The following is a 122,492-nucleotide window of genomic DNA, read 5'->3' as shown; positions in this document are numbered from 1 at the left end:
GTAGAGATGGGGTTTCACCATGTCGGCCAAGATGGTCTCAATTGGTTGACCTCGTGATCCGCCTGCCTCAGCCTCCCAAAGTGGTGGGATTACAGGCATAAGCCACTGCACCTGGCCTTGTCTTTCTTCTTATAAAAACAAACTCGTTAAATTAATTTGGTATGTTAAATTACATGGGAAGCATTATTAAAAAAGAAGTGATGCTAAACCTTCTTTATGTTATATTTGTATGTATTTATGTGTTCCAGAAATTGCGTGAAGTTCCTAGAGATCTGATGGGTCCTGATATAATGTTGTTAGTTATAATTCTAGTTATTATCTTAAAATGTATGTGACAGAAGTAACTGAATTTTTTTCTCAATTATATTACAATGAATTCTCATCCTTTAACCATGGCCATTTAAAGTCTTTTGTCATCCATAGACAGTTAATTGTTTTATTTTGATGCATTCCTAAAAGCTTTTGCAAACAACTATAATATGAACCACCATGCTTATGTGGTTTCTTTGCATGGCTGCTGTGCTGATGAGTAAGAAAAGTCATTTCCTGGTAGGCCCAGGAACCTCAAGAAATTGCATTTGTATTTAAGGAGATTCATAGAGAAAACGGAAAAGTACACATTCCTGATGACTTTAAGATCATACCTTTGAACTTCCAGAGCGCTAATGGAAAAACTGACTCATTTGTGAAATTGCTAACCAAAGATCAAGCAGAACAAGAATTAATTACATCGGACTAGATGACCCAATGAAGATGATTTAAATTATTTTTATTTTATTTATTTATTTATTTATTTATTTATTTTTGAGATGGAGTTTTGCTCTCATTGCCCAGGCTAGAGTGCAATGGCGCAATCTTGGCTCACTGCCACCTCTGCCTCTCGGGTTCAAGTGATTCTCCTGCCTCAGCCTCCCAAGTAGCTGGGATTACAGGCGCCTGCCACCACCCACAGCTATTTTTTTTGTATTTTTGGTAGAGACGGGGTTTCACTATGTTGGCCAGGCTGGTCTCAAACTCCTCATCAGGCTATCCACCTGCCTCAGCCTCCCAAAGTGCTGGGATTACAGGTGTGAGCCACCGTGCCCGACTGATGATTATAATTCTTATGACTTCTTGTTTTAGGACATTTCTGGGTCTTTAATGGTTTTTCTCTTTTTTTCTTAAGCTGACTAAAATTTACAGCAATCAGGTAAATTATACCTTCATAAACAGAATTGAAACATTTATCCCTTTTTCTCTACCTGATCCCTGTAGAATTCAGAAACTCTTACTGGCTATTCTTATTTTCATGACTATATAGTTATTTTCTTTTTCTTTTTTTTTTTTTTCTTTGAGATGGAGTTTCACTCTTGTCACCCAGGCTGGAGAGCAATGGTGCAATCTCGGCTCACTGCAACCTCCACCTCCCGGGTTCAAGTGATTCTCCTGCCTTAGCCTCCCAAGTACCTGGGATTACAGGTGCTCGCCACCACGCCTGGCTAATTTTTTTGTATTTTTAGTAGAGACGGAGTTTCACTCTGTTGGCCAGGCTGGTCTTGAACTCCTGACCTCGTGATCCACCCGCCTCGGCCTCCCAAAGTGCTGGGATTACAGGTGTGAGCCACCATGCTTGGCACTATATAGTTATCTTCATAAATTCAGTAAGAATCTAGTCTCCTTATAACAGGGACTCAATTGAAAACCTTAATTATATTGCTAAGACGTTGACTGGAATATCAAATATGAAAATGAACATATAATCAGATATGATCAGACAGTTTTAAGGAACTAAAGTTGACTCTATGGAGCCAAAAAGCCAACCTCGTACTTTGCTTGTGTGGTTTCTTTATGTGGTTGCCTTACAGATGAGTAAGAAAGGTCACTTTCTGGCAGACCTCAGGTATATTGGGGACATCAAGAAAAGAATAATTCATCAAAGTCTATAGATATTGCAGGCAAAGTTGAAACAAGCCAGACAAGTTCTCTTTGTATTCTTGAGAGACTTGGAAAGTCTAACCTGAGATTCCTTATTAAAAGTTCCAGCAAAACAGACTTAAAAAGAGCCTATATGATTTTTTTTTAAATTAAAAAGTAAACTTTAATGTCGAAAATGCAAACTTGGGGAAGACAGAAAAGATCACAAACAAGGCTGTGACTTCACACTTGGAAGGTTGCACAGCGGCCAGGCAGAGGCACTCCTCACTTCCCAGACGGGGCAGCAGCTGGGCAGTGGTGCTCCTCACTTCCCAGATGGGGTGGTCGGGCAGAGGTGCTCCTCACTTCCCAGATGGTGGGGCTGCCGGGCAGTGGCGCTCTTCATTTGCCAGACAGGGCGGCAGCTGGGCAGATGCACTCCTCACATCCCAGACAGGGCGGCGGCCAGGCAGAGGCGCTCCTCACTTCCCAGACAGGGCGGAAGCCGGGCAGAGGCGCTCCACACTTCCCAGAGAGTGGGCAGCCAGGCAGAGGCACTCCACACTTCCCAGACGGTGGGGCGGCCGGACAGAGGCACTCCTCACATACCAGACGGGGCAGCAGCTGGACAGAGGTGCTCCTCACTTCCCAGACGGGGCAGCAGCTGGACAGAGGCGCTCCTCACTTCCCAGACGGGGCAGCAGCTGGGCAGAGGTGCTCCTCACTTCCCAGACAGTGAGCAGCCGGGCAGAGACGCTCCACACTTCCCAGACAGTGGGCAGCCGGGCAGAGGCGCTCCTCACTTCCCAGACAGTGGGCAGCCGGGCAGAGGCGCTCCACACTTCCCAGACAGCGGGCAGCCGGCAGAGGCGCTTCACACTTCCCAGACAGTGGGCAGCTGGGCAGAGGCGCTCCTCACTTCCCAGACAGTGAGCAGCCGGGCAGAGACGCTCCACACTTCCCAGACAGTGGGCAGCCAGGCAGAGGCGCTCCACACTTCCCAGACAGTGGGCAGCTGGGCAGAGGCGCTCCTCACTTCCCAGATCGGGCAGGAGCCGGGCAGAGGCGCTCCTCACTTGCCAGACGGTGGGACGCCAGGCAGAGGGGCACCTCACTTCCCAGACGGGGTGGCCAGGCAGAGGCACTCCTTACTTGCCAGACAGTTGGGTGGCTGGGCAGAGGCGGTCCTCACTTCCCAGGCGGTGAGAAGCCGGGCAGTGGCACTCCTGACATCCCAGATGGGGTGGCGGCCGGGCAGAGGTCCTCATCACTTCCCAGACGGGTTGGCCGGGCAGAGGCGCTCCTCACTTCCCAGATGGGGCGGTGGCCAAGAGCCTATATGATTAATCAGTACTCTTGTTGCACTTAATCAGGGCAAGTAAAATGAGACTAGATTTATTTTGCAAATTAGTCTTTACTGTGACTATCTTTGGTAGAAATGAAGGTGACAGAGAGAAATATTATGTTTTAGTAAAAAAACTATCATGCACCTGTAAAAAGTAAAGTAGAGGTTCCTCTTCAAAGACTTTCCTCCCTGTCTGATTAGGAATAAATAGTAACTTCTCTTAGAAGCAAAATTTATTCAAAGACCTGTGCTAACATTCTTAAATATCTGCTAGCTATAATAAATAAATCAATGTACTTTATGTTCTTAGCTCCCACAGTTTAGCCTAAATATTTGTCCTGGCATGCTTATACTGGTCCAACAAAGCATTAGGTCATAGCCTGTTCCTCTTCCTTATTTGAAGGTGTTTTTACCTTTCTCAGCATTCCACATGTTACTTCCTCCTTCCTTTGTTCTCCTCTGCCTTTGCCTCTTTTAAAAAGTTCTGAGTTGCTAGAATACAGAATGTGAGGTCCTGTTGCAGCCAATGGAAACCGGGCACAGCAGTAGGGTGGATGCATTAGGTTATAAATGACCCTGTCTCCTTTGTTCGGTGTACTCTCGTGGCAAAACTGCTGGTGAGTGTACCCTTTCTGCAGAAACTATACAAATGGCCTTGCTGAGTAAATTTGTGTTCAAGTGCTATTTCTTTACAGCACCAGGGAACAAGCATTTCAAACACGCCTGTGATTAGATTCTAGTTCTGTTCATTGTCTTTGAAGTTTTGTTATTTACCTGCAAACTGGACTGGATCCCCAATTCTAGTTTCCTCCAGTATCTAGTTATGACTCTCCAAACTAACATTCCAATTTTTTTCCAACCCTTCTGACTTGGAATCACTAAGAACAAACTGCTCTTTTCATGAAGCTGCAAAAGCTGAAGCTGCTTGAGTTGATACTAACTTCAGAGTGTTGATGAAGAGTCAGACTCTTTGATTGATGATAAAATCAAACATTTGATTGATATCAAATGTATTCGTCATTAATCAAATACATTTAAGAAATACACTGGGGGGGTGGAGCCAAGATGGCCGAATAGGAACAGCTCCGGTCTCCAGCTCCCAGCCCCAGCGACACAGAAGACGGGTGATTTCTGCATTTCTGCTTGAGGTACCGGTTTCATCTCACTAGGGAGTGCCTAACAGTGGGTGCAGGACAGTCGGTGAAGCGCACTGTGCGCGAGCCGAAGCAGGGCGAGGCATTGCCTCACTCGGGAAGCGCAAGGGGTCAGGGAGTTCCCTTTCCTAGTCAAAGAAAGGGGAAACAGACGGCACCTGGAATATCGGGTCAGTCCCATCCTAACACTGCGCTTTTCCAACGGGCCTGGAAAACGGCACACTAGGAGATTGTGTCCCGCACCTGGCTCAGAGGGTCCTATGCCCACGGAGTCTCGCTGATTGCTAGCACAGCAGTCTGAGATCAAGCTGCAAGGCGGCAGTGAGGCTGGGGGAGGGGCGCCCGCCATTGCCCAGGCTTGCTTAGGTAAACAAAGCAGCCAGGAAGCTCGAACTGGGTGGAGCCCACCACAGCTCAAGGAGGCCTGCCTGCCTCTGTAGGCTCCACCTCTGGGGGCAGGGCACAGACAAACAAAAACTCAGCAAGAACCTCCACAGACTTAAATGTCCCTGTCTGACTGACAGCTTTGAAGAGAGTAGTGGTTCTCCCAGCACGCAGCTGGATATCTGAGAACGGACAGACTGCCTCCTAAAGTGGGTCCCTCACCCCTGAGCAGCCTAACTGGGAGGCACCCCCCCAGTAGGGACAGACTGACACCTCATTCAACTGGGTACTCCTCTGAGACAAAACTTTCAGAGGAACTATCAGACAGCTGAATTTGTGGTCTCACGAAAATCCGCTGTTCTGCAGCCACCGCTGCTGACACCCAGCCAAACAGGGTCTGGAGTGGACCTCTAGTAAACTCCAACAGACCTGCAGCTGAGGGTCCTGTCTGGTAGAAGGAAAACTAACAAACAGAAAGGACATCCACACCAAAAACCCATCTGTACATCACCATCATCAAAAACAAAAAGTAGATAAAACCACAAAGATGGGGAAAAAACAGAGCACAAAAACTGGAAACTCTAAAAAACAGAGCACCTCTCCTCCTCCAAAGGAACGCAGTTCCTCACCAGCAACGGAACAAAGCTGGATGGAGGATGACTTTGATGAGTTGAGAGAAGAAGGCTTCAGACGATCAAACTACTCTGAGCTATGAGAGGAAATTCAAAACAATAGCAAAGAAGTTAAAAACTTTGAAAAAAAATTAGAAGAATGGATAACTAGAATAACCAATGGAGAGAAGGGCTTAAAGGAGCTGATGGAGCTGAAAGCCAAGTTTCGAGAACTACGCGAAGATTGCAGAAGCCTCAGTAGCAGATGCGATCAACTGGAAGAAAGGGTATCGCTGATGGAAGATGAAATGAAGAGAGAAGGGAAGTTTAGAGAAAAAAGAATAAAAAGAAATGAACAAAGCCTCCAAGAAATCTGGGACTATGTGAAAAGACCAAACCTACGTCTGATTGGTGTACCTGAAAATGATGGGGAGAATGGAACCAAGTTGGAAAACACTCTGCAAGATATTATCCAGGAGAACTTCCCCAATCTAGCAAGGCAGGCCAGCATTCAGATTCAGGAAATACAGAGAATGCCACAAAGATACTCCTCGAGAAGGGCAACTCCAAGACACATAATTGTCAGATTCACCAAAGTTGAAATGAAGGAAAAAATGTTAAGGGCAGCCAGAGAGAAAGGTCGGGTTACCCACAAAGGGAAGCCCATCAGACTAACAGCTGATCTCTCAGCAGAAACTCTACAAGCCAGAAGAGAGTGGGGGCCGATATTCACATTCTTAAAGAAAAGAATTTTCAACCCAGAATTTCCTATCCCGCCAAACTAAGCTTCAAAAGTGAAGGAGAAATAAAATACTTTACAGATAAGCAAACGCTGAGTGATTTTGTCACCACCAGGCCTGCCCTAAAAGAGCTCCTGAAGGAAGCACTAAACATGGAAAGGAACGACCGGCACCAGCCACTGCAAAAACATACCAAACTGTAAAGACCATCGAGGCTAGGAAGAAACTATAGCAACTAACGAGCAAAATAACCAACTAACATCATAATGACAGGATCAGATTCACACATAACAATATTAACGTTAAATGTAAATGGGCTAAATGCTCCAACCAAAAGACACAGACTGGCAAACTGGATAAGGAGTCAGGACCCATCAGTGTGCTGTATTCAGGAAACCCATCTCACGTGCAGAGACACACATAGACTCAAAATAAAGGGATGGAGGAAGATCTATCAAGCAACTGGAAATCAAAAAAAGGCAGGGGTTGCAATCCTAGTCTCTGATAAAATAGACTTTAAACCACCAAAGATCAAAAGAGACAAAGAAGGCCATTACATAATGGTAAAGGGATCAATTCAACAAGAAGAGCTAACTATCCTAAATATATATGCACCCAACACAGGAGCACCCAGATTCATAAAGCAAGTCCTCAGTGACCTACAAAGGGACTTAAACTCCCACACAATAATAATGGGAGATTTTAACACCCCACTGTCAGCATTAGACAGATCAACGAGACAGAAAGTTAACAAGGATATTCAGGAATTGAACTCAGCTCTACATAAAGTGGACCTAATAGACATCTACAGAACTCTCCACCCCAAGTCAACAGAATATACATTTTTTTAGCACCACACCACACCTATTCCAAAATTGACCACATAGTTGGAAGTAAAGCTCTCCTCAGCAAATGTAAAAGGACAGAAATTATAACAAACTGTCTCTCAGACCACAGTGCAATCAAACTAGAACTCAGGATTAAGAAACTCACTCAAAACCGCTCAACTACATGGAAACTGAACAACCTGCTCCTGAATGACTATTGGGTACATAATGAAATGAAGGCAGAAATAAAGATGTTCTTTGAAACCAACGAGAACAAAGACACAACATACCAGAATCTCTGGGACACGTTCAAAGCAGTGTGTAGAGGGAAATTTATAGCACTAAATGCCCACAAGAGAAAGCAGGAAAGATCCAAAATTGACACCCTAACATCACAATTAAAAGAACTAGAAAAGCAAGAGCAAACACATTCAAAAGCTAGCAGAAGGCTAGAAATAACTAAAATCAGAGCAGAACTGAAGGAAATAGAGACACAAAAAACCCTTCAAAAAATTAATGAATCCAGGAGCTGGTTTTTTGAAAGGATCAACAAAATTGATGGACCGCTAGCCAGACTAATAAAGAAGAAAAGAGAGAAGAATCAAATAGATGCAATAAAAAACGAAAAAGGGGATATCACCACTGATCCCACAGAAATACAATCTACCGTCAGAGAATACTACAAACACCTCTATGCAAATAAACTAGAAAATCTAGAAGAAATGGATAAATTCCTCAACACATACACCCTCCCAAGACTAAACCAGGAAGAAGTTGAATCTCTGAATAGACCAATAACAGGTTCTGAAATTGTGGCAATAATCAATAGCTTACCAACCAAAAAGAGTCCAGGACCTGATGGATTCACAGCTGAATTCTACCAGAGGTACAAGGAGGAACTGGTACCATTCCTTCTGAAACTGTTCCAATGGATAGAAAAAGAGGGAATCCTCCCTAACACATTTTACGAAGCCAGCATCGTCCTGATACCAAAACCTGGCAGAGACTTAACCAAAAAAGAGAATTTCAGACCAATATCCTTGATGAACATTGATGCAAAAATCCTCAATAAAATACTGGCAAACCGAATCCAGCAGCACATCAAAAAGCTTATCCACCATGATCAAGTGGGCTTCATCCCTGGGATGCAAGGCTGGTTCAACATACGCAAATCAATAAATGTAATCCAGCATATAAACAGAACCAAAGACAAAAATCACATGATTATCTCAATAGATGCAGAAAAGGCCTTTGACAAAATTCAACAACCCTTCATGCTAAAAACTCTCAATAAATTAGGTATTGATGGGACGTATCTCAAAATAATAAGAGCTATCTATGACAAACCCACAGCCAATATCATACTGAATGGGCAAAAACTGGAAGCATTCCCTCTGAAAACTGGCACAAGACAGGGATGCCCTCTCTCACCGCTCCTATTCAACATAGTGCTGGAAGTTCTGGCCAGAGCAATCAGGCAGGAGAAGGAAATAAAGGGTATTCAATTAGGAAAAGAGGAAGTCAAATTGTCCCTGTTTGCAGATGACATGATTGTATATCTAGAAAACCCCATTGTCTCAGCCCAAAATCTCCTTAAGCTGATTAGCAACTTCAGCAAAGTCTCAGGATACAAAATTAATGTACAAAAATCACAAGCATTCTTGTACACCAATCACAGACAAACAGAGAGCCAAATCATGAGTGAACTCCCATTCACAATTGCTTCAAAGAGAATAAAATACCTAGGAATCCAACTTACAAGGGATGTGAAGGACCTCTTCAAGGAGAACTACAAACCACTGCTCAATGAAATAAAAGAGGATACAAACAAATGGAAGAACATTCCATGCTCATGGGTTGGAAGAATCAATATCGTGAAAATGGCCATACTGCCCAAGGTAACTTATAGATTCAACGCCATCCCCATCAAGCTACCAATGACTTTCTTCACAGAATTGGAAAAAACTACTTTAAAGTTCATATGGAACCAAAAAAGAGCCCGCATCGCCAAGTCAATCCTAAGCCAAAAGACCAAAGCTGGAGGCATCACGCTACCTAACTTTAAACTATACTACAAGGCTACAGTAACCAAAACAGCATGGTACTGGTACCACAACAGAGACATAGATCAATGGAACAGAACAGAGCCCTCAGAAATGATGCCACATAGCTACAACTATCTGATCTTTGACAAACCTGACAAAAACAAGAAATGGGGAAAGGATTCCCTATTTAATAAATGGTGCTGGGAAAACTGGCTAGCCATATGTAGAAAGCTGAAACTGGATCCCTTCCTTACACCTTATACAAAAATTAATTCAAGATGGATGAAAGACTTATATGTTAGACCTAAAACCATTAAAATCCTACAAGAAAACCTAGGCAATACCATTCAGGACATAGGCATGGGCAAGGACTTCATGTCTAAAACACCAAAAGCAATGGCAACAAAAGCCAAAATCGACAAATGGGATCTCATTAAACTAAAGAGTTTCTGCACAGCAAAAGAAACTATCATCAGAGTGAACAGGCAACCTACAGAATGGGAGAAAATTTTTGCAACCTACTCATCTGTCAAAGGGCTAATATCCAGAATCTACAATGAACTCAAACAAATTTACAAGAAAAAAACAAACAACCCCATCAAAATTGGGCAGAGGACATGAACAGACACTTCTCAAAAGAAGACATTTATGCAGCCAAAAAACACATGAAGAAATGCTCATCATCACTGGCCATCAGAGAAATGCAAATCAAAACCACAGTGAGATACCATCTCACCCCAGTTAGAATGGCCATCATTAAAAAATCAGGAAACAACAGGTGCTGGAGAGGATGTGGAGAAATAGGAACACTTTTACACTGTTGGTGGGACTGTAAACTAGTTCAACCATTGTGGAAGTCAGTGTGGCGATTCCTCAGGGATCTCGAACTAGAAATACCATTTGACCCAGCCATCCCATTACTGGGTATATACCCAAAGGACTATAAATCATGCTGCTATAAAGACACATGCACACGTATGTTTATTGCGGCACTATTCACAATAGCAAAGAGTTGGAACCAACCCAAATGTCCAACAACGATAGACTGGATTAAGAAAATGTGGCACATATACACCATGGAATACTATGCAGCCATAAAAAATGATGAGTTCGTGTCCTTTGTAGGGACATGGATGAAACTGGAAAACATCATTCTCAGTAAACTATCGCAAGGACAAAAAACCAAACACCGCATGTTCTCACTCATAGGTGGGAATTGAACAATGAGAACTCATGGACACAGGAAGGGGATCATCACACTCTGGGGACTGTTGTGGGGTGGGGGAAGGGGGGAGGGACAGCATTAGGAGATACACCTAATGCTAAATGACGAGTTAATGGGTGCAGGAAATCAACATGGCACATGGATACGTAGGTAACAAACCTGCACATTGTGCACATGTACCCTAAAACCCTAAAGTATAATAAAAATAAATAAATAAATAAATAAATAAATAAAAAAGAAATACATTGGTTTGGTCCAGAAAGACAAGACAACTCAAAGCAGGGGCTTTCAGGCTATAGGTAAATTGAAACATTTTCTGGTTGAAAATTGGTTGAGTTTGTCTAAAGACCTGCGATGATAGAAAGGAAATGTTCAGGTTAAGATAAAAGATTGTGAGCCGGGCGCGGTGGCTCACGCTTGTAATCCCAGCACTTTGGGAGGCCGAGGCGGGCGGATCACGAGGTCAGGAGATCGAGACCACGGTGAAACCCCGTCTCTACTAAAAATACAAAAAAATTAGCCGGGCGTGGTGGCGGGCGCCTGTAGTCCCAGCTACTCAGAGAGGCTGAGGCAGGAGAATGGCGTGAACCCGGGAGGCGGAGCTTGCAGTGAGCCGAGATTGCGCCACTGCACTCCAGCCTGGGCGACAGAGCGAGACTCCGTCTCAAAAAAAAAAAAAAAAAAAAAAAAAAAAAAGATAAAAGATTGTGGAGACCAAGGTTCTTTTGAAGTCTTATAGTGGCTGCCCTTAGAGACAATAGATGATAAATATTTCCTATTCAGATCTTTAAAAGGTGCTAGACTCTTAGTTAATCTCTTCAGGATTGGGAGAGCCTGGAAGAAAAAGATCTAGCTTTGTTAATAGAGATTCTTTACAGATACAAATTTTCCCCCACAAAGGACAGCTTTGCAGGGCCATTTCAAAATATGGCGAAGAAACATGTTTTGGGTTAAAATATTTTAACTTTCTTCTTTGTCACGTTATGCCAGAGTCAGATTGGAAAATAAGTCACAATATATAGGGTTAAATAAAAGCCATCTGATGAGGATTTATGGTTTGTAGAGGAATGACCCCTTTGTACTTTTTAAGGTATAATGATTCATTTGGAATTTCCTTTTGTATGAGGAATGAGGAAGGGATTCAGCACTATTTCTTTTCCCCAGTGGGCTAGCTTTGTTATTCCAGACATTTATTTAAAAATCTATCTTGGCTTGGTGCGGTGGCTCACGCCTATAATCCCAGCACATTGGGAGGCCAAGGCAGGAGGATTGCTTGAGCTCAGGAGTTCAAGACCAGCCTCATCAACCTAGTGAGACTTGGTCTTTACCAAAAACTTAAAAAATTACCTGGGTGTGGTTGCACGCACCTGTAGTCCCAGCTATTAGTGAGGTGGTGTTGCTCATCTAGGGTAATATCTGAGGTTCATTGCCTCACGCCAAGGAAATAGAGGTTGCAGACACATGCAGGAGTGAGTTTAAGAGCAGAGGTTTAATAGGCAAAAGAAAGAGAATAGCTGTCTCTCCTACAGAGAGAGGGGGACTCCTGAGTGGGTCATCAGGTTCTGTGGTGGAATGCATGGGTTTTATAGAGGAGCTTGAGGAGGCAGTGTCTGATTTACATAGGGCCCAAGAGATTGGTCGGACCAGATGTGCCGTTTGCATAGTGCAAAGAAGCTGACCATCCCACCCTAATCTTTTATTATGCAGGTGGGGTCTCTACCTGGCCAGTGCCTTGTTGCCTGCTTTTTTACTGCATATGTGGGGACAAAGAAAAGGGAAGATGGAGCCTCCATGTTGAACATGCCTGGCCTCCAGGCAGCCTTTTCCTATTGGCGCGGCAGCCAGCATTCACTCGTGCAAGCTTCTAGCTTGCTTATCGATGTCTGCAGCTTGATTTTACAGGCTGCTCTTTGTTAGAAAAGAAATGATTTGGGAACTGCTTTTTTTTTTTGGTAGAGACGGACTTTCACCATGTTATCAAGCTGGTCTCGAACTCCTAACCTCAGGTGATCCACACGCCTCAGCCTCCCGAAGTGCTTAGATTACAGGCGTGAGCCACCGTGCCTGGCAGGGACTGCTTTTTATTAAAACGGAAACCTTGCCAAGGACTCTCTTACCCTCACTAAATGCCTAAATAATTTATTTCTAGCTCCTGTATCATTAGGAGGCTGAGGTGAGAGGTTTGCTTGAGCCTGGGAGGTCGAGGCTGCAGTGAGCTTGACATGCAACTGCACTCCAGCCTGGGTGACAGAGCCAGATCCTGTCTCAAAAAAAAACAACAGAAGACAAAAAAAAAAAACCACCTAAAAATTCATCTTATTTCTCACGGCATTGAAATGCCACTTTTATCATAAACTTCATTCTCACTTGTTTTAATCTATTTTTGGACTCTATTTTGTTTAACTCATCTTGTTAGAGTAGGTAATTTGGCAGACATGAGCAGGGCAGGAGAGCACCTCCCCCAAACCACCTCCCGCCCCCACCGCAACCACCCCAGAAATATCAGGTGACCATCTTGCTGAAGTAGTAATTGGTTACAACTGGTGCCAGGAAAAGGCAGTCTCCCAATGGAAAGAAACACCTGGAGCTGGTGATCGGCAGCTTCCCATTAAGATCTCAGGAGTTGGGCCAGTGGGCTCAAGCATGCACACTAAGAGGCAAAATGGCGGAGTTTAACTGGTATATGACCTTCCTCTAGGAATGTGCGACTGGTAAGGGAAGAATGCCCCAGGGGACCATGCACACAACTGCAGTAAACACACTGCACATCTGGCCCCTCCCAAGTGCTGGCCACAGTGCCATGTACAAGACCCCAAATCAAAGCTCAGATGGTGCACTTGGATCTCTCAAGTCACCCACTTGGCCCTCTTCCGAGTGTACTTCCTTTCCTTTCTGCTCTCAGTCTCTCACTCTGCCTTATGCCCCTTGGATGAATTCTTTCCTCTGAAGAGGCAAGAAATGAGGTTGCTGCAGACCTGTATGGATTTGTCACTGCTAACAATCTCTCCATTTGTTACTTTTCTTTTCTTTTTTTGAGATGGAGTCTTGCTCTATCGCCTAGGCTAGAGTGCAGTGGCACAATCTCAGCTCACGGCAACCTCTGCCCCAGGTTCAAGCGATTCTCCTGTCTCACCCTCCCTAGTAGCTGGGATTACAGGCGTCTGCCACCATGTCCAGCTAATTTTTGTATTTTTAGTAGATGTAGAAAGTAAAAAGTTTCCTCTTCAAAGTTTTCCTTCTTGTTAAAGAATAAATCATAAGTGTTAGAAAAAATAGTTTCTTTTAAAGACTTTCTTCAAGCCTCCCTGCTTTGTGCTAATAACTCTTTGTTAAACCCTATCCTATGTAACTGTTGGACATGCTCACAGGCACGTTCCAGCTCACAGCCTATGCCCCTTCCTTATAGGGAAATGTTATTGCTTCCTTAAACCTTCCGTAAGCAACTTCTTTGTTATTCCCTGCACTTACCTATTTAGGAAAGTTTTAGGCTGTTAGCAAATCGGGTATCAGTTTAAGATTGTGAGGTCCTGCTCCAGCCAATGGATGCAGTTTACAGCAGTAAAGACAACCCAAATGCTTAAGGGATAACTATGTCTGCTTTTCCTTTGTTCAAGTGTGCTCTCGCTATTGTTCCATCCGTGATTGAGCACCCTTTCTGCAGGAAGTAAAGATGGCCTCGCTGAGAGATCTTTTGTCTCTGTGCTTTCTTTTCTTCGTGGCACCAATGATCTATTTCTAACAATTTTGGTATTTCTAGCAGTAGAGGTGGGGGTTCACCATGTTGGCCAGGCTGGTCTCGAGCTCCTGACCTCAAGTGATCCGCCTACCTTGGCCCCCCAAAGTGCTGGGCAAAGTGCTGGGATTACAGGTGTGAGCCACTGCACACAGCCCTCCATTTGTTTCTCTAAGAACTATTTTAATTACTATAACTTCATAATATGTTTTTCTGTTTGCGAGACAGGGTTTCACTCTGTTGCCCAGGCTGGAGTACAGTGGTGTGATCATAGCTCACTGCAGCCTTGATCCTCCAGGTTCTAGCAATCCTCCTGCCTCAGCCTCCTGAATAGCTGGAATTACAGACACACACCGCTGAAACCACCTTTACCAAAAGTATATCAGTGGGAAAATGATGGCAGTGGGAAAGATCTGATCTTGCCAAGCCCCATCACCACCGCTCCACGCCCCCACCCCCTCACCCCTCCCGGCCCTGTCTTTGGCCTTCTGGCTGCCCTTAATTATTCCTGGGCTTAGGCCAAGATAACTTTGGGAGACATTTAGTTTATAATTTAAACAATAGTAGCCTTTCCCCAAACTCAACTGCCTTTATAATACTAATGAGAGAGCACCAGGCTAGAAGGATAGAAGATCCTGAATTCTGCTAGGGTGTAGATGTAAATGATTGCCAGCCATTATTCTGAAGGTCACGAAATATGCAACTTCCCCCAATTACCCCTGCAGATAACATCACTAACATAGAACCAATGATTGGCCTTTTGAGATGTCTTTTCAGGTTTCTTTGCATGTCTGATACCGGTGGTTCCACCTGGATCCACCAACTACTCCCGTGGCCCTACCCAGAAGTGACTCAGTGCCCAGGAGGACTATTTCCCATACCCCTGTGATTGCATTACCAACCAACCAGCAGCAAGCACTCATTACCTAGTCACCCCAACCCCTTTCCCCAAACTACCTTTGAAAAACCCTAGCCCCCAAATGCCCTAGGAGACTGATTTGAGTAATAAGAAACAAACAAACAAACAAACAAAAAACTCCAGTTTTTTATTCAGCCACCTCTGTGTGAATTAAACTCTTTCTCCACTGCAATTCCCCTGCCTTGATAAATCGGCTGTATCTGGGCAGGGGGCAAGGAATTCACTGGGCAGTTACACCACCACACCCAGCTGATTTTTTTTTATTTTTTATTTTTAGTGAAGACGAGGTTTCACTGTGTTGCTCAAGCTGGTCTTGAACTCCTGAGCTCAAGTGATCCTCCTACCTCCACCTCCCAAAGTGCCAGGATGACAGGTGTGAGCCATCATGCCCATCCCATAATGTCTTAACATCTGGAGAATAATACATGTTTTCTTTAATCCTCAAAATAATTCAGTGAGTAAAATCCTTCTTCCATGATTGCAAATGAAGAAATGGAACAGCGGTGAAGCAACTTGTCCCTGGCCACAGGGATGTTAAGTGCAACCCTGAGATCTGCACCAGCCTCTGCATTTCTCTCCAGAGAATGCATGGCCTTCTAGTAGAGCTTTGTAGGTTCTCATGACATCCTAAGACTCAGAAAGGCCATCAAAAGTCTTGTAATTTATTGGTCTTGTTAGTCTTAGATAGTCCCAGTTAATAGAAAAATCATATATATATATATATATATATATATATATATATATATACACACACACACACAGACACACATATATATACATACATATATAAATTATAGGGATATTTTGTCTTCTTTTTTTTTTTTTTTTGAAACAGGGGCCTGCTCTGTCGCCCAGGCTGGAGTGCAGTGGCACATACACAGCTGACTGCAGCCTTGACCTCCCAGGCTCATGCAACCCTCCCATCTTAGCCTCCCAAGAAACTGGGACCACAGGCACGTGCCATCACACCTGGCCAATTTTTCAATTTTTTTGTAGAGATGGGATCCCCTGTGTTGCTCAGGCTGGTCTCAAACTCCTGGGCTCAAGTGATTCTCCTGTCTTGGTTTCCCACAGTGCTGGGATTACAGGTGTGAGCTACTGCACCTGGCCCAATAAAAAAATCTTGTTCTGTGAAAGAAATGTTTAATAAAAGTTGTATTGTCAAATTTTTATAAAGTGAATCCCTTTTCAAATGAACCAGTGTGAAAGAATGCTTGAAAGAACTTCCAGTAAAGCAGAGTCCTTTTGCAATTGTAAAATTTGCACCTTTGTTTATCTGTTTTGTGATGCAAATTTGGAGGGGATATTTGGTTTTTTTTGTTTTGTTTTGTTTTTGGCAGAGCCTCTGTTGCCAGGCTGGAGTAGAGTGGCACGATCTCAGTTCACTGTAACCTCTGCCTCCTGGGTTCAGTTGATTCCTGCTTCAGCCTCCCGAATGGCTGGGACTACAGATGCCTGTCACTACACCTGGCCACTTTTTGTATTTTCAGTACAGACAGGGTTTCACCATGTTGGCCAGGCTGGTCTCGAACTCCTGACCTCATGATCCACCTGCCTTGGCCTCCCAAAGTGCTGGGATTACAGGCATGAGCCGCTGCGGCCGGCTATTTGGGTCTCTTAAAAAGAGGCATACCCACCCAATTAAAGTCAAATTGCATTATGGAAAATATTCGTGAAAATCAAAGCTCTCTGTAAAAAGAGCAGTAACATTGGGCTCTAAGGTAAAGATCAATGCTTCCTGGAAAATGTCTATCTTTCTACATCACCAGCAATTGATATGCACTGAACAGCTGCTTGGCAAAAATGGCCAGAGCAACAAATGGTAGTATCAATACTTTAAGACAGGGGTCTCCAAACCACGAGCCGAAGACAGGTCCCGGTCTGTGGCCTGTTAGGAATCAGGCTGTACACCAGGAGGTGAGTGGTGGGCAAGCGAGCATTACCACCTATATTAGTCCATTTTCACACTTCTGTAAAGTGTGAGATATACCTGAGACAGTAATTTATAAATGAAGGAGGTTTAATTGATTCACAGTTCCACATAGCTTGGGAGGCCTCAGGAAACTTACTGGTGGAAGGAGAAGAAGGCACTTTCTTTTTTTTTTTTTTTTTTTTTCGGAGACGGAGTCTCGCTGTGTCGCCCAGGCTGGAGTGTAGTGGTGAGATCTCAGCTCACTACAACCTCCGCCTCCCAGGTTCAAGCAGTTCTTCTGCCTTGGCCTCCTGAGTAGCTGGGATTACAGGCGCCCACTACTGTGACCAGCTAATTTTTGTCTTTTTAGCGGAGACAGGGTTTCACCATGTTGGCCAGGCTGGTCCTGAGCTCCTGACCTCATGATCCACCCGCCTTAGCCTCCCAAAGTGCTGAGATTACAGGTGTGAGCCACTGCACCCGGTGCAGGCACTTTCTTCACACGGCAGCAAGAAAGATAGAGAAAAGCCCAGAGGAAATTGTCACTTATAAAACAATCAGATCTCATGAGAACTCCCTCACTATCATGGGAACAGCATGGGGAAACTGCCCCCATGATCCAATCACCTCCCACCACGTCTCTCCCTCAACACCTGAGGATTACAATTCAAGATGAGATTTGGGTGGGTACACAAAGCCTAACCATATCATTCTGCCTCTGGCCCCTCCCAAATCTCATGGCCCTTTCACATTTCAAAACCAATCATGTCTTCCCTCAGAGTCTTAATTCATTCCAGTATTAACCCAAAAGTTTCAGTCCAAAGTCTTATCTGAGATTAGGCAAATCCCTTCTGCCTATGAGCCAGTAAAGTCAAAAGCAAGTTAGTTACTTCCTAGATACAATGAGGTACAGGCATTGGGCAAATGTTCCCATTCCAAATGGGAGAAATTGGCCAAAACCAAGGGGCCACTGGTTCCATGCAAGTCCGAAATCCAGCAGGGCAGTCATTAAATCTTAAAGCTCCAAAATAATCTTCTTTGACTCCATGTCTCACATCCAAAACACACTGATGCATGGCCTTGGGCAGCTCCGCCCCTGTGGCTTTGCAGGGTACAGCTCACCCCCTCTGACTGCCAGCTGCATTCACAAGCAGGCATTGAGTGTTTGTGGCGTCGTCTGTGGCTTTTACAGGCACATGATGCAAGCTGTCAGTGGATCTACCATTTTGGGGTCTGAAGGATGGTGGCTGTCTTCTCATAGCTTCACTAGGCTGCCTGAGCTCTGCCTCCTGTCAGATCAGTGGCGGCCTCAGATTCACCTAGGAGCAGGAACCCTATTGTGAACTACGCATGTGAGGGATCTAGGTTGTGTGCTCCCTATGATAATCTAACTAATGCCTGATGATCTGAGGTGGAACAATTTCATCCCAAAACCATTCTCCCTCACTCCCACCCCAACTCCAGGTTCCTGGAAAAATTGTCTCCCATGAAACCGGTCCCTGGTGCCAAAAAGTTTAGGGACTGCTGCTGTAAGAAACCAGTCCCAACTTCCTTAGACAGAAAACTTGAAATTGCCTTGTAGGGATAGTCAAAGGGTGGAAAAGCTACTTAAGAAGCTGTTTTCTCCTGACCCTTCTCCCTGAGATTCTGCAGTTTTATGCAACAAGGTCAAGAAGGTATCTATTGCACATAGATGTTTACTGATATCATAGAGCTAAGATTTAGTGAGCATCACCTGATGCCTGACTGTGCTAGGGGCCTGATAAATCTCACTGGATCCTGACATATAAGTTTTATTATACATTTCTTTCCCATTTTGATATTTTTAAAGTGTAAAACAATGTATTTTGGGGAGAAGGGAACCAGAGCAATAGAGAAACATATTATAGAAAGTGAAACTTTGACAAAGCCACTCACAGAGATAAACTTTTCTGCAATTTTTTTTCACCTAGTACTATATCTTGAAACTATATCTGAGCTGGGCACTGTGGCTCACACCTGTAATTCCAACACTTTGGGAGGCCAAGGGGGGTGGATCGCTTGAGCTCAGGAGTTTGAGACCACCCTGGACAACATAGCGAGACCCTGTCTCTACAAAAATTAGCCCAGCATGGTGGCACGCCCCTGCAGTCCCAGCTGCTCAGGAGGTTGAGGCAGGAGGATTGCCTGAGCCTGGGAGGTTGACGCTGCAGTGAGCTGTGATTGTGCCGCTGCACTCTAGCCTGGGTGACAGAGCAAGATCCTGTCTCAAAACAAGAAACAAAACAAGCATAAAAGAAAATATCTCTGCATCAGATCTTATTCTTTTTAACAGCAGGATCATATTCCATTGGATTGATATATCACTTCTTAATTAACCATTTCCCTGTTTATGATTGTTTCCAATTTTGGCTGCCGCAAAAGTGCTGCAATAAACATCCTTTTACGTGTATCTGCAGTAAACATCCTTGTATATGTCAAGAGTTTCAGAGAAGTTCCTAGAGGTGAAATGGCTGCTTCAAAAAGTAAGCAGATATAAATATTGTAATAGTTCTTGCCCAACTGCTTTCAGTACATTTTCCAGATAAGGGCTCTTGGGTCTTGTAAACTAAGGGCTGTGTTTCCTTTCTGAGCTTTAGAGTACTTGATTCTATAATGATTACAGAACGATGGAACGATAAGCCCCTCGAGACAGGATTTCACTCTTTCTTTATCTTGCTGTCAAATAAATGCATGCCAAGTGTGTTCAGACAGAACCTGCGTTACTCTCTGCCTGGCTGTGTGATTCTCCACCGCTCAAAGGCTTCTCCAACACATTTCTGTGTGGCTCCCTGGGAGCTGCTTGCAGATGGCCTGGGGCCTGTCAATCAGCCTTTGTGAACACAATCAGTTTGCAGAACTTAGGGAGTAAGGTGTCCTGACCCATTTTCTGCTTCCATCACACCAGAAGTTGTAAACTCATGGTGTCATTGGAGACATGGGGGTGAGGTATTCTCAACACATAAAGAATCATCAAACTAGAATTTCTTTTATTATTATTTTTTTTTTAATTTTATTTTTGAGATGGAGTCTTGCTCTGTCACCAGGTTGGAGTGCAGTGGCGTGATCTCAGCTAACAGCAACCTCCACCTCCTGGGTTCAAGCAATTCCCCTGCCTCAGCCTCCTGAGTAGCTGGGACTACAGGCGCGTGCCACCACGCCTGGCTAATTTTTTTTTTTTTTTTTGTATTTTAGTAGAGACGGGGTTTCACCATGTTGACCAGGATGGTCTCGATCTCCTGACCTCGTGATCCTCCTGCCTCGGCCTCCCAAAGTGCTGGGATTACAGGCGTGAGCCACCACGCCCGGCCCAAACTAGAATTTCTAAAGAAAGGGCCCAAAAGCCCTTGGAAAGTAAATCATTTGGCAACAACATGCTCTCAGACCAGTCTCTCAAATGCCACAGAAGAGCTTTTTTCCATAGGTTATAAACTAGAGTACAGAGCTAGCACTGAAGTGCAGTTCAGCCTGGTAGGGCATAGGAAATAGCACTTTTGTGTGTGGTCTGTTTGGACATTGGGTCTTTCCAAACCCTGACCCAATTATAGGCGGTAGCCCAATTTAGCTAATCTATTTATAACTGACAATTTCACATATAAAATGAAACTCTAATTGGGAGGCTGAGTCAGAAGGATCACTTAGGCCCAGGAGGTCAAGCCTGCAGTGAGCACCACTGCACTCCAGCCTTGGTGATAGAGCAAGATCCTATCTCTAAAAATTAAAAAAAATTTCAATTGCTTTTTCAAATTATTATTAATCAGCACAGGAATACCTTAAGGAAGATTAAAAGAAGTAAAAGGAATGTGGCATACTTAAATCAGGTCTATTTACCCAAAACATAACCAATAGCTCCGTATGTGTCTGTCTGTTAACCGTCTCCACCAATGACACAGTGCTGGGACTGCCCGGGAAGCCCCCTCCCTTATTTTCTAAAGGGGAAATGGAATGGGCTCTGTTCCACGATCTTCTCCTCCAAAATAGGATAATTGACTACCCTGTGTCAAGTAAGACTGGAAGACTCTGAAGATTTAAAAATAATTAATCCATTCAAATAAAATTACCTGACCCATGTGACAAACACATGGGCCTGGATTTTCTCATTTTTGGTGGATGACCTCAAAGCATGGCAAAACTTCCAAATAAAATAAGGGATACATTTTGTGAAACATGTTCATAAATATAATTGAGGGAACCAAAGCTTAGTTTCCAGAAACAGTTACCCCATGGATAATAGGAACTTGTTTTGCAGTTTGTATAGACAATTGGGCATACAGGCTTGGAGTTAGATTAGAATTCCCTAATGGAGTAGCTGTAGATTAATCCATATCTGCTTAGATGATCCTACATCATCTGAGTTCAGCCAGTTTCTACCTATACTCTAATTTTTCCAGTATGAACAAAATTCTAGACCATGTGCAGTTGCAAACCTCAAATATTGTGTGACCCAATAAATGAGCTTATCAAATACATAGACTCTTAAAATGATTAACCCAGAATCCAGGACTGTTTATCCTTATTTTACTGTTCTGAACAACATGACCCTACTCACTACCAGTTACAAACTGGGTTCCTGTGAGTACTGTCTGTCTAAATTAAACTCAATTCTACCAACTGACCAAACTTCAAACCGAAGTGGCTTTATGGAGTACTATAAGCATTAGCACCAACAATTTCACGTGAAGTTACACTAGTTATTCTTCTACTGTCTATGATGTCAGTTAATAGTTGAGATTATGATTAATCCTAACCAAAACTCAGGGAAGTGGTAGGACATAAAACCTCCAGAGATGTTCTGGGGCTCTGAGAACACAGATCTGTAACCAAGTACCCCAATTTTTCTGAGAAATAGTTTATTTTTTTCTCTTTCTTCTTTTTCCTCCTTTTCCCCACTTCCTACTTTAGCTCTTTAGAAATGCAATAATAGGCTATTACCTCCTCTTCATCAGACACTTCTTACAAATTCATCTAACTCTGTGCTTAGACACTCCAGAGCAGAACGCTCACCCACCAGGAGGCTGCATCCAGAGATAACAGTTGATTTACAATCCAAAGTCCCACTACAAAACTCTCTCCCCCCTGGAGAGTTTTAGGCCACTTTTACAACCCATTTCTGCCATGAAAATGCCAGTCCAACCGCCCAGTAGGTAAGACACTAAGCTGGCACAAGGACCACCCCCCACCTGTTTACCTCCTCTCCTGCCTTTTAAAAGTGCCCACTTTCTGCTCCAAGAGCAAAGCAGTACCCTTAAGCCAGGAAGCCTATACTTCTTCCCCTAAGCTGGCTTTGGAATAAAAGCCACTTTATACCAGAACTCACTCTTGTGAATTGGATTCTGCAAGTAGCAACCGACAGACCCTGCATTTTGGTTACAATCTGGGCCTTCGTTGAGTGGCCTGCTCATTACTGCAAAGTCTGGTCCTGCAGCCATCATGTGGAAATCGCACTGGTGTGGCCAGAGCCAGTGTCCCTCAGCTCCCTGTAGAGAATCAGAAGGGACTGGGGGAGGCTCAGAGCACCAGCAGCAACTTCTCAGCATGGATGAGGGGACAGTTGGCAGAGGTGGCCCTGGCTATACAAGCCAGAGGCCAGGGAAGGACTGTAGGCATCAGCAGCAGATGCTGCAGCAAATGAGGTCAATGACTAGCGACCAGGCCAAATGGAGGACATTGCTGTACAGGGTGGCAGAAGATAGCATGGACCAGTACACTCCCCACTCTCTACAGAACTCAGCTACAATTAATGTACCAACCACATATATAGAATTGTCATTATACCTTAATTATGGGTTATAGAGACCCTACTTCCTTGATACATCCACTTGACAACATCCACCTTAATATCTCTAATTTCCTTATTATTTTTAGTGTAAAATACTGCTATAAGGTGAGCTCTGCTAATAACAGCATCTAAACTCCACAATATTAGTTCTATTCAAAATCCATTTTTCAATGCTAGGAATCTTTATCCCAACCACAGGGATGATGCCACAATCTGCATCCTTTATTTATTTATTTACTTATGTTTATTTTTAAATATTTATTTATTTATTTATTTATTTTTGAGACGGAGTCTTGCTTTGTCACCCAGGCTGGAGTGCAGTGGTGCGATCTCAGCTCACTGCAACCTCTGCCTTCTGGGTTCAAGCGATTCTCCTGCCTCAGCCTCCTGGGTAGCTGGGATTACAGGTGCGCACCAACATGCCCAGATAAATTTTGTATTTTTAGTAGAGATGGGGTTTCACCATGTTGGCCAGGCCAGCTTCAAACTCCTGACCTCAAGGTGATCTGCCCGCTTCGGCCTCCCAAAGTGTTGGAATTACAGGTGTGAGCCACCACACCAGGCCGTCTGCTTACTTTAAATGCGTACCCTTTATCATATTAACTGATCTCTCTCCTCTGATATTAGTTCAATCATCTAACTGAAGCTTGAGTTCCATACTAACCAGTTCTACCCATTCTCTTTGTGTTCTCCTGCCAGCATTAACATGACTTTTACCACTGCTACTTATAAGCAGGTGGGCTGATATGTCCCTATCATTCCACTCTATTCAACCACAAAGGGATGAAGCTTTCTATTTTTTCATTTGTTTCCAGTAGGTTTGTAGTTCCTCATTGAAGCATTTTTAGGATGACTGCTTTAAAATCTTTGTCAGATAGTTCTAACATCTCAGCGTTGACCTCTGTTGATTGTCTTTTTCATTCAGTGTGAGATCTTCCTGGTTCTTGCCGTGATTAGTATTTTTTTAGCAGAAAATTCCTTGTTTATTAAGAATGTCACATTTTGAAACTAGAAGCAGTAAAGTGTATGAAAAGTTTAAAATATAAATTTCAGAAAACTCTTATAGCAGCAAAAAAGCAGAATAAAGAAAAACTTAAAAACACAGACATAGCCTTTTCCTATTACTGTGCCATAATTAACATCAAGTAGCCAACCAGTTTTTCCCCAGAAAATGGTATTACATTCTCTGCCTCCTGGGCCACAGATTTTCAACTGGCCCTTCCTAGGCAAAAAAAAAAAAAAAAAAAAAGATTCCAACATATCTAAAGGCATTAACAGTCGGGAATAAACCAGTAGCTTCTTAATCAACCCTGACAAACAATGGAAACAAAGATTAAAAGCATCTAATTTTTTATTTTAACATTTGACTATAATGGCAAAAATGATATAGATCATGTAATATCTGTTTTCCTAGCACAGCCAGACAGAAAAGAAGGTTGAATTGGAACAAGAAAAAGTTCATTTTGTGGGTGCCCTAAATGTACCACATTTTTTTTTTTGAGACGGGGTCTTGCTATGTTGCCCAGGCTGGAGTGCAATGGCGCAATCTCAGCTCACTGCAACCTCTGCTTCCTGGGTTCAAGCAATTCTTCTGCCTCAGCCTCCCAGGTAGCTGGGACTAAAGGTGCGTGCCACCATGCCCGGCTAATGTTTGTATTTTTAGTAGAGATTGGGTTTCACCATATTGGCCAGGCTGGCCTCAAACTCCTGACCTTGAGATCCACCCACCTCAGCCTCTCAAAGTGCTGGGATTACAGGCATGAGCCACAGTGTCTGGCCCACATTCTGTTTTCAAGGTGTGTGGCAATACAGATTACTTGCTGTTTCTTTTTTTCTTTGAGATTGAGTCTCATCTGTCACTCAGGCTGGAGTGCAGTGGCACGATCTTGGCTCACTGCAAGCTCTGCCTCCTGGGTTCACACCATTCTCCTGCCTCAGCCTCCCGAATAGCTGGGACTACAGGCGTCCACCACCATGCCCGGCTAATTTTTTTGTATTTTTAGTAGAGACACGGTTTCACCGTGTTAGCCAGGATGGTCTCGATCTCCTGACCTCGTGATCCACCCGCCTCAGCCTCCCAAAGTGCTGGGATTACAGGTGTGAGCCACTGCTCCTGGCCCCAATTACTTGCTGTTTCTAAATAAACTTAAGAGACAGGCTTAGAATTAACACTTCTAATAAAGTTATAACTATCAAGTGAACAAAAAAACCAAAGTGATTCCTCAAAAAAAAACAAAAAAAAACCAGCATTTGGCTAACAAATTGTCATCTGGTGTCACATGCTTGATTATGAAAGCATCTTGTGCAACCATCTTTAATTTTTCAAGTTTTCTTATGTCTAGAGGCTGTATCATAGTTTATGTACAGAACAAGCAAATTTAAGTATTCTGTTAACATGCAAATGACTTGGGAATCGAAAAATCAGTTTGTTATAAAGGAAAACAGAAATTCAAAAAGGTTTTTCCTGGAAGGCATATCATCATTCAGTTTACAATCTTGTATTTATAGTTTTAAAAAATTGCCTTTTAGGGCCAGGCACGGTGGCTCATTCTTATAATCCCAACACACTGGGAGGCTGAGGCGGGTGGATCACCTAAGGTCAGGAGTTCGAGACCAGCCTGGCCAACATGGCAAAACCTCCTTTCTACTACAAATACAAAAATTAGCTGTGGGTGGTGGCTGGTGCCTGTAATCCCAGCTATTTGGGAGGCTGAGGCAGGAGAATCACTTGAACCTGTCAGGCAGAGGTTATAGTGAGCCGAGATTGTGCCATTGCACTCTAGCCTCGGCAAAAAGAGCAAAACTCCGTCTCAAAAAAAAAAAAAAATATATATATATAAAATCGCCTTTTACAAAAATTGGTTGGCTCATTTGAAACCATTCAAAAGAAAGTATTTGTTTTGGAAAAACAAATATACTGTTGTTGGGCCTCAAATTGGTAATTTGTCAATTTTGGATGCTGATTCTTAATACAATATAAAGGAGGTCCAATTTAAAACCATTTTAAATTAGGCTGGGCTGGTGGGGAGAGGCACCCGCTGGACGGGATGGGGGCCAAGCAGGTCGGGCCAGGCCACCTGAGGAATGGCAGACGCAGTGGCCCAGAGGGCAGCTAAAGGGAGTGAGAAGGAGATGGGAAGGGGGATGAGGGCCATGCTGTTGGGCTTCAAGGACGGTCATCCCAGGCTTACAGGAGAGGCCCCATGGCTGTGGCTGCTGACATGAAGCCTCCAGCCAAAGGAACTGTGATGAGTGTTTTTTGATTGATCCATGGACATTTGGGGCATTAGACTATGAGTCTCTGGATCTTACTTAAAGCATGTGTTTTAGCTTGCTTCCTTTGATACCACTCTGACAGGGGAGGAGGAGCTGCCTCATCACAGCCAGATAGGGGTACAGGTCCAGGTGTAATCACCAGATGGATTCTTCTTGCATGCTGCACAGACAAAACCAATTCACAGAGACAGCAGTGTTGCAGTAGAGAAAGAGTTTAATTAATTCAAATCTTGCCAAGCAAAAGGATGGGAGTTTATTACTCAAATAAGTCTCCTGAAGAATTCAGAGGCTAGGGATTTTATGGATAATTTAGCAAGCAGGGGCTAGGGAATGGGTGCTGCTGATTGGTAGAGGATGAAATCACAGGGGTGTGAAAAACAGTCCTCATGCAAAGTCAGCCTCTGGGTGGTGGCCACAGGACTGGGTGAGTCATGACCCTTGGGTCCAGGAGTCAGTTGGTCCCAGAATTAAAAAGCCTGAGAAACATCACAAAAGACCAATCTTAGGTTCTACAACAAGGATGTTATCTATAGAAGTGATTGGGGAAGTCACAAATCTTGTGACCTCTGGCACCATGACTCTTAACCAGTAAAGGATTGTAGGAAAGCCACCTAAGGAACCATGGCTGGTTATCATTTAACTACACCTGCATCTTAGCAAAATTCAGGCCCCTCCCATCATCCTCATCTTGTGGACTTTCATTAGTTTTACAAAGGCTGTTTCAGTCCCTGAACAAGGAGGAGGTCAGTTTTATGGGGCTATTATCATCCTTGCTTCAAAGTTAAACTGTAAACTAAATTCCTCCCATGGCGAGCTTGGCTTACACTCAGGAATGAGTGAGGACAGCCAGCCTGTAAGGCTAGAAGCAAGATGGACCCAGCCAGGCTAGACTTCTCTCACTCTCACAAATTTTGCAAAGATGATTTCACATGCTCCCCAGTCAGCCAATGTTGGTTCTCAAGGGTAGGGACTCATTACTGCTAGGCAGGGACAATGGTTTCCACTAACACTTCTCTGGCTGGCAGGGATCGGAATTCCTAGTTACTGCTCCCCATTTGGTCACTACTGATACTGAGTTGTGGGGTAGCCTTGTTACCCCTGGTCTTGGTGAAAGTCCTTATTCTTTTTTTTTTTTTTGAGACAAGGCCTTGCTCTGTTGCCCAGGCTGGAGTGCAGTGGTACCATCTCAGCTAACTGCAACCTTGACCTCCTGGGCTCAAGTGGTCCTCCCACCTCAGCCTCTGGAGTAGCTGGGACTATAGGCATGCACTACCACACCCAGCTAATTTTGTTGATTTTTTGCAGAGAGGGGGTCTTACTCTGTTGCCCAAGATGATGTTGAACTTCTGGATTCAAGCAATCCTCCTGCCTTGGCCTCCCAAAGTGCTGGGATTACAGGTATGAGCTACTGCACCTGGCCAGTCCTTATTCTTCACCAGGCTCTTCTGCAACCCCCAGAAGAGAGGAGTAGATCCCCCTCATCGTAGCCTGGGGAGGGAGAGAGTGCCCCACTTGGCCTTTACTGGTAGGGGTGGGTGTCAGTCCAGAATTTTTTCTTCGACATTTGGCAAGGTATAAACTAAAAATAAGATACTAAGGCCTACATCAACTGAATGGGCCTCCCTCTTGACCAAGGGAACCCTAGAAAAACCTTAAAAACTGAATTCCCAGGCACTACAGGAAGGGAGGGCACATATGCCCCATTATACCCCTCCCTTTCAGAGTTTAGGTGCAACAACTGATAAGTATTAATGTTAAAATAGAGATCATAAGACTAGGCTGGGCACGGTGGTCATGCCTGTAATCCCAGCACTTTGGGAGGCCAAGGCAGGAGGATCACCTGAGCTCAGGAGTTCAAGACCAGCCTGGCTAACATGATGAAACCCAGGCTCTACTAAAAATACAAAAATTAGCTGGGCATGGTGGTGGGCACCTGTAATCCCAGCTACTCGGGAAGCTAAGGCAGGAGGATCACTTGAACCCAGGAGGCAGAGGTTGCAGCAAGCCGAGATTGCACCACTCCACTCCAGCCTGGGCAACAGTGAGACTGCATCTCAAAACAAACAAACAAACAAAAAAACTGAGCCTTCTCTCGTAAAAGAGATAAGATTTGGGGTTTTTTTTTTTATTATTATTTTTGCACACAAAACAATAAACATTTTCTAACAGTACATACAAACAAAAAGATGCATATCAAACATATTAGGAAGGTTGCACATGGGAAGACGGGGAATAGAGATGGGGGGTGGGAATTAAAGAAAATAAATGAGAGAGGGACTTTGTATGGATCAATGATAATAACTCAATCCTTTATTTGACAAAGAAGAAGGAGAAGGAAGAGGAAGAAAAAGAAAGTGAGATAAAGGATCAGAAAGGGAGGAAAATAGAAAAAATTAGAGTACGACTCCAGGGTAGACCTGTTTTGTTGTCACTTGGTTGGTTGGTTGTTTTGTCAGTTGTATTTTTCATATGTTTCGCCATGTTGGCCAGGCTGGTCTCGAACTCCTAGCCTCAAGTGATCAACCCGCCTCGGCCTCCCAGAGTACTGGGACTACAGGCGTGAGCCACCACGTCCAGCCCCCACATTGCCTCTGGCCTCTGTGGTAGACCTCCCAGACGGGGCGGCCGGGCAGAGGCGCTCCCCACATCCCGGACAGGGTGGCCGGGCAGAGACGCTCCTCCTTCCTAGAGGGGTGGCGGCGGGAGGGGCTCCCCCAGACGGGGCGGGCAGAGGCGCTCCTCACATCCCAGACAAGGGTGGCCGGGCAGAGGCGCTCCTCACATCCCAGACAATGGGTGGCCGGGCAGAGGCGCTCCTCACTTCCCAGAGGGGCGGCCGGCAGAGGCGCTCCTCACTTCCCAGACGGGGCGGCCGGGCAGAGGCGCTCCTCACTTCCCAGACGGGGCGGCCGGGCAGAGGCGCTCCTCACTCCCAGAAGGGGCGGCCGGGCAGAGGCGCTCCTCACTTCTTCCCAGACGGGGCGGCCGGGCAGAGACACTCCTCACTTCCCCGATGGGGGGGCCGGGCAGAGGGCTCCTCACTTCCCAGACGGGCGGCCGGGCAGAGGCGCTCCTCACTTCCCAGACGGGGCGGCCGGGCAGAGACACCCCACCCCGAGGTGGCGCCGAGGGGCTCCTCACTTCCCAGACGGGGCCGGCAGAGGCGCTCCCCCCCAGCGATGGTGACCGGGCAGAGGCGCTCGTCCATCCGACTGGTGCCAGGCAGGCGCTCCTCACTTCCCAGAGGGCGGCCGGCAGAGGCGCTCCTCACTTCCCAGACGGGGCGGCCGGGCAGAGGCGCTCCTGCTCCAGCGGGTCGTCCTCCAGCAGACGATGGGGCCGGGAGAGGCGCTCCTCACTCCCAGACGATAGGCGGCGGGCAGAGGCTCCTCATCCCACGATGGGGCGGGCAGAGACTCCTCACTTCCTAGACGGGGTGGCGGCAGGCAGAGGGCTCCTCACCTCCCAGACGGGGCGGCCGGGCAGAGGAGCTCCTCATAACCCAGACGATGGGCGGCCAGGCAGAGACGCTCCCCACCTCCCAGACGGGGCGGCGGCCAGGCAGAGGCTGCAATCCCAGCACCCTGAGAGGCCAAGGCAGGCGGCTGTGAGGCGGAGGCTGCAGCGAGCCAAGACCACTCCACCGCACTGCAGCCGGGCAACACGGAGCACCGAGTGAGCAGCCTCCGTCTGCAGTCCCAGCACCTCTAGAGGCCGGGCGGGCCGACCACGGAGGTCAGGAGCTGGAGACCAGCCTGCCGACATGGCGAAACTGCGCCTCCAGCCAATGGAGAATAACCAGGGAGGGGTGGTGGCGCACACCGGCAATCGCAGGCAGCCCGCAGGCCAGGGCAGGAGAATCACGGGAGCCGGACGCAGGGAGTCTGCAGCGAGCCGAGTGTACTCCAGCCTGGGCCACAGAGGGAAGAAAAGAAAAAGAAAGAAGAAAGAAAAGAAAGAAAAGAAAAAAAAAAAAAAAAAAAAAAAGAAAAAGAAAGGAAGGAACGAAGGAAGGAAGGAAGGAAGCTGGGGTGTTTTTTAAAAAAACAACTACATTGGCCGGGTGTGGTGGTTCATGCCTGTAATCTCAGCACTTTGGGAGGCCAAGGTGGATGGATTGCTTGAGCTCAAGACCTCAAGACCATCCTGGGCAACATGGTGAGACCTTGTCTCTCATTTAAAAAATATTTTAAATTAAAATTTTGAAATATTTTTAAAAAGCTATGTTAGTTTTTGTATTTGCTCTTGAAATTTTTTTCACTTTGGTTATATGGATAACTAAGTATTGTTTCACAGTGACCTGTGATTTCTTTGTGTGTGTGACGGAGTTTCACTCTTTTTGCCCAGGCTGGAGTGCAATGGCGTAATCTCAGCTCACCGCAACCTCTGCCTCCTGGGTTCAAGCAATTCTCCTGTCTCAGCCTCCCAAGTAGCTGGGATTACAGGCATGCATCACCACGCCCGACTAATTTTTAGTAGAGACAAGGTTTCTCCATGTTGGTCAGACTGGTCTCGAACTCTGACCTCAGGTGATCCACCCACCTCGGCCTTCCAAAGTGCTAAGATTACAGGCATAAGCCACTGCGCCCAGCCCCTGTGATTTATTTTAATCAAGAGTTTTGAATGTTTTGGACAGTTTCGACAACTTTCCCAAATCAAAATCATTTATGAAGTCTTTTTGACCTACACCTCACTTTGAGATTTTTACAGAGAGATATTAAACTAATTAGACTTATTTGATATGTTAAATTACATAGGAAGCATGGCTGAAAAAGAAGTAGCCAGGCACAGTGGCTCACACCTGGAATCCCAGCATTTTGGGAGGTCAAGGTAGGTGGATTGCTTGAGGCCAGGAGTTCAAGACCAGCCTGTGCAACATGGCAAGACCCCATCTCTAAATATTAAAAAAAAAAAAAAAAGAAAGAAAGAGAAGTGATGCTTAATCTTTTAAAAGTTTCGTTTGTATGGATATATGTTATTAATATGAATGTTTCATGATATGTCCTTGTATAATGTTATCAGTCATAATTCTAGTTTTGTTGTTGTTGTTTTTTGAGATGGAGTCTCACTCTGTCACCAGGCTGGAGTGCAGTTGTGCGATCTCAGTTCACTGCAACCTCCGCCCCCCAACCCCGACCCGGTTCAAGCAATTCTCCTGCCTCAACAGGTACCCGCCACCATGCCTAGCTAATTTTCGTATTTTTAGTGGAGATGGGGTTTCACCATGTTGGCCAGGCTGAGCCAATTGGTTCTTACTGCCCACTGCACAAACAAAATCAACTCACTCAGACCATGGCATTGCAGTAAAGACAGTTTAATTAACATGAGGCTGGCCATGCCACTTGAAAGATGAAGTTATTACTCAAATCAATCTCCCCAGAGGCTTGGAGGTTAGGAGGTTTTCAAAGATAGCTTGGTGGGCAGGCCGGCAAAGTAGGGGGAATGCTGATTGATTGGGTTGGAGACGAAATCACAGGAAATCGAAGCTGTCCTCTTATGCTGAGTCAGTTCCTGGGTGGGGGCCACAGGACTGGTTGGTGGGTCCAGGTGGGGCCATCTGGTTGTCAGAAATGCAAAAACTTGAAAAGCCATCTCAAAAGGCCAATCAGGCCATGTGTGGTGGCTCATGCGTGTAATCTCAGCAATATGGGAGACCAAGGCGTGTGGATCACTTGAGGCCAGGAGTTTGAGACCACCTGGTCAACATAGAGAAACCCTGACTCTAGTAAAAATACAAAAAATTAGCTGGGCGTGGTGGTGTACACCTTTAAACCCAGCTACTTGGGAGGCTGAGGCATGAGAATCGCTTGAACCTGAAAAGCAGAGGTTGCCGTGAGCTGAGATTGTGCCACTGCACTCCAGCCTGGGTGACAGAGGGAGACTCTGTCTCAAAAAAAAAAAAAAAAGAAAAAGAAAAGAAAAAAGAAAAATCCACAGTAAAAAGAGTTTAAAAAAAAGAAAAAAAAAAGAAAAAAAATGATATCAAAAGGCCAATGTTAGGTTCTAGAGTAGTGATGTTATCTTCACGAGTAATTGGAGAAGTTGCAAATCTTATGATCTCTGGAATAATGGCAGGTAATTATTTAGAATTTGAGCCCTTTTCTTTCTCTTAACTTGGTGGCCTTTCATTAGTTTTATAACAGTTTAGTTTTGGGGAAGGACTATTATCATTTAAACTATAAAATAGGCCAGCACAGTTGCTCACGCCTGTAATCCCAGCACTTTGGGAGGCCAAGGTGGGCAGATCACCTGAGGTCAGGAGTTCGAGACCAGCCTCGCCAACATAGTGAAACGCCATCTCTATTGAAAGTACAAAAATTAGTTGGGCGTGGTGGTGGATGCCTGTAATCTCAGGTACTTGGGAGGGTGAAGCACGAAAATTGCTTGAACTTGGGAGGTGGAGGTTGCAGTGAGACAAGATTGCACCACTGCACTCCAGCCTGGGTGACAGAGTGAGACTCCCTCTCAAAATATAAAATAAAATAGAATAAAATAAAATAAAATAAATAAAGTATAAAATAAATTTCTCCCAAAGTTAGCTTGGCCCATGCGCAGGAATGCACAGACAGCCAACCCGTGAGGCTACAGACAAATGCAGTCAGATGCATCAGATTTATCTTCCTGTCTTAATTTTGCAAAAGTGATTTCATTATTGTCTTAAAATGTTGTGTATCACAGAAATAATCACATTTTCTTGTCAACTACATTATAATGAACTCTCATAAAATCTTTAATCATGACCATTTTAAGAATTTTGTCATCCACAGTTAATTGTTTTATTTTTGTTACAGTGGGAAGCTCGTCAGGCAGGAACAGGGCAGGAGAGGGCCTCATGCCTCACCAGGAAAGTCAGGCGACTATCAGGTGATGGTCATGAAACTGCCTTTGCAAAATGATGACTGAGACAGTGAAAGAGGGCTAACTTAACTGACTCCATCTTGCTGCTAACCTCCAAGCTGTCCTTGTTCATTCCTGGGCGTAGGTTGAACTAACTTTGGGAGAAACTCCAGTTTATAGTTTAAAACAAAGATGATAGCAGCCCTTTCCCAAAGCAGACCTCCTTCTTGCCTGGGAACTAGATTGCCTTTGTAGGACTGATATTAGCCACAAGATTAGAAATTATGGTTTAGGAGTCATGCAACTAGAGGCTACAAGATTCTGACCCTCCCTAAACTGCTCCTAAGATCAGTGCTTGAGACATTTTGCAGACCCTGTACTTGATGGATCAGCTGGCACCACCCAGATCAATAAACTGACTCATCTGGTCTTGCAGCCCCCACCTAGGAACTGACTCAGTGCAAGAAGACAGCTTCAACTCCCTGTGATTTCATCCCTGACCAATCAGCTCTCCTGGCTCACTGGCTTCCCCCCACCCACCAAGTTCTCCTTAAAAACTCTGCTCCCCAACTGTTGGGAGAGACTGATTTGAGTAATAATAAAACTCTGGTCTCCTGCACAGCCAGCCCTACGTGAATTAGTCTTTATTGCAATTCCCCTGTCTTGATGAATCGGCTCTCTCTAGGAGATGAGCAAGGTGAGCCCCTTGGGTAGTTACAGTCAGGCAGCTGTCACACTGCCTCTCTAAAATAACAATTGGTCGTAGCCACTGCCAGGGAAAGGCCATCTCCCTATAGAAAAAAAAAAAACCTGAAACTGGTGATCGACATCTTCCTGATAAGATCTCAGGAGTTGGGCAAGTGAGCTCAAGCATGCACATTAAGAGGCCAAATGGCGGAGTTTAACTGGCATATGACCTTCTTGGGGTTTTCCACCAGAAAAGGAATGCAAGATGCTGGAAGTATGCCAACATATAAAGCCCCAAGTCAAAAAGTCAAACCCAGCTGGGCACAGTGGCTCACAGCTGTAATCCTAGCACTTTGGGAGGCCGAGGCAGGCAGATCACTTGAGGTCAGAAGCTTGAGACCAGCCTGGCCAACTTGGTGAAACCTTGTCTCTACTAAAAATACAAAATTAGTTGTGCGTGGTGGTGTACACTTGTAATCCCTGCTACTCACTTGGGAGGCTTAGGCAGGAGAATCGCTTGAACCCAGAAGGCGGAGGCTGCAGTGAGCCCAGATCAAGCCATTGCACTCCAACCTGGTCAACAAGAGCGAAACTCCATCTTAAATAAAAAATAAAAAGATAAAAAAGTCAGGCCCCACGCTGGACCTCCAAGATGTCTACCTGGCTCTCTTCCAAGTGTACTTTCTTTTCATTACTGCTCTAAAGCTTTTTAACAAACGTTCACTCCTGCTCTGAAACTTGCCTTGGTCTCTTCTTCTGTCTTATGCCCCTCAGTCAGATTCTTTCTTCTGAGGAGGCAAGAACTGAGGTTGCTGCAGACGGGCATGGATTTGCTGCCACTAACACTCTGATCCTTTCCTGAAAGCTTTTGTAAGCAACTATAACCTGCAAGAGCTTTGTCTCCAAGGAAATGCATGATGACAACTCTGACAAGTATAAGTTTCTGATATAATAACTTTAAGATCATCTTAGTGGATTGGGGAGGAATTTCCAGAATTCTAATAATGAAACTGAACTAAGATCAAGCAGAACAGGAATTAATTACCTGGGACTAAATAAACTGAGGAGGCTGATTATAATTTTTATGACTCCTTGTTTGAACACTGCTTTTTAAAAATGTTTTGTTTTTCCTGATTTAAGGAAACGTTTTTTCTCTTTTTCTTAAGCTAACTATAATTTACAGCAATCTGTTAAATTATACGTTTGTAAACAGAATTGAAGCGTTTATTTTTTTCTCCCTACCTGTTCCATCTGGAATTCAGAACTCTTATGAAGCATTCTTATTTTCATGGCAATGTAGTTTTTTGCATAGGTTCAATGAGAATCTGTTCTCTGTATGACAGAACACAACTGGAAACATTGATGATATTACGAATTATTTCACTGAGCCATACATGAGAAGAACGTGCACAGAATCAGATACGGCCTGACTGTTTTTGGGAACTAAGGAGGACTTTAAGGAACCAATAAAGCCTTTTGGAAGAATTGACTTGGTACCTGGCTCAAAAGGGCACCTGGCCTCATGGTGTCAACCTAAAAGGAAGAAGCTGAGGCAAAATTAGTACAAGTAAAATGTTTCTTTGAGTCACGCTTGAGGATTGCAACCCAGGACCACAGATTCAAGTTGCCCTGAATATATACCCTGCTTAGCAGCAATTACAAGTGGATTTTTGTGGGAGACAAGAGGCAGTTTCTGAGTTGTTTACCAAGAATTTATATTAAAACAACATGAGTTATTGATTGGCTGTACATCGTTAAGCTGAGAGTGTGGGTTATAGTGTCTGTTATAGCATTGTTGTGTTAATTTATAGCTACAGGTGGTAATAGCAAACAGGTTCAAGCGATGAACACATAGCTCAACGGGGGGAGTAGAATGTGTAGAATGTGACTGCTGTCAGCACGCTGATCATAAGGGCCCCTCATTCTCCAAAAGCTAAAGGGCCTTAGCAGCAAGCACACCATAAGGCATACCACATCTTGTTTGACCATGTCACCCCGGAATCAGCAGTGATTTTTAAAAATCAAATGATACATGAGGGTTTGACTAAGCTATCCTCGGAATGGTTAATTTCATCCTAAGCTATCCTCAGAATGGTAAATTTCATCCTAGCAACTGAATTCATACCATTGACTTAAACCAGTAATCCCCAGTGTACAGTATGTTTACAATTTAAAAAGTGGCTGGACGCAGTGGCTCACACCTGAGATTTACTCATTTTTTAGGAATCTCCCATGTATACATGAGGCACACATGTAATTAAACATCTGCTTCTTTTTCTCTTGTTAATCTGTCTTTTGTTACATGGGTCTATCCTGTCCACCTAAAAGGAAGGGGTTGAGATACAAAATATAATTTAGAGTCCACTTGAGCCAACGTGAGGACAGCTGCCTAGAAGACTCAGACCCAAGCCACCTCGAATAGGAGCTCCATTTGGTCTTAGCTACAAGTGGGTTTTTAAAGGCAATAAAAGGGGAATACAAAGTTGCTTGTCCAGAATTCTCATTGTTTACAGAAATAGCACTGATTTGTGATAGGCTGTATATTGTTATAAGGTCTAGGGTATGTGTCATAGTGTGCAGTGCACCATTCTTAGGTTAATTCATAGCTACTTGTGGCACTAGCAAGCAGTTTCAATAGATGAACACATAGCTCAATGGGGAGCAGGACATGATTGCTGGCTCATTTTTATGCCTCTCTGGGGCTGAATAATTTCTTTCTTTTTTTTTTTTTCCTGAGACAAAGTCTCGCCCTGTTGCCCAGGCTGGAGTGCAGTAATGCAATCTGGGCTCCCTGCAACCTCTGCCTCCTGGGTTCAAGCAGTTCTCATGCCTCAGCCTCCAGAGTAGCTGGGATTACAGGCACCCGCCACCATGCTCAGGTAATTTTTGTTATTTTTAGTAGAGGTAGAGTTTTGCCATGTTGGCCACGCTGGTCTTGAACTCCTGGGCTCAAGTGATTCGCCCGCCTAGGCCTCCCAAAGTGCTGGGATTACAGGTGTGAGCCACCACACCCAGCCTGGGGATGCTAATTTAAAAGACTCACACACATCACATAAAAGTTCTTTTCTCAGTTCCAATTAAGAACTGTGAATAATAGAAAATGATCTTTCCTCCTCTACATAAACATTACTGTTTTACTGGTAGGTCTAAATTAAGTATTTACAGCTCTCTAATTGTATGGAATCATTATAACAGAATGTAGGAAATTTTATATCAATTAATTAATTAAGACACTGTCTTGCTCTGTCACCCAGGCTGGAGTGCAGTGGCACAATCATAGCTCACTGCAGCCTCGATTCACCCAGACTCAAGCGATCCTCCTGCCTCAGCCTTCTGAGTAGCTGGGACTACAGGTGTGTGTCACTAAACCCAGCTAATTTTTTTTTTTTTATTTGTAGTAGAGATGAAGTCTCACTATGTTGCCCAGACTGGGCTCCAACTCTTGAGCTCAAACAATCTTCCTGCCTCAGCCTCCCAAAGTACTGGGACCACAGGTGTGCCCCAACGTGCTTGGCCAAGGATCCTTCTTCTTGGTACTGGGCCACTGTTCAAAGCAATTTCTAGGCTGAAATATAGACAGCTAGTATCTGGGTCTTTCTTCAAGATCTTGCAACCCAAAATTGCTCTTCATTCTCTTAAATAAAACCTCATGACAATAAATTCATGACTAATAGGTCTATAGTCATGCATAACTGGTTTCATCTGTTGGATATCTTTTGTTTTGTTTTATTTTAATGTAACCTTAGCAGACAAACAGAAAAGTGCACAAATCATATGGATACAGCTTGCCATCACCCAGGTGGTATGGTATCTTATTAAATGTGAGGGATGCTGCAATCCTGATACGGCCATGGAAACCGAAAAATAGGCTCACAGCTTGCCATGTGCAATCTGTAAATGCTGTTTACTTAATGTTTGTGAGTGGTTGGGCGCGGTGGCTCACGCCTGAAATTCCAGCATTTGGGGAGGCCGAGGCCACTGTACTCCAGCCTGGGTGACAGAGTAAGAGTCCATCTCAAAAAAAAACCAAAAAAAGTATAAAGTAGAAATAAATATAAAATTAAATTAATCTAATTAATTTACCACAAATGCTCCCACCTCCCTGAATTACTAACCTTATTACTTTCATTATCTTAAGACTCTGAAGGAAGATTAGTATCTACAACAGCAATAACTATTATACTATATCAGAAGGCTAATTAAGTATAAACAATGTTTAAATTACTAATGTGTCTTATAATACTTGTAAATTGGATTTACATGTATGTAAATTACTTGATTTTATGCTTTAATAAGGACACAGGCTGGGCATGGAGGCTCACACCTGTAATCCCAGCACTTTGGGAGTCCGAGGTGGGCAGATCACTTGAAGTCAAGGGTTTGAGACCAGCCTGGCCAACATGATGAAACCCTGTCTCCACTAAAAGTACAAAAATTAGCCAGGCGTGGTGGCTTGTGCCTGTAGTCCCAGCTACTCGAGAGGCTGAGGGGGAGAATCACTTGAACCCCAGAGACGTAGGGTGCAGTGAGCCAAGATCACACCACTGCACTCCAGCTTGGGCAACAGAGTGAGACTCTGACTCAAAAAAATAATAATAATACAGACACAGGACACAAAAGCTTCCCGAATTAATTTAGCTTATATGAGAGCCGGGCAATGGAAACCCACAGACGGGCTTTTATAGGCCAAGAAGCATAGAGGTTGGGCCTGGCTTCACTGTTAGTTGTCAGCAGAACTATGCATGGGAGCATCAGCGTTACTGATCATAAAGGCCCCTCATTCACCAAAAGCTAAAGGGCCCTGGCAGCAAGCACACCATAAGGCAGCTTATCATATCTTGTTCAACTGTGTCACCCGGGAATCAGCAGTGATTTTTAAAACTCAAGTGATACATGAGGGTTTGACTAAGCTATCCTCAGAATGGTAAATTTCATCCTAGCATAGCAACTGAATTCATACCATTGACTTAAACCATACTCCCCAATGTACAGGATGTTTAAGATTTAAAAAGTGCAGTTAAGTTTCAACTAAATCATGGATAGCTCCAGCTGAAGCATAAATGAAGCTAAAATTATTTTTCCATTTTTGAAGGGGGAGGTTTCCAAAACATAAAAGTTGAAAGAATGGTACAATGAAAATCTACACACCTTCCACCCAGATTAAACGATTGCTGACATATTATCATATTTGTGCATTCTTTCTCTCTCAATCTGTCTGTTAGGTAGACAGATGAGAGATAGATAGATACATAGCTAGAAAATTTATGTTTAGATTTTGCTATGTCATTTGAAAATAAGCTGTAGACGTTATTATGAATGACAGGTCATCCCTAAATATTACAGTGTGATCTTCTTTTTTTTTTTTTTTTTTTTTCCGAGATGGAGCCTCACTCTGTGGCCCAGGCTGGAGTGCATTGGCATGATCTCAGCTCACTACAACCTACACCTCCTGGGTTCAAGCGATGCTCCTGCCTCAGCTTCCCAAAAAGCTGGAACCACAGGCACCACCACCTCGCCCAGCTTTTTTTTTTTTTTTTTTTTTGAGACAGAGTTTCATTCTCGTCACCCACGCTAGAGTGCAGTGGCACAATCTCGGCTCACTGCAACCTCCACCTCCCGAGTTCAAGCAATTCTTCTGTCTCAGCCTCCCAAGTAGCTGGGATTACAGGCACCAGCCACCACCCCCCCGCTAATTTTTGTATTTTTAGTAGAGACGAGGTTTCACCATGTTGGCCAGGCTGCTCTCAAACTCCTGACCTTAGGTGATCCACCCACCTTGGCCTCTCAAAGTGCTGGGATTACAGGTGTGAGCCACTGTGCCCAGCCTCCAGTGTTAATCTTCTAAGAATAATCTCCTATGTAAGTACAGTACTATTGTCAGACCTATAAGAACGAATCATAATTCCATAAGATCATCTGTATACAAACCGTATTGCAATTTCTGAAATGATTCCAGGAATGTCTTTCGTAGCTTTCATTGCTTGCAAGTGCTAGCTGTGTGTTCTTCCATCATCCCTTTCAGCCTAGCCCTGAAACACCTAGCCCCCTTTTTTTCCCCTCAATAACTTTAATTTTTTTTTCTTTTTTTTTTTAGAGACAGGATCTTGCTTTGCCATCATCGTACAGTGGTGCGATCACAGCTCACTGCACCTTGAATTCCCAGGCTCAAGCGATCCTCCCACTTCAGCCTCTTGAGTAGCTGGGACCACAGGCACATGCCACCGTGCCTTAGCCAGTTAGTTTTTAAACATTTTTTTGTAGAGACAGGGTCTCACTCTGTTGCCCAGGCTGTTTTTGAACTGCCGGCTTCAAGTGACCCTCCTGCTTTGGCCTCCCAAAGTGCTGGGGTTACAGGTGTGTGCCACTGCATCTGGCTGACCTTGAATTTGTGGTAAGTCTGGGACAGTCATCTTGTGGAATGTTACACAGGTTGAAGTTGCCTAGATTTGTGTAATTGATCTCTTGATGCCTTTTTAAACGTTTTCTCTATCCCCTCTACTTCCAGGGACCTGGAAGTTACATTTCCCACCTTGAATAGACTCAGATTAAACATTTTGGACACGAAAGAGTTCGTGGATGATAGGGTGTACTTTTTGCCTCACATTAGGAGGCACGTTGGGTAAGGCTGTTCCACTATCTGTGAGGCTAATTTTGATTGCCTTATTAAAGTGGTGACTGCCAGATCTCTCCATCATAAAGGTACATTTTCTCTTTGCAATTCACAATGAATCTGTGCATAATTCTTTAGTGCCATGAAAATATTCTGTTTACCATAACCTTTCACCTGATGGTTTTAGTATCTGTTGATAATTCTTGACTAAATAAATTATTACATTTAGGTTTGTAAATAGGTGATATTACAAAAATGACTTTAATATTAGAGAATACATAAGTCGAGACCCTGACAAGAACTATGTATCTCCCATGCTTTGTCCTAAATACAAAGAATTTTTTTACCAGAGAACTGCAAGTAATGGCTTAACATTAAATGTGTGATGCTTATATCTCTCTGAGAACCTCTTCTAGAAATGATATTCTCCTATAACCTCAGCTTATTTACCCACCATATCAGCAAAGCCTTGGTTGGATAGAAGAGTCAGTACAAGTGTAGTTATAAAACTGTTAGAAAGGCCAGGTGCAGTGGCTCACACCTGTAATCCCAGCACTTTGAGAGGCCAAGGTGGGCGGATCATGAGGTCAGGAGTTCGAGACCAGCCTGACCAACATGGTGAAACCCCCGTCTCTAGTAAAAATACAAAAATTACCCCGGCTTGGTGGCGTGCGCCTGTAATCCCAGCTACTTGGAAGGCTGAGGCAGGAAAATTGCTTGAACCCGGGAGGCAGAGGTTGCAGTGAGCAGAGATTGCACCACTGCACTCCAGCATAATTGACACAACGAGACTCCATCTCAAGAAAGAAAAAAAAACTGTTAGGAGAAGCGCAGACTTTGAATTTAAAATCAACGGGCTACATTCACTTGCTCAGCTACAATGTTTATGAAGGTCTCCGTCTCCATGGTTAAATAGTCCAAAGGAGAATTTGACAATTAATAAAACAGTCCATAAAGTGCTCATACACCACCCCTCTCTATCCTCAATGAAAAATCTGTAATTCATAATATGATGCATTTTATTGGAACTTCTAAAGGAGATGAGTCAGAATGTGGTAAGAATGCTAAAAGGTTTGGATGATCAAATTATAGCTCAGTCCAGGAAACTAACTTACTAGGGGTAGTTTTGGGGACATCTGATTACTCTGAATTCACCCTAGTCCTTTCCCAAGTCTAATTAAATTGTGTTTAACATTTCCCAAAATATTCATATTCAGTCATTGACGTGAAAAACACTGGGAATCTAGAAGAAGTGCTGTGTGATCCTTTCGTAGCTCATAAGCAGATGGTTGAGTTTTCACGCTCATGGATGGATGTGCCCCCCTCAAACCTTATCAAGATGTTGGCACACTATCTGTGTGATGTAAATTTTTAAAAAGAAAAAAAAGAAAAAGCACCGTATGAAAATAACAAAGTAGGCCAGGTGCGGCGACTCACACCTGTAATCTCAACACTTTAGGAGGCCGAGGTGGGTGGATCACCTGAGGTCAGGAGTTTGGGACCACCCTGACCAATATGGTGAAACCCCATCTGTACTAAAAATACAAAAATTAGCCGGGCATGGTGGCATGAGCCTGTAATACCAGCTACTCGGGAGGCTGAGGTAGGAGAATCGCTTGAACCCAAGAGGTGGAGGTTGCAGTGAGCCGAGATGGTGCCACTGTACTCTGGCCTGGGTGACAGAGCGAGACTCCATCTCAAAAAAAAAAAAAAGAAAAAAAAGAAAATAACAAAGTAATAATAAAAGTTAGCAAAGACAAAAAGTTACATCGTTAGCATAAAAAATTAACTGGAACTATACACCCAACTCTTATCGGTTTCAAATCCCATAACTAAATGAACAACTCATTAAAAGTTAACAGAATGAAGTCATCTATGTTGCAAAATAGTGAGAAGATTTATTAATAGTGGGAGAGGCCAACTTCACTTAGACATAGTTGTTTAAATGGAACTTGGGTTAAACTTTAAATACACTTTTACCAATAATAACCTTAGGATTATTTTAATAGAAAAAGGAGGTACAGCTATTTGGAAATAAGGAATATTATTTGTCGATGAAGAAAAACACCAAAATTCCCTAGCAGGCATAAGAGAAGTAATCAATTAAGTGGCTTAAGTCCTATAATCAACCAGCACTCTTTTTTTTTTTTGAGACAAAGTTTTGCTCTGTTGCCCAGGCTGAAGGGCAGTGACGCGATCTCCGCTCACTGTAACCTCCGCCTCCCAAGTTCAAGCAATTCTCCTGCCTCAGCCTCCCAAGTAGCTGGGACTACAGGCACCTGCCACCATGCCTGGCTAATTTTTGTATTTTTAGTAGAGATGGGGTTTCACTATCTTGACCAGGCTGGTCTTGAACTCCTGACTTCAAGTGATCGGCCCATCTCAGCCTCCCAAAGAATTACAGGCATGAGCTATTGCGCCCAGCCTCAACCAGCACTCTTAACAGCCCATTGAAGCATTCCCCAACCCTTCTGGCACCAGGGACTGGTTATGTAGAAGACAATTTTTCTATGGACCAGGGTTGTGGGGCATGGCTTCAGGAAGATATAAGAGGATTGCATTTATTGTGCACTTTATTTCTATTATTATTACATTGTAATATATGATGAAATAATGGTACAACTCAGCAGAATGCAGAATCAGTGGGGGCCCTGCGCTTGTTTTCCTGCAACTAGACAGTCCCATCCGGGGGTGAGGAGAGACAGTGACAGATCATCAGGCATTAGATTCTGATAAGGAGCGCACACACAACCTAGATCCCTCGCACGCACAGTTCACAATAGGGCTCACACTCCCGTGGGAATCTAATGCTGCTGCTGATCCGACAGGAGGCAGAGCTCAGGCGGTAATGCTAGCTGGCCTGCCACTCACCTCCTGCTGTGTGGCCCAGTTCCTAACAGGCCATGGACTGGTACCAGTCATGGCCCAGGGGCTGGGGATTCCTGTGCCATTGGACTTGTCTATAATTTCTAGAAGAAATAATATTATATCAGTTAGAAGTAAGAAAATCAGATTTGTTAGCACACCTTCATTTAAAGAAGTAGGATAGAAGTAGGCTGGAAGGGTGAGATGGGGACCAGATGGGGAAGGCCTTGAATTCTAGAGTCTGCACATTCTCCACAGGTAGCAGAGTGTCAGTGAAGGTTGTGGAACGAGGTGGCAATGTGTAGAACACGTGGTTGGGGGATGACTAGGGGCACCTCTCTGAGATATAACATCTAATATGAGCTGGACACTCCAGGCCCAGCCAACATGCTTTCTTCAGTCCTCAGAGCTAGTCTGCAAAGTGAATATTGTCCCTGTCTGAACAGGCTCAGAGAGCATGTGTCTCGCTGAAGGCCACGCTACTGGTAAATTGTGGGACTAAGATTCAAAACAGGTGTCTGACATGGGAGTTGACATTCTTCCTTCCACCCCAGGCAGTGGCCATGAAGAAGCAGTTGCCACAGCCAGAAAAGTAGAAACCCTGCCTTCCATGGCAAGGGAGGGCGCTGGCCTGGCACATGGGTTTCTCCTGTCTTTCTGGGGACACTGGCACAACCAGGGCATCCTCTGGGCTTCCACATCCCTCCCCTCTCCCCATCCCTGCTACTATGCGTGTGACCTTGGAAAAACCACCTTATCTTCTCTTTAAATGGCTAAAGACTTGGCAAAGGAATGAATTAACAGGGCACAGGATGTACACACCCTATGTAGAGTGGCAATTTCAGAGACGGGGTGTTCGGCTGTCACCCTCAAATGTGTCATTTCTACATTTTTCTACTCTCACTTCCTTCTTACCTACTTACCATCACTTCCTTCTTACCTACTTACCATCATTGTTGCCAAAAGCAGGGATGGGGCAGATACACTCAAGGGGAAGAATTTGGAAGAGGAAATTTGTAGGGGCTCATGATGTTTCCTGAACTCAGAATGTAACTTGATTCTGAATACATAAAGAATATCACTTTAGAAGTTATCAAAGGGATGGAATTGGGGTAATGATTGTTTCTGGGTACAAGCACAAAGTCAGTCCCCAGTGTTTCTCAGATATTAACGTGCATATGAATCACTGGAGGATCTTTTTGTAATAAAGCTTCTAGTTAAGCAGGTCTGGGGTGGAGCACGGGAGTCTGCATTTCTCACAAGCCCCTAGTTGCTGCTGGTCCCAAGTCCACACTTTGAGTTGCAAGGAACCAGATTTCTTTGCTTTTTTTTTTTTTTTTTTAATATATATAGAGAGTCTCAGTCTGTTGCCCAGGCTGGAATGCAGTGGTGCAATCTCAGCTTACTGCAACATCCACCTTCTGGGCTCAAGCGATTCTCCTGCCTCAGCCTCCCGAGTAGCTGGGATTACAGGCACCTGCCACTATGTCTGGCTAATTTTGTGTTTTTAGTAAAGACAGGGTTTTGCCATATTGGCCAGGCTGGTCTCACACTCCTGACCTCAGGTGATCCACCCACTTCGGCCTCCCAAAGTGCCTGGATTACAGGTGTGAGCCACCGCACTTGGCTGAGCCAGACTTCTTTAAGGACAAATCTCTGTAAAATGGTGGCAGGTCTTGCTTGGTGTGGAGTAAATGTGAAGGAGGAAATAAAAGGCATTTGTACAAATGATGCACTTCAGTATTAATTGTTTAACTCAACAGATATTTGGTGAGGATTCCCCAAACACCTGACACATATGACAGAGGAAAAGAGACCTATTCTTGCAAACTGCTTCAACTTTCAGAGGGTGGAATGAAAAGAACCAAAATGTTCTGCAACTAAGCAACCAAGTAAACTGGGTGCAGAGAGGAGATGAGCTGGGGCTGATGCCTCAGCAGGAATCTCTGGAATTCCTCTTGCCTGGTGACCTCAGTCACAGAGCAGCGGAGCCACGACCCCTTGGGTGGGCCCCAGGTGGGTCTCAGCCAGGATGAAGGGAGCGGAGCGGACAAACACTCCACTCCCTTCTCCCCAAGGGAGCCAGGCTTTTGCACCCCCAGGCAGCTTCCAGGGTGAGTGGCCAACGCCTTGAGGTCCCCACCCTGTACCACCCCAGGTTCCAGGGTCCAAATCTGGGAAATCGTGGCATTCTCTGAACCCTTCCTGCTGGTGGGGTGAGGAGGGGGGTGGTTCCTGGCAATAGGGCGAGGGAGGAAAAGCATCCTGGGTCTCAGGCTCCGTTAGAGGCTGCACTGTGGAGAGAGCAGGGGTCCAGCTCCTGGAGGATCTGGGTTGGATCGGACTCTGCCACTTAGGGGAAGCAGTGAACGTTGAGCTAGTGTTGCTGTCACAAAATGGGATGTGTAACACCCACCTCGTCGAATTTTATGAGAATGAATGAGATCATTAATCATTTATGTAAACTATCTGGAACAGCGATGAAACCCAGAGACTCCGTGAGTTCCTATTCTCCCTGCCCTGAGGATAAGGACCAAAGCCCTTAGCATGGCTCATAGTGCCTCTCGGAGCTGGCCCCGCCTGCCTGTCTAGCTTCATGTCTGGCTCTCACCTCCCCCGTCTCCAGCCACACTGATGGGCTGAAACTGCCATGGCCCCAATGATGCCATGCTTCAGCGCTTGGGCTCCCACCTATGCCTCTCTTTCCAGCAGTGCCCTTCACCCCAGCCCGCTTGGCAAATGCCTACTTCCCTTATTCAGCTCTGCACAGCAATGCCTGTCCCATGAAGCCTGTCTCATTCTAACCCCCTGCTCAGAAAAAGCGACCAGTCCCTCCTTTGAGCTGTCCCATACCAGGTGCTGCTTCTGTCTTGTGTGTCTCCTCTCTAGTGTAAGGTGGCAAACAACAGCCCACGGACCAAATCCAAATCACCATCCGATTTTGTAAATAACTTTTATTTATTTATTTATTTTTTTTGAGACAGAGTCTCACTCTGTCGCCCAGGCTGGAGTGCAGTGGCACGATCTCAGCTAACTGTAACCTCTGCCTCCTGGATTTAAGTGATTCTCCTGCTTCAGCCTCCTGGGTAGCTGGGATTACAGGCATGTGCCAGCACTCCTGGCCAATTTTTGCATTTTTAGTAGAGATGGGGTTTCACCACGTTGGCCAGGCTGGTCTCCAACTTCTGACTCCAAGTGATCCACCCACCTCAGCCTCCCAAAGTGCTGGGATTACAGGCGTGAGCCACTGCGTCTGGCCTAGAAATAACATTTTATTAGAACATAGCCACGCTCATTGCATAGGGTCCCTAGCTGTTTTCACGTTGCAAGGGCACAATTGTGTAGTTACAACAGAGACTATGCGGCCTGTAAAGGTTACACTATCACCACCCAGCCCTTCTCAGAAAAGTATTTCCAGCCGCCAGCTCTAGTACTTCCTCGTCTCCTCTCCCTAGACTTCTGAGACATTTGTTCTGAGGGCCAAGAACGAATGTCACTAGCTTCTGCAGCATGCTGCCTGGCCTAGCAGAACCCAGCACTGAGGAGGAGAAGGCTGAGCATGTAATCACATGAGTGTGTTTTCTTCTTTGTCTTTCTCATTCCTAGGGGGAGTGAGGACCCCTCCTGTGGCTTGAATTAGAGGTATAGGGTCTGTTTGATGGAGGCGAGGCTTCCTGGGTCCTAGTAAGTAGACCAGAGTGAAACTGTGATGTAAAGCAGCCTCTCTGGATCAGGAAAAGCTCCATCAGGAGAGGTTCCCTCCTGGCACAGTGCTCCTGAGGACGGCTCCCAGGACACCGCAGAACCAGAGAGAAGACTCTGGGGACAGGAGAACAGCAGGGAAACCTGGCAGAAGTTCTGTCCGAGGAAGTGTTATACAGTCAGATTTTGTAAATGTCAGATCTTGACAAATGATCAAATCGGTTTCTCAGGAAGTGATGATGACATTAAACTGGTTGGGACTTTTTTTTTTTTTTTTTTATAGAGACGGGATCTCCCTATGTTGCCCAGGCTGGCTTCGAACTCCTGAGCTCAAGCAATCCTCCTGCCTCACTCTCTCAAAGTGCTGGGATTACAGGGGTGAGCCACTGCGCCTCTCCCTACCCTTTTTCTTCAAGAGACATGGTCTTGCTCTGTCGCCCAGGATGGAGTGCAGTGGAGCAATCATAGCTCAATGCAGCCTCAATCTCCTGGGCTCAAACAATCCTCCTACCTCAGCCTCCCGAGTAGCTGAGACTACAGGTGTGTGCCACCATGCCTGGCTAATTTTTAAAATATTTTTTATAGAGATGGGGTCTTGCTATGTTGCTCAAGCTGGTCTCAATCTCCTGGCTTCAAGCAATCCTCCCACCTTGGCCTCCCAAAGCGCTGGGATTGTAGCCGGGAGTCACCACACCTGGCCTGTTTTTTAAAGTATAGTCAGCTCAAGGGAACCTGTGGTGATGAAATGTTTGAAACCTTGACAACAGGAGTGCCAGTGGTCACTGTTGGTTCCAGCAAGAGGCAAGACCCCAGAGGCCTCCCCTGCATGCTGGATCATCTTGTATGGGGCACAAGAGAGCCACACAGAATCACAGAGACATGCGTTTGCGAATGGCAGTCACTCTCGGGAACACAGCCTCTCCCAGGGACTTGAAACCACGAGGAAATAAGAATGCAGGTTCCTGGGTTCCCAAAATGTTCTCTGCAGTGGGCATGCCAACGCACACCAACAGGGGAGCTACGGTCCTTTGATGTCTTCTGTCACAATTGAGGAAGTTTGGACCATCCACTGAAACACGTTCTCCTTTCAGCTTGGGAGGGTAGGTGACTTAATACATTAATAAACACTTGAGTTTGACTTTTGTCCAACTCCTGGCCACTGGATAGGAGCACTTCAGATGCATTTTTGTTTATTGCTTTGCTTTGAATCATTTATAGGAATTCGGCAGTCAGGCACCACTTCCTGTTTAGGGGAGGCAGGAGTGCTTCAGGGAAATGGTGCCGTTCAGCCGTTGGGTACTTTGCTCCCTGCACTATTGAACCCCTATACCCCCAGTGCTTCCACTAGCACAGCTAGAGGACCCCAGGGCGGCCTGAACAACATCCCATGCAGTTGGGCTCCCAAGCGGAGCTGCAGACGTAGCTGCATTCCCTCCCACTTTCTCTGCTCCTGATCCTCCTTTCTGGTCTGTGCACTTTACAAAGTTACTTATTAGGGAATAAAAATTTAATGTATGCTTGATTATAGTAATGTTGCCCAAATTCTCCTTTGATCCTCTAAAACCCCTTTGGGGTAGGTAGTGTCGGGTGCATTCCCATTTTATTTAATTTTGTTTTATTTATTTATTTAAGAGATAGGGTCTTGCTCTGTCACCCAGGCTGGCGTCATATGAACATGGCTCACTGCAGCCTCAAGCAAACAATCCTCCCACCTCACCCTCAGCCTCTCAAGTCACTGTTAGCACAGGCACACACACCAACAAGCCAGGCTAATTTTTAAAAATGTTTTGTAGAGATGAGATCTCACTGTGTTGCTCAGGCTGGTCTCGAACTCCTGGGCTCAAGTGTTCCCTCTGCTTCAGCCTCTCAAAGTGCTGGGGTCGCAGGCAGGAGCCACTGTGCCTGGCTCACATTCCCATTTTACAGATGAGGAAACTCAGTCCAAGAAGCGAAGTGGCTTGCTCAGTGGCTCACGGCAGATGGTCTCCGGTGTGGTTTGACCTCTGGATCATGTTGATGCTAATGCGGGATGCCAGGGCCTTTGGGTACATGTGTTCCAGATGTGGGCTTGTTCCTCCACGGGCCTCCTCCGGCCTCGTTCAGCTGGAAAGCGGCTTCCCCTCCTGGCCCTGTGGCACAGCCAGGACAGCTCTGCCCTTCGGGCCCCAAGGAACACAACCTCCTGCTGCTCTGACATCCTAGTGGCTGAGTGCAGGCCAGGAGGCTGCCAACATCTGCAGGGACAACTTAAAGACTCTGGCCGGGGGATGTCTTTGGCATCTCTGGGGATGGAAAATGGGCCACCTGTCTCGGCCCTGCAGGGCGGAGGCTGCTGTGAGGGCAAAGTGCCACTGCAGCTGCAGCTTCCCGAATCGGCGCCTGCCCTCCGGCCAGGAGGCTGCGGCCACTGAGACCAATGGTTCCTGTGCTTGGCCGGGGGCTCCTGACTGGGACATGGGCACGGAAGGCCCCGGAGCAGATGTGGGGCAGTTGTGGGACTCAGGAAGGGGTCTCTGTTCCCGTCATGGGTGAGCAAGCAGGAGGAAACGCCATGCAAAGTCTCAGGAATGTTCTACGGAGACAGGAGCCCCACTTGCCCCCTCTGCCTTGGGGACCCAGCCGCAGCATCTGCAGGGGCGGCGTGAGCTCCAGGAAGCCACAGGACATGCAACTGCCACCGCAATCCCTCCTGGCCAGCACGCTGTTGTCGGTGTTTCTCCTCTGGTGTGGGCCCTGCGCATAGCACAGCAGACAAAACATCAACAAACTCCGTCCTCACTTGAGCTGCCTCCTAGGAGGCTGACAGGTGGCCCAAAGGCATGGAGTGTCTCTGTCCATGGTGCCCTGGCTGGAGCCCAGATTCCACTGTGGTTGGCCTTATTGGTTTCCCTTATGTAGTGATGAGCAAACCTGTGGCCACAGGTAAGTCACCTGACCTCTCTGGGCCTCGGTTTCTTGTTCTGTGCACTGGGTATGATACCGTCTCTGTCCGTTTCTCAGGATATGACATTTGTGAAGAGCAGATGTGGTGGTGTGCATGAAGGAGCTTTGTGAAAGGCGATGCACTAACAAAATTGGTCCTTAGGCCCACCTGCAAGGCAGGCTCGTGGAGAAGTCTCTTGCTTCTCCCTGTTCGATTCTCCTTCCTCTCTCCCTCTTCTCTTCAAATCCTTACCATCCTTGAGGTATTGTGGTGGTGGTATGATGACTTGGAGGGCCATGCCATGCAGAATCAGGAATCATTGTCACTTTCCTTGATGACTCAGAATAACTTTCATTTCCCCACTGCTGCTTCCTTCTCTGCTCCATGTTAGAGTGGCCCCCCTGGCTTATCTGTGGTTTCACTTTCCACAGGGTAACTACCTGTGGTATAGCACTCACTGCAGCCTTGACCTCCTGGGCTGCAGAGATCCTCTTACCTCAGCCTCCCAAGTAGCTGGACCACAGGAGCAAACCACCATGCCTGGCTAATTTTCTGTATTTTTTTGTAAAGATGAGGTGGGTCTCACTACGTTGCCCAGGCTGATCTTGAACTCCTGGCTTCAAGCGATCCCTCACCTTGACCTCCCAAAGTGCTGGGATTACAGGTGTGAGCCACCTTGCCCAGCTCAGTTCTATAATAAGTTGAGAGAGAGGTATATATAGAGAGACCACAGTCACATAACTTTTATTACAGTACCTTGTTATGATTGTTCTATTTCACTATTGGTCATTGTTGTTAGTCTCTTGCTGTGCCTAATTTATACATTAACCTTGTTTTGTTTTGTTTTGTTTTTGAGACACGGTCTCACTCTGTCACCTAGGCTGGAGTGCAGTGGCACGATCTCGGCTCACTTCAGTCTTTGCCTCCTGGATTCAAGCTATTCTCATGCCTCAGCCTTCCGAGTAGCTGGGACAACAGGCACACACCACCACACCTGGCTAAGTTTTTTGTATTTTTAGTAGAGACAGGGTTTCATCACATTGCCCAGGCTGGTCTCGAACTGCTGACCTCAAGTGATCCACCTGCCTTGGCCTGGCGTATGGATGTGTAGGGAAGAGCATCGTATATATAGAGCTCGGTACTACCCACAGATTCAGGCATCCATTGGGATCTTGGAACACATCCTTGTGGTTAAGGGGGACGACCGTGTGTGATGGCCATCCCAGCTCCCTGCCTCCTGCTCCTGGAGTCTCCATGGTGCCTCAGCGCCAATCCTCCCTGTCTTTCAGCCCTTTGCCCTCTGTCAGCCTAGACTCAATGACCCATTGTGAACCATTACCACCATGCCCATTGGCATGCTGGAAACTCTTCCCTTCTTATTCTAAACCCAAGGCCCTGTCAACATGCTCTACTGGGGAAGCACACCTACTGCTTTGGTTTCCAATATGATTTCAGAGCAATTGCCTTGCAAACCTTCAGCAACAACCTCTCCTGTGCTGTTAACCCTTTGAAGGAGTGTGCATTTTTAAAAGGTTGGCATTGGGCACAGTGGCTGAAGCCTGTATCCCAGCACTTTGGGAGGCTGAGGCGGGTGGATCACCCGAGGTCAGGAGTTCGAGATCAGCCTGGCCAACATGGCGAAGCCCCGTCTCTACCAAAAATACAAAAATTAGCTGGGCATGGTGGTGGGCGCCTGTAATCCCAGCTACTCGGGAGAGTGAGGCAGGAGAATCACTTGAACACAGGAGGCAGAGGTTGCATTGAGCCAAGATCACATCACTGCACTCCAGGCAGGGTGACAGAGCAAGACTCTGTCTCAAAAAAAAAAAAAAAAAAAAAAACACCAAAAAACAAAGTTGGCATCAATGTGTTTTTCCATCTGATTTATGTCTTCACATTACAGCATATTTTCTGTATGAGCCCACACATATCAGATGGTAACTTTAGAATGGGTGGGTCTGTGCCATTGTCCCGGCACAGCTGTGAGGGTGGTGACAGGCAGGTCAGCAGGTGTGTACAGAGGGGCTTTCTTCTACATTGGAGTTCAGGTCGGATGATTCGGGTCCACAGTGCTCATTCAGGGCTCTGCGTTCTGGTGGCTTCCGTTGATTTCTAATAAAAGCTGCAGACTGAGCCAGTCCTGCACACACAGGGAGATAGGACAACGGACATTTGGGATGTGATTAAGCCCATCAATCCAATCGGTGACTAAAATCAGACAGGAAACCCTGTGCCCCTTAGATAAAGAAAGCCTGTGGGGAAAATGATCTCAAGTTCATTTCGATTGGTGCAGACTCCTCACAGAGGAAAAAATGTACAGTTAGAATGAAGTGAAAGAACATCTCTATAAAATATGCATCACTTCCCTGGCAGGGAGGAGAGAGGAACTATGGAAAGCTGCACTAAAGCTGTATTCACTGGACAAAAATGCTTGACTCAGGAAGGAGGCCAGGGCGGCGAGTCCTGTGATGCCATGGTGGGAGGTTGGTTCCATGTAAACAGTGGTGTTCCTGTCACCCTGAGCACATGCAGTCTCCCGTGGGTGACCAGAACTGATGCAAGAGCCTCTGCTGTGGAAGTCACCATGCTCTCCCAGAACGCGCCTGCCCCCAGGTCTGAATGATCTCACTGCCGAGGTGAATAGGGCTTTGGCCGCTCTCCCAAAGGAGCCCGCCCCAGACACAGCCATGGCCTGGGACTCTGGGGTCACCCTGGGGTCAGCAGGAATTGAGTTATCTGTATTCACTTGGTTTTGGTTATTGTCAGTGTTATTTATGTGTTTATTTATTTTTTATTTTTAGAGACAGGCTTTCACTCAGTCTCCCAGGCTGGAGTGCAGTGGTGTGATCACAGCTCACTGCAACCTCAAATTTTCAGGCTCAAGGGATCCTTCCACCTCAGCCTCCTAAGTAGCTGGGACTACAGGCATGTGCCACCACACCTGACTAATTTTTTAATTATTTGTAGAGATGGGGTCTCGCCATGTTGTCCAGGCTGGTCTCAAACTTCTGGGCTCAAAGAATCCTCCCACCTTGGCCTCCCAAAGAGCTGGGATTACAGGAGTGAGCCACCTCACCTGGCCTGGTGTTGTTATTTTAAAACAAGAAAAGAAATGACCAGAAAGGCTGAAAGGAAACATGCACCATCCTCCATAGGAGGCTGCAAGGGTTGGTGGCACCAGGCCCAGAAGAAGAAGGGCCCATAGAGCAGAAACCAGAGCTTGAGCACCAGCCGGGTGGCATTTGGAAGTGCCTCAGCACAGCCACTTTGCAGAGTTTGCACATTTAAAATAAGGAGTAGGCTGGGCACAGTGGCTCACGCCTGTAATCTCAGCACTTTAGGAGGCCAAGGCAGGCGGATAACTTGAGTTCAGGAGTTCGAGACCAGCCTGGTCAACATGGCGAAACCCCGTCTCTATAAAAAAAAATATAAAAATTAGCCAGGCGTGCTGGTGTGTGCCTGTAGTCCCAGCTACTCAGGAGGCTGAGGTGAGAGAATCACTCGAACCGGGGAGGTGGAGGTTGCAGTGAGCCAAGATCATGCCACTGCACTTCAGCCTGAGCAATAGAGTGAGACCCTGTCTCAAAAAATTAATTAATTAAGTTAAATAGAGAGTAGCTCAATTTTCCTAAACCCATTGACCAGAGACACCCTTAAAATTATAAGACTGTGATAGAATTCCTATAGATATTCATTAGCTATGATATGCTTGGATAATAAGCAGATGGCAATGAATGTTCTCACAGACCAAATATTTCTGCAAATAAAATTAAATTCTTATGTATAATATGCATACATAAATATATTATAGATATAACTTTATAATATCAGAAATGATCATATTTTTCATTTGCAAGTACTTTCTTTTTTTATTTTTAGAGTTGGGGGTCTTGCTCTGTTGCCCAGGCTGTACTGCAGTGGCATGATCCTAGCTCACTGCAGCCCTGGACTCCTGGGCTGAGCTGAAGTGATCTGCCTGCCCCAGCCTCCTGAATGCTTTTTTCTTTTTTTTTAAGATGGAATTTCACTCTTGTGGCGCGATCTCGGCTCACAGCAAACTCCACTTCCCAGGTTCAAGCCCTGAATGGCTTTTTAAAAATATTTTCTCAGAGTCAGGGTCTTGCTCTGTTGCCCAGACTGGTCTCAAACTCCTGGGTTCAAGCGATCCCCCTGTCTTGGCTTCCCGAAGTGCTGGGATTATAGCTGTTAGCCACTGCCTCCTGTCAATATTTTTAAAATTAATAGACATTCCTTAGAGCAGTTTCAGGTTTACAGAAAAATTGAGCAGGAAGCACAGAGTTCCCCTATTATTATCCCTTCTCTTCCCTCTGCAGCTTCCCCTGTTATTATCTTGTACTTAGTGCAGTGATATTTTTTTTTTAAACTACTATTGTTTTTCAGTTTTTAGATAGTCAAAACAAAGTTGTAGACCTATCATTATCTTGTATGGGAATTTAAAAAATGTATTTCACTGGACTAATGTATTAGTCCATTCTCATGCTGCTCTAAAGAAATACCCGAGACTGGGTAATTTATAAAGAAAAGAGGTTTAATGGACTCACAGTTCCCCACGGCTGGCAGAGCCTCAGGAAACTTACAATCATGGAGGAAGGCACCTCTTCACAGGGCGGCAGAAGAGAGAATGAGCACAAGGAGGGGAAATGCTAGACAATAATAAAACCATCAGATCTCGTGAGACTCGTTTTCACGAAAACAGCTTGGGGAAAACTGCCTTCATGATCCAATTACCTCCACCTGTTTCTGCCCTTGACCCGTAGGGTTTATGGGGATTAAAATTAAAGGTAAGATTTGGATGGGGACACAGAGCCAAACCATATCAACTAAATATTCAGAAAAAGTACTGCTCTAAGAGAGTACTTCAATTTTTAACTTTGTAGCCTTGGTTCTTGTTCGTGTGTATGACACTAACGTTGCTTAGGAGGCAGTTGGAAAAAATTTGAGTCAGGGGCTCTTTAAAGTTCCTTTCCTCATCTTTGAGAAAAGAGTACGAGGCTTTCCCTTGCAAAGTTCTTTCCATCTGAGGATGGATATAGCTAAAGAACAAAGCTACAAAAAATGTTTATAAGACAGTTTACTAAGTCACCAGCAGCATGTCCCAAAGCATTTTCCTTCCCATGGTATCCTATTTGAGTCAAATAATCATCCTGTGAGTTTACTTCTCTTATCTGAAACGCAAGGAACCTATAGCTTATCAAAGGCAAATGGACTTGACCAGAGTCGTGCAACTGACCTCAGAGGAGAGAAAGGAAACTTTCTGACTTCCAGCCCCAGGCTCATTCCAGTAGCCTGCACATTTACCAGGGGGGTGTATTTGAAGATTGATAGCTGGGGATGTGTTAGGAGGCTCAAAAGAGGTAGATTTAGGAGCAGAGAAAGAAAATTCTGTGTTGGAGAATCAGCAAACCAACCTAAGAAACTCAACTCACTCCACAAAGGAATTGATTGAAAATGAGATGTGTTCAAAAATAACTTGAATAAACTCATGGATACTCCATCATAAGTTATTAAGGAAAATTCCTACTCTTCTGACACACTTCCATGAACAACCAGGTCCTTCCAGTGCCAGAGAGAGAGTGTTGGGCTGGGCACACCCAGCGTGGAGCCAGTACATCTACTTTTATGAAAGTCATTTAGAAGCATCACTAAAGGAACTGAAAAACAATTCACCAATAATGACAGTACTCCAACACCTAATTTTATCTTCTAATCTCTATCCATACATCTATGTAGTGTTTATATTATTATTATTTTTTGAGATGGAGTCTCACTCTTGTTGCACGATCTTGGCTCACTGGAACCTCCACCTCCCAGGTTCAAGCGATTCTCTTGCCTCAGCTTCCCGAGTAGCCGGGATTACTGGTGCCCGCCACCAGGCCTGGCTAATTTTTGTATTTTTAGTAGAGACAGGGTTTTACCATGTTGGCCAGGCTGGTCTCGAACTCCTGATCTCAAGTGATTTGCCTGCCTTGGTTTCCCAAAGGGCTGGGATTATGGGCGTGAGACACCACGCCTGATCTACATTATTTATATCACAGCTCATATACAAATTTATTTTCTTCTTCTTTTGGGCAAGGCAATTTTACGATTGATTTTGGTATGTGGGTATAATTATGTTATCAGTCATGGCATTGGCTACACAATATTGCAGTATTCTAACATGTCCTAATCTACTAGGCCCCTATGTTTTGACATCTAAGTTATTTTCCGTTTTTAGATAGCCAAAACAATGTTGAATACCTATCATGATCTTGTATGGGAATTTAAAAAATGCATGTCAGCAGGCTAAATATTCAAAAAATTACTGCTCCAAGAAAATAATCCAATTTTTAACTTAATATTTTGAAATAATTTCAAACTTACCAAAGAGTTGCAAGAATAAAGACCTCCTCCTACAGTTTGGTGAACAGCTCTTAACAAGAATAAGATTTGTAAGAGTTCTTCCCATGCCTTCAGCTTGTCCTGTTTTGATGTTTCCCATTGTTTGTGTGGAATTCACACAACTGGTGCTGTTACCACCATGGGCGTCTAGTCTGGATGAGCAGTCCTCAGTCTTTTTTGCACCACGGACCAGTTTTATAGAAGATAGTTTTTCCACGGACAGGGGGAGGGGAGATAGTTTTGGGATGATTCAAGAGGATTACATTTATTGTGCACTTTATTTCTATTATTATTACATTGCATTATATAATGAAATAATGGTATGACTCAACATAATGTAGAATCAGTGGGAGCCCTGAGCTTGTTTTCTTACTACTAGATGGTCCCATCTCGGGGTGATGGCAGACAGTGACAGATCATCAGGCATTAGATTCTTATAAGGAGTGCATAGCCTCGATCCCTCGCATGTACAGTTCACAATAGGGTTTGCACTCCTTTGAGAATCTAGTGCCACTGCTGATCCGACCGGAGGTGCAGCTCAGGCAGTAATGCGAGTGATGGGGAGCAGCTGTAAACAGAGATGAAGCTTTACTGGCTCTCCAGCCACTCACCTCCTGCTGCGCAGCCTGGTTCCTAACAGGACATGGACAGGTACCAGTCCATGGCCCCGGGGCCGGGGATTCCCTGTCTAGATGGAGACCTAGAAAAGGCGTGTGACAGTAACACTGATTTCAGATCCATCATGACATTTATCCCATCCCCTGCAAAACCAGATGGCTACCAAAATTAAATCTTAGTTTAGACACAAAATGTCCGTCTTCTGGTCCAAAACCTCCTTGTCATAAGTTTCTTGCCCACTCTTCCTTTCTCTGAGTTTCCAGAGACATCACATCATTTCTTACCCAGCTGAGCAGAGTCTCAGCATGACTCTCATTCGAATGCCCATCCTGCCACCTGCCCCAGTGAGAAGGGTCGGAGCAGCTCCTGTTCTCTGCCCCCGCCACCTCCATGACTCATGCATTCTGTGGAGGAGGCGCCTGTTGCAGAAACAGCCGGGCTGGCTGGGAAAAGCCCTGCAGCAATTCCCCGTCCAGTTTCCTTGTGCCCACTTTGTCTCCGTGCTGTCTAGGCCTGGATTTATTTCTCTTTTTTGAAAATGAAGGGCTTTGGTGAAATGTTCACAGGATGTGAGGTCACCAAGATTTTTTTCCTTTCTTTCTGTTCTTTTCTTTTCCTCGAAGTGATCCCTTGACTAAAATCAAGGCTCCCATTGTCACCTTATCAGCCTACCCATGCCTAATTCTGCATTCTCAGGCTGCCCCAGAATCTGTCCGAGGGAAACCAATCTCAATTCAGAAGGAACACAGATGTCCCAGTTTCTAGGGCTGCAGGATATCACTGGGTCTTAATCATTCGGGTATATTTCAGCAAAGCTCAGGGCCCCTGCTAATGATCTGCAAACCCTCTCCTCTCAGTCTCCCACTCTTTAGCCCCTATTTATAAGTGAGTGCATGTGGTTGTTCACTTTCTGTTTCTGAGTTATTTCAGTTAGGATAATGGTCTCCAGTTTCATCCATGTTGCTCCAAAAGACAGACTTCATTGTTTTTTATGGCTTTGTCGTATTCGTCGGTGTATATGTGCATTTTCTTTATCCAGTCCTCCATTGATGGACACTTAGGTTGATTCTGTGCCTTTGCTATTGTGAATTGTGCTGTTGTGAATTGTGTGTGATAAACGTATGAGTGCAGGTGTCTTTTTGATGTAATGATTTCTTTTTCTTTGACTAGATACTCAGTAGTGGGATTGCCGGGTCAAATGGATGTTCTATTTTTAGTTATTTGAGAAATCTCCATGTTGTTTTCCATAGAGGTTCAGGATCCAGGATTTAAGTGCAACCATTCAGTGGAAAACCATCCTCTCAAGAGTTCAAATGAGAGTCCTCATGACCAGCACTCCCTGCTGAACAGCAATGCCCCACCCCCCAAAAAAGCCTCCATCCTCACCATCTTAGACCACATTGCAGGAAAGCAGCCCCATGCCCACCAGACAGGCCCACAGCTGCTGCCGCTCATGGGAGGTCTACCTCCTGTGCTCAGCAGGCAACCCACCCCCAGTGCCCCTTTTCTACAATGACCATCAGCAGGGCTGCAGCTTGATCAAAATATGGAAAAACAGTTTGAAAGCAATGTGAAAAGCGGTTAGGTGCCTTTCAACTTCAAACTCAGCACTCATGGTTTGACAAATATGAGTATATTTAGGATCAGAATGTATGAAATCTGCCTCTCCTGAATAGTTGGTCATCCCACAATTTCCTCTGCCAAACTTCTCTTCCCTCCCTGCGTTCTTTCTTTCAACTCTTTCTCATTTTTACAAGGTCTGGTCTCAGCCAGACATGAATCAATGATGATAGATGCTCCTGCTGAGCCCTGTGACGTGCCAGGGACCTGACATGCGTGGCTTCTCTCTGATCCTCACGTGACCTGCAGATGCAAAAGCCAGAGCTCAGCATAGTTGAAAATCTTGACTGAGGTCATATCCCAGTTACTGGCACAGCCGGATTTAAACCTAAGACTTTCCCCTACACCAAAGGGCTTTTATTTCTCAGTCATCTGAAAAGGTGTCAGCAAGGGAAATGGCTTGTCTATTTCCAGGGGCATTTTACAAGCAAATGCTGAAAGGCTTCGGTGGGCTTAAGGGCTGATGGCTTTGATCAAATTTCAGGCATGTTGGCCCCAAGGCCCTGTGTGTATTCCCTGGGCCCAGTCAAGGTGATGCTGGAGCTGGAAAGTCCCCAGAGGCCATCTACTGCAGCTCTGCACTTTACAGAGAAGAGAAAGATTCTCCCTAAAATTACAGATCTGGGCCCAAGATGCCTACTGGAGCAAACCCCCATGGGGGCACCTCCTACCGCAGGTGAGCCCAAGGTTGGTCCTGCCTTCTCAGTGGCTACCCCCCTGAGCTCCCACCACCACACAAAGTGTTTCAATCCTGGTGCATCCTCCAGTCCTTTTAACCTCTCATGTCCTGAGAGGCCGGAGCTACAGCCACAGATTCCAGAAGACACCCCACTCCCAGCCCCATCCTGGTGCCTTTAGAATTATAAACACTTCTTGTCATCACAGGGTCCTGAAAGTCCCTTTTAAGCCTTGGACACTAGGACTCTAAAGGAAGATGATTCTTAAGGTCCCATCCCACTTCCAAATTCCTGCGATTCGATGACATCAGGGCTGTGAATAATCAGCCTGGCCCGAAGCCAGGATGGGCTGTGCTGCTTCCACCATGAACTTCCTCCCGCTGCTTTATAAAAACAGGCCCGCCCCAGCTCCCTCATGGCTCTGTCCACTGAGCATCCTCCCACCACACAGAAACCCGCCCAGCCAGGGCAACCGACCCCACCCCCTGCCTGGAAACTTAAAGGAGGCCGGAGCTGTGGGGAGCTCAGAGCTGAGATCCTACAGGAGTCTGGGGCTGGAGAGAAAACCTCTGCGAGGAAAGGCAAGGAGCAAGCCGTGGTAGGTCGGGTTTCTGTGCCTCGGGGTCTGTCTCCTCTTCTCTCTCTTAAAAGTCTTTCTAGCAAGCTGAGCCGGTGAATGAATGCTTTAACCAAGGGACCAACTTTGCAATTCAGGCAACTAGAGGATCCGCTAGAATCCACTCCAGAGGGCAGATGTCTGTTTGCATTTGCATGTGATTGGGATAGGCTGGAGTGTTTTGGAGGGGAGAGGCAGTCGGGGAAAGGGAGACTAGGGAGGTTGCATTCATTGGAGAAGCCTCTGCTGACAGAATAAAGGGGAAAGTGAAAAGAACGACACAGAAAAGCCCCAAATAGCCTATAGGAGTACCTCAAGATGAGCAAGCAATAAAAGGAAAATTGGCTGCTTTGGGACACGTGGCTGTGACAGCTGGGAGGGCCCTCTGGGTCCCCTAGTTTCCTCCCTCCCCCGATGAACCCCCAGGAAGGAACTGAGGCTGTGGATGGGGCAGAGGGGGCCTTACTTCCAGAGCACTATTTGCTAGGTGCTGGGAGAGAGAAGCGGGTGGCTTTCACACCCCACATTACCCCGTGGGGTAGAGAAACGCCTCTGATCTCCTCCCTAGGTGCCACCCCCACGAGTCTCCACAGGTCAGTTTGGCCCTCTGGCTTTTTGCCCAGGGTGCATCAGTCAAGTGTGCAGTCCTCCTTAAAGGACATTTTAATTACAGGAGAAAAAACTAACATTAATGTCTTTTATTCCTAAAGCACTCTGCAGGAAGCATGTGGGGTTCTCCACACTTTCACTGTTATTATCTTTATTTTCTTAACCTCGCAGGGAGGGAGAGAGGAAGGGAGGGAGGGAAGACAAAAACACACTGAGGTCCCAGGTAACTAATGACAAACTCAAGCTCAAAGAAGTGTGGTAAAAAGGATGCATTTGGTGGCCAGTTGGGAATAATATGGTGGTCTCCTGTAGCTGCTTGATGACAGAAAAAATGTGTGTGTGTGTGTATGCGTGTGCATTGCAGTCCCAGGAAGCGGTCCTGCAAATACCATTGTCAGGTGGAGTCCCCTCAAAGGTGACTTCCTAGCAGTACTTGCTGTGGCAAGAACGCTCATTCTGGGATCTAGAATCAATCCATGACGGTGAGCATGAGCTGCTGGGTGCGTGCTTCTTGTGCAGGCAGAGTCGGACTCCGGCACTGGCAGGGACACCGTGAGTATTGAGATATGAATAGCTCCATCCTGCCCACCCATTTATTCCACCTAAAATGTTCTCAAAGATGCCATCCTCCAAGCTCTGGATCAAATGATAAAGCCCCAGATCAAAATCTCAGGAGGAAATGAAAGCTGCCCTGTCTCCAAAGTGCTCCTTCTCTGCCCGACTCCCCAAGACCAGCTCGGTTTATTTCACAATGCCTCGCATCGGATTCTCCCAGTGTCTGTGGCTCCCCCTGCTTCATCACAGGCCTGGGACAGTCCAGGCAGCCAGGGAATAGCTGGGAATAGCAGTTCCCCTTTGTTGGTTTTTGAGTTCACTGAGGCTTTGATTTCCCCAGGGCCTGACGTTGCTGAGCAGCGGCCAGTAGATTTCAAAGGATTCCAAAAAACAGCCCAGGCACTCCTTTGTGAACCCAAAAGTATCTGAGACAGGTCTGTCAATTTAGAAAGTTTATTTTGCCAGTGTTAAGAACACACATGTGACACGGCCTCTGGAGGTCCTGAGGACATGTGTCCAAGACGGCCAAGGTGCGGCTTGGTTTCATACATTTCAGGGAGATATGAGACATCAATCAATGTATGTGCACCGGTTCGGTCTGGAAAGGCAGGACAACTCGAAGTAGGGGCTTCCAGGTCATAGGTAGAGAAGAGAAGGCTTCATTCTTCTGAGTCTTTGTCAGCCTTTCACTGAATACACAATTTACATATGAGAGGGGGGCAGAGGAAGAGTCACTTATGCCTTAGTTGGCTCAGTGAATCTACTTTTTTTTTTTTTGAGATGGAGTTTCACTCTTTTTGCCCAGGCTAGAGTGCGATGGCGTGATCCCGGCTACTGCAACCTCCACCTCCTAGGTTCAAGTGATTCTCCTGCCTCAGCCTCCTGAGTAACTGGGATTACAGGCGCCTGCCACCACACCTGGCTAATTTTTGTATTTTTAGTAGAGACAGGGTTTCACCATGTTGGCCAGACTGGTCTTGAACTCCTGACCTCAGGTGATCCACCCACCTCGGCCCCCCGAAGTGCTGGGATTACAGGCATGAGCCACCATGCCTGGGCTGAATCTTTATTTTTACAAAAACAATAGGGCAGAGGAAGCAATCAGATATGTGTTTGTCTCAGGTGAGCAGAGGGATGACTTTGAGTTCTGTCCTTTGTCCTGTACCCATTTGCATTGCCAAGGTGAAGTTCAGCAGAACTGTTTTAGGGTGAAGATCTTGAAGTCCACAAGGAGTTTCCTTGTGGTTAAATTGTGAGGGAGGTATGTAGCTTTTTATCTTTGTGGCTGTCTTATGTAGGAATAAAATGGGAGGCAGGTTTGCCTCATGCAGTTCCCAGCTTGGCTTTTCCCTTTGGCTTAGTGATTTGGGGGTATTGAGATTTATTTTCCTTTCATACCTTGGTAGTGTCACTTGAAGCCACCACGCCCGGCTAATTTTTGTATTTTTAGTAGAGACAGGGTTTCACCATGTTGATCAGGCTGGTCTCGAACTCCTGACCTCATGATCTGCCCTCCTCCTCCAACGTGTTGGGATTACAGGCATGAGCCACCATGCCCGGCCAATTTTTCTTTTCTTTTCTTTTTTTTTTTTTTTTTTTTTTGAGATGGAGTCTCGCTTTTTCACCCAGGCTGGGGTGCAGTGGCACAATCTCAGCTCACTGAAACCTCCACCTCCCTGGTTCAAGCGATTCTCCTGCCTCAGCCTCCCAAATAGCTGGGATTACAGGCGCCCGCCACCACGCCTGGCTAAGTTTTCATCATGTTGGCCAGGCTGGTCTTGAACACCTGACCTCAAGTGATCTGCCCACCTTGGCCTCGAAAAGTAATGGGATTACAGGCGTGAGCCACCACGCCCAGACAGGTTTTCCTTTGATTATGTGGCGTTATGCATCTGCAGTCTCAGAATAAAGTTTTTACTTTCTCTAAGTGATTTTCGATTCTGCTTTGATGAGATTGTTGGGACGCACAATGAGGGACCAGTGCATTCTGCTCATTCCTTATTGGGGCCATTTCTTTTGTATATACGGGAGAAAAATTCTGTCTATAGTGTCAGGCTATAAACCTCATCCTAGTCAAGCAGCTCACAAAACCATATGGTGAGTCTCACATCAAACCAGGTAAAAGAGTGAGGATGATTTAGACTCAAAGAAAATTAGAGCTAGAAAGAAATTTAAAGCTCATCCACCCTGCTCCAACCCTAAGTCAAGCCACATGGTCTTCTGATAGTGGCTCAGTTTTCTACTTACATATAAAGACAGCACATTCTCTTAGCAATATGTGTTTGTATATATATATAAAAAATATATATATATATATTTAGAGGCAAGGTCGGACTCCATCACCCAGGCTGGAGTGCAGCAGTGTGATCATAGGTCACTGAACCTTCAAACTCGTGGGCTCAAGTGATCCTCCATCTCAGCCTCCCAAGTAGCTAGGACTACAGGGGCATGCTGCCATATCCAGCTAATTATAAAACTTTTTTGTAGAAGTAGAGTCTTGCTTTGTTGCCCAGACTGGTCTCAAACTCCCGGCCTCAAGCAACCCTCTTGCCAGGGCCTCACAAAATGCTGGGATTACAGGCAAGAGCCACTGTCCCCAGTCCCTCTTAGTGATATTTTGCATATTATATATTAAAAAAATATTTTCTATGTATGCCACTTGAGAAACTTCTGTAGAATGGGATAGAGGGACAGATAAACCCAATTCTTGATCCACTCAGAAATAACACCTGTGACAGAGTGAAGATGAAACAGGTGCTGGGCACACAGCAAGTGTTTTAGAAACGTTTTGGAACTCAACTTTGCCTGAGTTGTGGTGCTGATCATGACTGCCAGGAAATGCTAGCCAGCTGTTCTTTCTATACAAGTATATGACTGGGTGTCTGCAGCAGCTGCCCGGCTGTGAATTGCACACACCAATGGCCAAGACCCAGCAGCGACTTGGCTAACAGGCCCAGCCGATGTGCATGGGTGACCACACGATGCTCCTGACACACGCACTGGTGGCTTAGGGAAGGTTTTTTGAGGATTGATCAGAAGATCTGATTCCACCTGGAGCCTCTGAAGTGATCACTTCCGGACTAGGCTGAACCCAGATACCAGGAGACCTGTGTATTGAGAGCCTTCTGTATTTATTATGTAGTCACAAATATTCCATTAACATACAGCTAGGCATTAGAGAATCCATGCTGGACTCCTACAAAGGCCCCTAGATCCTTAGAACACTCAGAGATTCCAAAGCACATGTCCTCCCAGGACACCCTGGCAGGAGAGCCCGGGGGCGACCCTCACCTTTGCCTGCTGTCGGGAGCTGTGCTGATGGGTAGGGGGCTCTGTGCTTGCTGTGGCCCAGACCCAAGCCGTGGGGATGTGCTCTGTCCGGAGCAGACCCCTTCGCTGTCTGCCTAACTCCTTCGTGTGTTCCTGGAACAGCTTCTGTGTTATGCATTCCAGAAAGCCTGCCTGACCACCCCCACCTCAACAAGCCTGGGATGGACAACCTCCCCCGCATTCCACTCCAAGCCCACCCCCGTCCCCACCCCGCTGCGTGGTATGGCACTGCTCTGCTGTACCCTGAGTGTCTAGTTATTCACCAGGCCCCTTCCTAACTATGAGCTCTTTCAGGATAAGAGCTGTGTCTTTGCATCGCCAGATCCTGTGCCAGGGCACGGCTGGTGCCCCATACACATTGATGGTGAATATATAGCACGGGTAGATCATTGTCTGTGAATGCTTAACAGAGAAGCAGCTCACGTGGGTGCTTGAGGGCTGGGGGGCCAGGGTGGGGGTCTGGTAGGCGCTGGGAGGAGGACATCCCTGCAGCTTCTCCAGCCCCATAGATGGGACTCTTGATGTGGGCAGTTTTATTTCAGCTGAGTCTCCAGAAGGCAGGGGACAGGGACTGGGAGGGGATGCTAAACCCGGTAACCCAGTATGGATGAGCTAACAGAGGCAGGGCACACAGCTCCTGCCTGTAATCCCAGCAGTTTGGGAGCCCGAGGTGGGCGGGTTGCTTGAGCCAAGGAGTATGAGACCAGCCTGGGTATCGAACGTGGCAAAGACTCTGTCTCTACAAAAAAATGAAAAAAAAAAAAAATTAGCCGGACATGGTGGCACGCACCTGTAGTCCCAGCTACTTGAGAAGCTGAGGTGAGAGGATCACTTGAGCCAGGGAGGTTGAGACTGCAGTGAGCTGTGATCACGCCACTGCACTCCAGTCTGGGTGACTGGGCGAGACTCTGTCTCAAAATAAATAAATAAATAAGAAAGAGAGACTACTGGTCAACTCGATTTCTGCTGGTTATTCTCTTTCTGTCATGTTAGCCAAAAAGAGAAAACTGTTGTATTTTATCTTGTTGTAGCAAGAGCCAGTGTCTACCACCTGGGCTACTGAGAGAAAGGGAAGGGTTTTTTTTCTGGGAAGCTCCAATTTCCTTATTTCTCTCACGTGATGCCTCTGACTTTCATGGTGTGGCTTGGTCAGATATGCCTTATCAATAGAGATGGCCCGATGTCCCAGCTGTCTCATCTCAGCTGCTAGTTCCGGTTTCTGCTGGGAGTCCACAGTGGCCTCTGCATGTGTGGTGTGGGAAAGGCAAATAAAAAAGCAGATTAAAAACCAGATTAAAGACATCACCCTGTATTCAGGAAATAATGGCTCCTGTTGATACTGTTCTATGAACACAGATGAAGGCACAAAATTCTACATCAATTGCAGAGAATTGGTTATAGGCTGACACAGGTGATCAGATGATCTAGGAAGCAGGATTCAGTATTAACAGGGATCCATGAGGACCCCATGAAGCGTGGCATCTCTTCTGCGTCAGCAGCTTCAAGTTGTTCCAGGGAGAAGCGGGAAGCCTCAGTGCTTCTGTTGAGGAAGGATGTTCATGACAGTAGGTACAGGTCGCTCCTGCCGTGCACCCAGGTGTAGGGGAAGGACTTTCCTGCTTCTTTTCCAATTACCTTACAATTCAGCAAGACGGAAATGATTAGCTCATGAAAAAAACCAGGAAAGAGGCTCAGAGAGAGTGAGTTGCCCACACAGAACATGTGCCGTAAATGCAGTTAGATTTCCTGGTTAAGAATCCAGTGACCACGCCCCTTCTTCGTGGCATTCTGCTGTCGTATACCATGTGGAACACATTAAGAACGTTATGGCCGGGTGTGGTGGCTCACACCTGTAATCCTAGCACTTTGGGAGGCCAAGGTGGATAGATCACCTGAGGTTGGGAGTTCGAGACCAGCCTGGCCAGCATGCCGAAACCCTGTCTCTACTAAAAATACAAAAATTAGCCGGGTGTGGTGGCACACACTTGTAATCCAAGCTACTCGGGAGGCTGAAGAAGGAGAATCGCTTAAACCCAGGAGGTGGAGGTTGCAGTGAGCTGAGATCGCACCGTTGCACTCCAGCCTGGGCGACAGAGTGAAACTCCATCTCAAAAAAAAAAAAAGTTACAGTTGGTGTCACATAGACAGTGAGGGGTAGTGGAAAGAGTGTTAGGTTTGGGGTAAGAGAACTGTGTCTCCTGGGCTTAAGTCCTGATGCCAACTCTCACAAGATGTGTCACCGTACAGCATGACCCTTACACTTTTTTTTTTTTTTTTTTTGAGACAGGATCTCGCTCTGTCTCAAGCTGGAGTGCAGTGGTATGATCACAGCTCACTGCAGCCTCAAACTCCCAGGCTCAGGCCATCCTCCCACCTCAGCCTCCCAAGTAGCTGGGACTACAGGCATGTACCACCATGCCCAACTAATTTTTTGTATTTTTTTGTTGAGATGAGGTTTTGCCATGTTGCCCAGGCAGCTCTCAAACTCCAGGGATCAAGCCACCCACCCTCCTTGGCCTCCCAAAATGTTGGGATTACAGATGTGAGCCACCGCACCTTGCAAAGTTTTGTATTTTTTGTACAGATGAGGGTCTCCCTATGTTGCCGAGGCTGATCTTGAACTCCTGGGTTCAAATGATCCACCCTCCTCAGCCTCCCAAAGTGTTGGGATTACAGACGTGAGTCACTGCTCTCAGCCCCTAACACCTTTTTGAAGTTCAGTTCTCCCATCTGTAAAAACGAGGTAATAATATTGCCTCAAATGACTTAATGGACGTGAAAGGGTTTAGCATAAACTCTGTGCCTGGAAAGGTAGAAGCTACTCAAATATCTGTTGAGTGAGTGGCATTAATCCATGTGTACATTTCTCAGGCAACAATAATGTCACTTTCACCTAAGGCCAGTAAAATGTGGGTAAAGTCATGTAATGATACAATGAAAGTTTCTGATCAGTATTTCCTAATTCAAGTGTGTTGAAATGTGGAGTTGGGCTGGAGAATTGTCAAATCATTGCGTATTTAATTACCTTGTGGTGATGTTTGCTTTAGGGAGTGGAAGGAACATGAGGAACGAATGACCTTCATCACGGAAGATGACACTCATTTAGATTCACTTTAGATTTCAGGGCTTGTTTAGATGCAGACTTCGTGGTTAACATTTTATTGCACTGACTGATTTAGTTTTCACCAGGTGGACCTTGTGTTTGCTTCAGAAGGATCTAAGTTTATTAGGACAGGGTTTCTTCTGTTTTGATTGTGGGAGGAGGCAGGATAGACTTCTGTTTTCCTAGACCCACAACCAACATTCCCCACTCCTCCAAATAACCAGGATTACCGGGCAGAGGGTGGAGCATTGAGGAGATGACAACTGGACATGCCTGCTGTAGCTTTTTCTGAGTTTAATTCCATATCGCTTAGACACAGGCCATGTGCCTACATTTGGAAGATGTTTTGGAGAAAATTCTGCTCTGATGGGTGGGGGGCAGGGTGTGCCAGGAAAAAATTCTATTCTTTTGAAGACATGGGGTCTTGCTATGTTGCCTAGGCTGGTCTTGAACTCCTCGCCTCAAGTGATCCTCCTGCCTCAGCCTCCTGAGTAGCTAGGACTACAGGTGCAAACCACCACACCCAGCTCTGAGACGATGCTCTACTCTTCGCTTCATTGGAATTGGTGAAATTAGATAAGAAACAGACTCTTCCTCTCTTCTCCCCTAGTTATAAACCGTTCTGTTAAGAGAGGGAAAATAACCATTTAGCCTATAGAAAATCACCTTTTCGAAAAGTTAAGAATTACTTATGTGATGGCAGTTTTTGAAAGTGATTTTTATTCTGAGATCATGGCCTCTGTACTATGCAGGGCCTGGAGAAGTGGGATGAGAGCTACCAGGCTCGAAGCTCCTGTCCCGAACAAAGGGGTGCTTTCATGGGGGCACGCCACCCGTTCCAAGGCTAGTTCCTCCCCCAGCATCTCACTTCAGCTCTCGTCCTGCTCTAGAAACGTGCCTTTGCTGGTCCAAGGAATCCTGGCCGTTTCTTTTCTTAATTGTTGGTATCCATCTGGGCTATGGTGGTTGTGGCGGGGGTGGCAGTGGAGAGTGTGTTGTTTTAAATCCATGAGTCATTTTAGGGTATTGGTACTCTCGGAGACTGACTTTCTCTTGCTCGGGTTTTCAGAGAGACCTTTTGCAAAGCAACAATAACCTAAGAATCTCCTTGACCAAAGATAAATGTAGCAAACTTTGCACATGGTGCAACATTTGATAATAGTATCAATTTACATTTGTCTTTCCCTTGCAATTTCCCTCCTCCTCTAGCTTGCTCATGTTTCTGCCTTCTTCTTGCTGGCAAGAGTACAGACTATAATTCTCCAGTTGACTAACATCTGGAGCGACTGCACTGTTTGCAATTTGATTGATTGACTACATGTGTACAGTTCCTTTATTGCAAGTCACTTTTCTGTATAATCTTTTTTGAGACGAAGTCCTGCTCTGTCGCCCAGGCTGCAGTAGCGCAATCTTGGCTCACTGCAACTACCACCTCCCGGGTTCAAGCAATTCTCCTGCCTCAGCCTCCCAAGTAGCTGGGATTACAGGCACCCGCCACCAAGCCCGGCTAATTTTTTTGTATTTTTAGTAGAGATGGGGTTTCACCATGCTGGCCAGGCTTGTTTTGAACTCCTGACCTCAAGAGATCTGCCCACCTTGGCCTCCCACAGTACTGGGATTACAGGTGTGAGCCACCGTGCCTGGCCATATAATTTATTTTTTTAAATGTTTTTATATTAAAATAAACAGAGACAGAGTCTCACTGTGTTGCCCAGGCTGATCCCGAACTCCTGGGTTCAAGTGATCCTCCCACCCTGGCCTCCCAAAGTGCTGGGGTTACCGGCGTGAACCACCTCATGCGGCCTCGCTTTCCTATATAATTGAAACAATAGAACTATAGCGCCATATGTAAGAGTTTCCCAGTTTATACCGCATGTGACACTCCCCATATCGCATGTTCTCACAACAGAACAGAAACCACAGGATGTCAGCCCCGGAGGCAACCTTGGAGCATCCGGCCCACTTGGTTTTGCATTGCTGGCAGGAGATTTTATGTCTCAGAATATAGACGCTTTTTGGAAGGACAGCACATTAATTTTTTTTCAGTCATTTTTACCTTATGTGAACAAGCTGATTAGTTCCTTTCCTAGGAGCTGGCTTTTATGGAGGGAAGATGGGGCCGGTAGAGGCAGATAGAGGGGGATGTAATACACAGGCACTGAGACAGCACCCCACGCACTTTCCCCTGTCCCTCCTCCAGCTGGCCTCCTCCTTTCCAGGGGCTGTGCCCAATCCAGAATCAGTTACTCACTGGTGCCCATCGACCATCATTTCCCCATGAGGCCACCACAGAAATGAACACCACCTTTCTGGTTGGCATGATCATCAATTTCTCAGCCAAAACGGCATGCATCCTTGGCTCTGGGAAACAGCACATCTCCCAGGAAAGTGAGCTTACAGCACGGTACCCCACTTCCTGGTTACCAGACTATTGTTCCCGTTTTCCCCGAGCACAGTCATCATTCACAGGTTGTTTGGCAGGGCCCGGGAACAGAGTCACTCTGGTTGCTACAGCCAACAGACCAAACACGGCTTCCAGGCAGGAAGGTCAGAGCTGCTCTGCAGGACGCACATGCAGGTTGGAAGCAGACAGGGCCGGCTGAGTACAGATATGCTGGCTGTGTCCTACACACAGGTGCCTACACACACATCCTTCAGATCCAGGCTGCAATCTATCAGCCAACCCACAGACTCTGTTGTTTCTAATTTGCACAGATTCTTTGTCAACCTGCCACGTCCTGAGACCGTTGAACTTCATCCAACAGAGAGGGTGCCTTTTGCAAATCTGCAAAAATCAACTTTGTGTGCTAGGGTGGCCTGACAGGGCTAGGCCTTGGGGTCTTGGGGACCAGCATTCCACCTCTCCTCTCATACAGTGATTCAGGATTCCAGGCCAGCAAAAGTCAGCCAACCTTGGGGCCTTCCTTTCTTTCATCCTTTCTTTTTTTTCCTTTTCTATCTTTCTGTGCCTCCCTTCCTACCCCCTTCCTTCCTTCTTCTCATTTGCCTTTTTTTTTCAGTTCTTTGATGATCCTGAGAAGCTACTAAATATAGCAAAAGGGAGATAACACAGAACAAAATTAGAAGTCTTTCTATTTATAAAAATGAGCCTCTTCCATCCCTTCTGCCAATGTCATCTCTCACCCGGGCCTCGCCAGAGCACTCGTGGACCTCCCTTTAGTGAGGCCCAAAGTCTATCCCAGCCACACCCTGCGGTCCTGAGTCTTGAGTCCGTGGTTCTGGCTTTCACTCTGCTCTGCATCCCGACACTGCCCCCAGACCTCGACGCCCACCTCTTCAGCGAAGGCGAAACAAGGACACATTTTTCCTCCCTCTCTTCTCTCTTTCTTGTTTTCAGACTGCACTGTTTTTCTGCTGGCCGGATGACTCATTTCTTTGTCATCTCTTACCCCACTTGGCCTTTCCAGCTGCTCGAATCGCCTCTGTGTGATGCGGACAGAGCTATCGCCCTGCTGGGGTGAGATTCACTTGCATTGAATCAGCTCAAGGAGCAGGAAGGTCCAGGGAGGCCAAGGAAGAGAAGAGACAAGTCTCCAACTCTCTCAGGAGCAAAGACAAAAATATGCTCCTGCTCTCTTATCTCTTATTCAGATTGTTCAGTTGCAAAAGAGTTGAACGTGATGCAGCGGGTGGTGTGTGTGGACCAGCCCTAGGTCGTGCTCCTCCTCCATCTGGTCCCCCCACCCCTAGTTATCCAGAAAGGGGGATGTTCCCAGGCAATGCCAACGTGCCCATACTGCACTCTTCACATTACAGTTTCCCGGCATCTGGCATTGCATTCCGTTTGGATGGACTTTGAGTTCTTGAAATAAAGAAGTAACTTGGTGGGCATCTGGAAAAAACACCCAAGCTGATATCCCAGGCTGGGGTGCAGGAGCCTATCGAGGGGCTGGGTGGTGTGGACAGCACGATGAAGAAGGTCAAGTTCCTTGTACTCACTCGTTTGCTGTTTCATTCACAATTCCTGTGAAGTGGGAGCTGTCACCATCCTTGGGTCTTGCTTAAGAGTAAGGAGTGGGGCAACCTAGAAATACAGGAACATCAGGGAGAAATGGGGAGGGAGTTTCACATGAGCTATTTTTACAAGATTAAGTAATGGGATAAAATTTAAAAGGGGAATTTAAGAGGAATTTTGGGAAGTTTTGAGAAACAGGAAATTTGAGGAAAGCTGAGAAAGAGAAGATCTGGAGTAAGTCTCTGTGATGAGAAGATTCCACCCCGCACTCCTGTTTTGGGTGGCCTCGGCTCCTGACTGCCTTTCTTCTGAAACTGCCTGGAGCCAGGGAGTAGCACAGCTGCTTCCTCCCAGGGACAAAGGGACCCCCAAAGAGCGCACTTCAGGGAGACCTCGGGCACTGCGGGCGCAAAGGCTAGAGACGGCACTTCTGTTCCCTCCTGATGGGTCAGGTGCAGGGAGGCTGGGAGGATGCCAGGCTGGTGAGCCTCCCTCTGAGCTGTGTTTTCTCATTGGAATTGCTGTACCCGGAGCCTCCTGCAGGCTTCCCTCACCCTCTCCCTAGTCCCCTCTGCCTGACACAGGAGCCCGGGGAGAATCTGTCAGGCGTGAAATGTAGCAAGGCAAGGAGGGTGATCAGCACCTCCCATGGGGGAGTGCTTTTTGAAGTAACAATCAAAGATCCAGAGTCGGACCGAGGCAGGGAGGCAAGGCCTGGAAGCCCCTGTGCCTCCAGGCCCCTAGAACGCTCGGGGTGGGGGAGGGTGGGACCTGAAGTTGTTGTGACCGAAGGGAAATGAGTCAGGGAAAGAAACGCCATGCTTTAATTTTTGTGGATGAAGGAGGGAACAGGCCACCAGACCACAAAATAACAACCGACCGACTAACCTACTTTGAGCTGCCGAGGGCAGGATCACAGAGGAGAGGCAGATGGAAACTGGGGCTCTGGGGTGCAGGAAGATCTGAGTCTTCCGATCAAACATCAGATGCCTCCCCTCCTTCCTGCAAATATGCACATTGCCAGATCTGTTGCAGTCTATGAAAAAGGAGACAGATGTTCCGGCAGAGCGGTGGGCAGGGGGGGATGGAGGTTAGGTTGGGGGGCCTCTGCTTGTGGGGAGACCCTCAGGCAGGGGATTAGGCTCCATCCCGCGTGGAGGAAGCTGAGCAGTCTAAGACAGGCTGGCTCTATGATGTGCTGGCAATAAAATCCCAACGGCTTCCGCTGCAGAAGTCCAAGAGGACATGACTGCGGCTCCATCTAGTCAAGCCCAGGGCAGGAATTCCCTTCCAGGAAACCAAGCCAGAGCGCTGTGGTCTCTGGGCTGCCAAGACGTCTCAGAAATGGTCTAACCCTTCAGCCCACAGAAATCTCTGGGCAAAATTATCTCCCAGCATTGACAGATGAATGGATAAACAAAATGTGTTCTATCCCACAGTGGAGTATTATTCAGCCTTAAAAGGGAAGGAAAAATGCTGGGTCAGTGGCTCACACCTGATCCCAGCACTTTGGGAGGCTGAGGAAGGAGGATCATTTGTGCCCAGGAGTTCGAGACTAGCCTGAACAACATAGAGAAACCTTGTCTTTACACACACACACACACACACACACACACACACACACACACACACTCTTAGCCAGGCATGGTGGCGCATGCCTGAAGTCCCAGCTCTTTGGGAAGCTGAGGCAGGAGGATCTCTTGAACCTGGTGGGTCAAGGCTGCAGTGAACCGTGTTTGTGCCACTGCACTCCAGTCTGGATGACAGAGTGAGACCTGTCTCAGAAAAAAAAAAAAAAAAAAAAGAAAAGAAAAAGAAAAAAAAGAAAGAAAGAAAGAAGAAAGAAAAAAGAAAATAAGGCGGCGGGGCACAGTGGCTCATGCCTGTAATCCCAGCACTTTGGGAGGCCGAGGTGAGCGGATCACGAGGTCAGAGATCGAGACCGTCCTGGCTAACATGGTGAAACCCCGACTCTACTAAAAATACAAAAATTAGCCGGGTGTGGTGGCAGGCACCTGTAGTCCCAGCTACTCAGGAGGCTGAGACAGGAGAATGGCATGAACCCAGGAGGCAGAGCTTGTAGTGAGCCGAGATCACGCCAGTGCACTCCAGCCTGGGCGACAGAGCAAGACTCCATCTCAAAAGAAAAAAAAAAAAAAAGGACATGCTACAGCATGGATGCACCTTGAAGACATTTGCAAAGTGAAATAAACCAGTCACAAAAGAAGAAACACTGTCTGATTCCACTTCTATGATGTATGTAGAGCAGTCAGGTTCATACAGACAGAAAGTAGCAGTGTGGCTACTGGGGAAAGGGGAATGGGGAGTTATTCTTTAATGGCTACAGAGTTTCAGTTAGGGGTGATGGAGAAGTTCTGGAGATGGGCGGTGGTAATGGCTGGCTGCACAGCAATATGACGTGCTTAATGCCACTGAACTGTGCACTTAACATCGTTAAGGTGGTAAATTTTGTGTTATGTATATTTTGCAATGATAAAAAATACATAGTTTCTAGAATCCTCTTCTAGATGCATGTCTGGCGTTTCTCCCGCGGGGCTGGCCGTGGAGGAAGCCAGCCAGGACAATGTTGCGGCTTCTCCTCCTCTGTTGCCATCATGGACCTCTTGCACCCCGTGATCAAGCTCTTTTTTCTCACCTTCCAGAATTTAAGGGACGCTGTGAAGCAATCATGAATGCAATGAAGAGAGGGCTCTGCTGTGTGCTGCTGCTGTGTGGAGCAGTCTTCGCTTCGCCCAGCCAGGTTGGTGTCCAGGATTCCTGTGTCCCGCCCCTCAAGGCTGCAATGCTTCCAGAGGGGTCTGTGTCCATCTGGGCCACGGAGGTGGGAATGCTGTCAGGGAGCAGAGAGACACAGGGACGAGGGGCTGGCATTGCTGTGGAGCACACAGCACACACTCCCTTCTGTACAGCAGACTCTGTATTTGGGGGCCCAGTGCAGAGCCCTAAGCACTTATTTTGACCTGAGTAAGCAGTTAATTCCACTCCCTGCCTGTGACTGCCTTTTTTTGCAGCTGTTTTTAAAGAATGTATTCGAATTAATCCATAAAGTACAGTTGTCCCTCATATCTATGGGGTATTTGTTCCAGGACCCCCAATGATACCAAAATCCAGGGATACTCAAATTCCTCATATAGAATGGTGTAGAGTTTGCATATCCTGTGCACACCCTCCTGTATATTTTAAATCATCTCTAAATTACTTATAATACCTAGTACAATGTTAATGCTATGTAAATAGTTGTTATAATGTATTTTTAAATTTGTGTTATTTTTATTGTTGTATTATTTATTCATATATTTTTTTGGAAACAGGGTCTCACTCTGTCACCCAGGCTGGAGTGCAATGGCATAATCATAGCTCATTGCAGCACCAAACTCCTAGGCTTAAGCCTTCGCCTCCCAAAGCTCTGGGGTTACAGGTGTGAGCCACAAGCCCAGCTTATATTATTATTTTTTATTTTTCTGTTTTGGTTGAATCCACAGACATGGAACCTGCAGATATACAAGGTGGACTGTATTTATAAAAGACAATGCAGGACAAGGCACAGTGACTCACACCTGTAATCTCAGCACTTTGGGAGGCCAAGGTGGAAGGATCGCTTGAGCCCAGGAGCTTGAGACCAGCAATATAGTGAGATGCTGTCTCTACAAAAAATTTAAAAATTAGCCGGGTGTCCTAGTATGCACCTGTGGTCCCAGCTACTCAGGAGGCTGAGGCGGCAGGATCGCTTAAGTTCAGGAGGTTGAGACTTCAGCAAGATATGATTGTGCCAATGCACTCCAGCCTGGGTGACAAACTGAGATCCTGTCTCAAAAAAAAAAAAAAAAAAAAAGAAAAGAAAAAGGCAATGCAAGTGCCATGAGCCACAGCAGAGGCGAGCTGCCCTCATGGTGCCTACTCTCTAGCTGAGATGGAAGCGCTACACACACTCTCTGAAAATGCCTAGCAATAAAGGGCCTCACGGAAGTCCAAAGTAACCACACCTCTCCCACAGGACCCTAGAGCGGGAAGAGCCAGGTGACTGCCTGGAGTAGACAGGCAGCTGCAACTCCATTGCCCAATATGGTGGCCACTTACCATGTGCAGCTTCTTAAATTTAAAATAATTAAAGTTAAAAATTGTTTCTCAGTCCCACTGGCCACATTCAAAGCACTCGGTGGCCCTGTGTGGCTTCTGTCGTGGACAGCACAGACAGAAAACATTTCCACCATGCAGAAAGCTCTTCTGGACAGAGCCAGTCAGGAAGGAGAGGAAGAATTGGACTAGAAGGCAGGAGATGGACTTTCACTTGGGCCAGTTACCTGAGGGGTCTCTGAGCAGGGGTATCTGGCCGGCAGGTTCATGTGGGCTTCTGGGTTGGCCGCCTGTACTCTTGGTACACCTGGCATGTGCTGATCCTTCCTCCACCTCTGGTTTCTTCGCAGGAAATCCATGCCCGATTCAGAAGAGGAGCCAGATCTTACCAAGGTCGGGTGAAGCTGAGGGGTGCATGGGGTCATGGGGGCGGAAGGCAGGGTGGGGTGCAGGGTGCGTCACCCACCCACCACCTGCCTTCTTCCACCCACCACCTGCCTATGGTGTGACAGTGCCATTGCAGCATGATTCTACAGAGATGCCTGTGTCGGCACCATTCTCCCATCAGCTGCGGCCACTGGGCGGGTTCTGATTCTGAGGGGAGCAGAAACAGGTGTTCCCCCAACAAGGAGCCAGGCTGTCAGGGATCACAACCTAGCGGGGGCTGAGGGGGGAGGCCACTGGCCCAAGGTCCTGGTTATGCAGATCAGAAGGCAGAGCCCAGTAGAGAGCAAGTGGCTTGCCCAGGGCCATACAGCCACCAGCAGCAGGGCCAGGGCAGTCATGGCCGAGGCCAGCCCCACGCTCTGGGTCTCATCCTAGGCTGTGATCCCATCACAGTGCACCGGCAGCTTTGGTAACAACATCCCTGTGTATCCATTTCCCTCTGTTGATCCAACTGGGATGTCCCAACTGGGATGTCCCACCCAGGCAACCCCTAGACATGGTGGGGTCTCTAAGTCCACATCTAGAGTTGACTCTAGAAGGCTGAGGAATGCAAGGCCCAGCTTCAGGTCCAAAACTACCAACTTAGGCCCTCAATTTCCCTCCTTCACGACCCAGTTCCTTTGAGTCTGGAAGACTCTGCAATACCCTTTGTAAAGGTGTTAAAAAGGGTGACTCGCTCCCCAGAGTGAGTCACACCTCAACTCTTGATGCCTTCATTGTTGGATGGCACCCTGCTTCCTACCAGGGTATCCTGGCCTCAGTGACCTCAGAAGCAGCAAGGGTCTGACTTACAGTGGGCACGTGCTACTTCTTTAATTAACTGAAAGTAAAGTTGTTGTTTTTTAAGTTGGCATTCTGGCTTGAAAACAGAAAGATGGCATGAAAATATTAATGGGAATACTTCAACTATTTTCATTATGCCAAAAATACTTGGAGAAGTAGCACATTTTCTGCAAAGACTAAAATGTCAATTTTCTTTGGGGCCAAAAATGCATCATTTCTGTGTGGTAATACTTATGTGGATAAAAAACTCTGGTAGACAGTTACGCATATATATATATATATATATATATTTTGGTGAATTACAATGAGAACAAGTCCAGGTGCAATGGCTCACATCTGTAACTCCAGCACTTTAGGAGGCAGATCCAGGAGGATGGCTTTTTGCCCAGGAGTTCAAGACCAGCATGGGCAACATAGTGAGACCCCTCTGCCTCCCCCGCCCCACCCTGCCTCTACAAAAAAATTTAAAAATTAGCTGGGTGTGATGGTGTGCACTTGTAGTCCCAGCTACTTGGGAGGTTGACGCAGGAGGACTGCTTGAGCCTGGGAGGTAGAGGTTGCAGTGAGCCAAGATAGCACCATTGGACTCCAGCCTGGGTGACAGAGACCCTCAAAAAAAAAAAGAAAAAGAAAAAGAAAAGAAAAGAAAAAATTAGGCTGGGCATGGTGGCTCATGCCTGTAATCCCAGCACTTTGGGAAACCGAGGCGGGTGGATCACTTGAGATCAGGAGTTCGAGACCAGCCTGTCCAATATGGTGAAACCCCGTCTCTACCAAAAATACAAAAATTAGCTGGGTGGGCACCTGTAATCCCAGCTACTCGGGAGGCTGAGGCAGGAGAATCACTTGAACCCGGGAGGTGGAGGTTGCAGTGAGCCAAGATCGTGCCACTTCACTCCAGCCTGGGTGACAGAGTGAGACTTTGTTTCAAAAATAATAATAATAAATAAATAATAAATAAAATAAATACATCATATGAGAAGATACTCAATGGCACTCAGAAAAGAAATGCAAATTTATTTTATTTTATTTTGAGATGGAGTCTTTCTCTGTCACCCAGGCTGGAGTGCAGTGGTACAATCTCGGCTCACTGCAACCTCCACTTCCTGGGTTCAAGCAATACTCTTGCCTCAGCCTCCTGAGTAGCTGGGATCACAGGCGCCTGCCACCATGCCTGGCTAATTTTTGTATTTTTAGTAGAGATAGGGTTTCATCATGTTGGCCAGGCTGGTCTCGAACTCCTGACCTCAAGTGATTCGCCCACCTCGGCCACCCAAAGCACTGGGATTACAGGCATCAGTCACAGTGTTCGGCCAGTATTGGTTATCTTGTCTTCCAGCTGTGTCTCTTCAGTAAGGGAGTATGCAACGCAGTCTATAGAAAACAAGTGAGGGAGTTTTCTCAGTAGGTCCAAGGGTGGTGAGGCATTTCATTTTGAGTCATACTCTGATGAGGCTGGCCTGTCTTTTCTCATAGTGATCTGCAGAGATGAAAAAACGCAGATGATATACCAGCAACATCAGTCATGGCTGCGCCCTGTGCTCAGAAGCAACCGGGTGGAATATTGCTGGTGCAACAGCGGCAGGGCACAGTGCCACTCAGTGCCTGTCAAAAGTATGTACTGAGGCTGGGAGGTGGTGCATGCCTGTGATCCCAGCACTTTAGGAGGCCAAGGTGGGAGGATCGCTGGAGCCCGGGAGTCCAAGACCAATCTGGGCAACATAGCAAGTCCCCTGTCTCTACAAAAAATAAAAAAATTAGCCAGACCTGGTATGTAGTCCCAGCTACTTGGGAGGCTGAGGCAGAAGGATCACTTGAGCCCAGGAGTTGGAGGCTGCAGTAATCTATGATTGCGCCACTGCATTTCAGCCTCGGTGACAGGGCAAGCCCCCATCTCTAAAACAAAACAAAACAAAACAACACAAACAAAAACAAAAACACAGAAAAGCCCAGTACAAATCGACTTCAAGCTGAGGCTTCCAGTTCAGGGGTCCAGTCTCATGAGCCCTGTCTTTCATGGTCCCCTGCAAGTTCAATCTTCAAAAGGAGCCTCCAGGCCTGTTCGGCCTTAGGTGGAGGTGAAGGTAAGAGCAGGAAAGGGAGCGAGACCAAATGACCTCGGGCAAATGCCCACTTGCCTCAGTTTCCTCATCTGTAAAGAGGTGGGAATAATAATACACACTTCATGGTTTGCCATGAGGATTAAATTAGCTAATTTCTGTAGACTGTACAACAGTGCCTGGCACGTAGAGCACATTCTTAATATTTTAACTCACATCATCCTTGGAGCTGCTTTGAAAGTACAGGGGACCCTTGAACAACACTTGTCTGACCTGCAGGGTCCACTTATGTATGGATTTTTTTCAAATCAAAGGCAGGATGAAAACAATATTTGTAGGATGCAGAACTGGTACACGCGTGTTCCACACTGTGGGACTTGAGTGTGTGTGGATTGTGGTAGACAGGGCTCCTGGAACCATGGCCCGAGCACACAGAGGGAGGCTGTCATTAGGGGCTTCCTTGTTTATACTTGACAGGTTGCAGCGAGCCAAGGTGTTTCAACGGGGGCACCTGCCAGCAGGCCCTGTACTTCTCAGATTTCGTGTGCCAGTGCCCCGAAGGATTTGCTGGGAAGTGCTGTGAAATAGGTGAGTAGGTGGGAGCATGTGAGACGAGCTGAAATCCCACCTCCTGAGTCTCCCCCAACCCCGGAAGGAAAGGCAGGGTGCAATGGCAGGGCCGGGGTGGGGGCCAGAGATAGGGAAGGCGCTTCTGCCATGGGTCAGGAAGCACAGTGCCAGGCAGCAGGCAGAGCCTAGGTGTGACCCTGAATCCAGGCTGGCACCCTTGCCACCCAGCCTGTGGCTTCCAAGCCAGCCTGCATCAGGCCTGGGGGAGGACAGGGCAGAGAGGGGAGCCTCCTGAGGGCTGAATGAAAGGGGATTCCCATGTGAGGCATCCATGCCCTGCTCTCTGTCAGATACCACGGCCACGTGCTACGAGGACCAGGGCATCAGCTACAGGGGCATGTGGAGCACAGCGGAGAGCGGCGCCGAGTGCACCAACTGGAATAGCAGCGCACTGGCCCAGAAGCCCTACAGCGGGCGGAGGCCAGACGCCGTCAGGCTGGGCCTGGGGAACCACAACTACTGCAGGTGAGGGCACATCACCAAGGAGGGATTCCCCCTGTGAGAAGCTGCTACAGCTGGGGAAAGATTCTGTCAGATCCATCAGGGTTCTCCCAAGAAACATAACCAATACAGGATGGATGGATGGACAGACAGATGATAAATAGATGATAGATGGATTGATGATAGACAGATGATAGATGATAGGTGATAGATGATAGATTGATAGATGATAGATGACTGATAGGTGATAGATTAGATAAATAGATGATACATAGATGATAGATGATAAATAGATGATTGATGGATAGATGATAGATGGATGACAGATAGATGATAGGTGATAGATAGATGGTAGATTGATAGATGATTGATAGATACATTAGATAAATAGATGATAGATACATAGATGATAGATGGTGATAGATGATAGATGGATAGATTGATAGATGATATGATAGATAGATTAGATGATAAATAGATGATAGATACATAGATGATAGATGGTAGATAGATGGATGATAGATGATAGATGGATAGATGATAGATGATAAATAGATGATAGGTGATAGATGATAGATTGATAGATGATTAGAAAGATAAATAGATGATAGATACATAGATGATAGATTGATAGATGATATATGATTGATAGATGATAGATTAAATAGATGATACATAGATAATGATAAATAGATGATAGATGGATAGATGATAGATTGATAGATTAGATAAATAGATGATAGATACATAGATGATAGATAGATAGTAGATGTAAGATGATAGATGATAGAGAGATGATAGACAGATTGATAGGTGACAGAGAGATAGAGAGAGAGGAGAGAGATAGAGAGAGAGAAAATGTGTGTGAACCCAAAATATCTGGGACAGGTCTCAATCAATTTAGAAAGTTGATTTTGCCAAGGTTAAGGACACCCCCGTGACACAGCCTCAGGAGGTCCTGAGGACATGTGCCCAAGGTGGTCAGGGCACAGCTTGCCTTTAGATGTTTTAGGGAGTCATGAGACATCAATCAACATGTGTGAGATGTACATCGGTTTGGTCTGGAAAGTTGGGATAACTCGAAGCAAGAGCTTCCAGGCCATAGGTAGATAAGAGACAAAAGGCTGTATTCTGAGTCCTTGATCAGCTTTTCACTGAACACATAATTGAGTCTGGCTCAGTTGATCTGCATTTTTACATAAACAATAGGGCAGAGGAGGCAATCAGATATGCATTTGTCTCAGGTGAGCAGAGGGATGACTTTCTGTCCTGCACCTGGGAAGATAAGCGATCCATTTACAATGCCAAGGTGAGAGTCAGCAGAACTGTTTTAGGGTAAAGGCCTTTAGGGCTGCAAGGAATGCCCTTGCAGGGAATTAAAAAAAAAAATAAATAAAAAAAAAACTTTGCAGCTATCTTATTGAGGAATAAATGAGAGGCAGCTTTGCCTGATGTAGTTCCCGGCTTGACATTTCCCTTGGCTCACTGATGTTGGAGTCCCGAGATTTATTTTCCTTTCACACTAGATAGATAGACATTTATGTTAAGGAACTGGCTGACGGGATCGTAGGGGCTGGCAAGTCTGAAACGTGTAGGTAAGTCAGGCTGGAAGTGCAGGCAGAAGCTGAGGCTGCTGTCTTAAGGCAGAATTTCTTATTCAGGAAACCTCATATTTGCTCTTAAGGCCTTTAAGTGATTGGACGAGGCCCAACTACATTATCTAGGACAGTTTCCTTTTCTAAAGTCAACTGGCTGTAGATATTAACCACATCTATAAAACACTTTCACAACTCCTAAATGAATGTTTGGTTAACTGACTGGGTGCCACAGCCTGGCCAAGTTGACATATAAGACTATTCCAGTCCACACCTTGTCAACTTGGCACCCACGTGCATCTCCTTAAACCATCCTTCACCTCCAAGTAAACACAGGAACAAAATCATACTCCTGCCTAACATGATACAACTACCAGTGTACAATCAAAAATGCACTCCCGGCTGGGCGTGGTGGCTCACGCCTGTAATCCCAGCACTTTGGGAGGCCAAGGTGGGTGGATCACCTGAGGTCAGGAGTTCAAGACCAGCCTGGCCAACATGGTGAAACCCTGTCTCTACTAAAAATACAAAAATTAGCCAGACATGGTGGCGGGCATCTGTAATCCCAGCTACTCGGGAAGCTGAGGCTGAAGAATTGCCCAAACCCAGGAAACAGAGGTTGCAGTGAGTGGAGATGTGCCGCTGCACTCCAGCCTGGGGGAAAGAGGGAGACTCTGTAAAAAAAAAAAAAAAAAAAAAAAAAAAAAAAAAAAAATCACTCCCCATTCCTCCAGAAAAGGATACCAAAGTCCTTGGGTCCTAGAGGAGAGGCTTCGCCTTTGACCTACCCTGGCCCTCCCCTTGGCTGATTTTTCAGAAACCCAGACGGAGACTCAAAGCCCTGGTGCTACGTCTTTAAGGCGGGGAAGTACAGCTCAGAGTTCTGCAGCACCCCCGCCTGCTCCAAGGGTAAGTGGCAGCCACACCGCCTTTCCCTGAGCGTCCCTGGGGGAGGAGAGTCCAGGAGGACAGGCCGACAGCCCTCCTGCACCTGAGGGGAGAAAGAGGGAGGCCAGGAGTGAGTCATTTTTGTTGCAGAGGGAAGAAGGACAGGACTTAGGTCTGTGCCCGGGCTTGGCCTCTGACTGGCTATTTGTCTGACCTGGAGCTGATCTCCTCACACTCTGACCCTCAATTTCCTCCTCTATGGAGGAGAGGATGGGGCTGAATCAGTGGTTTTCAGTCCTTTTGAGAATGAATGGAGAGTCTCCCTTTTTTGATTAATGGGTAAATGGGGCTTTCTCTCTCTTTCGCTCCCTCTCAAACCTTTTAATGCAAAAAAAAAAAAAAAAAAAAAAAAAAAAACTTCCAAAATTGAAAAAAAATATATTAAGTTACAAGACCAGGTGCAGTGGCTTATTCCTATAATCCCAGCACTTTGAGAGGCTGAGGCGGGCGGATCACCTGAGATCAGGAGTTTGAGACCAGCCTGGCCAACATGGTAAAACCCTGTCTCTACTAAAAATACAAAAATTAGCCGGGTGTGGTGGCGGGCACCTGCAATCCTAGCTACTCAGGAGGCTGAGGCAGGAGAATTGCTTGAACCTGGGAGATGGAGGTTGCAGTGAGCCGAGATCATGCCACTGCACTCCAGCCTGGGTGATAGAACAAAAAACTGTTTCAAAAAAAAGAAAAAATTGAAATGCTAAGTTACAGAAAGTTACTATGAATTCAGTGGTGCTTGTACAAATCATTACGTTATTTGTCACATTTATCACAGCACTATGAAAGATTTTTTTTAAGTTCTAAATATATATAGGGCCAGGTGTAGTGGCTCGTGTCTATAATCCCAGCACTTTGGGAGGCTGAGGCGGGAGAACTACTTGAGCCCAGGAGTTTGAGACCAGCCTGGGCAACAAAGTGAGACTCCATCTCTACAAAAAATACAAAAATTAGTCAGGTGTGGTGGCTCGTGCCTATGGTCCCAGCTGCTTGGGAGGCTCAGATGGGAGCATCGCTTGAGCCCAGGAGGTTGAGGCCACAGTGAGCAATGATTGTGCCACTGCACTCCAGCCTGGGTGACAGTGAGATCCTGCCTCAAAATAAATACATAAATATGTGTTTGTGTGTATATATATATATGTAATATACATATATTAAATTTATATATGATATACATATAAACACGCACCAGCTATATGCATTCAGCGCCCAGGTCCACGGGTGATGTCTGTGGCTCTGAAGACTTTATGGTCACTCTACAGCATCCTCCCCATCCCCCATGGTCTGGTCTGAATGAGGACTCGCAGATCTAGATAATCTTGAAAATCCCTTCCATTTATGGTATTTATTTATAGAGGTATGCTTTGTCAGTTTCAGGTGGGGAGAAAAAAATGGAAAAATGGGGGAAATAGATGAAAATAGGCAGCATTCTATGGCTCATACCCTCCTCCTTCCCAAGCCCATCATCAGATCCTCAGGACACTGGCAGACACAGTCTGAGAAATAACCCCCACCCCAGCCCCACTGAAGCACCTTGGTTCACTGCAGCCTGTTAAGTAACACAAGGAAACCCCTACCGGCTTTTAAAGCAGCTTCAGAAACAGCCCCCACTCATGGAACGTAGCAGCCTTCCTGCTGTACCTGAAGATGCCCCCAGACTCTCTCTCAACATAGCAATCTAGGGAGCCACTTCCAGTGGAGATGAAACCCTCTTGCCATCTCTAAGTAAAAGGACTCAAAGAGGGGGAAAAAGGCTCAGGCCGGGCACGGTGGCTCACACCTGTACTCCCAGCACTTTGGGAGGCTGAGGCGGACAGATCACCTGAGGTCAGGAGTTCAAGACCAGCCTGGCCAACATGGTGAAACCCTGTCTCAACCAAAAATACAAAATTAGCCTAGCATGGTGGCGCATGCCTGTAACCCCACCTACTCGGGAGGCTGAGGTAGGAGAATCACTTGAACCCGGGAGGTGGAGGTTGCAGTGAGCTGAGATCGCACATTGCACTCCAGCCTGGGCAACAAAAGGGGAAGTGTGAGGTGTTACACTCTTCTCAGTGCCGGGCTAGCGGCCTCCAGCTTTCCCAGCCGGCAGCTCCACTTCAAGCCCCAGCCCTGACTTGCATGCTTCAGAATTTGTTTTTGTTTCAGTTTGAGAATTCTTTTCTTCTAGGAAACAGTGACTGCTACTTTGGGAATGGGTTAGCCTACCGTGGCACGCACAGCCTCACCGAGTTGGGTGCCTCCTGCCTCCCGTGGAATTCCATGATCCTGATAGGCAAGGTTTACACAGCACAGAACCCCAACGCCCAGGCACTGGGCCTGGGCAAACATAATTACTGCCGGTAGGTAGCACAGGGGCGGGGGGTTCAGGTCTTGGCAGAACGTGGGATTAGGGCATGAGATGGGGGAAGATCCAATGCCTCAAGTTGCATGACAGACCCAGTGCGTGGGAAGCACCCATGGATATTATCTAGTCCAACCTCTTCACTTGCTAGAATAACACGTATTGTGAAAAGCAAGGTCTGCCAGTTTTCCAACCTAAATCCCAAGTTAAGGGTCCTGGCCTGTAACCATTTAGTCCTCAGCCATTCTCATGACATCTTTATTCCAATGATTTGTAAGAGTTCCATAACAGGACAGCTCACAGTTCTGTCCGACAACCCTGTGAGATTAGAACACTACATTACTGATTGGATAACATAGTTAAAGAGAAGTTCTCCTAGGGTGGGGTTGTGCCACAAAGTCAAGATGAACTTGGCGTCCTCCCTCCCAGCTCAGTGGTTTTCACTGGTTTACTGAGTCTTCTACTCTTACATGGCCTGTGATGTGACTGAAAATGGGATTGAAAACCTTAAACTCCTGGCCTGGTGTGGTGGTGCATGCCTGTAATCCCAGCACTTTGGGAGGCTGAGGCAGGAGGATCGCTTGGGCCCAGGAGTTTAAGACCAGCCCGAGCAACATGGCAAGACCCCATCTCTACAAAAATTAAAAAATAAGAAGATAAAAAGGAAACCTTAAACTCTCTTATCATTTAGGAATCCTGATGGGGATGCCAAGCCCTGGTGCCATGTGCTGAAGAACCGCAGGCTGACGTGGGAGTACTGTGATGTGCCCTCCTGCTGTAAGGGCTGGGCCCCGGCTGCCTCCCTGCACCTGGTCTCCCTTCTTCACCATCTCCTCGCCACTTTCTAGGCCTTCATGCCTGTCTGGTGCAGACTGTGTGCCTACCAGACTTCCAGGCTGGGTGGGGAGGGGGCTTCCATGACTGAAGCCATGGTGGGTGGGTGGGTGTCCATGTCCCATGCATGGGGGTGGTCGGGAGGGGCGAGAAGAAAGAAAAGAACACAGCAACCTCTCTGAGAAGTCAGTAGACTCTACCCCGCTCTCTCTAGACGCTTCTATTGGTGATGCTGAGAGTAATGGGGAATGAGGAGGAGGCCTCGCATGCATGGCTCCTTAGATAATAAAATGCCTTCACCACATTCGTCCAACAGCGTGGTGGAGGTGGTCTTCCTACCTCCAGTTTACTGAGTAGGAAGCAGTCTCCCAGACGCCAGGTGGCCTGCCCAAGCTCACTGGGCGCTGGGAGGTAAAGCTAGGGCCTGCCCTCATGCCCTCTGACCCCAAGGCATGTACTTCCGCTGTGAGATCTTCCACGTTTCCTGCTGACCTATTTCAAACAGGGGAGCTGGCTCATGATGTGGGTGAGAGATAGGAGATTCAAGTTGGTGCATATTGTTAAAAAATGAAACTTTAGTTTGGAAATGGCCAGAGAGCAGGTTATTAATCAGCTCCTGTGGACACAGATCAGCCAGAATGTTCCCCAAGGAACACAAGTCCAACTGGGACGATGAGACACAGACCACCAGCTAACTCACACCCAAGGGCATTAGTATGAGTCCTCAGTGGTCCATGTCCCTAAGCTCCTCAGAGCTGAGCAGGTGGGGACGTACCAGGAAAGCTTTGCAAGGAGGCAGGATTGTACCTGGGCCTTGAAGCATGGGTAAGGTTGGGCAGATGGAAAAGAAATGAGCAGACATTCCTCAGAAGGAAGCTGCAATCCTTTATTTCTTAGGCCAGGAAATGGCTGTAGGAAAACATTAGAAAGAATGAAGGATGGCAGATCCCCAGTTTTGGAGTCAAACATACTTGGGAACTAATCCAGGTGCCATTGCAACCTTGGGCAAAAACATCTCCGCCTCCTGAAACTCATCGCTGTGGGAACTAAAGAGAATGTATGGACAACACTCAGCATGCTGATCCCACCAAGTGAAAGTTGTGGTTTTACAGCCATGCAGATGGCCCCTCACTCTACCTACACACATGCAGGAGGCCTGCGGGTCTGACGGCCTCCTCGTCCTTTCCTCCCCAGCCACCTGCGGCTTGAGACAGTACAGCCAGCCTCAGTTTCGCATCAAAGGAGGGCTCTTCGCCGACATCGCCTCCCACCCCTGGCAGGCTGCCATCTTTGCCAAGCACAAGAGGTTGCCCGGAGAGCGGTTCCTGTGCGGGGGCATACTCATCAGCTCCTGCTGGATTCTCTCCGCCGCCCACTGCTTCCAGGAGAGGTAGGGGCTCGGAAACCCAGTTGGTTTTTCCACCCTCTAACGCCTAGAAACCAAGCCCTTTAGGGGAAATCCCACAGCAAAAATCCACAGCAAAAAAAAGGCTGTTTCTCCACCAGGTTTCCGCCCCACCACCTGACGGTGATCTTGGGCAGAACATACCGGGTGGTCCCCGGTGAGGAGGAGCAGAAATTTGAGGTAGAAAAATACATTGTCCATAAGGAATTCGATGATGACACTTACGACAATGACATTGGTAAGAGCTCGTCATTCCCGGCTCCAGTTCACACTCAGATCGCACAACACACCCACATGCACTCACCTGTGTTTACACACACGGCCCTCACGCCAGCTCACTCCTCCTTTCTCCCTCCAGCGCTGCTGCAGCTGAAATCGGATTCCTCCCGCTGTGCCCAGGAGAGCAGCGTGGTCCGCGCTGTGTGCCTTCCTCCGGCGGACCTGCAGCTGCCCGACTGGACGGAGTGTGAGCTCTCCGGATACGGCAAGCATGAGGCCTGTAAGTGGAAGGAAGTCTCAGCCCCATCCTGTCTGCGGGACGGCAGGGGAGGCTGCGGTCCACCAGAGGAAAATGGGGTCAGGAGAGCGAAGTTCCAGCCCCGGGTCAGGCACTGACGCCAGTCCCGTCTCCCTGTGCCGTGGGGGCCGGTCTCTGCCTCACAGGAACACTGCAGGCCAGGAAAGGACACAACAGTATGAGGGCCTCGAAGTGCTGCAGGTGTTGGGAAGGTTCTGAGTAGGAAGTGGAGTACAGTCGCTAAGCGTGTGGGTTCTGGGAAGCTGGAGCTGCATAGACCTGATTTCAAATCCCACTTGCTGAGCTGTGTGACCGCGGACATGGATTTTTATTTTGAACTGCTCCCAGCCTCAGTTTCCTCATTGGTAAAGTGGAGATAGAAATATCTCCCTAATTAGATTAGGAGGGTTAAAGGAGATAATATTGAACGAATGGTTGTCAGCTGGGGTGATTTTGTCCACCAGGAAACGTTTGGCGAGGTCTGGAGACGTTTTTGATTGTTACAGTTCAGGATGAGGGTTAACACCGGCCTTCAGTGAGTGCAGCCAGGGATGCTGCACACTGCAGGGCTCAGGACTGTCCCCGTCCTCCACAACAGGGACCTGCCTGGTCCGAAGCATCAGCAGTGCCACTACGGAGAGGCTGTGGGTTCAGTCCCAGAATTCTGCTGTTTTTGTGGGTCAAAACGATAAAATACCAGCAGTATCATAGGATTCGAGCTAATACATGTTGAATCTTGATCAATGTTAGCTATTATTGGAAAATTTGGCTTTCTCTTTCAAAAAGGTTTATAAATAACTTTCCCTAAAACCATATGATGGTTCTTCCCTTTCAGTGTCTCCTTTCTATTCGGAGCGGCTGAAGGAGGCTCATGTCAGACTGTACCCATCCAGCCGCTGCACATCACAACATTTACTTAACAGAACGGTCACCGACAACATGCTGTGTGCTGGAGACACTCGGAGTGGCGGGCCCCAGGCGAACCTGCACGACGCCTGCCAGGTAACCAGGGATGGCGCGCCCATGCTGGGCACAACCCAGGGGAAAATGCCCCTGGGACAACAGGTTCTTCACCAAGGAAAAAAGTTATCACCAGAGTGGAGTGATTTCCTCTTAGTGATACGCCTGGGGATTCTAGATGAGGGCCTCAGAGAATAAAGCAACTGGAGGAAGATCAAAGTCTCCTAAACCTAAGAATTCTAAACTGCAGGAAATTTCCCCAGGATCTGCACAGGCAACTCCGCCTGTACAGGATTTCCTTTCAGCCCAGGCAGTTGATTGACTATTGAAGTGATGGAGAGAGCCACACAATTAAGAAACGTTTGCCACAGCCTGGTGTGGTGGCTCATGCCTGTAATCCCAGCACTTTGGGAGGCTGAGGCGGGAGGCTCACCTGAGGTAAGGAGTTCGAGACCAGCCTGACCAACATGGAGAAACCCCATCTCTACTAAAAATACAAAATTAGCCTGGCATGGTGGCACACGCCTGTAATCCCAGCTACTCGGGAGGCTGAGGCAGGAGAATTGCTTGAACCCGGGAGGCAGAGGTTGCAGTGAGCCAAGATTGCACCACTGCACTCCAGCCTGGGCAACAAGAGTGAAACTCGATCTCAAGAAAAAAAAAAAAAAGAAAAGAAATGTTTGCCTCTGTTGGTGCTAGAGAATTGGAGTCTGCTTTGTAGAAGGAGAAGGCAGAAAGGCAGCTTCCTGGGAAGCAGGATCTAGATGATATGAGAAAGAAGTTTTCAAAACTCACATTCAGCCCTGATACCCTGGGAAAGCACACTATTTGAGGTCCTTTGTGTAGGCATCCTATCAGAATTAGTACTTATATTTCATGATTAGCCAGATACTGGGGTATGGGAGGACAGGCCAGCCTGCTGGTATTAAGACCTACACAGAGCCAAGGAATTGATCTTCCTCAGACATTTCAGTGCCTGCAGCGTGCCAAGCTCTCCTTTAGGTGCTGGGGGTAGAAGAGATACAAAGAGAAGTGAGGCCAGGCTCTGGTGCTGAAGGATGTGTGGGCTTTGTTTTTGTAAGGCAGTCATATCAGCGGTTTCCCCTCTGATTCCATGACAGTATTTAGTTTCTTTTTGAATGGTTTCTTCAGAAACCTCAGCTGTACCAACTTACAGTCCAAAAACAAAAAGGTTGTACCAAAGTGAAACCATTGTCTATCTGCAAGCTTAGTTAAAAGCAAAACCAAATCATTGTAATTCAATATAAGAACAGCTAACAATTACCAAGAGTTTTACTAGATGTCTTCCAGTGCTTTTCATGCATTCTTCTGCTGAATGCCGTAACCACTCTTCGGGTAGTATGAATATTATCTCTGTGGTACAGATAAGAAAACCGAAGCATGATTAGTCTAAGGCCATCAGCTAGTAAGTGGTGGAGCCAAGCTAGGGTTTTTGAGGCCTGAAACGTTTGAGTAATTAACTGTACTTTACCAGAATAGATACAGCCTAATCCTCCAGAGGACCAAGATAACTGAGATACAATTTACCCACTCTTCAGTAAGTCTCCACTTAACAGCATGCCTGGAAAAAATAGGTTCTTATAAACTGCAACTGTAGGTGAAATGACGCATAACAAAACCAACTGTACCATCATCAGCTAATTCCAAAACCAATTGTACCATCAGCTAATTCCAAAACCAATTGTACCATCAGCTAATTGATATAAACAAGAGTTGGTCAGGTGCAGGGCTCATGCCTATAATCCCAGCACTTTGAGAGGCTGAGGCAGGCGGATCACCTGAGGTCAGGAGTTCGAGACCAGCAGTTTGAGACCAGCCTAGCCAACATGGTGAAACCCTGTCTCTACTAAAAACACAAAAATTAGCCAGGTGTGGTGGTGCGTGCCCGTAAGCACGAGAATTGCTTGAACCCCGGAGGTGGAGGTTGCAGTGAGCTGAGATTGCGTCACTGCACTCCAGCCTGGGTGGGTGACAGAGTGAGACTCCGTCTCAAAAAAAAAAAAGAAGATTGAAGTTCTTGTGGCAATGTTTCTAGTCATAAAAACATCAGCAAACTTCTAAATAAAGATCCAAAACACTTCTAACATTCAATATTGAAATAAATGTGATCTATACATTTAAGAAAGGTTAATAAAAACAAACATGGTATTTATTTACCCAACTTTTGGAGAATAAGTGAGTGATGGTGGTCATAATAGTGGTGGGTTAATTCAGGGAATAAATGTTTGCAAAGCAAAAATGGTAAGGAACACCTCTTACTACCATGAAGTTCAAAAACAATCACAAATAGGGCAGGCTCCCTGACTGCCTCTGCACCTCACTGTTTATCGTCATTCATTCGTGTATTTATCACAGACTAGACAGATTTTTACTTTATAACACTTTGTATTCATTTTCCAACCTGCTTATTCCAGTTCAGGGTCTCAGGTGGGGGTGGCCAGAGCCACCTGGCAGCTCAGGGTGCCAGGCGGGACCAGCCCTGGACAGACGCCACCATCCTATTGCAGAGCCATTGACACCCACACTCACTCAGACTGGGCCCACGTAGACACATCCTCAGTTGGCCTAATGTGCAAGCTTTGGGATGTGGAAGGAAACCGGGGGACCTGGACAAAACCCAGGCAGACAGTATCCCCAGACAGGAATTGATTTTTGTTTTCCTCATCAATGTTATAATGAAATGACATTGAATAGAATATTATTGAAGGGCCTGCTGTATTTTGAAGGTTACAGTGTTCATGCTGCACATACTGACTTTCTCCAGATAGTCTGCTTTTTTTTGCAAATGCCAAACCTGCTATCTCCTTTGCAGGGCGATTCAGGAGGCCCCCTGGTGTGTCTGAACGATGGCCGCATGACTTTGGTGGGCATCATCAGCTGGGGCCTGGGCTGTGGACAGAAGGATGTCCCGGGTGTGTACACCAAGGTTACCAACTTCCTTGACTGGATTCATGACAACATGCGACCATGACCAGGAACACCCGACCCCTCAAAGCAAATGAGACCCCGCCTCTTCCTCTTCAGAAGACACTGCAAAGGCGGAGTGCTTCTCTATATAGACTTCTCCAGACCCATCACACCGCAGAAGCGGGAGGAGACCCTACAGGAGAGGGAAGAGTGCATTTTCCCAGATACTTCCCATTTTGGAAGTTTCCAGGACTTGGTCTGATTTCAGGATACTCTGTCAGATGGGAAGACATGAATGCACACTAGCCTCTACAGGAATGCCTCCTCCCTGGGCAGAAAGTGGCCATGCCACCCTGTTTTCAGCTAAAGCCCAACTTCCTGACCTGTCACCGTGAGCAGCTTTGGAAACAGGACCACAAAGATAAAAGCATGTCTCAATAGTAAAAGAAAACAAGATCTTTCAGGAAAGACGGATTGCATTAGAAACAGACAGTATATTATTTATAGTCACAAGAGCCCAGCAGGGCCTCAAAGTTGGGGCAGGCTGGCCGGCCCGTCATGTTCCTCAAAAGCACCCTTGACATCAAGTCTCCTTCCCCTTTCCCCACTCCCCGGCTCTCAGAAGGTATTCCTTTTGTGTACAGTGTAAAGTGTAAATCCTTTTTCTTTATAAACTTTAGAGTAGCATGAGAGAATTCTATCATTTGAACCACTAGGCTTCAGCATATTTATAGCAATCCATGTTAGTTTTTACTTTCTGTTGCCACAACCCTGTTTTATACTGTACTTAATAAATTCAGATATATTTTTCACGGTTTTTCCAAAATCAGAGTAGAATTGTTTTGTTATAGATGCTGTATCCCACTCTTTATTCATGTTCACATTTTAAAATCGTTTGGAATTCTGCTTCACTCGCTTAACATATACACAACACCTGTAACATACAAGGCAATGGGCTAGGTGCTCCAGACTGGGAAAAGGAGGGACAGGGATGTTTGGTGTGATGGGATGATACGGCATTTAGAGAAGTACCAAGGTACAATGGAGCCGGCCACAAAAGGGCAGACTTGTAGTAGAATTCAGTTGCAAGAGGGATTGGGGAATCTTAAGGAAAAAATAACTGGGTGAGATGTGGACTGTGGACAGGCGTGGAAAAGGCACTCTCCATGGAGGTATGAATATCTAGAGGGCCAAGAGAGGGGAGTACAGGGAGAAATGAGGAGTTGAGCTTGTCTGAAGTGAACTTCAGGAAGGGGAACATAGGCTGGAATTTAGATTATGGGGGCTCTGAACACCAAACTGAGTTTGGACTTAATTGACTTAATTCTGTAGGCAACGAGGAGCCATGGAGATTGTGCTCAGGAAAGTGAGGAACTGGGCATGCCTTAGGAAAATTAACCAGGGGGTGGCTGGCAAGCAAGCAGACAGCAGGAGAGGAATGCTGTGGGGATAGGGAGGAAGAACCTCGCATGACCTTGCTAACACAGCAACATCCCAACCGTAGGTTTGGCCTAGAACCTGGTATTTGGGCCATCTGTTTCCCATTCTGTCTTAATTTTCTGCTCATTAGAAAGAACCCCTAAACCAGTCCACACAAGTATGTTATCTAAGTAATGTTGCATTCTGCTTCTCTTAGACTACTTTTTTTTTTTTTTTTTTTTTTTTGAGATGGAGTCTCACTCTTTTGCCCAGGTGCTATCTTGGCTCACTGCAAGCTCTGCCTCCTGGATTCACACCATTCTCCTGCCTCAGCCTCCCGAGTAGCTGAGACTACAGGTGCCCGCCACCGCGCCCGGCTAATTTTTCGTATTTGTAGTAGAGACGGGGTTTCACCGTGTTAGCCAGGATGGTCTCCATCTCCTGACCTCGTGATCTGCCCGCCTCAGCCTCCCAAAGTGCTGGGATTACAGGCGTGAGCCACCACGCCCGGCCCTCTTAGACTACTTTCTACTCGCGAGATGCAACCCCATTCCTGGCTGCTGCCTGGCAGCTTTTGTTCTCGCTGACATCCTAGTTCCAAGAATAAATCGGATGCTGCAATGCTGCTGTTGGGCATATGCTGACACAGCTCCTCAGAGAGGAGAAAGGTGGTCGTTTCTCTGATGGAGTTGTCAGAACTGCTCAGTTTAGAGGTTCTTGGAAGAAAAGCCATTTAAACTCACAAAAGAAAGAGATTCTTTAACGCCCAAGAGCTTGATTGGGGTGGGGCGGGGGGCAGCGGGGGACATCCCTGAAGTGTTGAAGTCCCTAGGCCAGTAAATAAATGCAGGTCACAGAGACTTAAGTCACAGATTTCTTGACTTCAGACTGCTCACTTGCAAGTTCTACAATTTTTTAGACAGATGTGTATCTCAGCCATTTCAGAAAAACATTGTTTGAGGCCAGGAACGGTGGCTCATGCCTATAATCCCAGCACTTTAGGAGGCTGAGGTGGGTGGATCACTTGAGGCCAGGAGTTCGAGACCAGCCTGGCCAACATGGCAAAACCCCATCTCTACTAAAATACAAAAGTTAGCTGGGTGTGGTGGTGCACGCCTGTGGCTCCAGCTACTCGGAACACTGAGGCAGGAGAATCGCTTGAGCCTGGGAGGCAGAGGTTGCAGTGAGCTGAAATTGTGTCACTGCACTCCACCCTGGGCGACAGAGCAAGACTCTGTCTAGAAAAAAAAAAAAAGAAAGAAAAAAAAAGAAAAACACTGAGGACCAGTATGAAGGAACCCCTAGCCACTGAATCTCCAGCAGAAATTCAGCCAGTTTCATCCCCTCTCCCTTTGCAGGACAAGCTCTTCTTCAGGATTAATGAAATGAACTGAGGCAGTGAGGCCCCTGGGGATGGAAATGGGAGGTAAAAAGGCCCCAGCATTTCTCCCACGCAGTCTTGGAACCACAGACTAGATAGAGACAATCGCTCAGAAGAGGCCTCTTAATGAGAGACAGGGCACCAGCCCAGCGATGCAAATTCTAAAACACGCTCCAAGAGCAACACATCATTACGGGGAATGGGTGTCAGGGGAAATTAAAACATCTCCTCATTATTCCCAGATAGTTAATAAAACAAATAGATGGTAACAGTCCAGGAGAACAAGATCTCCAGGTACCTGTGCAACTCTTCTTACTGGGTGAAGACCTAGAGGAACTCTTGGATGGTGACACTGTACCCTCTCAGAGCCCTAGTCACGTCTGTTTATCAAAAAGTGCATAAAACTTTTCGTTCCACTTAACTTCAAAAGCCAAAGACTCATGCAATCCTCAGTACTTAGGATCTTGGAGGAAGTTTCAGAGTTTGAAATTAAATGTCCTTTTATTTTATTTTGAGATGGAGTCTCACTTTTTTTGCCCAGGCTGGAGTGCAGTGGTGCGATCTCGGCTCACTGCAACCTCCGCCTCCTGGGTTCAAGCGATTCTCCTGCCTCAGCCTCCCCAGTAGCTGGGATTACAGGCGCCTGCCACCAGGCCCAGCTAATTTTTGTATTTTTCAGTAGAGATGGGTTTTGCCATGTTGGCCAGGCTGGTCAAATTTCCTTTTAAAAATTTTAACAGGGCCGGGTGCAATGACTCACGCCTGTAATCCCAGCACTTTGGGAGGCCGAGGCGGGCGGATCACGAGGTCAGGAGATCGAGACCATCCTGGCTAACACAGTGAAACCCCATTTCTACTAAAAAAAAAAAAAAAAAAAAAAAAAAAAAATTAGTGGGGCATGGTGGCGGGCTCCTGTAGTCCCAGCTACTCTGAGGCTGAGGCAGGAGAATGGCGTGAACCCGGGAGGCAGAGCTTGCAGTGAGCCGAAATCCCGCCACTGCACTCCAGACAGGGCGACAGAGCAAGACTCCGCCTCAAAAAAAAAAAAAAAAAAAATCTAACAGTTGGCCAGGCGCAATGGCTCATGCCTGTAATCCTAGCACTTTGGGAGGCCGAGGCGGGCAGATCTCAAGACCAGCCTGGCCAACATAGTGAAATCCTGTCTCTACTAAAAATGCAAAAAAAAAATTAGCTGGGCATGGTGGCGGGTGCCTGTAATCCTAGCTACTCGGGAGTCTGAGGCAGGAGAATCGCTTGAACCCAGGAGGCGGAGATTGCAGTTAGCCGAGATCCCGCCACTGCACACCAGCCCGGGCAACAGTGCAAGACTCCGTACCCCCCACAAAAAAAAAAACAAAAAAAACTAACAATTGAAATAATGAGTATTGATGGCACGGAGTCCCCACCTACCGGCCACAGAGAAAAGTACATGTATACAACCAACTTCCTGTCCCACCAACAGGGTCAGAGCACCGGGAGCACAGGCGAAGAGGCAGTCTGGCTGAGAGGGAGAAGGGGTGGAGCACTAGCTGGCACTGAACACTCACAGCGAGTACGCATTGAGTTTTAAGGCTTTTTGATGGCCATGAGATGTTTATAGAAAATTGTTACAGGTGTGGTGTAACAATCGACTCCCGGTGCCTTATCTTGTAAGAAGCCTCTCCTGGAATAAAGACGCCAGAGTACTGCGACACCCTGTTTCATGCCTGAATTAACAAGACAAGAGAAGCAGGTCAAGAGAATGGGGAAAGCGCTGGACTAAATGCCAGCAGCTTCAACGGTTTCGTCTTTTAAAACCCTGGTGAAAAATAACCAGGTGGATCTGGACCTTATGCTCACAACCCTAAAAATGGCGGTAGTATCAGCATCTGCTATCTTCCAGATGTGACCAAAGAATCAATCGAAACACATGCTTTAGGTCTGCTGGCTGGACAGGACAGAAGCAGTTAAGATCCTCCTGAGTCGATGAGTTCCTTACTCACTGCTTCTACTGAGGTTTGAGTGGCATAGCATTATTGTTAGTTCTGGTAACAAACCACTTAGGACACAGAGGACTGGTGAAACTCAACTTTATTAAACTTAAACAGAGAAGCTACTTCTGCACATGTTAAACACACTTGGAACCAAACGGCTTGATGGAGACACCCTGCACTGCTTATGCTGACACTGCAGGGATGGTGGCAGCGAAGCCTGATGCGATCCACCGCCTGCTGCACACGTGACAGGACAGTTATTTCATCTATGCTTACACCTGCAGGTCCCTTACCTTAGAAACACTCTATATCTTCTTAGGTACTTCCCTTGAAACAGGATGAGTTCTAGAGGAAATAAAACTGCTGCACTTACAAACCTAGAAATATTCAGGGACCAAGATTAGTTGTTCAGTGACCTAGGAAACCTTAGAATCCTGTAGGTTCCTCAAGAGAGGTGCTTCCAAGTACTTGGGAATCCACAGGCAGAGACGCTTCCCTTTCCGTGGTGGATGTGTATGTCACTCCAGGACAAATTGTGGAGTGATGGAGTGTGGAACACATCTGGTTGTGTACAGTACACTTTATCCCAGAGGAAAATCACAAAGCAACATAACTCTGCAGCAAAAACTAGTCCCAAAGTCGGAAGATAAAACTAGCAAAAACTTTGCACAATATTTAGAGAAAAGCTCTAGGGTGTGAAGAGTACGGGTCTTCCTTTTTCTCCATGCACGAAGCAGAGCACAGTATCATTCCTTAAGCTATAATTAAACAAAAAACCTTTTGTATAAATATTTCAATAGTAATAGATGCACTGAACTAGGACAAAAATGACCCACTGGGAAAGAAAGCCTGAGGTATCCCTTTAGTTGCCATGTTTCTTAAACTGTGTTGCTTACACCCACGATCAACACAGTCCATCTTCCTACAGCACTGATTTTATTCAGAGATTTAGGGGAAATGTTTTGTCTTAGAATGAAAAGGGACTGGTAGATATTAATGAATACATGATAGAGTACAAAAGAAAAGACTGTGAGGAAATAACTTTACCAAGCAGTTTCAAGGATCAACCACATCCTCGATGGTAAGCTTTCTCTTTTTCTAGGGCGACAGATGGAAAAGTTTCCGACCAACGGGAAGGTTACAATCTGGTACCAGTCCAGCACTGACAAATGGAGATATGAGCTCACTCACTCACAGCCGTGCCCACCTTCATGGGAAGAGTTGGCCCTCTCTACTCCAGTACGATGACACACAAACCCTGGCTGCACTGGGGATTATGGGATTGGCTTCTCTGAAACTCTCTTACTTTTAAAAAATCCTGTAGAAATGGCTGGTGAATTCTGTAAAGGATGTGAGTAGAACTGTTTTGGGTTAGAAAAGAAGCATTTTAGGCAGCCACCATGGGAAGACGACGGGTAACCTTCTCACTGAAGATAAGAGACCAAGTGCTAATGGACAGCAACAGGCAGTGTCTGAAAACTAGTCCGATACCATCATGGTCTTCGAGGGAAAATCTGATTCCACTGGGGTTTCCATGTCAATAGTGGACTCAAATTTAAAAAGTTTCCAGTCCATTTCCAGAAGTACAAGTGTTTTCTACATGAGTAGAGGAATTAGAAAGAAACCAACTCAACTCTTTTCCTTCCCATCCCTCCTTAAGGTAGAGTCTGACCACTTTTCTTGCCAATCTTTCATTTAAGTGTCTCCTCCTAACTCCTTTACTTCTTTTCCCTCTTTCTTCTCCTTCATAGATCAGATCCTTAACTGGCCTTTCCTTGACTAACATTCATTTTCTTCCCATCTTTCTTTCTTTCTAATCTTTCTGTCTTAAAAAATCAACAAAGAAGTCTTTCATCGACTTTAAAGCCAAGCAAGCTAAACAAATGTTGGTCTTTCCTATAGAAACCACGTTTAAAATGGTTACATAAGCACCAAGCTTCCTATCCCCATCACACACCTTGTCCTTGAGAACTGGTGTTGCTGTGTTTCAGTTCTGTCCAGTTCTCCCTGGTGACCTTTTCCTCCCTTGATTAGTTCCATGGCACCGAAGGCTAAGGAAAAAAGGGAGCGGGTGGGTCCAGGAGGGAACTGACCTAGGAGACAGGCTGATATATTTTTTTTACTCTTAGACAAGTAAGAAATGAAAAAGTGTGCAAGACTATTCCCTCAGCAAATGCTCCCTTCAGGTTCGAACTTGGAACTTTCCAGCTTTGGTCATGTATTTTATGCCCTTAAAGGGTTTGTACTTTTCTCCATACATATCCAGACGATTCACCTTGAGTCCTAGAAAGGAAGGAGAGAGGGAAAATAGACATGAGTATTATTCAAAAGGAGCAGGTCGCCTGTTTCTGTTCACTTCAATACACTGAGGTCAGTGGGACCGACATTGCTGTGACAGGGAACCACTTATGCAGAGCAGATGGATTCTCCAGTCTTGGGACAGATACTGACAGCAAAAAAAGGCTCCAACAGACAAGCTACCTATGAGAAGACCTGTCCCTGAAGTGGAAAGGGCACAAAGTAATGTGTAGACTAAAATGAGGAAAAGGAAAAAATTAGACCACTGCATGATTTTTCTCAAATTATTGGACTGAATAAATGAATGAATAACAAAACAAATGAATAATGAAGTAAATTATAACTAAAAGAATTAACAATGAAAGTAATAAATTAATAAATGAATGCTTCCTAAGTATTCTAACTAGACTAAGCTAAGAATATTTTATATTGTATAGAGCTTTATAGTTTATTGGTTCAAGATGGAAGAGCTTATACTTCAAATGAATTCCAATCACTTAAATTACATAAGGCCTGTTTGTACAGAAAAACAGAAACTTCATATAAAGCTAAAGTCACCTCTTTTCCACATCACAGAGTTTCTAAGGATTAAAAGAGAAAACACATGAAAAGAGCTTAAAACAGTGCCTGGAACATGGTAAATGCCCCCAAAGTGGTAACCGATGACTGTCGTGCTAAGGTCGGCACAGACTACAGTGAACTGACCTGGAAAGGCCCAGTGGTTCCAAAAGAGAAATAAGAGCAAACATGAAAGTCTTCTGAAATCAGAAGAAAGGAGTGGAAATTACTCTTCAGTTATAGCTGAGAATGCACATGGATTCTCATACTGAAAACCTTGGGAACCTGAAATGAATAACCCTAAGATGATCCAAAAATGGCTGGTGAATATTTCCTTCTACCAATACTGTTTCTTTCTCAGTGTGTCTTAGACACTTTTATTCAGGTCACTTATGCCAACTTCAAAGGAAGGATTGTAAATTTTCCCCAGAAACATGCCAGAAAAGATGTTACTAAAGATTGTATATCAGGTAATGAAACTAAACCTTGTAAACAGGAAGCCCAGAAAGGCTTCCTGGTGCCTGCGCCATGTGGCAGAAAGCCGTTTTTGTTCCCTTTGGAGCCTCTTGAGCTCTGGGTCACTCACCAGAAATGGCCAGCTGCTGGATCTTAAACTGCAGGTTAATTGTGGGGTTTTCATCTGGTTTGGAAGCTCCAGCCTGAAGACTCATGGTCCCCTTCAAACTTGGTAGCTTTTGTGGATTTATTTTTCCTACATCCCAAGACAGCATCTTCAAAGAAAATAAAAATGGAGAAGTGGTCTTTCCAAAAAATAGTTACAGCAGAATCCTGCATTTGAGGTGGCTGAGATCTAAACTCAGGGCACCTGTCCACAACATTATGTGCTGCCTCTGGGTATCTTTCCATTGAGAATCCTATGTGTTACTGTTAAGTTACCTCGCAGGAGAAAACAAGGTCCCTTTGATTCATCTCACCTTCCAAACAAGGTCTAGAGTCTATGCAGAGAGCCTGCAGACTGGTTTCTGCTTAACATCAGCAATTCAAGATGTCCTGCTCATCCCTACCTTTGTGACTGGGTCGAATGTGTGCGTCCCCTGTGATGGAGTAAGGTTCATATTCAGGACTCCCTTGGGCATCTGGCTGGTGACAGTCACTCCCTCAATGGTCTTCCCCATCGTCTGCTTGGGTCCCACCGTTATTTCAAAGCGTCCAAGGGAACTACTGTCCCGGAAACTGATGTTATGTTTGACATACACTGGGATTGCAACCAGACTGGAAATGAGAGACAAAGAGTCATTTCATTCGTGCACTGGGAAAATGGTAGTTCTTCCTTTCACATGATGCTCTTTCTGCCCTGTGGGTAGCTTCTTCTCCCTTAACTATGTCCTTACTTTATATCTGAAAAAATAAACAGAAAAAAACCCCAGTAATCTAATTTTTTCTTTTTGAAAAGCTAAGATACTGTCTAGTAAGTAAATTAACTTTTCTAATGACTCTGAATAATATAAACAAAATCAAGAAGTATACTACTATGACAAAAGCATAATGTACAAAAATGTATTGTCGTTATGTCTCTATGTTTTTAACTGGTAACATGTGACCAATCATCATTTGCACTGGGGAGAATAATATTCATAGCTCATGGACCTTTTATAATTTTTTTTTTTTTTTTTTGAGATAGGGTCTGGCTCGGTCAGCCTGGTTGGAGTGCGGTGGCATGATCATAGCTCACTGCAGCCTCGACCTACCAGGCTCAAGTGATCCTCCCACCTCTGCCTCCTGAGAAGCTGGGACCACAGGCACACATCACACCCCGCTAATTTTTACGTTTTTTTTTTTTTTTTTTTCTAGAGACAAGGTTTGGCCATGTTGCCCATGCTGGTCTCGAACTCCTGGGCTCAAGTGATCCTCTTGTCTCTATAATTTTTTTAGAATGCCTTCATCTGACCTCATCTGGTCCTTACAAAAACCCCATAAGGTAGGGTAGGCTGTCATGATTTGACAGAAGAAAAGGATTCAGAGAAGTCACGGAATAACCCTGAAGTAATAATAGTTCCTAACATTTATTGAGTACTTCCTGTTTGCCAGTCACTATGCTAAATGGTGTCTATCCATTTAACTCCTACTGTGTTTAATCCTCCCAATAACTATGAAGTAGATACTGCTACTGTAACTATGCAGTAAGTACTGATTTTATAGATGAATACTGATGTCCTTATACTTAACTGAGATTAAGTAACTTGCCCAAGGTTCTAAGTACTGAAGATGGGGTTTAAGTCCAGGGAGTCTGATTCCAGAGGCTTTGACCTCAAGCACTCAGATATTTTCCCAAATGATTCATTCCACATCACACGGGAAGGGACTGGTGGCTCTGAGGCCTCCTGACTCTCTTCTGTCTGCATACCTTATACTATACAAAACTGCTTCCAAAAGCCTTTAGATTCTAAATTAAAGAGAATGTTCAAGACCAAAAATCACTGCATTTTATGCTTTTTCATAGCATAACTTAATGCTTCTTTTAGATCAGGGATATTGAACACAGTATACCCAGATTCTGATTTGAGAGAATAATGTTCTTGTTTAGACACATAACAACAAAAATAACAGCAAACTTGATGAGCACTTCTTTGTTTTAGGCACTATTCAGATTCTCTTATTCAATCTTCAGAACAAGGTACTTTTATTATTTTCCATTTACAGATGAGAAAAGAGATACATAGAGGTTAAGCAACTCACCTGAGGTTACCCAATTAGTAACCACAGAAGCTGGAATGTGAACCCAGGTAACTCTAGAGCCTGAGTTCTTAATCACTACAGATACGGTTTCCACATACATGTACATACACAGATTCCATTCTTAATTATAAGAGCTGCTTACTTCTGTGCACTGACATGGTAAGACAGCAGGCGGAAGTTTCCATCAGGAGGGATGAAGGAGAGGATGCGCTCAGATTCCCAGCGCTTGAAACGAACACAAGGATGGAAGCTGACATCATCCAACAACCTAGGGTTCTACAGTCACCAGGAGAGGAGAAGCAAGAAGTGGGCATTAAACACCCGCAGTGCTTTCAGGAAAGCAATTTAAATGCTGTTTTTAATTAAAACACACCACACACACACACACACACACAGAAATCAAGTAGTAACTTCTAGAAAATTCAAGCCTGAGACAAGCTTCATGGCTGTCCTAATTATTTCTTCTTGTTCTATTCCATTCCCACTACTCTGTCTTTCCAGCAGCATTTAATTTCTCATCCCAAGAACTCAATCTCTGGCCCAGGATTTTACCATGAAGGAAAGTGTAAGGTCTGGCATGCCAGTCAGCTTGACACAGGCATCAATCACCCCCTGGATCTCAGCAGTAATTGTGGAGCCTGAGACAGGAATAAGACAAAAAGAACACAGATTACTGAATACTTCTCTGTCCTTCTCAACAAACTTATCTCCTCTCTCCTTCTCTTCCTCTCTCCCTCCCCTTCCTCTCTCTCTTTCTTTCCTTCTGTTTAGCCATCCATTTATACAATCCATCTATCCATCATTCTGCACACTTATCAACTGCACATCAAGTATGAGACACTATGGTGAGGTAACGGTGATAAAAAGATTAATGAGGTAGTTATTAGCCTAAAGGAGTTTTCAGTCTAATATCAGAATTAAACAGAGCATCATTATTTTAGCCAATGGTTCAGAAAATTTCCTATCAGAAACTGTTCTCCCTAAGGTCGCCAATAAGCTCTGCTGCCAAAGTGAGTGGTCACTCCCGGTCTCTATTCTACAGGTCCTCTATGTGGCATGTGTACCTGTCAATCACTTCTGCCTTCTCAAACGTCCCTCCCTCCTAACCTCTCCTGGTGTCCTCCTATTTTCCCAGCTCCTCTTCCTCAGGGTCTTCGGCAGGTTCTCTTTGCACATCCCTTAAATGCTTTTTCAGTTCTGAACTTCTATTTTCTTTCACTTTACACATTCTCCTGGGTTATTTTACCTACTTCCCAAGGCTTCAATGTTCATTTACAGCCTATCATTACCTATTCTTTTTTCAAGTTCAGCCCCACTCCTGCCCAATGGACATCTCCACTTGGATGACACTGAGGCACATGTCAGAAGTGAGTCCATTCTCTCATGCCCTGAACCCGGTGCTCCCATTTCCACATCTGTGTGATGGCACCATCTATCCTGCTGCCTAAGCCAGAAACACAGACACATCCCTGACGACGTCCACTTCCTCCGCCCACATCCAGCCACTCATCAGTTCCTTTCTTTTCGAGGACTCACCTCTCTCTGGTCTGTGCACTCCTCTCTGTCCTCATTGCACTATGGACGTCTATGTTTTGGGCCTGGATTGCAGCCTCCTAGCTGCTCCCTGCCTTTAGGCCCACCCCACTTCAGGCCATTCTTCACACAGCAGCCAGACTCATCGCTCTAAACTACAAGTCTCATCAAGTCATTCCCAACTTAAAACTCTTCAATCACTCACATCTGCCCACCTTAAACTGGCAGGCAAGGTTCTTCATGATCTGGCCATATATATTTTACTTTCTCATTGAGGTAAACAGTAAAATGTAAAAATCTTAAAGTGTATACAGCTCAATGCATTTTTAAATATATATACATTGATGCAAATACTAGCTACAGCAAGATACGGAACATTTTCAGCATCCAAGCGCTCCCTCTTACCCATCCCAGGTAATCCACATCCCCAAAATTCTGACTTCTATTACCTTAGACTAAATTGCATCTGTTTTCAAACTTCATATACATGTAATCCCACTGTCTATAATCTTATGCATCTGATTTTTTGCTCAATATTGTGATGTTTACGCATACTTTGCTCCCAAATCCACACATCTTAATAACTTCATTTCAATCCACCGATGAAGCATAAATACCCCCACCTCTCTGTTGCGCTTTGCTCAGGGGTGGGTACCTCTCACATGCTCCACCTTTTTACCTTCCTCTCGCCCTCACTAGACTTCACTAAGCTTTCTGCAGCCACAGACTATGTCTTACTCATCATCGAGTGCCCACTATCTAGCACTGTGCTATGATGCACGTTTCCAATAAACATCTACTGAATGAATAACTTCACTAACGTGAAAAGGACTTTTTACAATTTTTTTTCTTTTTAATTAAAGACAGGGTCTCACTATGTTGCCCAGGCTAGAGTGCAGCTATTATTCACAGGCATAATCATACCTCACTGCAGTCTCCAACTACTGGGCTTAAGTGATCCTCTCCCCTCAGCCTCCCAATAGTTGGGACTATAGGCTCATACCATCATGACTGGCTTCTACAAATTCTGAAGCTCCAGGACTTCTAGTCATATTTACCTAATTCAGAACACACAGAAAAGGCGGCTCCCTGAATTTTGTGATTACAACTTTAGTTCTGCCATCAGAACCGGGAGCCAAATACTTTCAAGAAGGAAATTTAATCAAGAAGAAGTTAATTTGTTACTTCTTTCTTTTTTTTTTTTTTTTTTTTGAGACAGGGTCTTGCTGTTGCCCAGGCTGGAGTGCAGTGTCATGATCAGGGCTTACTGCAACCTCAACTTCCCAGGCTCAAGCAATCCTCCCACCTCAGCCCCTCACGAAGCTAGGAATACAGGCATGCACCACTATGCTCAGGTAATTTTTTTCACTTTTTGTGGAGATGGGGTCTCACTATGTTGCTCAGGGTCTCACTATGTTGCTCAGGCTGGTCTTAAACTCTGGAGCTCAAACAATCCTCCCGCCTCGGCTTCCCAAAGTGCTGGGATTATAGGCGTGAGTCACTGCATCTGGCCTGTTACTTCTCTTTTTTATTCAAGAGGATAAGACCAATAAAGCAAGTAAAAGTATGAAATAAACCCTGGTCTGCATCATAATATTAACGTCCGTTCCCAGTATGCAGCACAGTGCCTGGCACAAAGTAGGCACTAAATTAAAGTGAATGACCTTGAATGGGGGTTAATTCTGAAACTACAAGCATTATATGAAAGAGGCCCCTTTCTATTTTCGTATTTCTGAGAACATATTAAAAGCACCTACCTGATTTATCAATAATTGCATCAATCTCTTCAATCACATCAAAATAGGCCTCATTGTTGGTGTATTTCACCCCAGTCCGTCGCCAAGGCACCACTGACAGCTGCCCAGTGGGAAGCTGGTCACCCACATTCGTGCTTCCTGAGGCAATTAATATTACTGTATTTTAACACCATTTTGACTCTAGAACCACAGAACACCTCCCTAGAAGTTTCTATGCTCCCACTATTCATGCACTCAATTGAAGAATTTTTCAAACAGATGAGATTTTTCCCAACTTCTATATGGGGTAAACTAGTCTATTTTTAAAACCCCTTGTTGCCATCTGGTCTGCCTCTTCGAACAGAATAAAGGCTTAAGAAAAAGTTACCGGAGAAACAGATATCATATTTTGGTTTTGAAAGTAACCTGAACTTAGTATCTCAGATTCCACAATAGCTTGCAGCTTAAATAATGTATTGGCTTTCAGTAGAGTTCGTAATCTACGTATTGATATAAAAATTTCATGGGTAAAAACAGTATTTGAGCCTGAGGTAGGTTCTTAGGTACATTTATAGTAGGTATTAAAATGTACATATCAATATGATCTGTCTCATTCCTAAGTTCCAACACTGAAACTTAGGAAAAGAATACAAATTTGATCTCTTCCTGTCTTTAAGAATTGTAGATCAATTCCTTCACTTGTTTTTTCCTTTACTGGCATAAATTTTTTTTTAATTCAAAAGGTTTTATACTGACATAATAAAATACATTAATTTAAATTCTATTTCCTTCTTCCATTACCTGGATCCTTTTATTTTCTGTCTTTAAAAAAAAATTTTTTTTAGATACAGTCTCGCTCTATCGCCCAGGCTGGAGTGCAGTGATGCAGTCTTGGCTTACTGCAACCTCTGCCTTCCGGGTTCAAACAATTCTCCTGCCTCAGCCTCCCGAGTAGCTGGGACTACAGGCGTGTGCCACCACACCCGGCTAATTTTTGTATTTTCAGTAGAGACGGGGTTTCACTACGTTGGCCAGGCTGGTCTTGAACTCCTGACCTTGTGATCCACCCGACTCGGCCTCCCAAAGTGCTGGGATTACAGGTGTGAGCCACCGTGCCCAGCTAAAAAAATTTTTTAAAAGATAGGGTCTTCCTATGTTGCCCATGCTGGAGTTCAGTGGCTATTCATAGGCACAATCATAACTCACTGCAGCCTCGACCTCCTGGGCTCAAGTGATCCTCCCACCTTAGCCTCCAGAGTAGCTGGGACCACAGGCATGCATCACCATGCTTGGCTAATTTTTGTATTTTTTGTAAAGACAGGGTTTCATCAAGTTGCCCAGGCTGGTTTCGAACTCCTGTGCTTGACTGATCCTCCTGCCTCGGCCTCCTAAAGTATTGGATACAGGCGTGAGCCAATATGTCAGTCCCATTTCAACTTTTCAAAAGTGGTTCTTAGATACTCTTTTCTAGATTAAAGTGAGATACAGGCTTAATTCACTTCATAATATTCGTAAATGATTCAGGCACTAACAAAGCTTTTAAGGCTTAAAATGAACTCAGAATATTGAAGAAACCACCAAATTTGTTTCCTTAAAAAGAGGAACTATGTATTAAAATGTATCATCAAGATATAATAATCAAAGCAGTCTAGGGAAAAGGCAGGAAAGCCTAAAAACAGACCAAGAATCCATAATGACAGGACAAGATAGGAATGTCATTCTAAAACAGGGGAAAAGGATAAATTACACAATGGTGCTAGGAAAACTCTTTTGAAGAAATAAACATTATTGCTGCACACCAAGATAATTTTCTTTTCTTTTCTTTTTTTTTTTTTTTTTTTGAGACAGAGTCTCCCTCTGTCGCCCAGGCTGGAGTGCAGTGGCACGATCTCTGCTCACTGCAAGCTCTGTCTCCCGGGTTCACACCATTCTCTCTGCCTCAGCCTCCCAAGTAGCTAGGACTACAGGCGCCCGCCATCACACCTGGCTAAGTTTTTGTACATTTAGTGGAGATGGGGTTTCACCATGTTAGCCAGGATGGTCTCGATCTCCTGACCTCGTGATCCACCCACCTCGGCCTCCCAAAGTGCTGGGATTACAGGCGTGAGCCACTGTGCCCGGCGATAATTTTCAAATGGATTAAATAATTAAATCCAAAAATAAAATCACAAACTAGACTTTTAAAAAAGATCTTCCCTTCTCTGAGATCAAAAAGACATTCTCCTGTTTTTGTCTAATAATTACAAAGTCTGTGTTTAACTCCTTAACCTAGCTAGACTTTATTTTGTGTATAGTGTGAAGTGGAGGCACTTAATTTTTTCCATATTGAAGCTGACTGTCCTAATACAATATAGTTAACAACCAGCCCCTGGTCCACTGATTCAATAAATGACCACATCTATCTACACCAAATTCCTATAAAAGCAACGGTCTGTTTCTGAACTATTTTATCCCAATGACCTATCTGTCTGTTACGGACAAATACCAAATTTTAAAAACTACCCAAACTTCATACAGATTGAGTAATCTTTACCTGAAATGTTCGGGACCAGAAGTGTTTCAAATTTTGGATTTTTTTAAATTTTGGAATATTTGGATTATACCAGTTGAGCATCCCAAATTCAAAAATCTGAAATCCTCCAATGAGCATTTCCTTTGAGTGTCATGTCAGTATCCAAAAAGTTTTGGATTGTACAGCATTCTGGATTTTGGATTTGGGATGTTAAACCTGTAATATATCTGATATCTGGTAGGACACATTTGATCTTTCCTCTTTTTAAAAATATTATTTTCAAAACTCTCTTGGGTCTTGTAGGATGTCTACTGTACGAATATTTGTCTTGTGTACTATACAAACTTAACTTGTCGTGATATTTGACAGGACAAATCCTCCCAACAACCCCTTTGTAATTCTTTTCCAAAACTGTCCTGGCTATTCTTGCAATATTTATACTTTTAAAATGTATTTTTCAATCAGTTTGTAAAATTTCATGAAAATGCTTGCTTATGCATTAAACAAGACCCAAAATGTAAAACTTTAATGAACAGAATGATTAATTTGATTAAATCAAAACATTTAAAATGTGGCTAAACACCACCAGAACAAACCTAAATCACAAGTGACAGACTGTAAGAAAATATCTGTAATGCAGTAATCAAAAGACATAAAGATCTCCCACAAAAGAGATTCTAAATCCATGTGAAAAAAGAAATACATTTCAACAACAAAAAAATGAACAAAGGACATGAAAAGGTAATTCACAATAGAGGAAAAATAGTCAATAAATACTTGAAAAGATTTTAGTCTCCTTAATAACAAAAAATGACTGTGTAAATACAAGATATCAATAAACTATCAAATTGCCAATGTTTCTAAACAATTATTAATGACAATAATAGGGTTCACTACAGTGCTTTGAAATTGTTACTGAAAGTAGAAATTGGCCTAACTTTTCTGGAGGGCAACACATTACAGTACTTAAAATGTATACACCCCTTGACACAGCATTGCTACCTCTACTACTTTAAAGAAATCATCCCAGATGTGCACCAAGGTTCAAGTATGAGAATGGTAATCCTTGTTATTTAAAAGAACAAAAAATCAGTAACATCATAAATAGGGATTCAGTAAATAACTTTGGGTCCACTCCACATGGAAGAAAACTATAAATTATTAAAAATGAAGGCCAGGCGTAGCGACTCCCACCTGTAATCCCAGAACTTTGCTAGGCCGAGGTGGGTGGATCACTTGAGGTCAGGCATTACAGACCAGCATAGTCAACATGATGAAACCCCATCTCTACTAAAAAATATAAAAATTAGCTGGGCATGGTGGCGTGTGCCTGTAATCCCAGCTACTCAGGAGGCTGAGGCAGGAGAATCGCTTGAGCCCGGGAGGCGGAGGTTGCAGTGAGTTGAGATCGCACCACTGCACTCCAGCCTGGGCAACAGAGCAAGACGCCATCTCAAAAAAAAAAAAAAAAAAACCATGTAGAAGACATCATCATGGGATAATGTTCATAAAATATCACATGTTAAAAGTGTGGTGGGATTAAGAGTAATTTTTGCATTCTTTGTGCTTTTCTGTATTTCTGAAGTTTCTACAATAATCATGTGTTTCTTCTGTAATCAGAAAAAAATATTTTTAAAGAACACTTCATTTTGTCATTAAAATCAGGGTATTTTCCACAAAGCAAAAATATTATTTCAGGTTGTACTCAGTCTACGAGAGCGGCCAGGCGCAGTGGCTCACGCCTGTAATCCCAGCACTTTGGGAGGCCAAGGCACGTGGATCCCCTGAGGCCAGGAGTTCAAGACCAGCCTAGCCAACATAGTGAAACACCATCTCTACTAAAAATACAAAAATTAGCTGGGTGTGGTGGTGCATGCCTGTAATCCCAGCTACTTGGGAGGCTGAGGCAGGAGAATCACTTCAACCCAGGAGGCAGAGGTTGCAGTGAGCCAAGATCACGCCACTGCACTCCAGCCTGGGTAACAGAGGGAGACTCTGTCTCAAAAAAAAAAAAAAAAAAACAACAAAGAGCAAAATTAAAGCACTGGGACACCTGAAATCCCCAAAGACAAACACTCAAAACAACGTGCGACACCGGACTAAGCCACTCAGGCTGCAGGATGGCCACTCTCTATCAGTTTCCCCCTCCGCCTTACCTGTGATGGTGTTGACAACTGTTCGAAGGATAGTGGGAGGCTTTATGAGTTCTTTAAGAATGTTCGACTCGGTAGCCAATGGAAAACCATTGTCAAGCATCTCTTCCAATACCTCGTAAACCACAACTACATTGTCTTTGATCACTGGCTCTGAACAGACTCCAAAATAATCCTGATGGAGACAGAATATACGCATTCATCACTCAGATACTGTAAAATAAATAAATAAATAAAAGAACGTGCCTACAGAGAACAAGGATCTGGCCTCTCCATGTGTTTCTGGGCTTCTCTTCTACAATGAGGGAATGCAGCAAAACCACAGTTCTCTTAGGCAGTCTGTTCGGTAGAAAGCACTAGACTGGCTTATGGTACTATTGTCATTCCCAGCTTCCTCTACAAACAAGAGGAACTTAAATCTTTTGGGTTAATTTCCTCAACTTGATAAAATACACAGAATACAAAATTGAATCTTGATTATATGTGCTTATCAACAAGAATTTGAAAGAATTATACAAAATAATACTTGATATAACAAAGAACAGTACATGAAAATCTTTACCCCTACTGCTGTGCTATTTCTTAACATTCATGCAGTGAATAAGAGTTGAGAGGGGAAAAAAATGAAATGAGGGGGACAAGCTAGCACACCTGAAAATTCCTTTGGACTAGCACACCTGAAAATTCCTTTGGACTATCTTTAAGATGCTAGCATTCCAAGAACTCTTTGTCCTTTTATTTAAAAGGCTAATGTTACGTGCTAAATTATCTGGATTGTGGGAAAGCACTGGATTTCAAACCAGAAGACCTGGATTGTAATTTTGTCATTTGTAGATTAAGTCATGTTAATTAATTTTGATCTTGATTCTTTAATGGTATAATCAGGATAACACCACTGGAGGTACAGGGCTATAAGAACTAGGCATGACTAATTAAGCACTAACGCTCATGAATGTACTTTGTAAACTATAAAGCACTACAAAATGGAATGCGTGATCATTATTTAGCAAGAAATGTTTGTGGCCATTCAATGTTCCCTTCCAGCAATGTCAGTATGTCTTTTCCAGGACCTCTGAGAGGGTCACGCAACCCTCTTGAACTCATAGAATGAAGGAAAATTTACTCCTTTTGAGAAAGTCCATTCTATTCATGAGCAGCTCTGATCATTCCAAAGTTCTTTCTTTTGCTAAACTGAAATTTGCCTCCTAGCTCTGTTTTACAGAGCAAATGTATGTAACAGCCCTGCAATTATTTGAAAACTACGAGTTTTCACTTCAGTTTTTTTCTTCTCAGGGCCACACTTCCAAGATACTTCCGCTGTTCATGATAAGTATGGTTTCCAGGTTGTTTCACCATCTTTCCATTTCTTTGACATCCAAAACTGAACAGACTCTACTAGAGTCTAAATTACATTAGATAACATCAATTATCCACAAGATTCCAATACCCGGGTCACCTAAGAGTCAAGAATATATTCCTAAAACAAAAAGATTTCCTCTTTTTAAGAGGAAAATTTTCATTTTGAATGAGAATTTAAAAGAAGAAAAAGTCACACATTTCCTTCCCAAAAGTGATTTATTTTTTAAAAATAGAACACCTCACTAGGTTTTATAAACCAGGCATGATGTGAACTAAGCATCTGGAAAGGAGCCTCGCAATACGGCCAAGTGCTGCAGCCAGCCTGTGAGCCTGCAATTCTATTGCGGGGCCGCTCCTGTCACATTCTGGTCCTGGAAAAATCATGCTGCCGGAAAGGACGCACATCGGAGAAGACCTGAGAATCTGGATGTCCATTGACTTTTAACAACCGCTTCAAAAATAACAAGCTCTGAAGTCTCAGACTTCCAAATTAGCAACTTTACTCTGCTTTCCCAAATTCCTCTGTGGTTTCAACTAGATCAAACAACTCTTCTTATTTCCTGTCTTGTAGTAAGTTACATTAGTATGGCCATATAGCGGCTGTCAGTTTCACCAGTGGGATTGTTAGTCTCAGAATGGGTAAAGTATCACATGTGGAAATCATAACAAGGCCCAGTTGTTCAGGATCACAACTCCTGGGTTCTTCTAGTTCTTCCACATACTGGGGCTTATCATACTTACGTTTTCACTGTGCAAAGGGGCCGGTATGCTGCATGAGAATTGAAATTCCAGAATAGTAGTACTATCAGAGAGTATTGCAGGGAAAAACATAAAACGTATTTTAATTCTCTTGGGAAGGGAAGTTGTTCTAGACGTGGTGCAGATATGAGTACAAGAGAAGGAACTCTTTGCCTTGCTTTTCAACTTTTATCATCGTGTGTGGGTCCTCATTCTCTTCTCCAATTCCACAATTCCAGTGTTCATGACTCATTCCAGACCTCATATGACACAGAAGTTAAACCAAAGGGCCCTTGCTTCTCACTTGAGTTATGCAAATAACCACAACAGTTAGAAGTTGATTGGTTCTTTTGGGAGAAGGTTCCTCTGTGTGAATCCAGGGCCAGTGCAGTCTGAACTCCTGTGCTGCAAGTGTTGTCGTGTCCTGGTATCACTGACCTCCCTTAGACATCACCCCCTAAGTTCTTAAAATCTATTCCTGAAGAAAAACCTTAAAATGAAAACTGCCTCATAAAATGGCTCACTTAAATTCTTACAGGCACATGAGATTTCCTAATCTCATCTTTGCAAGCAGAGCTCATCAGTAGCACTCTCTCACTACAAAGAACCACCCCAAACCTGAGAACTAGTACAGGTTCGTGAATTACCCCTGACTGGGACAGTTAAATTAAGCATTCCTTAGCTTTTTCTACTTTTTCTTTTCTAAAACTTTACACAATCACTTTCTGATGCAACTCAAAGCAATGCAGGTAACAATGGTTAGGATCAAGACCACCAGGCAAAAACAATCTAAACTCTAATTTGTGAGCAAAAAGTAGAATCAGAGCTAGAAAAGCTATATATAGTCATCGCAAATAGGATGGCTTTCCCACGCAAGAGGTTCACAAGTATTCCATTTGTCATTTTGTATGCAGCCAATTCAATAAATAGAAACCAGAATCTTATCAGATGGGAGAGGAAGTGAGTAATACCAGAGTTTTGATTTCTTTTTTTAAGTTTCTTAATGGAGGCTTTATACAATGGAAACAGGACTATAAAGACACTTCACGGTTTACATATATGAACTTTCCCACATTCACAAACCTGAAATGTGTCCACCACTCGGTGAAGAAACTCAATGACAAACAGAGGGGGGACCTCCGTCTGGATCACAGCCACAAAAAAGATCTTGTGGCGGTAAACACTTAAGAGATAGTGGTGAGGGGTAGGGATAACTGGAGGCACATTTTCTGCCTCAGTAGCTCTCTCTTGCGCCTCAAAAAAGTAATCACAAACAGAACGGCTGACCACACTTTTCCAATGTTTCTCCAGGAAAATGTCTCCAGAGGAGTTGATCAAGAAAAGACTATGGATCATGGTGGCGATTGTCAGCGACAGAAGAAAGCCTTTTCCAGTCTGAAAGCCTCAGGACTCTGTAAATTTTCAACTCTAAAAACAAAAGCAGTGGTATTCAGTTCCATTCAACCAAAACGCCCTCCTCGTCTTTTCCCAACAGTCCAAGACTTACCCATCTTTCAAGACCAGGCCCAATCTTCCCCTCCTGCATGAGCCTGAAGATAGCCCTCCCTTGAATTCGAAAGGATAATGATCAGTCATCTGACTGTCAATCATATACTCCCAGTTATCTTTACTATCGCCCAAATTGCATCCATTTAAAATACTACTTAATCTGTGGGTGTCTATTTTCTCAACCGAACTGCAAACTCCTTGAAGAAAAGGACCGTGCCTCATGTTTTGCGTTGCCTGACGGCAACACAATCAGAGTTCTTTGAAGAGGGCTTCGAAGAACACTGAATTTGATGTCATGTTTTGGCAACAGCTCACACATACACAAGAAATGCGCAGCTTAATACGATAGCCACTACGGGACCAGCGAGCACTTGAAAGGTGGCTGGTGCGAACTGAGATGTGCTGTAAGTGTAAGACACACGACAAATTTGGAAGGCTTTGTATGAAAAAAAAAATTTCAAATATCTTACCAATAATTTAATATTCATTATATGTTGTAATAACATTTTGGATCTCCTGGGTTAAATCAAATATATTAAAATTAATTTAACCTGGTTTATTATTTTAAAGTGGTTACCAGAACATGTACAATTACATATGTGGTTCACTTTCTATTTCTGCTTGTAAGAACTGGTGGGAGGAATGGAAAGCTGCCCTTGGGGGTCTTTATTCATCCAATCAGAGCTATTCTCTGAGCATTCCTTAGGCACTTGTTAATGCAGTAAGACATTTAAAAAGATCCCTTGGGGCTCCCACCTGTGATCCCAGCACTTAGGGAGGCCTCCGCGGGCAGACCGCTGGAGCTCACGAGTTCGAAACCAGCCTGGGCAACAGAGCGAGACCCCCACCTCCAAAAAAAAAAAAAAGATTCCTCTGGGGGACAGACACCCCAAGGCCCTCAGACGGTTGCATCTCTCCGGTGCCAGTCCCCAGAATGTGTCCATTCCGCGAACCGGCGCTAGTGGTCAAAACGCAGAGGCCTGCGGTGTCCAACGCTGCCCGGACGAGACAGCAGGAGGGAGGGACAGCCGGGCAGCCGGGGGTGCGAGGGAGAGGCGGCGGCCTAGGCGGGCGGTCCCTGCGCTGGCCCCGGCCCACAGCCGGCGGCGACAGAGGCCGCGGGGCGCAGTCGGTTAGGGGCCTGGCTGAAGGTGCACATGCGTTCCGGGGTGAAGAACGCAGGGGCGCCGGGCAGCTCCAGCGAGCGCACGTGCGCTGCCATGGCAACAGTGTCCCCTCCGCCCGCAGCCGCGGCGCCTGGGCGGACCCCCTCCCCGAGCCCTGAACCCGGCCCCTCACCTCTCCCCGCCGCGTCCCGCAGCCCTGAGAGGCCGCCCGGCTGCATCCTGAGACCCCGCCCCGACCCTCACGCGCCCCCGCTTCTGCCCCCGCCCCAGGCTCGGGGTCGTCCCTACTCCTCACCCGACCTCGCTGCTCGCAGCGCCCACTGCTCCCAGGCGCGGACAGGCCCCGCCCCGCCCACCGCGCGCGCTGAGGCAGCCGCTCGCCCGCTGATTGGCCGGCTCGCGGGCCTCGCGACCGCTCCGCCCACGATCTGCGCCTGAAGGTCGCTGATTGGGCGTCTGGGAGCCGCTCCTCCCCTCTGATTGATCGCTGTTGGCGGCTTGCCCTGTTGTCGGGCTCCAGTCCCCCGATTGGCCCTGTTGAGGCCACGGTCATCTCCGATTGGTGCAGCTCCGAGGCCCCGAGCCCTGATTGGAGGTTGAAGACAGTGCGGGCAGCTCGGCCCCAGTCACCCAGTCACAAAGGGCTGGCGCGGCCGCCGCGCTCCCGTGTTTGCGGAGTGCGCCTGGAGGGGGCGCTGGAGTATGTGTGTGCCGGGGCGGGGTGGCTTCCGGGCACGAGTTGCTAACAGCGCCTCGCGGGTGATAAATCCTGAGGGCGGCGGCTACCCTCCACTCCATCGGTGACTTTGGGAAGAGCCGCCTTCTCTGTTGTACCGGGCCCTGGGTCAGGTCGGCGCGGCTGGCGGTGGAGCCTCGGACGCCGAGCCCTGTACCCGGATTCTGGAGGCCCCCAGCCCCACTGGCGCCCACCCTCCAGAATCTCAGTTCCCAGCCGGGGAGTGAGGGGCTGGGCGGGTCTCTCCACCGCTTTGGAGACCTCAGGACTTGGATACGCTTTTGAGTGGTCCCAGTCGTCATGATCCACGAAAGCGTGGAGTGAAAGTCAGGACCAGGGGTCGCCCCAGTGACGCAGGAAGTCAGGCCCAGATGCGGTGAGGCGTCGCCAGCCTTAGACCAAGCAGTGGGCGCTGGTGACAGTGGCGACCTCGCCGATGAGGGGTTCGCCCTCCCTGGCATTACTTTTCACTTTGGTGAAATGGAGCGTGGGTGGCAGCTCCTCCACACACAAGTCCTTTGCTGAGGTGGTGCGGGGGGTTCTCTCCACGCTTGCTAAGGGCAGGTAGTTGGCTGACTTTGAACTAAGGAGAAAAGCCAGAAGCAAAATGGCAGAATGGTGTGACTCAGGGTGGGCTTAGGGACGCTGGTGCCAGAGGACTTGGCTTGAACCCGCTCCAACACTTACAACCTGGGTGACAGTGAGAAGGAACTTTAACTCCTCTAAACTTCAAGTTCCTCACTTCTCAAATAAGGACGTGAATAGTACCTCCCTCCTAGAGTTGTGAGGATTGAGTTAGAAAATGCTAGCAATTGTTATGCCCTAAGGAACAGCACAAGATACAACAACACGTGATAATGTGTGTCGAAGGTGCAGAAATGCAGTCGCTGCTGTGAGCATTTCTCATTCATTCACTGAATTAACATTTGCCGAAAACCCCACTTATCGACCTGTGCTGGATGCTGGAGATGCTGCAATGACTGCTGTCACAGGCATTGTCCCTGTGGTTACAGGGCGCAGCAGGAAAGACAAATGAGAAGCAAGGGATTACAATGCAGTGTGATGAATAAGGAACGCGTAGGGGGTGGGAGGAGTGCTGTAGAGATGGCTGACCTATAGTCAGGGAAGACCCTCTACCTTGAAACCTGAAAATGAGAATGGATCCCTCAAATGCAGGAATAGATGGACAGAGAAAAAAGTACATAAGGAAGGCTCTGCAGATGAGCAAGTCAAGTATAGCTGAGCTGGAATAGTAGGAAGAGCACAGGGAGATGAGGCTGGAAAGGTAAGTAGGAGCCAAGTGGTTGTGAACCTTGGAAATGTTAATATTTATAAAACACTGTGTGCCATACACTGTGTTTTATAATTTGTAAGTACCATTCCATAAATATTTAGTGAGCCCTACCATGTGCCAGGCACTGTTCCAGTGCTTGGATACATATAACCAGTAAACAAAAGACAAAAATCCCTTGGAGCTAGGTGCGGTGGCTCACGCCTGTAATCCCAACACTTTGGGAGGCTGAGGTGGGCGGATCTCTTGACGTCAGGAGTTCAAGACCAGCCTGGCCAACATGATGAAACCCTGTCTCTACTAAAATTAAAAAATTAGCCAGGCATGATGGCATGTGCCTGTGGTCCCAGCTACTCAGGAGGCTGAGACAGGAGAATCGCTTGAACCCAGGAGGCAGAGGTTGCAGTGAGCTAAGATCGCACCAGTGCACTCCTACCTGGGCAACAGAGTGAGACTCTGTCTCAAAAAAAAAAAAAAAAAAAATCCCTGTCCTAGTGAAGCTTATATTCTAGTGGGGAAAAACAGATAATAATCAATATACATAAGTAAAGTATATAGTAGGTTATAAGATGGCATGTGCAATAAAAAAAAAACTATCAGGAGTGTTATGGTATTGGAGGGCAAATTACAGTTTTTAAGAGAGTAGTGAGAATAAGCCTCATTGAGAAGAGACATTAGTGCAAAGACTCGAAGAAGGCAGAAGAGTTAACTGTAGGGAGATCTCAGGGGAGAGCGTTCCAGCTAAGGGAACAGGCACTGCAAAGCCTGTAAGGCCAGAATGCTCCTGCGGAGTTTCTGGAGCAGGAAGGGTGACAATGTGGCTGGAGTGAAATGAGTGCAGGGTAAAGGAGGAGACAAGGTTACAGGGTGGGCGGCCTGATCACACAGGGGCTGGAAAGCTCTTTTAAAGATTATGGCTGTGAAAGAGAGAGCCCATGGAGGGTTTGGACAAAGGGGTGATAGGATCTGATTTATCAGTCATCTGGGTTGAGAAGGCTGCGCAGGAAGACTAGTGAGGAGGCTGCTGCAGTGACCCAGGTGAGAGGTGATGGAGCTCAGACCAGGCTGTAGCCATGGAGGTGGTGAGGAGGAGGTGGACTGTGCATGTAGTCTCCAGGAGGAGCCAGCTGGATTTCCAGATGGATGGAATGTGGGGAGTGAGAACAAGAGAGAAGGGAGGGCCACTGAGCTTCAGCATGGAGAAGGATAGTTTCATCAACTGAGACTAGAAAGACTATGGGTAGGCCAAGCACGGTGGCTCATGCCTGTAATCCAAGCACTTTGGGAGGCTGAGGCAGGTGGATCACCTGAGGTCAGGAGTTTGAGACCAGCCTGGCCAACATGGTGAAACCCTGCCTCTACTAAAAATACAAAAATTAGCTGGATGTGGTGGCGGACGCCTGTAATCCCAGCTACTCGGAAGGCTGAGGCAAAAGAATTGCCTGAACCTGGGAGGCGGAAGTTGCAGTGAGCCGAGATTGTGCCACTGCACTCCAGCCTGGGCAATAAGGTGAGACTCGTCTCAAAAAAAAAAAAAAAAAAAAAAAGCAATCACAAAGAAATCTGATAATGTTTTAAGAGAGTTTATGAGTTTGTGTTGGGCTGCATTCAGAGCTATCCTGGGCCGCATGCAGCCTATGGGCCTCGGGCTGGACAAGCTTGCTATAAAGGAATACCTGAGACTCGGTAATTTATAATATAAAAAAAGAGGTTTATTTGGCTCATGGTTCTGTAGGCTATGCAAGTGTGGCACCAGCATCTGCTCAGCTTCTGGTGAGGCCTCAGGAAGCTTTTACTCATGGCAGAAGGTGAAAGGGGAGCGGGCAGTTGCATGGTGAAAGCAGGAGTGAGAGAGAGGAGGTGCCAGGCTCCTTTAAACAACCAGCTCTCTCATAAACCAACAGAGTGAGAACTCACTCATTACCATGGGGAGGGCACCAAGCCATTCACGAGGGATCCAACCCCATGACACCTACTAGACCCACCTCCAAAACTGGGGATCACATTTCAACAAGAGATTTGGAGGGGACAAACATCCAAAGTATATCAATATATCTGTGAGCTCCATTAGCTATCCAAGTGGAGATGTTGAGAAGGCAGCTGGACGTATAAGTCCAGGGTTCAGGAGAGTGGGCTGAGCTTGAGATATAAATTTGGGTGTTTTCAGTATATGGATATTTAAAGTAGTAGGACCTGTTGAGATGACCGAGGGAAGGAGTGTGGAGAGATAAGAGAACCAGATTCCAGGGACACTCCAAATTTAAGAGTTCACATAAGAGAGGAGGATCTGGAATCATTTAATTCCCCCAACTACTCTAAAATGAATTACTGTTGTGATCCCCTTTTCATAGATGAGGAAGCTGCAAAGACTGCTTAAATAACCTGCCTGAGGTCGAACAGCAAAGCTGTGATTCAAGGACGTTGGAAGATCTGAGCAGAATGGCTCAGATTCGACACCTCCTACCTCTAAGCCCAGGAACCCATTGAAGAAATGTGAAGCAGGAGAGTGGCACGCTTTCAGATTTCCATTTCAGAAAGACTACGTGTGCAGGATGGACTGTAACAGGCTGAGCCTGGAGGCTGGGAGATCATTTAGACAATTGCAGCAATCCCTAGGAGAGAGCTAGTGCCTGGAGCCATGAGGCAGGGATTAGAGAGAAGTGGACACCTTCCAGAGAAGATAGGGATTAGGGATTAATGGAATGTCAGTGGTGAGGCAGAGTAGGTTTCTGATTCGGGCAACGACGTGGATGGAAGCATCATGTGTTGAGATGGGGATCACTGGAAGAGAGGCCCCTTGCGGGGAGGGCCCATGAATCCAGTTTATAGCAATGCCTGGGGGCATGAACCAAGTTGACACTCAAGTGTTTGTTGAATTGAATCAAGTAACATAGAATCTGAGCTCATATTATACTTTCCCATGACTTTAAGAGAGGCCACAGGAAATCATTGACAAATGATAAAGTCAGTCTATTTTGTGCATAAAAATCTCTAGGGAAAGATTTCCTAAAGCTGCCACTGACAAACCATTCTGGTGTTTAACAGCTCTCACTGCTGAGAAATTTTTCTACCATAAAAAGTCAATCCTAGCTATCAGGATTCACTAGGAACCATTTATTTATTTATTTATTTATTTATTTATTTATTTATTTATTTATATTTCATTTTTGGTCTGAGACAAGAGAGGCCTTGCCCACCCAGAAAGACATTTTTTTCAGAGCTCCAACATTATTTCTGCGGCTTTGTCACTTCCTCCCTGTTCACACTTATGCTCTCCTTGCAACACACCTCACTACCAGTCATGCACTGAAGCAATGGAATGCCTTCTCCTCATGCCTCACTTCTCACAGAGCCCTCTACCTGGCACATGTTTGTCTTTTACTCATCCTATTTTGGAAATTCGCTGCAGCCCGCAAGGCCCAGCCATATGTTTCCTCCTCCACAAAGTCTGTTTGAAGCTTCATGCCCCCACACTGGGAGTAATGTTTCCCTCCTCTGTGATCAAAGAGCATTTCCCGGCTCTTTCATGTAACCTACAGAGCGGGCACACTCTGCCATGCATCAGCGTGTGCATCTGCTGACCAAATCTGGATTCTAAGCTCTTTGGGAAACCATAGTGTGTCTCACAATGTCTAATGAACAATCACCTATTAAACTAACAGTGATGGAGTGCTTACAACCTCCTGGACACCGTGGGTACAAAGATGCGGTACTCTTATGTTACTTGAAAGAACATACAATCAAGTGGAGGGGGGATTTAAAGAACAGACTGCTCCCCTTATCAAAACCAGGCCGGGCGCCGTGGCTCACACCTGTAATCCCAGCACTTTGGGAGACCGAGGCGGGTGGATCACCTGAAGTCAAGAGTTCGAGACCAGACTGGCCAACATGGTGAAACCTTGTCTCTACTAAAAATACAAAAAAAAATTTAGCTGAGCGTGGTGGCGTGCACCTATAGTCCCAGCTACTCAGGGAGGCTGAGGCAGGAGAATCACTTGAACGCAGGAGGCGGAGGTTGCATTGAGCCAAGATCGTGCCACTGCACTCCAGCCTGGGGCACAAAGGGAGACTCCATCTCAAAAAAAAAAAAGAAAAACAACAACAACAACAACAAAACCAGCTCCTTTAAGCCTGGCCATGAAAGGAGCCTGTCCATGTGGAGAGGAGAGACTGAACCTGATGCCCTACTCTAGAAAAAGAGACTCGCCTTCCCCTTAGGGACCTCTCACTGCTGGCTGCAGCTCCCACCACCATACTGGTTTTGGGAGGGTCAGTATCCCTTTAACTCTTCAATGGCATTTAGATACACTATTTTTTGTTGTTTAATTTCCTATAGCAGAGCAGAGACCAGGATGGACATTTATCCAAAGCTTGTCTAAAGACTTGAAGATAGGCCAAGCGCAGTGGCTCACGCCTGTAATCCCAACATTTTGGGAGACAGAGGTGGGCGGATCACTTGAGGTCAGGAGTTAGAGACCAGCCTGGCCAACCCGTTTCTACTAAAAATACAAAAATTAGCTGGGCATGGTGGCGGCCGCCTGTAATCCCAGCTACTTGGGAGGCTGAGGCATGAGAATGGTTTGAACCTGGAAGGTGGAGTTTGCAGTGAGCCAAGATCGTGCCACTGCACTCCAGCCTGGGTGATAAAACGAGACTCAGTCTCAAAAAAAAAAAAAAAAAAAATAAGACTTGAAGATAACAGGAAGGAAGTGAGCAGAAAGAGTAACATGCAACTAAAAATGTAGCTCACAAATGTGATCCAATCCGGGCATCTTAGATGTCTCTATGGGATGCACACCTGCTTCCAGGGGACAGGGATGCTGTGTACCTCCTCTCACCCAGGAGCCCCGGCAAGCCATCTGGAGTTCCTGAAATCCAAACCCTGTCTGACAAGGAGACAGCAGCCTCCCTTTCCTGGTGGCCTCAGGCTGGCCTCCTGGTTCCAGTCTCCTGAGGGACATAATTATTGCACCAAATGATCCCTTCCCCAGATGATTAACCACAAGAATATCCAATCATGAGGCCACACCCTCACCTCAGGGGCATGGCATTATTCTGTGGCTTGTTAGTAGACGCTCCGCGGTTCTTTCTCTGCGCTCTCCCTAGATGGCTTCACGAGTGTAATACCCTTTTAATGATGACAGCTCTCGATGTATCTCCAACCTCAACTGTTTTCCCCAGTTTAGTAAACAATACCATCATCCACCCAGCTACTCAAACCCATGAGTCATCTTCAAGTCCTCCATTACCCTCATCCCCTCATGTAAGCAGAAGCACACCCTGTGGATTCTATCTTTAATGTACATCAGGAATTCAGAATCTCTCCAATGCAATGTCATCACTTTAGTCCAGGCCACCATCACCACTTCCCTGAAAGATGATAACTGCTGCCGTACTGGTCTCCCATTTCTACTCTCACCCCTCCAATCCATTTTCTATACAGCAGCAAAAGTGAGCTTTTAAAACTGTAAACAGTTATGTGCAGCTTGGAACCCATCAATGCACTCCCATGGCGTTAAATCAAAAATGCCTTTACTACTTCTTTTTTTTTTCCCCCTTAGAGTCAGGGTCTCACTGTGTTGCCCAGGCTGGAGTGCAGTGGTGTGATCATAACTCATTGCAGCCTTGAACTCCTGGACTCAAGCAATACTCCCGCTTCAGCCTCCTCAGTAAATGGGACTACAGGCATGCCACCACACCCGACTACGTTTACCACTTATCTGTCCTCTCCATCTCTCCAGCTGAATCTCTTGCCACCCCCCTCCACCACTCACCCCCACTCGCAGCTCTGGGCCTAGAATATGCTCTTTCCTCTGCTTGGAAGCTCCTGTTCTTCCTTTAAGTCTTCCTTTACGGTACCTTCTCAGGGAGTCTTCCATTAAGCACCTTGTCTAAATCTACCCCCCATCTTCCGCTTCCTCTACCACCCTAAGTATTCTGTCTCTATTCTTTATAATACCCATCGCAGCTCGTAATTACTGTGTTTACTTCTCTGTGGTCTTTTCTTCTTTGTCAGTCTTCCCCACTAGAGTATGTGCCCCCTGAGGGCAGGCACTGTGTCTGTCCTGCTCACCTTTGTAGCCATTGCCTAGCACAATATCTGGCACCCAGGAGGTTTCCGTAAATGTTTGTTGCCCTGTGAAAAGCAGTTTGCGGATCTCCCAAAGAACTTAAAATAGCACTACCATGCAATCCAGCAATCCCATTACTGGGCATTTACCCAAAGGAAATAAATTGTTCTACCCAAAAGACATATGCACTCGTATGTTCATCACTGTGCTATTCACAATAGCAAAGACGTAGAATCAACCTAGGTGCCCATCAATGGTGGATTGGATAAAGAAAATGTGGTACATATATACTGTGGAACACTACGTAGCCATAAAACAGAGTGAAATCATGTCCTTTGCAGCAACATGGATGCAGCTGGAGGCCATTATCCTAAGCAAATTAATGCAGAAACCGAAAAGCAAATACTGCATGTTTTCACTTGTAAGTGGGAG

At 45.8% G+C, this 122,492-nt stretch overlaps 2 protein-coding genes and 1 non-coding gene across 10 annotated transcripts; 2 read left to right on the top strand and 1 right to left on the bottom strand.

The window, feature by feature from the left end:
- The first annotated feature begins 41,257 nt into the window (after window positions 1-41,257).
- LOC115836532 lies at window positions 41,258-41,359 on the top strand. The gene has a single exon (XR_004031603.1). It is a non-coding gene; the product is annotated as a small nucleolar RNA U13 (small nucleolar RNA).
- Window positions 41,360-59,166: 17,807 nt separating this feature from the next.
- PLAT (plasminogen activator, tissue type) lies at window positions 59,167-91,795 on the top strand. The gene is made up of 14 exons (XM_003269631.3): window positions 59,167-59,397; window positions 73,652-73,749; window positions 75,434-75,476; window positions 77,790-77,927; window positions 78,851-78,961; window positions 79,294-79,468; window positions 81,857-81,948; window positions 84,152-84,323; window positions 85,017-85,102; window positions 86,354-86,549; window positions 86,666-86,802; window positions 86,923-87,063; window positions 87,917-88,083; window positions 90,875-91,795. The coding sequence occupies exons 2-14, from the start codon at window positions 73,678-73,680 to the stop codon at window positions 91,031-91,033; spliced, it is 1,689 nt and encodes a 562-aa protein (XP_003269679.1). The 5' UTR covers window positions 59,167-59,397; window positions 73,652-73,677; the 3' UTR covers window positions 91,034-91,795.
- A 4,026-nt stretch (window positions 91,796-95,821) lies between these two features.
- AP3M2 (adaptor related protein complex 3 subunit mu 2) lies at window positions 95,822-114,352 on the bottom strand. 8 transcript variants are annotated; one of them, XM_003269629.2, is made up of 9 exons: window positions 114,258-114,352; window positions 112,410-112,754; window positions 109,233-109,404; window positions 104,586-104,723; window positions 101,848-101,933; window positions 101,438-101,571; window positions 99,624-99,831; window positions 99,185-99,329; window positions 95,822-98,025 (listed from the first exon to the last, which is right to left on the bottom strand). In XM_003269629.2, the coding sequence occupies exons 2-9, from the start codon at window positions 112,680-112,682 to the stop codon at window positions 97,925-97,927; spliced, it is 1,257 nt and encodes a 418-aa protein (XP_003269677.1). In that variant the 5' UTR covers window positions 112,683-112,754; window positions 114,258-114,352; the 3' UTR covers window positions 95,822-97,924. The 8 variants fall into 8 exon arrangements, with proteins under 8 accessions (XP_003269677.1, XP_030673045.1, XP_030673044.1 ...); XM_030817185.1 differs by having other exon boundaries at window positions 114,263-114,296; XM_030817184.1 differs by lacking the exon at window positions 114,258-114,352 and adding an exon at window positions 114,135-114,227.
- Window positions 114,353-122,492: the final 8,140 nt, after the last annotated feature.

Source organism: Nomascus leucogenys, chromosome 8, assembly GCF_006542625.1.
Source record: "Nomascus leucogenys isolate Asia chromosome 8, Asia_NLE_v1, whole genome shotgun sequence".
Taxonomy (NCBI): domain Eukaryota; kingdom Metazoa; phylum Chordata; class Mammalia; order Primates; family Hylobatidae; genus Nomascus; species Nomascus leucogenys.
This window is presented reverse-complemented; position numbering and strand designations above follow the sequence as displayed.

Excerpts from the sequence above, each read along its gene's own strand:
- AP3M2 (XM_003269629.2), bottom strand. The coding sequence starts at position 112,682 with ATGATCCATAGTCTTTTCTTGATCAACTCCTCTGGAGACATTTTCCTG. Across the intron at positions 104,724-109,232 it reads AGTTGTCAACACCATCACAG|GAAGCACGAATGTGGGTGAC; the intron begins GTAAGGCGGAGG and ends TAATTGCCTCAG. Across the intron at positions 99,330-99,623 it reads CATTCGACCCAGTCACAAAG|ATGCTGTCTTGGGATGTAGG; the intron begins GTAGGGATGAGC and ends TTTTCTTTGAAG.
- PLAT (XM_003269631.3), top strand. The coding sequence starts at position 73,678 with ATGAATGCAATGAAGAGAGGGCTCTGCTGTGTGCTGCTGCTGTGTGGA. Across the intron at positions 73,750-75,433 it reads TCTTCGCTTCGCCCAGCCAG|GAAATCCATGCCCGATTCAG; the intron begins GTTGGTGTCCAG and ends GTTTCTTCGCAG. Across the intron at positions 75,477-77,789 it reads AGGAGCCAGATCTTACCAAG|TGATCTGCAGAGATGAAAAA; the intron begins GTCGGGTGAAGC and ends CTTTTCTCATAG.